Source organism: Dromiciops gliroides, chromosome 5, assembly GCF_019393635.1.
Source record: "Dromiciops gliroides isolate mDroGli1 chromosome 5, mDroGli1.pri, whole genome shotgun sequence".
Classification (NCBI taxonomy): domain Eukaryota; kingdom Metazoa; phylum Chordata; class Mammalia; order Microbiotheria; family Microbiotheriidae; genus Dromiciops; species Dromiciops gliroides.
Window position 1 is genome coordinate 168,586,044 of NC_057865.1, and position 144,179 is coordinate 168,730,222.

Sequence of the window (144,179 nt, forward strand, 5' to 3'; positions counted from 1 at the left end):
GTATGCCACATCCAGCAAACATACTTCCCATTGTTTTTGTTTAGAGGTGTGTGGGCTCGATTTAATACTAAGATAAATCCAGGTTTCTTCCATGATACTCTTTGAATCCTGTATAGTAATTGAAGGATGATTGGAGAGCAACAGCCTGAATCAATGGGCAAAATATGTATCAAGTATATTATATTAATGGGTAAAGAATGGAGGCTGTACATTAAAATATTATTTTGATAGTTTTTAAAGGATAGACTGGTGAGGTGGAAAAACTGGAGTCAGGGAGACCAATTAATCAGGAGATATTTATAGTAATATAGTGAAGACATGATAAAAGAAAATTGGTATATTATACCCTTTTCTCTTTTCTTAAACTTGGAAAAACATTTGGTGTCTTTCCCATTCCCCACAATCTTAATCAATAACAATTGGTCTTGCAATCACACTTAACAGTTCTTCTTGTTAAGCTTGGCAACTTATAATTGTTCAGACCATCCTCTTCCATCTTGTGTTCAATTCTCAATTATCTATTTTTTTGTTCCATCGTTCCACGTTTGAAGTTTGTGATACATAAACATATGCAAAATACAAAATAAGTGCTCCTGAATTCTCTCCCTTTTAAAAATATCAATCTCTCACAAATCCTTAGCAAATATTTGATTCTTTCATTGATAGTCATTTTGCTCTACTCTTCACCATAGTTATAAAAACCTTCTTTTTCCCCCTTTAAATTCATTGCCAGCCTCATCTTATTCTGAACTTCCCAACATCAATAACAATTTCCTTGGTACAAACTTCTATGTGTGTCTTTTAAAAATCTAATTTGGTTGATGTATTTCCCATATATCTATACCAGTTTCTTAATATCCAAATGCCAAGACTCAATCTCTTCCCTGAAATCCATAAATTGAGATTGGGACTTGGCATATAAGTTTAATGAGAAACCTGCTTTGAGATGATAATTAAAGCCATTAGATAGTTGTAGGAGGATACACTAAGACTGAGGAAAAAGCCTTGGTGGACATTCTTACTTGGGGGATGAAAGTGAGCAGTTGAATTAAGGAGATTAAAAGAGCTATTGAGATATATATAAAGATACACCCCAAAAACATTTTTATTAAAGCTGAGAGGGAGAGCTGATTAAGAATTTCTGAAGGGCTGAAAAAAAGCTTTGCATTTGGAGTTTAAGAGGACATTGATAGTTCTGGGGGGTGGAGCCAAAATGGAAGAGGAGAGAAAATACTCAGCTGAGCTTGTCCAACATCCCCTTGCAAACAATTTTAAAGTAACACCTCAAATTGAATTCTGAAATGACAGAGTCAACAAAAGTTCAAAGTGAAACATTGTTCCAGTCCAGACAACTAAACATGTTGGAATGAAAGATCTGTGACCCAGGGGTAGAGGCTGACCTGGAGATCACATATATGAAACATCAGTGGTGGGAATAGATAGTGGTGACAGAAACAACAGGAACTTGTGGACCTCTCAAGCCAGAGAAAGTAAAGGGATGTAGCAACGGATCACAAAAAGATTATAAGGAACCCCTGGATTTGTACTGGATGCAGGACCAGATGTTTGGTAAATACAGTTCTTTGTCATAGTTCAAAGGTGGACAGGAGCACTTTTAGTCAAGAGGGAGTGAGAGCCTTGAAAAATAGTATCACTTTTGGTCAAAAAGGATCGGGGAATCTTGGAAATGATATCATTTTAGGACCCAAGGGAGCAGGGGGTCTTAAGGGGCAGTATTAATTACAAAGGCAAGGAATCAAGGGCACTTCCTGGGCAAGAAACAGAGTACAGACCAGGAGAGCATTGACCACACCTCTTCCCAGATCTTGGAAGCACTGAAAATTCCCACAAACCTAGAAGTAACTGTGAAAAAATCTGGGCAAAAAAACCTTAAGCTTGAGACAAAGTCTACTTTTCACCCCTCACACCATGCCAGAAACTGAGATCAACATAAAATTCAAAATTAAAAAATAGGTTACAAAAATCAACAAACAACAAAAAAGATAACCTGACCATAAAAACTATTATAGTGACAGCAAAGCTCAATATATAAACTCAGAAAGAAATAATGAAGTCAAAGCAACTATGAATAAAGCCTCAAAGAAAAATATGAATTGGGCACAAAATGACCAAGAATTCCAAGAAAAGGTTTAAAAAATCATTTCCAGAATCAAATAAGTGTAGTAAAGAAAAAATAGGTTAAGAAATGAGAGCAAATGAAGAAAATTATAAAAAGATAATTAACAACTTGTTAAAAGAAGTTAAAATTTTCTTTTAATATTTATTTAGAATTCTATTCCCCATAGTATATGTAAAAACAAATTTTGGCATAGATTATTTTAAAAGTAACTCCTCCACATTCCCTTCCTCCCTCCCTCCCCACCCTCCCTTAAGAATTCAAGCAATTTAATATGTTATACATATGTAGTCATACAAAACATTTCCTCATGAGTCAGGTTGTAAAAAAATAGACAAAAAAAACTTTAGAAAAAGGAACTAACAAAAAATTATGCTTCAATCTGTATTCAGATATGATCAGTTCTTTCTCTGTAGATGAATTGCATTTTTCATAAAAATAGATATGTAAAGAAATGACTACCAAAGTTCTCTTATGACACAAATATAGTTTTGATACCTCAATCAGGGAGAAGAAAAACTAAGAAAGAAAACTATAGTCTAATTACTTAAAAGACTATTGATGACAGAATTTTAAATAAAATATTAGCAAAGAGATTGCAGCAATATGTCACGAAGCTGATACAATATGAGTAGGTGGGATTTATATCAGGAATGCAGTTATTTTTTAAAATATTAGCAAAATCATCACCATAATGACCATATCAATAACAAGTACAACAAACATCATATGAATATATGAATAGGTGTAGAAAAAGATTTTGACAAAATATAATTCCCATTCTTATTAAAAACACTAGAATTCATGAGAATCCATGAAGTCTTTCTATAAGCAGTATGCACCTAAAACCAAGAGTAAGAATCATCTATAACCAGAATAACTTTTAAACGTTTCCAATAAGATCAATAGTGAAGCAAGGATCTCCATTATGATCACTAATTTTGAATATTGTACAATAAAATGTAGCTATATAAATAAAAAAATAAATTGAGAGAATAAAAATAGGCAAAGGAAAAACAACACTATCACTCTGCAGATGAAATGATGGTATACTTAGAGAACTCTAGAGAATGAACTAAAAAATTAGTTGAAACAATTAGCAACTTTAGCAATATTGCAGGACATTAAAAAAAACACATAAGTCAACAGCATTTTTATATGCTATTCACAAAACTGAGCATGAAGAGAGAGAAAGAGAAATCCCATCTAAAACAACTACAGATGATCTAAAATATTTGGGACTCTACCTGCCAAAACAAACCCAAGGAATTCTATGAATACAATTAATAAACAAACATTTTTCATACAAATAAAGACAGATATAATCAACTGGAGGAATATTAATTTCCCATGAGATGACTGAGTTAATATAATAAAAATGACAATTCTACATAAGGTAATTTACACATTCAGTGCTATACTAATCAAAGTACCAAAGAATTATTTTATAGAGTTAAAATAATATAAAAATAAATTGATGTTGAAGAACCCAAGGTCAAGAATATCAAGCGAATCAATAAAAAAATGTAAAAAAGTTGGCCTTGTGTCACAAACTGTATTACAAAAAGCTAAATATCAAAACAATCTGGTACTATCTAAGAAAGAGAGGGGTGGATCTGTGGAATAAATCAAGTGTGCAAAAGATAATAGTAAATGACTATGGTAATCTACTGTTCCATAAACCCAAAGATCCAGGCTTTCAGAACAAGAACTCACCTATTTTTTACAAAAAATTTCTTGGAAAACTAGAACAGAGTTTTGCAAAAATATCACAGATAATATTGCAAGATAAGGTCAAAATAGGTGGGTGATTTAGATGCAAAAGGTGACATAAATTAGGGGAACATGGAAAAAATATACCTGTCAGATCTATGGATCAGAGAAGAATTTATGAGCAAGCATAAGATACAAAGAATCCCAGGGAGGAAAATAGATGATTTTGATTACATGAAATTTAAAAGCTTTTGTTTTCACGAACAGAACTAATGTAACAAAAATTAAAAGGAAAACAGGGAAATGGAGAAAAATTTCAGCAAGTTTATCTGATAAAGGCCTCATTTCTCAAATATGTAGTTGTCAGCCAAATTTATAAAAGAGCCATTGCTAGTTGATAAAATGTCAAAGGTTATGTATTAACAGGAAGTTTTTTATAAGAAAGATACCCATGCTTTAAATCATTAGTGATTTAAAAAATGACAAACAACCCCAAGATTTGACTTCATACCTATCAAATTGGCTAACATGAGGAGAAAAGCAAAATCACATATCTTAAGGGGAATGTAGCAATATTGAAGCATTAGTGCACTATTTTAAAAAACACATATAAAGGAGACTTTCAGGAGCCAAGATGGTGGAAGAAGCAGTAAATTGCCATAACTATTCCATATTCACCTTTAAGCAGCTAAATCAGCAAAAAATGCTGAGCCCCACTGCAGTGGAACAGGCAAAGACCAACACCAGACCCCACCTCACTTGCTTCAACATAGCGGGGAACCATCAGACAACAGCTCTGAGAGCCACCAGGTGCTTCAGTGTAGCCCTGGGCAAACAGGTGGACACCAACATTATGGATTTCTAAGCAAACAAGTAGCCATCAGCAGTCAGACTTCCATGTGCTTCAGTGCATCCCTGGGGATGTAAAGAAATACCCCACCAGCCTCAGCATATGCCAAACCCTAGCATTAAGACCCTGGCTAAGCACCAGGTAAGCTGCCAGCCTCCTACAGCCTTCAGCAGTGCCAGCTGCATCCCACCCTTCCCCCTCAGGATAGAAGAAGAGATCAGGGTTCTCTGTGGACCTCAGGGCAGCATCAGTGCAGCACCTCATAAATAGCCAGGGCCTCTAGACCCTGACACAAGAACCCTGAAACAGTATACCTTCCACCTTGGGAGTAGAGAGCAAATTTAAAAGAAAGGAAAAGGGCCCCAAAAGATGATCAAACAACAACAACAACAAGAACAACAAAAGAATCCTACCATAGAAAGTTATTATGATGATTGGAAAGATCAAGACACAAACTCAGAAGAGGACAGCAATGTCAAAACACCTATGGGCAAAATCTGAAGTAAAAATGGGAAGTGGTCTCAAGCTCAGAAGGAACTCATGGAAGAGCTCAAACAGGATCTTAAAATAATATAAAAGAGGGAGATGAAAAACTGAGGAAAGAAATGAGTGTGACACAAAAAAATTATGATAAAAAGAGTCAACAGCTCAGAAAAAAAAACTTGTTAAAAAGTAGAATTTGCCAAATGGAAAAGAAAATACAAAAATTCACTGAAGAAAACAACTACTAAAAAGTAAAATTGACCAAATAGAAAATAAAGTACAAAAGCTAATTGAGGAAAACAACTCCTTAAAAGTTAGAATCGGTCAAGTAGAAGCTAATGACTCTATGAGACATCAAGAATCCATCAAACAAATTTTTAAAAAATGAAAAAAAGTGAAATATCCCATAGGGAAAACAACTGACCTGGAAAATAGATCCAGAAGATGCAACATCAGAATCATTGTACTACCCGAAAGCTATAATCAAAAGGATGACCTAGAAAGTATCTTCCAAATTATCAACGAAAACTGCCCTGATAACCTAGAACCAAAGGACAAAATAGACTTTGAAAGAATCTAATGGTCAACTCAGGAAAGAGATCCCAAAACAAAAACTCCAAGGAACATTATAACCAAATTTGAGAATTATCAGGTCAAGGAAAAAATTTTGCTAGTGGCCAGGAAGAAACAATTCAAATATTGGGGAGCCACAATCAGGATTATACAGGATTTACAAGAACAGCACTAAAAGATCAGAGTTCAGGATATTCTGATATTCTGAAACAGGATATTCTTGTAGGCAAAGGAGTTAGCACTACAAACAAGAATCACTTACCAGTAAAATTGAACATAACACATCAAGGGGAAAATGGTCATTCAGCAAAATAGAAGGATTCAAAGACCCAAATGATACCAAAAATTAAATCTCTAATATTAATAACCAAGAACAGTATAAACAGTTTAAAAAGGGGAATGAAAACATGAGGGATTCAATAGAGCTAAATTGTTTACAACCCTACTTGGGAAGATGATAATTGTAATTCTTAACAATTGTATCCTAATAAATAGTACAGCTGGAAGTAATGTACATAGACAGAGGATATGGGTATAAGGTGAATTTGATGGAATGACAAAAATAATTAGGTGAGAAAGAGGAGTACACTGGGTACAGAAGGAAGGGATAGGTAGAATAGGGTAACTTGTTGCACGTGAAGAAGCACTGAAAACCTATTTCAGTGGTGGGAAAGATGAGAGGGGTGATGGACATCTCTTGAACCTTTCATCAGTATTGGCTCAAAGAGGGAATAATGTATACAATCACTTGAATATAGAAATTTATGTTATCTAACAGGGAAGTAGGAGGGAAGAAGATTAAATAAGGGGGGAGAGTGACATAAGGGAGGGCAGATCTGAGGAGGTAGTAGATTGAAACAAAACACTGGTGAGGAGGGACAAAATGAGAGGACAAACAGAAGGAAAATAGGATGGAAGAAAAATAGGATGCAGTTAGTAAACATAACTGTGAATGTGAATTGGTTTAATTCTCCCATAAAACAGAAGTGGATAGCAGAGTGGATCAACAACTAGAATGCTACAGCATGTTATTTACCAAAAAGGGCAACAAAATTGTGCATATTCTATGATCTAGTAATACCAGTACTAGGTATGTATCCCAGAGATCATAAAAAGGGGAAAGGACCTACATATACAAAAATATTTATAGCAGCCTTTTTTTTTGTGGTGGCAAATATTGGAAATTGAGAAAGATGACCATCACTTGGAGAATGGCAGAACAAGCTGTGGACTATTTTTTTTTTTTGTGGGGGGGAACCAATTCCAATGTTTAATTCCAGAAAAGCCCCTTGCATGTGACATAAAGGTTCTTTTAACAATGAGATCTCTTTTAAACATTAAACAAAATTAATATAAAGGCAGTATTCTATATGCAAAAGGCCTGAGAATATTGACTTTATATATTTATTTTTTAAACGCCAACACATATTTAGACAACTTTAAATATAGTTCCAACAGAAATACTACGACAACAGCAGCAATGGTCTCATAATGTGTTCTCACATTCAGACACTCGCTGGGATCATCTGAGTTCTTTGATTTAAAAAAAAAAATTATTGGTACACATCTTTCGTATCTTCAATGTAATCTACAATCTCTTGTGGACACATTAACTTTTCAGCATCTATGTCAGGAAGTTCAAACCCAAATTCATCTTCCATGGCCATTATAATTTCTACTTGGTGCAAACTATCCAAGCCCAGGTCTTTCATGAAGTGGGAAGATACTGAAAGCTTTTCTGGATCAATCTTATCATATAGTTTCAAGACATAGAGGACATGGTCCTTAATGCTCACCAGTGTCAGAGGGGGCATGTCACTATACTGGCAGCTCAACTGTAGGGATAACCCAGAAACCTGCATGTGTGCAGGGACAGGAACCACCTCAGCTGCCCTCTGCCGTCACCCCACCGCTGCGCACAGGACCGAGCATCTGCACCAAGGCAAACACAGGGGGCCCGGGGCCCGGATGGTGGTGCCAAAGCTGCGGGCAGGCCAAGCTGTGGAATATGAATGTAGTGGAATACTACTGTGCAATAAGAAATGATGAACAGGCAGATATCAGAAAAACTTGGACAAACTTGGAAAACTGATGCAAACACAAATGAGTAGAACCAGGAAAACATTGTACACAGTATCAGCAACATTGTGTGATGATCATCTATGAATGACTCAGCTCTACTTGCAACATGATCTAAGGAAAATACAAAGGACTCATGAATGAAAATGTTATCAACATCCCCAGGTTAAAAACAGAAAACCCCCCAAAAAACCTGATGGTCCCTGAATGCAGAAAAAGCATATTTTTTTCACTTTATTCTTTTTCATCTTTTTTCCCTTTGATCTGTTTCTTCTTTCACAATTGTGACTAATATGGAAATGTGTTTTACATGATAGCATATGTATAACCTATATGAAGGAGGGAAGCAGAGGGAGTAATGAACAGTTTGGTACTCAAAATTTTGTATAAATGAATGCTGAAAATTGTTTTGACATGCAATTGGGACAAATAAAATACTATAAAAAAGAAAAAAAAGTTTGTATATAGGCATAAATACATACATACATATATATGTATTTTTAATTGAGTTTCAAATTCCCTCTGTCCCACCCTTTCCCACCCATGGTAAGCACACAAAAATGTAATTTTAACTATACATGTGAAATCATGAAAAACATATTTTCATATTATCCATATGGCAAAAAAGCAAGAAAAATAAAGTGTTTGGGGCTAACATAAGTCCCCCTTTTACTGTTCGAACAAAGCTCACAGACAGAAACCCCCCTTCCAGAAAATATGCGCTGATTCTTGGTTAGCTCTTGATAAGAGGGCTGTAAACCACAATGATCCTTCCTGGATGAGGAAGCATTTGCTGGGCACCAAGGATGATGCATTTGCATAGGCGCCAAGGAAACTTCAAAGGACAGAAACATTCTCCTTCATATCATAGATAAGGCCTAAATGGCCCAAGATCTAGGAACCAATCCCCTCATCCTGCTCTTTTGGTGTGAATTTTACACAAAGACATTCCTTCTGCTCACCTCAAGTATAAATATGTCATACTGTCCAAATAAACCTTGCCTTTTGCCTCCACCCGAGTGCATGGGGCCCTTGCAATCCCATCCTGTGTCTCTGTGTCTTTTTTCTTTAACATCTTACCTGTAGCAGCGCCGGAACCTGTTCCAGCAGCCTACTGGATCCAAAACTGTCAATAAAGAATTGAAAAATTCTGTTTCAATCTACATTCAAACTCCATCAGTTCTCTATCTGGTGGTAGAAATCATTTTTTGTCACCAATATTTTGGAATTGTCTTGGTTTTTTGTTTTGTTTTTGTTTTTTGTTTAGTTGTTTTTTTCTTTTTTGGGGGGGCAGGGCAATGGGGATTAAGTGACTTGCCCATGGTCACACAACTAGTAAATGTCAAGTGTCAGAGGCCAGATTTTGAACACAGGTCCTCCTGAATCCAGGGCCAGTGCTTTATCCACTGCACCACCTAGCTGCGCCCTTGGAATTGTCTTGGACACAACTCCACTAATAGGGCTGATAAACTGTTGGTGTAAGCTATGAACTAGGGAATACTATTGTGCTATAAAAGATGATGTGCAAGATAGCTTCAGGAAAATCTGAGAAAACTTATTGGAACTGATGCAAAATAAAGTGAACAGAAGGAAGAGAACATTATGCATACTAATAGCAATAGTGGAAGAATGTGAAAGATTTAGATATTTTTATCAAGAGAGTTTTCTAAGACCATCCCAAAGGACCCATAATGAAAAACATCATTCAGCTCCAGAGAGAGAACTGGTGAACTTGGAATGAAGATTGAAAAATAGCTTTTTTTGTAGTTTCTTTATTGTTTCTTATTTTTTCTCTGCTTTCTTTTATGGCATGGCTAATGTAGAAATATGTTTTGTATAACTTCATATTTATATTGATGTAAAATTAATTGCCTTTTCACATAGTGTGAGGGTTAAAAAAGAGGAAGAAATTTTGGAACTCAAAAATTTTTAAAAAGGATTTAAAAGGAAAATATTTAACAAAATAAATAAAAGGTATATTTTAAAAGGGAACACTGGTGACCTTTGAGAAAGAATTTTCCAGAGAATGTTGGCCAACTCATAGTAGTTTGAAAAATAAGGATGACATGAAGAAATGGAGACATCTTTCTAGATATGTAGCAGTGTTGTGGAGTTCATAGCATAAATCAATCAAGTAGTAACTATAAGACTATTAAAGGGACAAATATGTTTCATCAATTAAGTTATGTTGATGTTGATGAAAATGTTATAGTGGTTAGATTTTTTTTTTAAATTGTCCTTCCCCTGAAAATCAGTTTGGTAAAAATGATGGTGACAACTGACTTTTAAATAGAACATTATATTTTGCAAAATGTTTTACACATAGTATCTCATTTGGGCGACATAGCAACTATGGCAGGCAGGAATTCATTTTTAACTTTGACTTCTCTGCCATGTCCCCATTCTGGTACCTTCTCCCTTTGCTCTTCATTTTCAGCTTTTTTTTTTCTGTTGTCTTCTTTCATTACATTATATGCTCCTTGATGGCAGGGAAAATCTTTTTTTTTTCTTTGTAAATTTATGTCCTAAGTGCTTATCACACTGCGTGGCATTTATTAAGTATAAATGTTTGTTGACTGATTGACTAGTTAATATTTATAATCTCCAATTTGATGTTGAAGAAACTAAGGCTTATGGAAATTCAATAAGTTGCCCAGAATTCTGTGTCTGAGGCAGTGTTTTGCACCAGGATTTTCTGACTTTTTGCCTAGTGCTTTTTTCATGCCTTATATAACTGAATCTACAAATAAACCTTGCATGACACAGTCCCAGCCAGCACTACAGCTATGCTGCCACCACTTTTAATGGTAGTGCCAAATGTTTTGGGAGTTAAAAGACCTAGTTTAAATCCTGGCTCTGCCACATTTAACCTATGTTACCATGGGAAAGTCACTTCAAACTCCTTCCAACTGTTTCCTTATTTATAAAATAAAGATTTTGAGTCACGTGATCTGGATATTTCTTTTCTAGATCTAATGATATCTTACAGAAGATGAAGGCTTAATTACCACAGATCACTTAATCCTACAATAAAATACTAAGCATGATTTGTTAAAATAAACATTTCAAGCATCAACTTTTTAAAAATGGTTTTAGGGAGCAGCTAGGTGTCACAATGGATAAAGCACTGGCCCTGGATTCAGGAGAACCTGAGTTCAAATCTGGTTTCAGACACTTGACACTTACTAGCTGTGAGACCCTGGGCAAGTCACTTAACCCTTACTGCCTCATAAAACACACACATAACCCCCCCCCACACACACACACACACAAACAAAACAAAACAAAGAAACCCAAAAACTATAAAATAAAAATGGTGTTTAAGTCATCACCTCTCTGTTAGGAATCAGGTAGCATTCTTCTTCACAGGTCCTCTAGACTAACTCTTAGTCACTACATTAATTAGAGTTCTTAAGTCTTTCAGAGTTGTTCATGTTTACAATGTTTACTATTTATTCTCCTGAGTCTGTTCACTTCACTCTATACCATTTTACACAACTTCCCAAGTTTTTCTGAATGTATCATGTCTTATAGAACAGTGGCATTCTATTATGTTCATATACCACAATTTATTTAGCCAATCCCCAATTGATGGGCACCCGCTCCTTAGTTTTTGTTCTTTTATTCCACAAAAACAAATACTCCTATGAATATTCTTGTACTTATGGATCCTTTTAATCTTTCCCTGAACACTGCTCAGCAGTGGTATTGTCTGTCAAGGGGCCTAACTTTGGCGGCCTAATTCCAAATTGCTTTCTAGAATGAGTAGATCAATTAACAGTTTAAATTCCAGTACATTAATATGCCTATTTTCTCAAAGGCCTGAAACATTTGCCAAGAAGAATAAACTACATAATTTTTTTTAAAATGAGCAAAGTAGGAATTTGTTTTGCTTGATTATGCCTTATTTTTTTTAACTTTGTGTTCCAAATTCTCTTCCTCCTTCCCTCCCCACACTCTCCCCCCAAAAAACCAATCAATTCAATATAAGCAATACATGAACAGTCATGCAAAACATTTTCCACTTTAGCAAGGTAGTGAAAGAAAACTGAAAAAAACAAAACTACAGATAAAGGAACTAATAAAAAAATATGTTTTAATCTGTATTCAGACACCATCAGTTCTCTCTCTGTAGATGTACTGCATTTTTCATAGGACCTTCAGAGTTGTGTTGGATCATTGCATTGCTGAAAATAAACAAGTCATTCACATCTTACAGTACTGCTGTTATTTTGTAAACAGGACATTTCACATTGCATCAGCTCATGTAGGTATTTATGAGTTTTTCTGATAGCATCATATACATAATTTTTTATATAATAAACTACATTTATATAGTACTTTAAAGAGAGATTTCCTTACAATAAATCCATGAGGTTGATTTTTTTTGGGGGGGTGAGGCAGTTGGGGTTAAGTGACTTACCCAAGGTCACACAGCTAGTAAGTATTAAGTGTCTGAGGTCGGATTTGAACTCAGGTCCTCTTGAATCCAGGACCAGTGCTCTATCCACTGCACCAGCTAGAGGTTGATTCTTTTAATTTTTTTTTTTTTTAGTGAGGCAATTGGGGTTAAATGACTTGCCCAGGGTCACACAGCTAGTAAGTGTTAAGGGTCTGAGGTCGGATTTGAACTCAGGTACTCCTGAATCCAGGCCGGTGCTCTATCCACTGCGCCACCTAGCTGCCCCGAGGTTGATTCTTGAAACAAGAGTAATAGATAACATTTATATAGTACCTTATACCTGACAAAGAATTTTCTTCACAATAACCCAGCATTGTAAATACCAGGTTTTATCATCATCAATCAATTATCATCATCATTAATCCATCCTTATTGTCATCAATAATACTATTCTTCATCCAGTAATCATCAATCAATCAATCATCATCATCATCATCATCTTACATTACTCTTGCCTCTGCTTCAAAATTTTTTCACAGTTACTATTGTTAACTGTCTCCCTCAATCCTATTCCTTATTTACTCTATTTTCCGTCTTCTTTCACCCTATCCTCCTCAAAAGTGATTTGCTTCTGAATGCCCCCTCTCCCAATCTGCCCTCCCTTCTTTTACCCCTCCCTCCTTATCTAGTTCCCCTCCTACTTTTCTGCATGTTTATATAGATTACTACACTCAATTTAGTGTGTATGTTATTCTCTATTTGAGCCAACTCTTATGAGATTAAGGTCTTTGAGCCCATTCTGATGAGTGTAAGACTCATTCTCTGCCCTGCTTAAATAGATTACTCCAACCAATTCAATATGTATATTATTCCCTCCTGGAGCCAACTCTGATGAGATTATGGTCTTTAATCCAATCACTGCCCTGCTTCTCCCCCATATCTTCTCCCATTCCATAAGCCTTCCTTGTTGCTTTAATGTGGGATTTCACCACATTCTACCTCTATCCTTTCCCCTCCCGCAGTGCATCCCTCTTACACTTCAATTTTATCCTAAAGATCATGAGGCAGCTAGGTGACACATTGGCCAAAGCACCCATCTTAGAAACAGGAGGACCTGAGCACAAATCCAGCCCCAGACAAAAGACACTCACCCACTGCAGGACTCCAGACAAGTCACCGAACTCTAGTCACAACACAGAAACAAAAATAGATGAACAAAAAAATGCTTTACAGATATCATCCCTTCATAATCAATTCCCACCCGTACCCTCTGTTTAAAATTATTCCTATCATCTGCCCTAATACTGAGCAAGTTTTTATGAGTTAGACATATCATCTTCCCATACAGGAATGTACATCATTTAACCTTTTAATATCCCTCTTAATTCCTTTTTTTTTTGTTTACTTTTTATGCTTCTCTAGGGTCTTGTATTTGGGAGTCAAATTTACTATTCCCTTCAGGTATTTTCATCACAAATACCTGAAACTCCACTTTTTAATTAAAGTCCCATTTTTTCGCCCCAGAAAGATTAGACTCAGGTTTTCTGGGTAGATGATTCTTGGTTGTAATCCCAATTCCTTTTCCCTCTAGAATATCATATCCCATGCCCTCTGATCCTTTAATGAATTAGCTGCTAAATATTGTGCTATCCTGACTGTGGCTCCACAGTACTTAGATTGTTTCTTTTTGGATGCTTGTGATATTTCCTCCATGACCTGGGAGCTCTGGAATTTAGCTATAATATTCTTGGGAGTTTTCATTTTGGGATCTCTTTCAGGAGATAATCAGCGGATTCTTTCAATTTCTACTTTACCTTCTGTTTCTAGAGTATCAGTGCTATTTTTCCCTGGAAGATGATGTCTAAGTTCCTTCCTTGATTATGGTTTTCAGGTAGGCCAATAATTTTCAAATGATCTCTCCTGGATCTATATTCCTGGTCAGCTGTTTTACAAGGAGATATTTCATGTTGACCTCTATTTTTTTTATTCATTTGGGTTGGCTTTCTGTCTTGATTTCCCATAAAGTCATTAGCTTCTATTTGCTCAATCTTAATTTTTAAGGAATGATTTTCTTCAAAGAGCTATTGTGCCTCCTTTTCTATTTGGCCAATTTATCTTTTCAAGCTGTTGAATTTTGTTTCATTCTCATTTCTCTTTCCATTTTTTCCTCTACCTCTCTTACTTTATCTTCAAAGTCCTTTTTGAGCACCTCTATGGCCTGAGACTAATTTATATTTTTCTTGCAAGTTTTGGATGTAAGAGCCCTGGCATTGCCATCCTCTTCTGAGGGTGCACCTTGATCTTCCTTGTCACTAAAGAAACTTTCTATGGTCCACATCTGTCTCTGTCTGCTCATCTTGCCTGTCTTTTCCTTGACTGTTAACTCCTTATTAAAGTGGGGCACTGTTTCCAGGTTGTACTGTCCCAAGCATCAGGGGGTCCCAGGTGGTATGATTTAATGAGGGGAGGTTATGCACTTGCCTGGGCTGTTCTCTGGTCCATGGATAACCCCAGACCAACTTGCTAATTAACCAGGCAGCAACACTTTGTGTGCTGTGGTTGTTAGTTCTGATGTGACTGCACCCCTTCCCCACATGGGGCACCATCACTCAAGCCTACTTCCTGGTTCCAGTAGAGGCAAAACACCCAAGTTCTTCCTCAGCACTAGCAGAGATCACTGTAATTCCCCCTGGTCAACTGCTCATACCTCTCACCAGACTGTGAGATGAATTCCAGAAGATGCTGTTACTTCAGCTGATTCAGAGACTCTCAGAGTATCTTTCTCTGGTGAGGCCTGCCTGGGACTGAATCTGTGTCAGCATGACCACAGGGTTGGGCTCCACTCCTTCCCTGGCAGAGCAGCCCCCTCCTGCTGACCTTATAAGTTGTCTTTGACTGGAAAATGATCTCAACCCATTCTTTTGTGGGTACTGCTGCTCAAGGAATTCCCTTATGGCATTATTTGGAGGTTTTTTGGAGTGATTGTGTCATGAGTTCTGAGACATTATTGCCTTTCCTTCACCATTTTGGCTCCACCCCTGGAAATTGATTATGCCTTATTTTTTTTAATTTTAATTTTTTTTTAGGCAATGGGGGTTAAGTGACTTGCCCATGGTCACACAGCTAGTAAGTGTCAAATGTCTGAGGCCGGATTTGAACTCAGGTACTCCTGAATCCAGGGCCGGTGCTTTAACCACTGCGCCATCTAGCTGCCCCCTGATTATGCCTTATTTTTAAGGTAGTATTCTTTTTCTTCCAGTAAGAAATAGATATGAATGAGAGAAAAATAGTTGTAATTGATTACAGTGAAAGAAAAAAAGACAAAATTAAAAAAAAATATTTGTTAACTCTACAGGAAGAATATTAGGTATTTGAGTATATAAATTTCCTTGTCACTAGCTAATCTCCTTTGCCAAATAATTATTACATTTCTTTAAGTGCTGCATTCTGTGATGTTCCCTTCCTCATATAGGATTAATTCATGAAGTTAATTCAGAGCCAGTTTAGTGTGTTCATTGCTATGTACTTGTATATTCTGATCTGAGGACTCCCATAAAAATGCCTTTGAGTATTTATTAAATATTCTCAGTTTGTTAGACCATTGAATCATAGGATCATTAATTGATAGGCGAATGATACTTTAACAGCCATCAAATATAACCCCTTCATTTTGTAGATATGGAAACTGAGGCTTAGAGAATTTAAATGATTTGCCAAGAAATTGAAAGAATTCACTGATCACCTCCTGAAAGAGATTCCAGAATGAACACCTCCAGGAATATTATAGCCAAATTGCAGAACTCTCAAGTCAGGAAAAAATATTGCAAGCAGCCAGAACAAAACAATTCACTTATGGTAGAGCCACAGTCAGGATAACCCAAGATCTAGCAGCTTCTATATTTAAAGGTTCAGAGGGCTTGGTATATGGTATTCTGGAGGGTAAAGGAACTGGGATTACAACCAAGAATCACCTACTCAGCAAAACTTGTATAATCTTTCAGGGTAAAATATGGGAATTCACTGAAAGAGAGGCATTTCAGACATTTGTGATGAAAAGACCTTAGCTGAATAGAAAATTTGACTTTCAAATACAAGACCCTAGAGAAGCATAAAAAGGTAAATAGGAAAAAGAAATGATAAGGGGTATGAAAAGGTTAAACTGTTTACATTCCTACACGAGAAGATGATACTTGTAACTCATAAGAACTTTCTCATTATTAGGGCAGCTGAATGGATTATATTTAAACAGAGGTTACAGCTATGAGTTGAATATGAAGGGTTAATATCTTTAAAAAATTAATGGATGATAGGAATACACTGGGAGAAAGGGAAAGGGGGAGGTGGAATGGGGTAAAATATCTTACAAAGAAGAAGCAAGAAAATGCTTAGGAGTAGAGAGGAAAATGGGGGAGGTGCAAGGGGGCAGTGAGCCTTATTCTAATCAGAATTGGCTCAAAGAGGGAATAATATACACACTCAGTTGGGTATAGTAATGTAAGCTTACCCTGCAGGAAAGTAGGAGAGAAAGGGAATGGGGGCAGGAGTTAAAAGGCAGGAGGGCAGATTAGTAAGGGGGCATTCATAAGCAAAACACTTTTGAGGAGGGAAAGGGTAAAAGAAGGTAGAAAATAGAGTAAATATCATGGGGAGGGAATAAGATTGAGGGAAATACAGTTAGCAATATTAATTGTGAAAAAAATTTGAAGATGGGGCAAGAGCAATTTAAGATGATGATGGTAGTGGTGATGATGATGATAAAATTAATTTTTCTGGGTGATTGTGAAGAAAATTCTTTGTCAGGTATAATGTACTTCATAAATGTTATCTATCATTCTTGTTTGCATTAATTAACATTATGGGTTTATTTTAAGGAAATTTCTATTTAAAGTACTATGTAAATGCAGTTTACTATATAAAAATGATGAGCAGGAACCTATCAGAAAATCCTGGAAAGACTTACATGAGCTGATGCAAAATGAAATGTACTATATACAAAATAACAGCAATATTGTAAGATGATCTGCTGTGAATGACTTAGTTATTTTCAGTAATACAATGATCCAAGACATCTATGAAGGACTTATGAAAAATGCAATCAATTTACAGAGAAAGAATTGATGGTATCTGAATACAGAATAAAATATAATTAATTTGTTTGTTCATTTTGCTAAAGTTTTTTGTTGTTGTTGTTCTGTTTTCTTTCACAATCTGTCTAATGTGGAAATGTTTTGTGTGACTACACATGTATAACTTATATTGAATTGCTTGACTTCTTGGGGGGTTGTGGAGGCAGGGAGGAAGAGAATTTGGAACACAAAGTTTTAAAAATTGATCTTAAAATTTGTTTTTAAATATAGTTTGGGAAAAATAAAATTCTAAATTCTGTGGCCTAGTCTCTGTTGGCTTGACCTGAAATTGATTGTATTCCATTCTCACCATGTGCAATGGATCTTTTCTACCAACCTTCTAAGTGGTTTTGGGCTGGAAAATTGTTTTACTCCATCCTTTTGTGGGTTCTGCCACTCCAAAATTTGTTTTGAGGCATTTTATTAAAGGTATTTTGGGGGAAATTTGGGAAAACTTATGTGAGTCCCTGCCTTTTGTCCCTTTTCTCGGCTCTGTCCCTTTAAATATTGTAAACATTGTAAAATTTTATTTTTCTAGGCAGAATTTGCCCCCAGCAATTTTTGCTTGCTTCTACTCCAAGAAATTAAGTAAGATAGAAGAAATATCAGATTATGATTTGGAGACTTTCCCATTATGTGGCTTTGAGAAAAGAATAAAATATCTTTGTAGTTGGCTGGTCATCTCATTCATCATTTTTTTTAGGGGGGGGCATGGAAATGAGGGTTAAGTGACTTGCCCAGGGTCACAAAGCTTTTAAGTGTCAAGTGTCTGAGGCCAGATTTGAACTCAGGTCCTCCTGAATCCAGGGCTGTTGCTTTATCCATTGTGCCACTTAGCTGCCCCATCTCATTCAACTTCCTAAAGCCAGTGTCCCCTCTACAACATTCACAGTAAATGGTCATCCAACATGGAAGATAGCTACCTTTTAAGAGGCTGACAGATCTTACTTGACTAATACCATTTCATTAATCCTTTAGGTTAACTTAATTGAACAAGCTACCAGTAGCCTTCAGAAATTACATTAGAAAAGGAGTCCTCATTACTAGTTAAGATAAAAAAAAAAAAACTAGTATTGAGAACTCTCTTCCTTTTTGAGAGGACAGTAAATGGCTGAGAATTACAATACAGGATGCACATTTATGAGTAGTTGATGGTCCTGATACATAATATGAGATCACAAAGTAATAATTATTTTCTTTAATAAATGTACCCAATAAATTATTTAGATGAATATTTAAAACAATATGGCTACATATTTGTTAAATGCTATTGCCTTCACTGACAACACTTATGGAAAACCACTTCTGGAATTATCTTTGGATTCAATTTATGAGCCACATGAGAAAATCAGTCTCTTTAGTATCCCTCTATATAATTCTAAATTTGGCTCATAGAGAAATCAGAAACTAAATGAATCATTTCATTTCTACTGAATGTTATTAAAAAGATTAAAAACAAACCAAATGCATGAAAAAAATAATAATTTTTGATCATTGAGTATAGGTATGACCCATTTAATGCTGCTAATTGGTTCTACCAAAATGTGATTATGGGAAAAATGACATCACATTGGGTGGCTGGTCCCATAGGAACAATGTTATAAAGTGGCATTCAGAATAACACCACAACAGGGTTTCACAATTATATGGAGTGATGTGGTTAAAGATGCATTAAAATTGTTGTTCCAAATGATGCTGATTGGAGCAGTCTCACTATTACCTTTAGTTGCAAAGATATATAATGCATGAAAGACCATAATTAATCCATTAATAAATCACTCAATAGGCATTTATTAAAACCTACTATGAATTAGGCACTATGCTAGGGTCTAGGAACACAAATACAAAGGTGAGATAATCCCTACCTTCAAGGAACTTTTATTTTAATAAAGGGATGCACATATAAGGTAGCTAGGTGATAAGTATTTAGTTCCCACCACATAGTAGGTATATTTAAAAAGTGTATTTACTGACTGATTTGGTAACTGTTCTTTCTCTCAAATGAAGCAATCATTCATCTTAATGAATGCCTAGCAATCTGTATTTGAAGCTTTGAGATCCTTTCCCCTTCTCACTTTCTTTTTCCCACCATATACATATACCGAACAGTGTTCAATATCTTGTATGGATCCCACTGGAGAAACCAATTCTTCTATAACCTTCTCCAAGAATATTGGGGAAAAAAGTCTCCTATTGGATTCGGTGCTGTTAGGTTGTCTTTTCCCTATAGGCAAGTCTTTCTCCTCAGAGTCTATTCCTCTTAATTCTTTTCAGTGTACCTTGGTCTGTCTCCCTAATTTGGAATATAAGCCCTTGGGAAAGAACTGTGTCTTATCCTATATCCAGTTGCTGCTGAATAAACATTATTAATTATTATTATTCATATTCATAATGATGTCAGGTTCTGGCTAATCAATTTTAATTCAGCTTAATCTAGTTCAATTAAGTTTAATTTAAGAGGTGCTGCACTGATATTTTTCTCTTACATAGAATTCTAATTTTACTCTCTGAACTTGATTTCCCTTCTCCTCTTTTTTTTTTGCCTTATCCACTTCCTTTCCAGAAGAAAATGCATTTCTGTGCTAGTGCTTAGATGCCTTTTATTTGATTAATGTCTTTAAACTAGATAATTGCCTGTTCTTTTCTATTTAGAGATATGTTCTCCCATCTTTTTAGAGCTAGACTGATTCTGTCCTTTATGGAAAGGAGGAATTCTATCCTGAACAAACTTGGAAATCATAGTCAAGTTAAGGAAGGACAGGAAAGAGAAAAGGTTATCAGCTGACTCTCTAATTTGGGCACCATTCAGTCCTGCATAAGCCTGCAATCTTTTTGTCCTGTGGACATATATGCAGGGCATGCTGGAGTTTAGGCTAGAACATCTATTTAGCTCCTCATTCACTTCTGGTCAGTGCCTCACAGCTGAAAATTTAAAAACTCATTCTTTTTTTTTTCTCTTCATCCTAAAGCCGTATGTGGTTAAATATCATAGAAATCAGGTAGTAATTCTAAGAAGTGAAGAAAAGTGAAGAATTTGACATTTTGGCTTAAGACATATTGTGGCCCTGCAGTACTTCCCTGGAATATTTCCCTATCTATCAGAGCTCCTTCTTCTCTTCTATCAGGGAAGGTTGACTGTTTCTCAGTTTAGCTGTTCCTGTCAGTCCTTTGGTACAACTTTGTGATGCACTAATTGCTTCCTTAGATTTTTTGTTTGTTTGTTTGTTTATTTTTAGAAGTGTATACAGGTCTCTTTATATTTTGTCTGATACTGAGAACGCTTAGGATGACCCTAGTTTTATTTCGAGTCTCTTTACATGGGTGGTTGCTGTTTACCCAATAGATATTTTACATATTCAGCAAGATTTCTGTATTCTTTCTCTTCAGGATCCTAGCCATTTCTTCTGCTTTTATATAGCATATGTTGTTATGACTTAGCCAAACTTCTTGGGACAAAGAATGGTCAATGGGTTTGGACATCCTAAGATTCTCACAGCTGGGTGTCCCCCATGAGCTAGAAATTATGGCACGCCTCATATCCATTCTTGCCTGCTGCCCTATTATGGGAACAGCTTGCTACCTCATTTTGCTCAGCAAGTAGCTCCCTATTGTGCTTTCTATGTAGGTCTGCTGGAAGTGCAGCTCTCATCCGTTGAGAAATCATCACCTTGATGTTTCCAGAATCATAGAATCTTAAAGCTGCATACCCTCTTCAATCTCTCACTCTTGTACTGTTATGCCCTAAGCATTGTAGTGATCAAGGCCACTGCTATATCATCACTCTGGAAGGGTTTTATGAAAAAAAAGCAAGCCTTCAAAGGGGAATTGAAAGGAAGCCCAACTTATACATCAGCAACTATCACTGCTATTCATTCTTTTCATAAACTCTCCTTGCCTGGCATTATTTCTGCAGCAACTCTTATAAGACTGTATATTTCATTGTTCACTCTCCTAGTCATCTCATCTGCTATCCTTTTACTTTTCAGGCAAATATACTGTAGTCTCAACTCACCAAGTGTTGAAATAAATAAACATCTGCTCATGCACATCCAGTTGAAATAAAGACCAAAGCCCTAAGCTTTTTTTAGCTGACATGCTTTTCATACATATGTGATATTTTATACTGATTAAGAAGAATGGTATGTGTTCCTCAGGTATGACAGCATGGAAATCCCACTAAACTTTAACATTTCAATAGTTAATTATCAAGAATTTTGAGGTGACGATGATGATGATGATAGGTAAAATTTCGCTAAGAGCTTACATAGTACTTTTCATATTATCTCATTTAATCCCCACAAAAACCCTCTAATCTAGGTATTATTATTATCCTTATTTTTACCCCCTCTTGGAAAAAGCTTGCTATGTCATATTACTCAGCAAATAGCTCCTTATTGTGCTGGAAACTGAGACAGAGAAGGTTAAGTGACTTGCCCAGGATCATATAGCTTATAAGTATTGCTCAAAAAATTAAACACTTTTGATTTGTTGTGAATTAACCAAAGAAGGAAAATAATGCAGGGAAAAGATCATTTGATTTGCAATTTGATAACCCAGATTTGAGTCTCATCTTTCAAGGATAAATTACTTAGCTACCTGATCCTTGAATTCCTTATAAATATAATAAAAAGAGTTGGATTTGTTCAGTCATATCTGATAATTGATGATGCTATTTGGGGTTTTCTTGGCAAGATACTGTAGTGGTTTGCCATTTCCTTCTCTAACTCACTTTACAGATAAAGAAACTGATGCAGAGTTAAGTGATTTTTCCAGTGCCAGACAACTAGTAAAGGTCTGAGGACAGATTTGAACTCAAGTCTTTCTGAATCCAGGCCCAATATTCTATCTACTGTGCCACCTAGCTGCTCCTAACAGATTAGGTGTCTATTAACATCCCTTCCGAAGACAAATCTGTAACTATAAAATGGCTGAGTGATTCTGTCAAGAAACTATAAAAAATATCTTTTATAATCTATTAATTGCCAATGATATCTTAATTGCCATATGTAATTGTCTTTTTTGAGTTTTCATCATTCTTGACCTCTCTGACACATGGAAACTTGATGAACAATCTCCTCCTGGCTTTTCTTTCCAATAGTGAGTTACTCCCTCCTGCTTGGCTTCTTCTCAGTCTCCTAGTTTATTGTCTATTTCACAATAAGTTATGGTGGTTGTTTCCCAAAGCTCTGACCTAGACTTTTTTCTCTTTTCTCTCTGCACTTTTATCAGTTCACATGAATTTAATTATCAGCTCTATAGAACTGACCAGAAATTCTCAATAACCAGCCCCAGTATCTCCTTTGTACTTCAGTCCCATATCATTAATCACCCTTTAAACTTTTCAAATCATTGCAAAGACAATATGCACTTTCAAACTAAGTTCAAATTGATTTTCTTTTCCTCTAAATTCACTTTTCCAAACTTCCCTATATCTGTTTCAGACACCATCATTATTCCAGTATTCCAGATTTGTAACCTTGGTACTATCCTTAACTCTTTATTCTTGCTTAGCTTTCAGTCTTTTGCCAACTCTCATCATCTCTGCCTCCCTTGCATCCTTCATTTTTATTCTACTCATATAATCAACACCTTAGTGCATGCCCTCATTATCTCTTGCCTAGATTATTTCAATGGATTCCTAACTCATGTTTCTGCCTCATATCTCTTGTCATACCAACATATCTTCCACACAGCTGCCTAAGTGATTTTCCTTTAGCATCAACCCAAACGTATAACTCCTTTACCCAATAAACTCCAAAGGTTCTCTTTTTTTTAACTTGTTTTTTTTAGTTGACGTAATCGAGGTTAAGTGACTTGCCAAGGGTCACACAGCTAGTAAGTGTTAAGTGTCTGAGGCTGGATTTGAACTCAGGTATTCCTGACTCCAGGGCCAGTGCTCTATCCACTGTGCCACCTAGATGCCCCAGGTTCTCTAACTTCTTAGAAAAAAAAATGTAAGCTCTTTGCTTTAGCTTTTAAAACCCATTATATTCATTCCCAACATATCTTACCATCCTCATTGCACACTACTACTTGCCCTGTACTCTAAAATCTTGTCAAACTGGCTTCTCTATTCTTCATTCATGGTCCTCTGTCCTCCATCTCTCTACATTTTCACAGGCATTTCCCCCTGTCTGGAATGCTGTTTCTCTTTACTTTTACAATGTGTAATTTTTCTTTTACTTTAAGATGTAGCTCAAATACTAGTAACTTTTCTTATCCCATCAACTACTACTGATCTTCTTCCCTATATTGCATTTATATGTTTTGATTTTTATGATCCCCCTTATTCCTTCTGTGTACATATCTATCTCTTCTGTATCTATCTATATAGATGAGCTAGAGATATTTTTAATATGTACATAGGTAGCTATATGTAGGTATGATATATAGTTATGTACTTATAGAAAGACATCTATAGCACAGATAAAAATATAGAAAATTATATATGCATATATATGATGTAGATATATATGTGTGCAGACATACAGACATATTTATCTATGCAATCAATAGAGATGCATATAGTTAAACATATCTGTATGTATGTACATGCATGTATATGATATATGCATATATACAGATATCTCAAGCATATTTATATAGATAAATATATACTTTTCTTCCCAGTTATAAGCATCTTGAGACTGAGGATTATTGAATTGTCTGTATTTGTATTGTCAGCACATAACACTTGCAGAACATAGTATATGCTTAATAAATTCAGAGTTGATTGGTCAGACAAAATTGAAAGTGATAAAGATACTATTTTTATGTATATATGCTCTAAATTAGGAATAGCAACATATATACCTTGGGAAGCGCCAACATCTATGTGCCAATATCTTGGCTATAAAGTCAAGGGTAGTGCACTAGAAATAGTAGTGGACTTGAAGTAAATATACCAAGATTCTAGTATTAGCTCTCTCATCAATTAACTATGCGACTTTAGACAATCTTTCTAAACCCTTGTGTTTTCTTTTCTCTGAAATAAAGAAAATAACTTTTCTACTTCATATCCCTGCTATATTATCTTTGAATAGTAAGATAGTGAAGTTTTTTTACTTTGAATAGGGATATATCAAGGACCAGTTTAGGCTACCAATACAGAAGACATTTTCTCTATGACTTATTAGAGGGTTTTTTAATGTTCTTGGGACCAAAGCATATCACATAGTCAAATTGGTGCTAATCCTCTATGAACTTATCTAAATTGTTTCTTAATTAAAGCCCAGGTAGTACATCACAATTATTGTACTTGAAACTTTTTTAGCTCATTACAGTCATCCAAGGCTTGCTCTCACCTGGCACAACTTTCAAGAACCCACAGTTTTCTCTATACATCAATGAGAATTAAAAGCTATTAAGCTTCCCTTCATTTCTTGTACTTTAGAATGATAACATGAATTTAATGGTGTTCAAGATTTAGTAAATCCAGGATAGCTAAAGACCAATCAATCAATTAATTACCAAATCTATTTAAATGCTTACTAAGAACTCTACAATATACTGGGAATACTTAGACCAAAAAAAATGAAGCGGCCTTCAGTGAGGCCTTCGTTTTTATTCTGTTGGGGAAATGTTATAAACATACATGTGCACACACACATACAATAAATATAAATTCCATTAGTGGGGTTGGAATGGATGGGGAGGCAACAACTGGGGGAATTAGGAGCCAATGTATAGTATACGTAACTCCACAGATGACTCAAAATCCCCTTAAACAACTCTTAAGTTATTCTAAATGGAAGGGTCTAAGATGAGGAAGAAAGAAAAATTTTCCATAGTGCAAATGTACTTTAAGAAGTGGTGTGGGAGGGGCAGCTAGGTGGTGCAGTGGATAGAGCACCTGCCCTGGAGTCAGGAGTACCTGAGTTCAAATCCGGCCTCAGACACTTGACACTTACTAGCTGTGTGACCCTAGGCAAGTCACTTAACCCCAATTGCCTCACTAAAAAAAAAAAAAGAAAAAAAAGAAGTGGTGTGGGTGACTGACAACATTCTCTTGAAATCATTTTCACTCTTATTTCTGGGATATTTTAACACATGACTATCAGGCCTAAAAGTGTTCTGATTCATGTAGAATTAGGCACATACATTTAAAGGAGAAGAGATTCCCCCCCCCCAAAAAAAAGTCTACAAATATTAGAAAGCTTGCCTTAGGCAGTCATTTACATCTCGACTGTGAATAAATGCATCAAGAATGATTGATGGATAAAACTCACAAAATAACCAAAGAGCAAAAAAGAAAAGGAAACTAAATAGCAACTGAAAAGTAAAATCCGAGGTAATACTTTGACCTGGGCTTACAACATCCAGGAGATGCAGAATATGTTCATTCCCTCCATCCATTACATATTCTTCTCTTCTTTAGTCCTGAAAATAGCATGTGACCTGTGAAACATCCTATTAGTTGTCTCAGGAAAGCATATTTTCTTCTGAAGAGAAAAAAAGGTTTAAATATCATGGGAAAAAGTACAAGCACAAAGCCAAACATGCTAGGGTCTGTGTTCAGCACTCATTCAAAATGTCATGGCATTCTAACACATTTCTGTTTCCTAATGGAGCTTCACTTGGGTCTAATCACTTTCAGGCCCTGCTGGGTTGTATGCCCTGGCATCTCTTTTTAATATTAAAAAAGTCCTCATCTAAGCTACAGCTATTTTTTTAAAAGCTTATAAAAACTAGCTGCAGGATTAGAAAACCAAAAGGAATCTTCCATTATTAAGACTCAATCAATCAGCCCGAATAAAATTAAAAGTGTAATTGAATGACCAGTAAGCATTTATTAAGTACTTACCTTGTGTCATCCAGCCTTAGTCCCTTACTAGTGTGGTAAAATATGAAAGTTTTTAACAGTCGGTTAGGATAACTGAAAGACGCCAGTTTTTCAAGGACCACCCTTTTGGGGAGGAGACGAACAGTCCGCCTGCTGCGCACGTCAGACTGCCTGCGGGACTCGACTTCCGGGGTGGAGAGAACGGAAGGGAGGCTTTTGCCTGCTTGGCGGGACTCCTGATGGCGCGGCACAGACTCTCTCTCTCCAAAGGTGGCCTTTTCTGTTTGGTGACTTTTTATAAGGAATATAGACTAAGCTTAGACTTAAGACAATTTGTATTGTGTTTCTACTTTCCTATCCTTCTAATCAACATCACCTTGTGACTACCATAACAATAAATAAAAAGGTCTATCTAGAAAACCAAAAGCTTCTTCCATTTACTAGTTTGGGAGATAAATTAAGGGAAAGGTTAAGTAGGAGAGATTTATGATCTAATATCCAATTTTAAATCTCACACTAGCCATGTTTGCCTCAGTTTCCACATCTAGAAACTGAGCAAGAGAAGAAAATAACAAACCATTCCAGTATCTTTGTTCAAAAAAAAAGCCCACCCAAAATACCTAACTGGAGTTGGGAAGAGTTAGAAAGGACTAAAATGACTGAAATAAATGATGACTATGTGTAGTCCCTCTGCTAGATATAGGGACATAAAGAGAAAAAATAAATTACCCTCTGCTGTCAAGGAGATTACATTGTACTGGGGAAAGCATATATGTATATATTATGTAACCAATTTAAGCTCAGAGGATCCTTATAAAATTATGTCTCTAAGTTGATCTCCTAAGCAAGACTAGCTATAATTCCCCTTCTGGGTTCTAGAACTACCATTGAGAAGTTGGAATGAGCATCTGTAATGCTGTTTTCTCAAACACCTCTTCTGGTGAATACTCTCCAATATCAATCAACACTGATTAGTGTACCAGTATCATTTTAACAAAAAAATTACAAATTAGCTTTTATTAAAAAATATTTAATGAGAAGATATAGCAAAAACAGGAGTAAAAAAGTTACTTCCCAAAATCTAAGCTAGGTTCCAATTAATGAAAATAGTGAATCCCATGAAGTGGTCTTGTTTTTGAATTCATACTATTTGACATTATAATTATGTAAAATTTGGTAGTTGCTTCCAGCCCATTAGAAATATGAAGTGGAAATTTTGTAATTCATTTATTTACACTACTCAGTATGTAGTGGCTATGAATATTCACACTACCAAATTCACTTCCAAATTAAGCATACTCAATGTATTATCACTGGCATTGGTGCTCAGCCCATTACAAGGCTATGATGATGGACATGGACTTTTTGGTAACGTGCCACGTCTACCTTTTGAAGCTCACCAAGACATTGCCATCTCCAATACTCCTTTATACAGAATCAGAAAATAATAGACACAAGAGTCAGAAGCAACATCAAGGTAATCACTCAGGCTAAAAGATAGTAAGCATCCTGGATGGGGAGGCAAGGGTCCAACCCCTATCCCCCACTGACACCCCCTCCCCACATACAGAGGCTTCTATTATTACTTGCCTCTACAACCAAACACAGCCAGGGAGGAGAATGCAAGAGGCCCACATTAGTCACTTGCATGGCTTTTTTTTTTTTAACATTCTTGGTTCCATGTAAGCAACCAGTCAAAAGTTCATTTCTTTATTACATGACTCATATGCAGAAACCAGTTACATACTCTTCTTATACTCCAAAAATGCATGTAAACATTACATCATTTCCTGTGTTAGAATGACATGACATTTTGTATGAGTGCCAATCATAGACCCTAGTATGTTTGGCTTTGTGTTAATACTTCTCTCCTTCATATACAATGTATCCTCACAGGTACTGTGCTTCACCAGTCACTAGTTACATGTGAAATATAGTTAGAGGGGCAGCTAGGTAGCACAGTGGATAGAGCACTGGCCCGGGAGCCAGGAGAACCTGAGTTCAAATCCAGCCTCAGACACATAACACTTACTAGCTGTGTGACCCTTGGCAAGTCACTTAACCCCAATTGCCTTGCAAAATATTTATATCTATCTATCTATCTATCTATCTATCTATCTATCTATCTATCTATCTATCTATCTATAGTCATATTTATAGTTATAAATACATAGAGAATAAGAAATAGATACAGATATAGATGATATGTGTAAACTAGCATTTTGAACCAGACATATGATCATCACTCCTGGTGATGAACTTCCTTTATCAATGTAGAGTAGCATTTGTTTTGCCATTTATTTCCTTTTAACGAACTGCCTATAGAGAATAAATATGAGAAAGGTTTTGTTTGTTGGTTTTAGAGAGAGATATTAATGTAGGGCAATGGTCAAGAGCCATTTCATATAGGAGGTGGCCCTTAAGCTGAGTTTGAAGAAATCTCAGGATTCTGAGGCAAATGTGAAGTGGAAGGGGAAAGCATTTCAGGCATGATAGAGACCCTATGCCAAAACAGAGATATGAAATGGAATGTTGCAAGGAGATACAGGAAAACTGATTTGGTTAGAACATAAAATATGTAAAGGAAAGTAACATGGAACAGGACGGGAAAGGAAGGGTGGAGCCAGATTATATAGGGTTTTAAATGCAAGGAGAACATATATTTGATACTAGAGATAATAGCTAGCCACTTAAATTTATTGGGTAAAGAATGGCATGGTCAGAGTGGTTTAGGAACATCTCGCCAGTTTAGTGCTGTATGGAGAATGAATTGGAGAGAAGAGAGACTTGAGGTCAGGAGATGAAATAAGAGGCTGTTATAGACAACAACCTGAGGAGTGATGATGCCATGTAAAAGAATAATGGTGGGGGGTGGGGACAGCTAGGTGGTGCAGTGGATAAAGCATGGGCCCTGGATTCAGGAAGATCTGAGTTCAAATCCTGCCTCAGACACTTGACACTTACTAGCTGTATGACCCTAGGCAAATCGCTTAACCCTCATTGCCCCGCAAAATAAATAAATAAAATAATGGTCATGTTATGGAGGGAAAGGGACAAATGCAAAAAGGTGTTATGTAGGTAGGCTTGACAGAACTTAGCACATGATTGAACATGTCGGGTTAGGGAAACTCAGGAAGGAATTGGAGAAGACTCTGATGTTGTAAACCTATGTTCCTGGAAGTCTGGTGGTGCTTTCAATGGAAATAGAGAAGTTCAGAAGAAGCATGGACTTGTGGGTAAATATAATGACTTCTTGGACATTTTGAGTTTGACATCAATTACATTTATCTAAGAGAGATTGGACTGATGCCTTGTTTATTATTCAATGTCTTCATCTCTAACAAAGAGATAGTCATTCTTAATACCTTGAAAGCTATTTATTAGAGCTGATGAATGGTCTTGTATTTTTCTCTTCAATATTTCAAAAGACCCATGCTTTCACTGGTGTGAGTACCACAAACATCTACCGACAATGTAAATTCAACCCATCTATCCTTCAGTAGGCAGGTTCATTGGTCACAGTAGCCAAAAACCTTTTGTACTTGTTAACTAGACTCTCTTTCTATAGCTCAGGATATCATAGAATGACAAGTATATATTCTGTCACAGTGTTTAAAATTACAGACTTTCAGAACTGCAAGGGACTTCAGTCAATGAATCCAACTGATATCCCCCAAAGAATTGCCTCTGAAACATAGCTAACAAGTGATAACCCAGTCTTTGCTTGGAAGAAATAAGGGGAGGGGGGAGGGGGCACATTACCTCACTGAACCAGCATCTTCTCCTTTCCGGTATTTCTGATTAATGGGAAAACAATCAATCATTAAAATCCTAAAGTTGCTACTTTGCAGCTGCCAGCCATTGTACCAAAGCCTTTCTATCTTGATGGGATCTATCAGAGATAATTCTCTGCTGGCCTTATCTTGCTTTTTAAAAAATTTTTATTTAATTAATTAATTTTTTTTTTATGGGGCGATGGGGTTAAGTGACTTGCCCAGGGTCACACAGCTAGTAAGTGTTAAGTGTCTGAGGCCGGATTTGAACTCAGGAACTCCTGAATCCAGGGCTGGTGCTTTATCCACTGCGGCACCTAGCCACCCCCTGCTGGCCTTATCTTAAAGAAATTAGGGACACCTTCCAAAAGGGTACAAGGCTCAGAGATAGGATGTCAGTATTGGATCATTATAGTGATTCTTTTAAATGTTATATGATCACTTTATCTGGCAAATTCTATAAGCAAAAGTTCTTAGTTCTTTGTGTCCTGGCATTGCAACACAAAGGTAAATCAAGTGACACCTTTGCAGATTTCTCTTTTAACCAAAAAGTGATCAGTGTTCTTTCTATATTTGCCAAGAATGTCTTTTTTCTAAAAAAGTTGCAGGCAGAATAAAGGGAGGATAATGAACTTTTTTTTTCAAATATTTCAAGTGATGGATTTTCTCATTCTGAACATTGCATCTTTGTAGAAGGTCATATTAAATTGTGTATGTACATCAAACAGAACTGTGTCTTTAGGCAAGTACATGGAAAGAAATAGGAAGGTCTGGTGCTTTGATTTTTCTTTCTTTTCTTTTTTTTTGTCATGAAGCTTCAGCTTTGTTTTTTTATTTTTTATTATTGACATTCAGATAGAATTGAACCAGATGAGTTTTCTGGTCAGTGGAAGAAAAACGCAATCCGATAGATATCAAAAGAAGCCAGTGATAGTTCCTGACAACATCCCAGTGTGTTCGCTTTCCCATCCCAGCTGTCAGAGTGATGTAATCAGAAATAAAGTACATTTTTTGATAAATGCCTCAGGGTAAATGTAGCTCTCACAGACAATATTACAGTATCCCTCTGTTTTAGTTCCTCAAAAATAAAAGCCTTCATCTTGAAATGCCTTCACATTAGCTGGCTTTCAAAAGAGGAAAGAAAAAAAAATAGTATATCAGACTTGGCTGCTCTGTCTAACAGGTGATCATATTATGTCTTATTTTCCTAATCCCCAAACAACTAAACATTAACATGTTTTGCCCTGAGTAACCGGATATGACATGGAATATGAAAGAACATATTGTAGGTGCAGACAGTTCTTCCCAAAGTAAATTAAAATGGCATAGGTTTGAGGGAAAAGAAAAAAAAAACACTCCAGTAGGAAGCTGCCTTCCATCTGCAGAACTTAATCTGCAAAACTGACAAAATAATCAGACACCAGGAACAAAATGGTGACCCATTAAGTGAAATGGGGACTGGAGAACAGAGGCATGCTAGTGAACATGTGGATAGGCTAATGAGCCCCTGTGAAGCTGTTAAAACTGGACCTACTCATGGGCAGATTTTGTGAGGCCTGCCAAAGATCACATCTAGGCTGACAGGATGTCAGGAGGTGAAGAAAATTGCCATGACCATGGAAATGCTGAGGAAGAAGAGTTAAATGTGTGTAGTGTTCAATGTCATCAATGTCTTCGACGCATTGAGAGAGGTTCAGTGGTCAATTCTGGGAGGAGTTCAATCTTGCTAAATGCTGCCCTGGTCAGATTCTCTCTGGAGTACTGGGCTCAGCTCTGGGCTCACACTTTAGGCAGGAAATTGATGAAATGGAATGAGTCCAGAGGAGGACAACAAGGAGAGGGAGTGAACTGAAAACTATGTGATAGAAGAATAGGTTGCAAATGTTTAGATGGGAGAAGAGAAGATTTTGTGGGGGCAAAGGGCTGGACATAACTTTAGACTATACATATTTGAGGGATTGTTATCTGGAAAACATATTTTGCTTGGCCCCCGATGACAGAGCTAATACTAATAGATGAAAGTTACAGGGGGACAATATAAAGAAAATCTTCCTATATTTAGAGCTGTCCAAAATTTGAATGGCTACCTCCTCTGGGACTAGGGAATTCCCCTGTACTGTGTAGTGAAGGGTAGGGGATGATGGCTACAGATATTGATTTATTTTGTGTGGCACTAACCTTTATACCCACATTTATATCACTCAATAAAAGAAGAAACTGGAGAGTTGGTATGTTTTCTATTTTTGATGGTGATTTCATGTGTCTTTCTTTTTTTGAGCCTTAACAATCTTTTTTCTTAAGTTACACTTTGAATCATATTATAGCTACTTACAGCTGCTCACTTATACTTCACAGATATACAGATGGAAGATTAATATGAGGCCATCTTATCCAATCTCTTCATTTTATAGGTCAGGAAACTCAGGTCCAAAGAGGTTAGTTAATTTGGCCAACCTCACATAGGGCATGAGTAACAGGTTGTCTGACTAAAAATCCAGCATTGTTTCCATCATACAGTGGTTTAGTTTCAAAAGAAAAGAAAAGAAAAGAAAAGAAAAGAAAAGAAAAGAAAAGAAAAGAAAAGAAAAGAAAAGAAAAGAAAAGAAAAGATGTGTATTGCTGTTTCTTTGGCTGTTATGGTATGACAAGGGTCTACAAAATCTGAAACTGAATGAATTTAGCAGGAAGAAATTTCAGGTTAATTCTGGATATGGCAACAGAAAATCTCAATTCTGATCATGGGTCTTTTATGAAATCCCTGTTGTAACACTGAAAAAGTCATTTAACCTCCCTAGGACTCAGTTCCCTCTTATGTAAAATGAGGTTGCATCATATGATCTCTAAAGTCTTTTCAAAATCTAAACTCATGTTCCTAGGGTTTATCTTCAAACTAATGAACAAGGAATAGACAGTGTGGTACACTAGTTTAAAGAATTGGAATTGAAGTCAGAGAACCAAGATGGCAAAATACATGCCTGATTTCACCTGAATTTTCTCAACATCCCCATCCAAACAAGTTTTTTTTTTTTGTCTTTAAATTTTTTTTTCATTTTGAACTTAAATACAAAAAGAAAAAAAACATTTCTATGTATACAGCACATAAAAAGAGTATTCAATATGAAATCATGAAATTCCATTTCATACTGTTTCCTTTTTTGGGAAAAAAAAACTATGGAGTAAATACTATACATTGTTTTAAAAGCTACCTTTATTTTCTGTGCTTCCTTCTACATATTGATATTTTTTCCAAGAGTTTTATGGTTTCCTTTTTCAATAAAGGAAGAAGGAAGGGAGAGAAAATAAATGTTTGTTAATTGAAAAATTAAATAAAAGGCATTGAAATCATCCTTCAGAATTAATTGACTCGGGGAACTAATTGCTCTTGTGTGGTTTTGGGGGTAGAGAATTTATTTTATTTAATTTTTGAGTGGGAAGTGGTTATTGATAATAACAACAAATTAAGATTATGAACTTTGTTATCTTCTTTATCAAAAGATCCATACCATGTAAATCATATATACCTAATGTGTCAAAATAAGGCCATCAAGGGAGTAAATTATCTTTAGAAGGTATCAACAATTTTCAATCCTAGTATTAATTTAATTACTGCTTATGGAACTTAGATATCACATTGTTTTTGTTTTTGAGGGCCTAAATTTTCTTATTTCTAGTAAATGGATTTGGACTAGATGATCTTTAAGGTACCCTTGAAATAATAATCCCATCATTTTGTTCAGCTAATCCAAAAGCAATGAGTTATCACCATTTAGTTGGGTTTTTAAAATCAAAATCTGGGACAGATAAGCATAAAATCAAAGCACTGAAGCATTATAAATTATCTTAGAAAAGAACTAGTCCAATCCTTTTTTGTTTTTTTTTTAATTTTCCAAATTACATGTAAAAGCAAATTTTGACATAAATTATTTTTAAAACTTTGTGTTCCAACTTCTCTTCCTCCCTCCCTTCTCACCCACCACCCCAAGAACTCAAGCAATTCAATATAAGTTATACATGAGTAGTCATGGAAAACAACTACACATTAGCTAGGATGTGAGAGAAAACAGATTAAAACAAAACTTCATATTAAGGAATTATAAAAACAAATGTACTTCAATCTGTTCTCAGATACCATCAGTTCTTTCTCTGTAGATGGATTGCAATTTTCATAAGTCCTTCAGAGTTATATTGGATCATTGCCTTGTTGAGAATAACCACGTGCCTCCCAGCAGATCATCTTACACTATTGCTGTTATTTTGTATGCAGTACGTTTCACTCTGCTTCAGTTCATGTAGGTCTTTCCAGGCTTTTCTGATAGTATCCTGTTCATCATAACTTTTAGATATTACTTTAAACTTAAATAATTTTCTTCACAATAGCCCAACAGAGCAGGTACCATAGATTTTGCCATTATAATCAATCATCATAACAATTTCCCTCCATTCTATTCCCTTCCCGTGATATTTACTCTATTTTCTATCTTCTTTTACCCTATTCCTCCTCAAATGTGTTTTGCTTCTGACCCCTCCCCTGCTCTGCCCTCCCTTTTTTCACCCTTCCCTCTTTATCCTCTTCCCTCCTACTTTACTGTAGAGTTAAATAGATTACTCCTCCCAGTTGGGTGTGTATGTTATTCCCTCTTTGAGCCCACTCTGATAAGGTTAAGGTCTATGACCTAATTCTGTGTTCTAAATTTTTCTTCCTTCCTCCCTCCTCAACCCTCCTTATGAAATCAAGCAATTCAGTATAAGTCATACATATGCAGTTAGCAGAAGAACAATATTCACCCTACCTGGAAAGTGTTTTGCTTTTTACTGCTCCCTCCCTCCAATCTGCCTTCCCCTCCTTGCCCTCTTCTCCCCCACCACCTCCTCCCCCACCTCCCCCCATCCACCCTCCCACTTTCCCCTTAGGGCAAAAATATATTACTGATACCCACTTGAGGAAATATGTTTGTTCCCTCTTGTGAGCCAATTCTGATGATAGTAAGGTTCACTCACTCCCCCAATCATTCCCCCTCTTACCCTACCCTCCATAAGCTTTTTTCTTTGCTTCCTTTCATGTGAGCTGCCTCTCCTCAGTCCATCTTTCCCTTTACTCCTCCCCCCAGTGCATTCCTCCTACCCCCCCAACCCTATTTTAAAGATGTCATTATGGGTTATCTAGGTGTCATAGTGACAAAGCACCAGCCCTGGAACCAGGAGGTCCCGAGCCCAAATATGGCCCCTGACATTAGACATACCACCCTGCTTGCCCACAAAGAAACAAGGATATACAAAAAATAAATGCTTTACGATATCATTCCTTCATATTCAGTTCAGATCTGTGTCCTCTGTCTAAAAGTGTATTAATTTCAGGTACACTAATACTTTTTGTGCTTCTCTTGGGTCTGGGTCTTTGAAAGTCAAAGTTTTTATTCAGTTCAGGTCTTTTCTTCACAAATGCAGGAAAGACCTCTTTTTCATTGCAGTCCCATTTTTTCCCCTGAAAGATTATACAAAGTTTTGCTGGGTAAGTGATTCTTGGCTGTAGTCCCAGTTCCTTTGCCCTCTGGAATATCATATTCCATGCTCTCCAGTCCTTTAAAGAAGATGCTACTAGATCTTGTTTATCCTTACTGTAGCTCCACAGTATTTGAATTCCTTTTTTCTAGCTGCTTGCAATATTTTCTCCTTGACCTGGAGCTCTGGAATTGGCTATAACCTTCCTGGAGGTTTTCCTTTTGGAATCTCTTCAGGAGGTTTTCGGTGGATTCCTTCAATTTCTATTTTACCTTATGCTTCTAGAAAATCAGGGCCATTTTCCCTGACAGTCTCTTGGAAGATGCTGTCTAAACTCTGATTTTGATCATGGTTTTCCAATGATTTCAAATTACCTCTCCTGGATCTATTTCCTAGGTCAGCTGTTTTTTTCAAGAAGATATTTCATATTGCTCTCTATTTTTTTATTCATTTGGATTTGCTTATTGTGTTCTGGTTTCTCATAAATTCACTAGCTTCCATTCGTTCAATCCTAATTCTTATTTTTTTTCTTTTCTTTTTTTTTAAATGTATGAGGTATTTTATTTTTTCCATTACATGTAAAGATAGTTCTCAACTTTTGTTTATACATGCTTTACAATTTCAGATTTTTCTCCCTCCCACCCCTCCCTCCCCCCCCCCTAGACAGCAGGTAATCTGATATAGGTTATATCTATATATCTCTATACATATACATATAGATATATATATAAACACACACACATATATATACACATAATAACATTAATCCTATTTCTGCATTAATCCTGTTACAAGAGAAAGAATCAGAGCAGTGATGCAAAACCTCAAAATAGAAAGAAAAGAAAAAAAAACCAACAGCACCCAAAACAAAAGAAATAATATGGTTCAATCAGCATCTACTACTCCACAGTTCTTTCTTCTTTTTTTTTCTTGGATGTGAGATCCTCTCCTATCATGAGTTCCCTGGAACTCTTCTGTACCATTGCATGTCGTGAGAAGAATATAGTCCATCACAGTAGGTCAACACTCAATGTTGATGATACTGTGTACAATGTTCTTCTGGGTTCTGCTCATCTCACTCATCATCAGCTCACGTAAGACCCTCCAGGTTTCTCTGAACTCTTCCTGCTCATCATTTCTTACAGCACAATAGTATTCCATTGTATTCATATACCACAACTTGTCAGCCACTCCCCAATTGATGGCACCCCCCTCAAATTCCAATTCCTTGCTACCACGTAAAGAGCAGCTATAAATATTTTATTTGCTACATGTGGGTCCCTTTCCCCCTTCCATGATTTCTTTGGGCAACAGACCTAAAAGTGGATTGCTGGGTCAAAGGGTATGCCACAGCTTATCGCCCTTTGGGCATAATTCCAAATTGCTCTCAGAATGGTTGGATCAGCTCACAGCTCCACCAACAATGCATTAGTGTTCCAATTTTCCTACAGCCTCTCCACATTTATTATCTTCCTTTTTGTCATTTAGCCAATCTGATAGGTAGTCAGGTGGTACGTCAGAGTTGTTTTAATTTGCATCTCTCTAATCATTAGAGATTTAGAGCATTTTTTCATATGGGAATAGATAGCTTTGGTTTCTTCATCAGAAAACTGCCTGTTCCTATCCTTTGACCATTTCTCAATTGGGGAATGACTTGGATTCTTATAAATTTGAATTAATTCCCTATATATTTTAGAGATGAGGCCTTTATCAGAAGCACTGGCCTCAAAATTGTTTCCAGCTTTCTGCCTCCCTTCTAATTTTGGATGCATTGCTTCTGTTGTACAAAATTTTTTAATTTAATATAATCACAATCATCCATTTTGCATTTTATAATATAATCTATCTCTTGTTGGTCAAAAACTGTTCTCCCTTCCAAAGATCTGATAGGTACACTATTCCTTTCTCTCCTAATTACCTATGGTATCACCTCTTATGTCTAAATCATGTATCCATTTTGAACTTATTTTAGTATAAGGTGTAAGATGTTGGTCTATGCCTAATTTTCTGCATACTATCTTCCAGTTTTCCCAGCAGGTTTTGTCAAATACTGAGTTCCTATTCCAGAAGCTGGATGTACTTCTTTGGTTTATCAAACACTACATGTACTAGTGTCATTTACTACTGCATTTCCTGAGCCTAGCCTATTACATGATCTACACCTCTATTTTTAGCCCAGTACCAGATAGTTTTGATGACTGCTGCTTTATAGTAAAGCTCCAGGTTTGGTACTGCTAACCCACCTTCCTGTGAATTTTTTTTTCATTATTTCCCTGGATATTCTTGATTTTTTGTTTTTCCAGATGAATTTTGTTATTATTTTTTCTAGCTGTATAAAATAATTTTTAGGTAGTCTGATTGGTATGGCACTGAATAAGTAAATTAATTTAGGCAGTATTGTCATTTTTACTATATTAGCTCTGCCTATCCATGAGCAATTGATATCTTTCCAATTATTTAAATCTGATTTGATTTGTGTGAAGAGTGTTTGGTAGTTGTGTTCATAGAGTTCCTGGGTTTGTCTTGGCAAGTAGACTCCCAAGGATTTTATATTACCTACCGTTACTTTAAATGGAATTTCTCTTTCTATCTCTTGCTGCTGGACTTTGTTGGTCATGTATAGAAATGCTGATGATTTATGTGGATTTATTTTATATCCTGCTACTTTGCTAAAGTTGTTAATTGTTTCAAGTAATTTTTGACTTGATTCTCGAGGATTCCTTAAGTATACCATCATATCATCTGCAAAGAGTGATAGTTTTGTTTCCTCCTTGCCTATTCTAATTCCTTTAATTCCCTTCTCTTCTCTGATTGCTAAAGCTAACATTTCTAGAACAATATTAAATAATAGGGGTGATAATGGACATCCCTGTTTCACCCCTGATCTTATTGGGAAGGCCTCTAATTTATCTCCATTGCATATAATACTTGCTGATGGCTTTAGGTAGATACTGTTTATTATTCTAAGGAAAGCTCCCCCTATTCCTAAACTCTCTAGTATTTTTATTAGGAATGGGTGCTGTACTTTGTCAAAAGCTTTCTCTGCATCTATTGAGATAATCATATGATTTTGGTTGGTTTTCTTATTGATGTGGTTGATTATTTTAATAGTTTTCCTAATGTTGAACCAGCCCTGCATTCCTGGTATAAATCCCACCTGGTCATAGTGTATTATCCTGGTGATCACTTGCTGTAATCTCCTTGCTAATATCTTATTTAAGATTTTAGCATCAATATTCATTAGGGAGATTGGTCTATAATTTTCTTTCTCTGTTTTTGCTTTGCCTGGGTTTTGGTATCACCACCATATTTGTGTCATAAAACGAATTTGGTAGAACTCTTCTTCACCTATTTTTCCAAATAATTTGTATAATATTGGAATAATTGTTCTTTAAATGTTTGGTAAAATTTCACCCGTAAACCCATCTGGCCCTGGGGATTTTTATCTAGGGAGTTCATTAATTAGCTTGTTCAATTTCTTTTTCTAATATGGGTTTATTTAAGGATTTTATTTCCTCTTCAGATAACCTGGGCAGTTTGTATCTTTGTAAATATTCATCCATTTCATTTAGATTGTCAAATTTATTGGCATACAGTGGGCAAAATATTCCTAATTATTGCTTTAATTTCCACTTCATTGGTGGTAACATCACCCTTTTTCATTTTTGATACTGGTAATTTGGTTTTCTTCTTTCTTTTTTTTTTAATCAAATTAACCAAGTATTTTATCTATTTTATTGGTTTTTTCATAAAACCAGCTCTTAGTTATATTGATTAATTCTATAGTTTTTTGCTTTCAATCTTATTGATTTCTCCTTAATTTTCAGGATCTTCTAATTTAGTGTCTAATTGGGGATTTATAATTGTTCTTTTTCTAAACTTTTTAAGTTGCATGCCCAATTCATTAATCTCCTCTATCTCTTTTTTATTCACGTAAGCATTTAGAGCTATAAATTTTCCCCTAGGCACTGCTTGGCTGCATCCCATAGATTTTGGTAGGTTGGTCTCATAATTGTCATTCTCTTGGATAAAGTATTGATTCTTTCTAGGATTTCTTGTTTGGTCCATTCATTCTTTAGACTGAAATTATTTAGTTTCAATTGATTTTCATTCTACTTTTTCCCTGGCTCTTTCTTACATGGAATTTTTTATTGCATCATGATCTGAGAAGGATGCATTTACTATTTCTGCCCTTTCTACATTTGACTAGGATGTTTTTGTGCCCTAATACATGGTCAATTTTTGAAAACGTGCCATGTACTGGCTGAGAAAAAGGTATATTCCTTTCTATCCCCATTCAATTTTCTCCTGACAGTCTATCATGTCTAACTTTTCTAGTAAGCTATTCACCTCTGTCACTTCTTTCTTATTTATTTTTTGGCTAGATTTATCTAATTCTGAGAGGGGGAGATTCAGATCCCCCACTAGTATAGTATTACTATCTAATTCCTCTGTAACTCATTTAATTTCTCCTCTAAGAACTTGGATGCTATACCACTTGGCGCATACATATTTAATATTGATATTACTTCATTATCTATAGTACCTTTAAGTAAGATGTAATTCCTTCCTTATCTCTTTTAATGAGATCTATTTTTGCCTGCACTTTGTCTGAGATAAGGATTGCTACCCTGCCTCTTTTTACTTTAGCTGAGGCCATAATATATTCTGCCCAGCCTTTTACCTTTACTCTGTGTGTATCTCTCTGCTTCAAATATGTTTCTTGTAAACAGCATATTGTAGGGTTCTGGTTTTAATCCACTCTGCAATTTGCTTCCATTTTATAGCAGAGTTCATCCCATTAACATTCACAGTATTATTACTGACTGTCTATTCCCCTTCATTCTATTTACCCCCTTTGTACTTTTCCCCCCTTCTTTCACCCTATTCCTCCTCACCGATGTTTTACTTCTTACCCCTGCCTCCCCCAATCTGCCTTCCCTTTTTATCACCCCACTCTCTTTTCTTTTTCCTTTTCTCCCTTGCTTTTGTCCTCCCTTCTATCAGTCCCCCCTTTCCCTTCCCCTTTTGTTTCCCTAAAGAATGAGTTAAGTTTCTTTATCCCAATGAATGTATATGTTATCCCTCTTTGAGTCAAATCTAATGAGAATAGGGTTTGAAACCATGTTCCCCCCTCCTTTCTTTCCCTCTATTGTAATAGGTTTTTTTCCACCTCTTCATATGATATAATTCATCCCATTCCACTCCCTTTCCTCTCCTCCCCATAGACTCCCTTTTTATCCCCTTAATTCTTTTGTATCATCACATCAAAGACAATTTATATTTATACCCTCTATATAAAGTCCTTCTCTCTGCCCAATACATTTACAGTTCTTAGAGTTATAGAGTATTATCTATGTGTGTAGAGATATAAACAGTTTTAACCTAATAGGGTAACTTTTTTTTCCCCTCTTGTTACCTTTTTAAACTTCTCTTGAGGTCTTGTATGTTGAGATCAAATTTTCTATCAGTTCTGGTCTTTTCACCAGGAAAGATTGAAAGTCCCAAGTCATTAAATGTCCATCTTTTCCCCTGAAAGAAAATGCACATTTTTGCTGGGTAATAGACTTCTCGGCTGCAATCCAAGCTCCTTTGCTTTCCGGAATATCATATTCCAAGCCTTGCGGTCCTTTAATGTTGAAGCTGCCAGGTCCTGAGCAATCCTGAACTGTGGCTCCATGATATTAAATTGCTTCTTCTGGCTGCTTGGAGTAATTTTCTCCTTCACCTGATAATTCTGGAATTTGGCTACAATATTCCTTGGAGTTTTCATTTTGGGGTCCTCTTTCAGGAGGTGATCGGTGGATTCTTTCAATGATGATTTTCTCCTCTGATTCTATGATATCAGGGCAGTTCTCCTTAATAATTTCCTGGAATATGGTGTCTAGATTCTTTTTCTGGTCATGGCTTTCAGGCAGTCCAATGATTCTCAAATTGTCTCTCCTCAATCTGTTTTCCAGATCAGTTGTCTTTCCAATGAGGTATTTCACATTTTCTTCTATTTTTTCATTTTTTTTATTCTGCTTGAATGATTCTTGGTGTCTCATGGATTCCTTATCTTCCAACTGTCCCACTTTAATTTTTAAGGCATTGTTTGCTTCAGTGAGATCATGCACCTTTTTTTCCATTTGGCTAAGTGAATTTTTTAAGGTATTGTTTTCTTCAGTGAGATTATGCACCTTTTTTTTCCATTTGGCCAAGTGAATTTTTTAAGGTATTGTTTTCTTCAGTGAGATTATGCAGCTTTTTTTTCCATTTGGCCAAATAAATTTTTTAAGGCTTTGTTTTCTTCGGCTTCCTTTTCCAAGCTGCTGATTCTTTTTTCATAGTTTTCTTGTTTTGCTTTCATTTCTCTCCCCATTTTTTCTTCTACCTCTTGCAATTGATTTTTTAAAATCCTTTTTTGAGCTCTTCCAGGAAGGCTTTTTGTTCTTGAGACCAATTCACCTTCCCTTGTGAGGCTTCAGATGTAGACAATTTGAGGCTATTGTCCTCATCTGAGTTTGTGTTGGCTTCTTCCCTATTGATACAGAAGCTCTCAATGGAGAGGGCTCTTTTTTGCTTCTTACTCATTATTGCAGCCTATTTATTTATTCTTTAAGTTGAGGTCTGCTCTGTGGGCACCAGGGTCCCTGTTTTGGGCTTCTTGTGCCGGGGTATAGGTGCTGTGTGACCGGGGTTTTACTCTGAGGCCTTTATGGTGTGTGGAGATCCCCCGCCCTGCACTTCCTGTCTGATTGTGCTCGGCCAGCCAGGCGCCAGACCCCGGCGTCTGATCCCACCGTTCGTGGCCCTCTCAGCCCGTGCAGGTAGGTTTTTCCACTGTCCTTCTTGGCCACCAGATTTTTGAACCAGGTTCCGGGAGCCTCAGTTGTTCGACTGTGGCCCGCAGCTCCTGCTGACTTGCCCCGACCCCCTCGGCGCTGGGTTGCTGCCCTGCGCTGGGCCTCCCTTTTGCCTGAGTCAGACCGACCTTTTCCTGAAGTCTTCTAAATTATCTCTGGTTGGAGGACTGTGTCTCTCTGACTCTTTGCAGGTTCTGTAGTTTCAGAATCCGTCCAGAGGCTTGATTTAATATTCGTTTTGAGGGAACAGAAGGAGAGCTCAGGCAGCTTGCTGCTTCCTCTCTGCCATCTTGCCTCCGCCCCTCAATCCTAATTCTTAAGCAATTATTTTCTTCAGAGAGCTTTTCCATTTGGCTTTCTAAGCTGTTGAATTTTTTTTCTCATGACTCTTCTCCATCACACTTATATCTCTTTCCATTCTTTCCTATCTCTCTCTAAATTTTCCTTTATCTCTCCTTTCTCTTCAAAGTTCCTTTTGAGTGTTTCCATGGCTTGAGACCAATTTATATTTTTCTTGGAAGAGCTTTAGATATATGGGCCCTGAGGTTGCTGTCCTCTTCTGAGGGTGCACCTCTATCTTCCTTCTTGCTACAGAAACTTTCTATTATTCTCAATTTTCTTTGCTTGCTCATCCTGCCATTTTTTAACTTGACTTTTAACTCCCTCTTACAGTGGAGCCCTACTTCCAAGCTACACTGTTCAAAACTTCAGTGTGTCCCAGGTGTTTTGGTTTTAAGGAGGGCAGGTTTTTCTCTCACCTGGTCTGTTCTCTGGTCTGAAGATAACCTCAAGCCAACTTGCTAATTAACCAGCCAGCAGAGTACTGTGGTGGTGCTTAGCTTCTGGATGATCCTTTGCCCCCTTCCCAACCTGAGCCTTCTAAGCTCATGATTTCTTCCTTTTTCCCTACTGGGGTGGGATAGCAAAATTCCTCCTTGGATACTGCAGACACCCCTACAGTTTCCCCTCCTGCCAGTTGTACAGCGCTCTCACCTGACCATAAGCTTAGTTCCATAAGATACAGGTGCTTGAGTTGATCAGGGGATTGAGGGTGAGTTCCTCTGGTGCAGCATATCTGGAGTCTTTTGGGCACAATTGTGTTGGACTCTTCTGTCCTTTGCTGGAAAATAATCTCAGTCTGTCTTCCTGTGGGTTTTGCTGCTTCAGGCATTTCCCTATTGAGGTTTTTGGGGGTAATTGTGTCAGGAGCTCTGAGCATCCAATGTCTTTCCCAAACAACTTTAAAATAACATTTCAATGAATTTCTGGAATGAAAGAGCCAATGAAAGGTTTTAAATGAGACATTCTTCCAGCCCAAGACAATTAGATCATCAGATTTGTGACCAAGAGTAGAGGCTGACCCAGAAATCACTGTACACATTGTAACAGTAGCATTTGGCCTTGGCAGCTAGGTTGCACAGTGGTTAAAGCACTGGCCTTGGATCAGGAGGACCTGAATCAAATCTGGCCTCAAAAACTTGGCACTCAATAGCTGTATGACCCTGGGTATGTCACTTCATCCTCATTGCCCTGCAAAAAAGTCCATAGACAAAACCTATTCTTTTTAGGGGCAGCCTAAGCGGTGTAGTGGATAAGCACTGACTCTGAATTTCAGGAGTACCTGAGTTAAAATCTGACCATGGACACTTGACACTTACTAGCTGTGTGACCCTGAGCAAGTCACTTAATCCTCATTGTCTTATTAAAAACAAACAAACAAAAAAGCAGTAGTTCTTGTACGCAGCTGCAAAAATGGCAGTAGCAGCTTCAGGAGCTCTAAGCCAAGAGATAGAAATAAGGTCAAACAACTGGTCAGAAAGAGACTACAGAGTACCCTTTGTCGGTACTGGGTACAGGATCACTGTTTCATTTACTGTATGCAATTCTAGATCACAGTTCTAGGTTGCAGTATATTGTCAAAAAGGAGCCCTAGTACTTGCAGCCTCAAGGGAGCAGGTTCTCTGGTCACAACTCCAGGACCAAGAAGAGTGTTAGGACCTGTGACTGCAGGGGAACAAGGAGCTGCCCTAGGTAAAGACCAGAACATAGGCCGAGATATCAGTGATTCCAATTCCCCTTGATCATTCCACATTGGAACCACTGAAAACCAACAGATCTCCAGAACTGGCTCTGAAAACAGCATCAGAAAAAAACAGAATCTTGAGACAATGCCCACTCTATCAGGGGAGCTGAGCTCAATGTTAACATTAAAAAGTCAAGAAATAGATTGGAAAAGTAGGCAAACACCAACAAGAACAACAACAATAAAATCTTAATACAAAAAAAGCTATTATGACCACCTCACACCTAACAGATTTTATAATTTGACAAAAAAAGGAAAATAATAAATGTTGAAGAAGTTGTGGGAAAATTGGAACACAAATGCATTGCTGGTGGAGTTGTGAACTGATCCAACCATTCTGGAGAGGAATTTGGAGCTATGTCCAAAGGGCTATAGGACCGTGTATACCCTTTGACCCAATAATACTACTACCAAGTCTTTATCACAAAGAAATCATAAAAAAGGAAAAGGACCCACATGTACAAAAATATTTATAGCAGCATTCTTTGCGGTGGAAAAGAATTGGAAAGTAAGGCAGTACCCATCAATTGGAAATGGCTAAACAAGTATTGGTATATGTATATAATGGAATATTATTGTGCTGTAAGAAATGATGAGCAGACAGATTTAAGAAAAAATTGGAAAAACTTAAGTGGACTGATGCTGAGTGAAGTGAGCAGAACCAGGAAAATACTGTACAAAGTAACAGCAACATTGTATGATGATCAACTATGTTAGACTTGGCTCTTCTCAGCAGTGCAATGGTCCAAGACAATTCCAAAGAACTCATAATGGAAAATGTTCTTCGTATCCAGAAAAAAAAAAAAAAACAACAACTGCGGATTCTGAATGCAGATTGAACCAAACTGTTTCTACTTTTGTTTTTATTTTTTGAGGTTTTTCCCTTTTTTCCTGACTCTTCTTTCACATGACTAATGTAGAAATATGTTTATTGTGATTGTACATATACAACCTATATCATATTGCTTTCTGTCATTGGGAGGGGGGACAGAAGGGAGGGAGGGAAAAAATTTGGAACTAAAAATCTTATGAAAAAAATGTCAAAAACTACCTTTACATTTCATTGGAAAATAATAAAATACTTTTATGATTTAAAAACAAAAACAATAACAAAAAGCTACTATGGTGACAAGGGAGATAAAGACAAACTCAGAAGACATAATGATTTCAAAAAGGACACAAGCAAAATCTCAAAGGAAAATGTTCATTGGACATAAGCTAAGCAAAAATTCCTGGGAGAAAAGAAAATGATTTTCAAAATTAAATAGGACTTGAAAAGGAAAATTAAGTAAATAAATGAAAGCAAATACATTATAAATATAAAATTAACAGCTTAGTAAAAGATGTGCAAAACTACTGAAGAAAACAACTTAAAATATAAAAATAGCATTTGCCAAATGGAAAAAGGTACAAAAATTCTCTGAAAGAAATAATTTTGTTTTAGAAAGCACAATTGAGTAAATGAAAAAAAGAGCTACACAACCTAATAGAAGGAAAATAATTACTTAAAATTTAGAATTGGGAAAGTTAAAGCTAATGACTCCAACACATCAAGAAACAATGAAACAAAGTCAAAAGAATGAAAAAATAGAAGAAAATATGAAATATTTCATCATAAAAAAACCAACAACTAACCTGGAGAAATAGATAAGGAGAGATAATTGCAAAAAATATTGCACTGCCTACTAAAACCATTTTTAAAAATAAGCCTAATTTCAAGAAATTATCAAGGAAAAATTGTACAGATATCCTAGAACCAAAGGGTAAAGTAGAAGTAGAAAAAATCTAACACTGAGATACTGAAAAAGGGGGCAGCTAGGTGGCGGAGTGGATAGAGTACCGGCCCTGGAGTCAGAAGTACCTGAGTTCAAATCCGGCCTCAGACACTTAACACTTACTAGCTGTGTGACCCTGGGCAAGTCACTTAACCCCAATTGCCTCACTTAAAAAAAAAAAAAGAAAGAAAGAAAAAGAGATACTGAAAGAGATCCCAAAATGAAAATTCCCAGGAATATTATAGCCAAATTCCAGAGATCTCAATTCAAAGAAAAAAATATTACAAACATGAAAATATCATGAAGCTCCAATAAATACCATACAATATTTAATACCTTCCACATTAAAGGAGCAGAAGGTTTGAAATATGATGTCCTGACTTGAACTGAATTGGATTAAAGTGAAGGAGGGCTGTGCAAGGTCACCCACCTCATGTTCTTCTCCAGAGCCAACTGAGTCCAGTGACAAGATATATATCAAGATGACTGGAGATGGTCCCATATGGTTAAGGCAATTAAAGTTGTGACTTTCTCAGGATTACATGGCTATTAATTGGCTGAGGTCAGATTTGAATTCAGGTCATCGGAACATCAGGTCTAGTGCTCTATCCATGCAGCACCTAAGAAGCTAGGATTACAACTAACAATAACTTACCAGGGAAACTGTTTCTGTTTCTTTGGGGCAGGGGAAGGGGGGGAAGATTTTATATATATATAAATATATATATATATTGGGGGGGGCAATGAGGGTTAAGTGACTTGCCCAGGGTCACACAGCTAGTACGTGTCAAGTGTCTGAGGCCAGCTTTGAACTCAGGTCCTCCTAAATCCAGGGCTGTTGCTTTATCCACTGTGCCACCTAGCTGCCCCCAAGTCACTTAATTTTTAAAGTTGTATATTTGATGAAATAGAGGACTTTTCTGATTAAAAAAACACTGCTGCTAGATGGCGGAGAGGAAGCAGCAAGCTGTCTGAGCTCTCCTTCTGTTCCCTCAAAAAGAACATTAAATCAAGCCTCTGGGTGGATTCTGAAACTACAGAACCTGCAAAGAGACAGAGAGACATAGTCTTCCAACCAGAGATAATTTAGAAGACTTCAGGAAAAGGTCGGTCTGACTCGGGCAAAAGGGAGGCCCAGCACAGGGCAGCAGCCCAGCGCCAAGGGGGTCGGGAAAAGTCAGCAGGAGCTGCGGGCCACAGTCGAACAACTGAGGCTCCCGGAACCTGGTTCAAAAATCTTGTGGCCAAGAAGGACAGTGGAAAAACCTAACTGTACCAGCCGAGAGGTCAAGTTGCCAGCTGTAGGACCACAAATGGGACAGGCGGGATCAGGCGCCTGACCGAGCGCACTCAGAAAGGAAGTGCAGGGGGCCGAACTGCACGTACTATAAAGGCCTCAGAGTAAAAAGCCAGTCACACAGCACTTATAACCCTGCACAAGAAGCCTAAAACAGGGACCCTGGTGCCCCCAGAGCAGACCTCAACTTAAAAAATAAATAAATAAGCTGCAATAATGAGTAAGAAGCAAAAAAGAGCCCTCTCCATTGAGAGCTTCTGTATCAATAGGGAAGAAGCCAACACAAACTCAGATGAGGACAATACCCTCAAATTGCCTACATCTGAAGCCTCCCGAGGGAAGGTGAATTGGTCTCAAGAACAAAAAGCCTTCCTGGAAGAGCTCAAAAAGGATTTTAAAAATCAATTGAGAGAGGTAGAAGAAAAAATGGGGAGAGAAATGAAAGCAAAACAAGAAAACTATGAAAAAAGAATCAGTAGCTTGGAAAAGGAAGCACAAAGATTCACTGCAGAAAACAGTTCTTTAGAAAATTCATCTGGCCAAATGAAAAAAAGTGCATAATTTCTCTGAAGAAAACAATGCCTTAAAAAATTCATCTGGCCAAATGGAAAAAAAAGGTGCATAATCTCACTGAAGCAAACAATGCCTTAAAAATTAAAATTGGACAGTTGGAAGATAAGGAATCCATGAGACACCAGGAATCAGTCAAGCAGAATCAAACGAATGGAAAAAATAGAAGAAAATGTGAAATACCTCATTGGAAAGACAACTGATCTGGAAAACAGATCCAGGAGGAGACAATTTGAGAATCATTGGACCTGCTGAAAGCCATGACCAGAAAAAGAATCTAGACATCATATTCCAGAAAATTATTAAGGAGACTTCCCTGATATTGTAGAATCAGAGGATAAAATCATCATTGAAAGAATCCACCGATCACCTCCTGAAAGAGACCCCAAAAGGAAAATTCCAAGGAATATTTTAGCCAAATTCCAGAATTATCAGGTGAAGGAGAAAATACTCCAAGCAGCCAGAAAGAAGCAATTTAAATATCATGGAGCCACAGTCAGGATTGTGCAGGACCTGGCAGCTTCAACATTAAAGGACTGCAAGGCTTGGATAATGATATTCTCGAAGGCAGAGGAGCTTGGATTGCAGCCAAGAATCTATTACCCAGCAAAACTGAGCATTCTCTTTCAGGGGAAAAGATGGATATTTAATGACATTGGGGACTTTCAATCTTTCCTGATGAAAAGACCAGAACTGAATAGAAAATTTGATCTTAACATACAAGACTCAAGGGAAGTTTAAAAAGGTAAACAGAGGGGAAAAAAAGGTTACTCAATTAGGTTAAACTGTTTATATCCCTACACGGGAAGATAATACTCATAACTCTTAAGAAATATAAATGTATTTGGGCAGAGAGAAGGACTTTACACAGAGGGTATAAATATAAACTATCTTTGATGTGATGATACAAAAAAATATCAAGGGGTTAAAAAGGGAGTCTATGGGGAGGAGAGGAAAGGGGAGGTGGAATCTGATGAATTATATCATATGAAGAGGTGAAAAAAACCCTATTACAATAGAAGGAAAGAAAGGAGGGGTGAACATTGTTTCAACCCTACTCTCATTAGATTTGATTCAAAGAGGGAATAACATATACATTCATTGGGATAAAGAAACTTAGCTCATTCTTTAGGGAAGCAAAAGGGGAAGGGAAAGTGGGGGACTGATAGAAGGAAGGACAAAAGCAAGGGAGAAAAGGGTAAAGAAAAGAGAGGGGGTGATAAAAAGGGAGAGCAGATTGTGGGAGGCAGGGGTAAGAAGTAAAATGTCGGTGAGGAGGAAAAGGGTGAAAAGGGGGGGGAAGTACAAAGGGGGTAAATAGAAGGGAGGGGAAGAGACAGTCAGTAATAATAACTGTGAAACTGAATGGGATGAACTCTGCTATAAAACGGAAGCAAATTACAGAGTAAATTAAAAACCAGAATCTTACAATATGCTGTTTACAGGCAACACATTTGAAGCAGAGAGATACACATAGAGTAAAGGTAGAAGGCTAGAGCAGAATATATTATGCTTCAGCTAAAGTAAAAAAAAAATGCAGGGATAGCAATCCATATCTCAGACAAAGTGCAGGCAAAAATAGATCTCATTAAAAGAGAAAAGGAAGGAAATTACATCTTGCTAAAAGGTACTATAGATAATGAAGTAATGTCAATATTAAATATGTATGCACGAAGTGGTATAGCATCCAAATTCTTAGAGAATTTAAATGAGCTACAAGAGGAATTAGAGAGTAATACTATACTAGTGGGGGATCTGAATCTCCCCCTGTCAGAATTAGATAAATCTAGCTGAAAAATAAATAAGAAAGAAGTGAAAGAGGTGAATAGATTATTAGAAAAGTTAGACATGATAGATGTCTGGAGAAAAATGAAAGTGGATAGAAAGGAATATACTTTTTTCTCAGCAGTACATGGCACATTTTCAAAAATTGACCATGTATTAGGGCACAAAAACATCATAGTCAAATGTAAAAAGGAAGAAATAGTAAATGCATCCTTCTCAGATCATGATGCAATAAAAATTACATGTAAGAAAGAGCCATGGAAAAGTAGAATGAAAATAAATTGGAAACTAAATAATTTCATTCTAAAGAATAAATGGACCAAACAACAAATGAAAGAAACAGTCAATAACTATATCCAAGAGAATGACAATAATGAGACAACATACCATAATCTATGGGATGAAGCCAAAGCATTACTTAGGGGAAAATTTATAGCTCTAAATGCTTACATGAACAAAAAGAAGAGAAAGAGGAGATTAATGAATTGGGCATGCAACTTAAAAAGCTAACAAAAGAACAAATTAGAAATCCCCAAGTAGATACTAAACTAGAGATCCTGAAAATTGAAGGAGAAATTAATAAGATTGAAAGCAAAACAACTATAGAATTAATCAATAAAACTAAGATCCGGTTTTATGAAAAAAACAATAAAATAGATAAAATATTGGTTAATTTGATTTAAAAAAAAAGAAGAAAAACAAATTACCAGTATCAAAAATGAAAAGGGCAGGGGCAGCTAGATGGTGCAGTGGATAAAGCACCGGCCCTGGATTCAGGAGTACCTGAGTTCAAATCCAGCCTCAGACCCTTAACACTTACTAGCTGTGTGACCTTGGTCAAGTCACTTAACCCCAATTGCCTCACAAAAAAAAAAAAATTAAAAGGGTGGTGTTACCACCAATGAAGTAGAAATTAAATCAATAATTAGAAATTATTTTGCCCAACTCTATGCCAATAAATTTGACAATCTAAATGAAATGGATGAATATTTACAAAAATACAAACTGCCCAGTTTAACTGAAGGGGAAATAAAATCCTTAAATAAACCCATATTAGAAAAATAATTTGAACAAGCCATTAATGAACTCCCTAAGAAAAAATCCCCAGGGCCAGATGGGTTTACAGGTGAATTTTACCAAACATTTAAAGAACAATTACTTCCAATATTATACAAATTATTTGGAAAAATAGGTGAAGAAGGGGTTCTACCAAATTTGTTTTATGACACGAATATGGTGGTGTTCCAAAACCAGGCAAAGCAAAAACAGAGAAAGAAAAGTATAGACCAATTTCACTAATGAATATTGATGCTAAAATCTTAAATAAGATATTAGCAAGGAGATTACAGCAAGTGATCCCCAGGATAATACACTATGACCAGGTGGGATTTATACCAGAAATGCAGGACTGGTTCAACATTAGGAAAACTATGACCATAATCAACCACATCAATAAGAAAACCAACCAAAATCTTAGGATTATCTCAATAGATGCAGAGAAAGCTTTTGACCAAATACAGCACCCATTCCTAATAAAAACACTAGAGAGTTTAGGAATAGGGGGAGCTTTCCTTAAAATAATAAACAGTGTCTACCTAAAACCATCAGCAAGTATTGTATGCAATGAAGATAAGTTAGAGGCCTTCCCAATAAGATCAGGGGTGAAACATGGATGTCCATGATCACCTCTATTATTTAATATTGTACTAGAAATGTTAGCTTTAGCAATCAGAGAAGAAAAAGGAATGAAAGGAATTAGAATAGGCAAGAGGCAACAAAACTATCACTCTTTGCAGATGATATGATGGTATACTTAAAAAATCCTAGAGAATCAACTCAAAAATTACTTGAAAGAATTAACAACTTTAGCAAAGTAGCAGGATATAAAATAAATCCACATAAATCATCAGCATTTCTATACATGACCAACAAAGTCCAGCAGCAAGAAATAGAAAGAGAAATTCCATTTAAAGTAACGGTAGATAATATAAAATACTTGGGAGTCTACTTGCCAAGAGAAACCCAGGAACTCTATGAATATAACTACCATACACTCTTCACAAAAATCAAATCATATCTAAATAATTGGAAAGATATCAATTGCTCATGGATAGGCAGAGCTAATATAGTAAAAATGACAATACTACCTAAATTAATTTACTTATTCAGTGCCATACCAATCAGACTATCTAAAAATTATTTTACAGAACTAGAAAAAATAATAACAAAATTCATCTGGAAAAACAAAAAAATCAAGAATATCCAGGGAAATAATGAAAAAAAAAATCCCAGGAAAGTGAGATAGTGGTACCAAACCTGGAGTTTTACTATAAAGTGGCAGTCATCAAAAGTATCTGTTACTGGCTAAGAAATAGAGTGGAGGATCAATGGAATAGGCTAGGCACAGGAAACACAGTAATAAATGATACTAGCAATGTAGTGTTTGATTAACCCAAGAATCCAGCATCTGGGATAGAAACTCAGTATTTGACAAAAACTGCTGGGAAAACTGGAAGGTAGTATGGCAGAAATTAGGCATAGAAAAACATCTTACACCTTATACTAAAATAAGGTCAAAATGGATACATGATTTAGACATAAGGGGTGATACCATAGGTAAATTAGGAGAGAAAGGAATAGTATGCCTCAGATCTTTGGAAAGGAAAACCGTTTATGTCCAAACAAGAGATAGAGTATATATTAAAATGTACAATCGATGATTTTGATTACATTAAATTAAAAAATTTTTGTACAAACAGAAGCAATGCATACAAAGTTAGAAGGGAAGCAGAAATCTGGGAAACAATTTTTATGGCCAGTACTTCTGATAAAGGCCTCATTTCTAAAATATATAGGGAACTAAATCAAATTTATAAGAATCCAAGTCATTCCCCAATTGAGAAATGGTCAAAGGATATGATCATGTAGTTTTCTGATAAAGAAACCAAAGCTATCTATTCCCATATGAAAAAGTGCTCTAAATCTCTAATGATTAGAGACATGCAAATTAAAACAACTCTGAGGTACCTCCTGACACCTATCAGGTTGTCTAAAATTACAAAAAAGGAAAATAATAAATGTTGGAGAAGCTGTGGGAAAATTGGAACACTAATGCATTGTTGGTGGAGCTTTGAAATGAACCAACCATTTTGGAGAGCAATGTGGAATTATGCCCAAAGGGTGATAAAGCTGTGCATACCCTTTGACCCAGCAATACCACTTTTGGGTCTTTTTCCCAAAGAAATCATGGAAGGGGGAAAGGGACCCACATGTACAAAAATATTTATAGCTGCTCTTTATGTGGTGGCAAGGAATTGGAAGATGAGGGGATGCCCATCAATTGGGGAATGGCTGGACAAGTTGTGGTATATGAATACAATGGAATTCTATTGTGCTGTAAGAAACGAGGAGCAGGAGGAGTTCAGAGAAACCTGGAGGGTCTTGCATGGGCTGATGATGAGTGAGATGAGCAGAACCAGAAGAATATTGTACAGAGTATCATCAACATTGAGTGTTGATCTACTGTGATGGACTATATTCTTCTCACCAATGCAATGGTACAGAAGAGTTCCAGGGAACTCATGATAGAAGAGGATCTCCAAATCCAGGGGGAAAAAAAAGAACTGTGGAGTATAGATGCTGAATGAACCATACTATTTCTTTTGTTTTTGGTGCTGATGTTTTTCTATTTTGAGGTTTTTCGTCATTGCTCTGATTTTTCTCGTATAACATGACTAATGCAGAAATATGTTTAATAATATTATGTGTATATGTATGTAAGTGTATATATATATATATATATATCCTATGTCAGATTGCCTGCTGTCCAGGGGAGGGAGGAGGGATGGGTGGGAGGGAGAAAAATCTGAAATTGGAAAGCTTGTATAAACAAAAGTTGAGAATAATCTTTACATGTAACAGGAAAAAAATAAAATACCTTATTAATTAAAAATATCAACCACTGCTGAGGAGTTCCAGAGGTGGAGGCAAGATGGAGGAGCGAAGCTTGGAACTTGCCTGATATTTCCCATATTTCCCTCAAAAACACAAGCCTCTAAACAGATCTTGGAACTACAGTACCTACAAAAAGAGAGACACAATCCTGCTACTTGAGATAATTTAGAAGACTTCTGAAAAGATCTGTCTCACCTGGGTAAAAGAGGATGGCGGTTCAGCACTACTCGTCTCAGCTGGTAGCTTACCTCAGCAAAGTTTGGCTCAGTGGGCAACTCTCTCAGCACAGTTTGGCTCACTGGCAGCTCAACACTGTTGCAACTTGACACAGCTGAGACTGGGGCAGCTAAGAGTGGAGCAGCTGAGAGCAGTAAGAAGCTTGCAACTGTGAACTCTGTGCCCCAGGAGCAGACTTCCACTTTATAAGTTTAAAAATAGCTTACAACATGAGCAAGAATCAGCGAAAGACCCTTACTATTGACCACTTCTATGGTGAAAGGAAAGACCAAAACTCAAACTCTTATGAGTTAGGCAAAACACACACAAGTGAAGGCTCAAGAGGGAAGATGATCTTGTCTCAAGACCAAAAAGTCTTCTTTGAGGAGCTCAAAAAGACTTTTAAAAACCAAATGAGAGAGGTAGAAGAAAAAATGGAATATTGTAGCCGAATTCTGGAATTATCAGGTAAAGGAGAAAATACTCCAAGCAGCCAGAAAGAAACCATTTAAATACCATGGACACATAGGCAGGATTGCAGAGGACCTGGCAGCTTCAACATTAAAGGAACACAGGGCTTGGAATATGATATTCAGGAAGGCAAAAAAGCTTGCATTACAACTCATGATCAACTACCCAGCAAAACTGAGCATTCTCTTTCAGAGGAAAAGATGGACATTCAATGAATTAGGGGACTTCCAAGGCTTCTTGAGAAAAAGAACAGAAATGAATAGAACATTTGATCTCCAAATACAAGACTCTAGATAAATATAAAGAGGTAATCGGGGTGGGGGGGTGGTTGTTCAATGATAGTAATTTGCTTGTCTTCCTTTTAGGGAGGATAATACTTTAACTCTTGAGATCTGTATCTCTATTAAGGTATTGTTATTAAATCAACTTGGATTTGAAGATATAAAGGAACTTCAGGGCAGAATACAAGAAGACTAGGGGGAGGAGAGGAAGTGGAGGTGGAATGGGGTTAATTACATGATATGAAGAGGCACAAAAAGAACCCATTATAACAGAGGGAAAAAGGGGAGGGGTGAGCATTGTTGCTTAAGATTTGGATCAGGGAGGCAATACAATACACTCCCATTTGTATAAAGAAACTGAGCTTAATCTAAGGAAACAAAAGCAGAAGGGGGAAAAGGGTGGTATTGATAGAAGGGAGGGCACAAGTAAGGGGAAAAGGGGCAAGAAAAAGCAGGGCAGCTGAGAAAAGGGAGGGCAGATTGAGGGAGCCAGTAGTCAGAAGCAAAACAGTGGTCAAGTGGAATAGGGTGAAAGGAGGGAAAAAAAGAGTACAAACAAAGGGGGAAAGATGATGGAGAGAAATAAACAGTTAATAATTTTAACTGTGAATGTCAATGGGATGAACTCTCCCAAAAATTGGAAGCAAATAGCAGAGTGTATAAAAAGTCAGAATTCTACAACATGTTGTTTACAAGAAACAGATTTGAAACAGAGAGATACACACAAAATAAAGGTAAAAGGCTGGAGTAAAATATAGTATGCTTTAGCTGACATCAAAAAAGCAGGTGTAGCAGTTCTTATCTCAGACAAAGCAAAAGCAAAAATAGATCTAATTAAAAGAGATAAGGAAGGAAACTACATCTTGCTAAAAGGTACTATAGATAATGGAGTAATATCAATACTAAACTTGTATGCACCAAGTAGTATAGCATCTACACTCTTAGGGGAGAAATTAAATGAGTTATGTGAGGAAACAGACAGGAAAACTATACTAGTGGGGGATCTGAAACACTCGCTCTCAGAATTAGATAACTGAATGGGGATAGAAAGGATTATACCTTCTTCTCAGTAGTACATGGCACATACTCAAAAACTGACCATGCATTAGGGCAAAAACTCCTCATAGTCAAATGTAGAAAGGCAGAAATAGTAAATGTAGATTATAATGCAATGACAATTGCATGTAATAAAGAGCCATGGAAATGTAGACTGAAAATCAATTGGAAACTAAACAATGTCATCCTAAAGAATGAGTAGGTCAAACAACAAATCATAGAAACAATAAATAACTTCATCCAAGAGAAAGAATCACCACTAATGAAGTCAAAATTAAAACAAAAAATTAGGAGCTATTTTGCCCAACTGCATGCCAATAAATTTGACAATCTAAATGAAATGGATAAATATTTACAAAAATACAATTTGCCCAAGTTAACTGAATAGGAAGTAAAATCCTTAAATAAGCTCATTTCAGAAGAAGAAATTGAACAAGTCATCAAAGAACTCCCTAAGAAAAATTCTCCAGGGCCAGATGAGTTTACAAGTGAATTCTACCAAACATTTAAAGAACAAGTAATTCCAATACTATACAAACTATTTGCAAAAATAAGTGAAGAAAGAGTTCAAACTCCTTTTATGTCACATATATGGTGTTGATACCTAAACCAGGCAGAGCCAAAACAGAGAAAGAAAACTACAGACCAATTTCCCTAATGAATATTGATTCAAAAATCTTAAATAAAATATTAGCAAGGAGATTGCAGCAAGTGATCACCAGGATAATACACTATGACCAGGTGGGATTTATACCAGCAATGCAAGGCTGGTTCAATATTAGAAAAACTATTAATACAATCAACCACATCAATAACAAAACTAACCAAAATCATATGATTATCTCAATAGATGCGGAGAAAGCATTTGACAAAATACTACACTCATTCCTATTTAAAACACTAGAGGGGGCAGCTAGGTGGTGCAGCAGATAGAGCACAGGCCCTGGAGTCAAGAAGACCTGAGTTTAAATCTGGCCTCAGACTCTTGACACTTACTAGCTGTGTGAACCTGGGTGAGTCACTTAACCCTCATTGGCCTGTTTAAAAAAAAATACTAGAGAGCATAGGAATAGGTGGAATTTTCCTCAACATAATAAGCAGTATCTACCTAAAACCATCAGCAAACATTATATGTAAGGGGGATAAGTTGGAGGCATTGCCAATAACATCAGATGTGAAACAGGAATGTCAATTTTCACTTCTATTATTTAATATTGTATTAGAAATTTTAGCTATAGCAATAAGAGAAGAAAAAGGAATTAAAGGAATTAGAATAGGCAAGGAGGAAACAAAACTTTCACTATTTGCAGATGATATGATGGTATACTTAAAGAATCCTAAAGAATCAACTAAAAAACTGCTTGAAACAATTAATATCTTTAGGAAAGTGGCAGGATATAGAATAAACCCACATAAAGCATCAGCATTTCAATACATGACCAACAAAGCTCAGCAGCAAGAGATAGAAAGAGAAATTTCATTTAAAGTAACAGTAGACAATTCAAAATACTTGGGAGTCAAGCTGCCAAGACAAACCCAGGAACTCTATGAACACAATTACAGAACACTTGTCACACAAATAAAATCAGATCCATGTAATTGGAAAGATATCAATTGTTCATGGATAGGCAGAACTAATATAGTAAAAATGACAACTCTACTGAAATTAATTTACCTATTCAGTGCCATACCATTCAGACTACCAAAAATTATTTTGTTAGTCTGATAAGTCAAGAATATCAAGGGATTTAATGGAAAAAATGCACAGGAAGGTGGGGTAGCTGTATCAAATTTGAAGCTATATTATAAAGTGGCAGTCATCAAAACTTTGTGGTACTGGCTAAGAAATAGAGTGGTGGATCAATGGAATAGGTCAGGCACAGGAGACACAGTTGTAAATGACTATAGTAATCTACTGTTTGATAAACCCAAAGACTCCAGCTTCTGGCATAGGAACTCAGTATTTGACAAAAACTGCTGGGAAAACTGGATGGTAGTATGGCAGAAACTAGGAATAGACCAACATCTTACACCTTATACAAAAAATAAGGTCAAAATGGGTTCAAGATTTAGACATAAAGGGAGATGCTGTCGAAAAATTGGAATACTAATACATTGTTGGTGGAGCTGTTAAGTGATCCAACCATTCTGGAGAGGAATTTGGAACTATTCCCAAAAGTTTATGGGACTGTTCATACCTTTTGACCCAGTGGTACCACTGCTAGGTCTGTATCCCAAAGAGACCATAGAAACGGGAAAAGGACCCACATGTACAAAAATATTTATAACAGTTCTCTTTGTGGTGGCAAACAGTTTTATTAATCTCTTCTTTGATTTTTAGCATTTCCATTTTGGTGTTTATTTGAGGATTTAAATTTTTTTCTTTTTCTAGGTGTTTTTTCTTAAATTCCTGCCTAAAAATAAGTAAATAAATAAAAATAAATAGAGGAAGACCTCTATTTTATTTGTGTAAATGTTTAAAGATATAAATTTTCCCCATTGTACTGTTTTGGTTGCATCCCCAAAATTTTGGAATGCTGTCTCATCATTGTCATTCTAAACTTTAATGAAAATATTGATTGTTTCTATGATTTGTTTTTTTTGGCCAACTCATTCTTATTGTTAGATTTAGTTTCCAGTGGATTTTGACTATAGATTCCCATGGCCCTTTATTGCATGTAACTTTTATTGCATATGGTCTGAAAAGAATATTTATGCTTTTCAGGTTTTTTTGTGTGAACTTTTTTACCCTAATACAAAATTAATTTTTAAGTTGTCATGTATGAGCGAGGAAAAAAAGTTAACTCCTTTCTATTGCCATTCAATTTTTCCCCATAAGTCTATGAATATCTAATTTCTAAAATTCTACACATCACCTTAAATTCATTCTTATTTGTTTTATGTTCAGATTTATCTAGTTCTGAGAAGGGAAAATTGAGTCTTATTGTCTATTTCCTCTCATAATTCACTTAACTTTTTCTTTAAAAATCTGGATTCTATGCCATTTGTTGCATATATGCTTTGTAAGTGTCAAATTTAGTATGGAGAGAGATAATTCGGTGGCTCACTGTAATATTGGCATTCTGAAAATAATTAGAGTCTTCTAGGTCCAAAGTTTCATCCCTTAGAAACTGCCTTTTTTAGTTTTTTTTCTCCCAGACTAATAAGAAAGGAGATTACCAGCCTCTTTTCCACAAACAAACCAGGTTATATTAATGGGAACAAAATTTACAACACAGGTGAAGTTAATAAAGCCAAGGACAATGAGAAAGGGAATAGGGGAAGAGAAAAAATATGCCCTGCTAACCAGATGATTATAATCTTAATCTACAGGGTAAAAAGGCCCCCAGGTACCTCGATTAAGTTCTGTGGCTCTAGGAAAGACTGACTCAAACCTCAAACTTGCTTCCAGCTCAGCCAGCCCAAAGAGCTGGCCTTGCTTCCACAACACAAACCTACCACCACCTGGAATCCATAGTTCCAATGAGAATCAGCTGTGCAGTCTCTCCCATTTGGGTTTGAAGGTCAACCACCACACCAGTTCCTCTCTTCCTCTTTTTCCCCATTCCTCCTGGAGTTCTATCTTCTACCTTCCTGACCTCCCCACAGGAAGGGGAGGTTCTTAGCCATCCTGAGTCTCCAATTGGTTCAATATACCTCCTGGGCTGTCCCCATTATAATTTGGCCAGGCCCATGTGGGCATAGGGGAACTACTAGGGGAGGCTTAGATACTTTGATACTTTGAATCAATAAATGTTCTTTTCTATAATCTCTTCAAGTACACCCTCATCTTCTCTTAGGCTTTCCAAGATTACATCTTTTCAGTGTGACCATAATGAAACAAAAATGTGGTCATGGAAAACCCAAATCACAATTAATTACTTATAGCTTAATACTGATACTACTTTCACAGTTTATCTCTTTAATTAGATCTATTTTTGCTTTATCTGAGATCAAAATTGCTGACTTGCAATGAATTAGATTTTAAGTGACTAAGGAACGTGCAAAGTCTCCAGTTTCATTCTCTCCTCCAGAGCCATCTGGGTTTAGTGGCAAGATATACACCAGGATGACTGGAGATGGCTCTAGATATTTGAGGCAGCTTGGGTTAAGTGATTTGCCAAGAGTCACACTACTAAGAAGTGTCAATTATCTGAGGCTTCTCCAACATTTGTTATTTTCCTTTTTTGTCACATTAGCCAATCTGATAGGTGTGGGGGTGGTACCTCAGAGTTGTTTTAATTTGCATTTCTCTGATAAATAGTGATTTAGGGCATTTTTTCATGACAATAGATAGCTTTGACTTGTTCATCAGATATTGAAGGAATGCCCATCAACAGGGGAATGGCTAAACAAATTGTGCTATATGAATGCAATGGAATACTATTGTGGTATAAGAAATGATGAGCAGGAAGCATTCAGAGAAACTTGGAAGGACTTATATGAACTGATGCTGACTGAGAAGAGCAGAACCAGGAGAACATTGTACACGGTAGCAGCACCATTGTGCGATGAACAATGGGGATAGTCTTGGCTCTTCTCAGCCGTGCAACAATCCAACACAGTTTCAAAGAACTCATGATAGAAAATATTCTCAACATCCAGAAAAAACTGTGAATTATGAATGCAGATCATACTGTTTCTACTTTTGGGCTGATTTTTGTTTAAGGTTTTTCCTTTATGCTCTGATTGTTCTTTCACAAGATGACTAATGTAGAAATATGTTTTATATGACTGTACATATACAACCTATATCAGACTACTTTCCATCTTGGGGAGGAGGGAGGGAAGGGAGGGGAACAGAAAAGAAAAATTTGGAACTAAAAATCCAGTACCAGTGTAAACAAATGTTGAAAAATATCTTTATATGTAATATGTAAATGGAAGATAATAAAAGAAAATTTCAAAAAGACCACTCCTGAATATAAAATTTGACATTTAAACACAAAACTCAAGAGAAACATAAAAAGCTAGGTGGCACAGTGGATAAAGCACCAGCCCTGGATTCAAGAGGACCTGAATTCAAATGTGACCTCAGACACTTGACACTTACTAGCTATGTGACCCTGGGCAAGTCACTTAACCCTCATTGCTCCACAAAAAAAGTAAATATAAATGTAAACTAAATATAAATGAGGAAATAAGAAACACAACTATTACTCTTTATTTTATTTTTTTTTGGTGACGCAATTGGGGATTATGTGACTTGTCCAGCATCACACAGCTAGTAAGTGTCAAGTGTCTGAGGCCGTATTTGAACTTAGGTCCTCCTGACACCAGGGCTGGTACTCTATCCACTGCAACAACTAGCTGCCCCCAAACTATTAATCTTTGCAGACTACGTGATGATACACTAAGATAATATGAGAGAATAAACTACAACACTACTAAATATTTCAGAAAATTTGCAGGATATAAAATAAACTCTCATAAATCATTAACATTTCTATATATTACCAAAAAATCCAAGCAGCAAAAGATAGAAAAAGAAATTCCATGTAAAATAACAGTAAATAAACCAACGTTATTGGAAGTCTACCTGCAAAGAAAAGCCTAGGAACCATATGAACACAACTACAAAAGACATTTTACACAAATAAAGCTAGAGCTAGACAATTAGAGAAATGGAAATAGTAATTGCTCATGGGTAGGTCTAATCAAAATGATAAAAATTGCATTTATACCTGTTAGTTTACTTATTCAGTGTCATACCAATCACATTACCAAAATCTATTTTCTAGAATTAGAAACAAGGCCTCATTTCTCCAAAATATAGAAAAGTGAGTCAAATATACGGAATCATGAGTGAGTACTGTGAGAATCTTAGCTCTGCCCTGAGGAGAAAGCATGTGACTTGACATCTGGAAGTTACATTTATAGAATTAACTTTAGTCATGTCAATCAAAGCTACCAGCCAATTAGTATGGAGCTGTGTGTGGACATCCCTGCTTCCTGTTTCACAGACTTATGGGAGAAGCCATTGAAGATCAGCCTCTTTTTGTCCAGGGAATAAGCGTGGTGGCAGATGGAGAACAGCGCTTTGGGGTGGGGGCCCTCTTATTCATTTGAACAGCAGCTTGGTGGTGGTGAGAGATTTCATGTGGTCTGCTAAGAAAGGAAATTGATTTCTTTCTCTCTGTCTATACCAAATTAGATCTAAACTAGGATATTCATGCTATAAGGAATCTGTTCTCAATCTCTTTCTCTCTTCACTAACTTATAATATACTTTAATAAATCTTTAAAGACCTAAACTCTTGCTGAATTTATCAGTGATTTTAGCCAGCTTCCCCCTAAGACTGGGGGGTCAGATTAGAATCCACAGTTTAGATATTAAGCAACACAGTACTCAATTGATAAATGTTTAATGGCATAGTCAGTTTTCAGAAGAAGAAACAAAAGCTATTTATACTTATACAAAATGCTTTATATCACTATCAAAACAACTCTTAGATACCACCTCCCAGCTATAAGATTGACTGCTATGACAGAAAGGAAAATTATAAATGTTGCATGGGAAGTAGAAAAATGGCAACATTGATTGACTATTGGTGGAATTGTGAACTCACCCAACTATTCCAAAGAAAAATTTATAGTTATACTCAAATGATTATAAAACTATGGTATGCCCTTTGACTCAGAAATACCACTACTAGGCATGTATCCCAAAATTGTCAGAAAAAGGTAAAAGACCTATATTTATAAAAACACTTATAACAGCTTTTTATAGTGGCAAAGAGAGAATTGTTGAACAAGTTATGATACATGATTATGATAATATACAATTCTTCTATAAGAATAAGAAATAACAAGCATGGTGTTTTAAGAAAAATAAATTGGAAGACTTATATAAAGTGAGGCAATGTGAAGGGAACAGAACCACAAGGATGTTGTACACAAAACCAAAATTATACAATGATCAATTGTGAAAGACATTTTGATCAATATAATGATCGAAGATAATTCCTAAAGACGTTTTATGAAAAATTCTATCCACCTGCAGGGAAAGACCTGAATATAGATTGAAGCATATATTATACTTCCCTTTTTTGCACTTGCTTTTTTTTTTGCAAAAGGGCTAATATAGAATTATGTCTTATGTGATTTTACATGTATATTTGATATCACATTTCTTGCTTTCTCATTGGGTGAGGGAGAGATGGGAGAAAAGGAAAGGGTTTGGGACTCAACATTTTTAAAAAAATGAATGTTTAAAGTAAATAAATATTTTTAAAGTAATTCATTTTTGATTGAGATATGTTCAAATTCTTATTCTGATACTTACAAGCTATATGACCATAAGTAAGTCAGTTAACATTTATGGGATTTGGTTCCTTCATCTGTAAAATGAATGTGTTGAAGTAAATGGTGTCTGAAATCCCTTATAGCTCTAAATCTGTGATCCTATCAATGTGTAATCTAAAAGATATATCCACATGCCCTAAGAGGATTCTTCAGTCTATTGAAAAGAGGTTTAAAGAAGTTAGCATACTGAAGAGGAAAAGGTATAGTAGAGGAATAATATAAAATCCTTTCAGAAATGAAAAGGGGTTATCCTGCTCCCCCAAATGATAACTTACATTTTTGTAGAGCTCTTTGACATTTTCAAAGGACTAGCATTTTTCTCAGAGTAATACTCCTAAGTAGTAAATATTATAGTCTTTTTGCAGATGTGGAACCCAAGGTTCAAAGAAATTGAATGATTTTTCTATTGGTTCTCTCAAACATAAAGACATCATATAAGGGGCAGAGGCAAGAAGGCAGAGGAAAGGCAGGGACTTCTCAGAACTCCCCACATGATCATTAAAAAACCCTCCAAATAATGCCATAAGAAAATTCCTGGAGTAGCAGAACCCAAAAATGATGGCATGAGATCATTTTCCAGCCAAAGATGGCTTAGAAGGACAGTGGGAAAGGTCTGTTGTACTGGGGTGGGAGTGGAGTCCAGCCCTGCAGCTGAGACATGCAGATCCAGCCCTGAGGCTGCAGACACAGATCCAGCTTCAGGCAAGGGAAACCAAAGAAACAGCCAGTAGCCTCTGAATTGGCTGTGGTGTCAGCTTCTTCTGGAACTAGTGAGAGGGTTGAGCACCTGGCTGGGGGAGATTGCAGGTGTCTCTGATGGTGCTGAGGAAGAACATGATTTATTTGCCTGTCCTGGGAATCAGGAAGCAGTATTAAGTGACAACCCAGGTGGGAGAGGGGTGCAGGCTTCCCAGATCTAGCAACCACAGTGAAACAGATTTTTTTTTGTTTTTAGTTAAAAAACAAGTAGGTTGTAGATTGAGGAGGAAAGGCAGTAAGTGACACAATTACTCCAAAAAATTCCAAATAATGCCATATTACAAGTCCTGGAGCAGCAGAAGCCACAAAAGGATGGGTTGAAACAATTTTCCAGCCAAAGACAGCTTAAAAATTCAGCAGGAGGGTTCTTCTATACCAGAGTAGGAGTGGACCCTAACCCTGTGGTCCCAGCTATACAGATCCATCCCCAGGCAGGCTGCACCAGAGAAATTTACTTGCAGAACCTCTAAATCATATGTGGCACTATCATCCTATAGAATTAAGCTCACGGTCTGGTAAAAGTCCTGACCAGTTAATCAGGGGGAGACTACAGGGGTCTCTTCTGCAACTGAAGTAGATTTCCGTAGTTCTACCCTAGCTGCTCAGAGCCAGGAAGCAAACTTGAGTAGTAGTCCCAGTTGTGGGAATGGTGCAGGCCCACTGGAGCTTTGACCCCGGGAAAATAAAAATTTCCTTTCCTGGTTGAAAAGCAAGTTGGCTTGGCTTTATTTATGGACCACAGCACAGGCCAGGTGAGTGAAGAACCAGCCACTCCTTAAATCATCTTACCTTGGATCCCCTGAATCTTGGGACAGTACAACCTGAAAGCAGTGCCCCACTTTAAGAAGTAGTTAAAAGTCAATTAATAGGTGAGCAAGATGAACAAAGGTGCGGACCATAGAAAGTTTCTTTCATGACAAGGAATATCAAGGTACCCCTCAGAAGAGGATAGCAACCTCAGGGATCCAACATCCAAAGCTTCCAAGAAAAATATGAATTGGTCTCAGGCAATAGAGGTGCTCAAAAGGAACTTTGAAGATAAAGTAAGAGAGGTAGAGGAAAAAAAAATAGAGTGATGGAGGAAAGTCATGAGAAAAAAGTCAACAGCTTGAAAACCAAAATAGAAAAGCTCTCTGAAGAAAATAATTGCCTAAGAACTATGATTGAACAAATGAAAGCTAGTGACTTTATGAAAAACCAAGACACAATAAAGCAAACAGAAATGAATTTTTAAAATAAAGGGCAATGTGAAATAACTTATTGGAAAAACAGTTGACCTGGAAAATAGATCCAGGAGAAATAATCTTAAAATTATTGGACTACCTAAAAACCATGATCAAAAAAAGACATTAGACATTATCTTTTAAGAGATTGTCTAGGAAAATTTCCCTGGTATTCCAGAAGTAGAAGGTAAAATAGAAATTGAACAAATCCACCAATCACCTCCTGAAACTGATCACAAAATGAAAACTTCCAGGAATATTATAGCCATATACCAGAGCTCCCAGGTCAAGGAGAAAATATTGCAAGCAGCCAAAAAGAAACAATTCAAGTATTGTGGAGCCACAGTCAGGATAGCACAGGATCTAGCAGCTCCCACATTAAAGGATCAGAGGGTTTATAATATGATATTCTGGAGGGCGAAGGAACTGGGATTACAACCAAGAATAATCTACCCTGGAAACCTGAGTATAATATTTAAGGTATTTGTGATGGAAAGACCTGAACTCAATAGAAAATTTGATTTTCAAATACAAGACCCTTGAGAAACATAAAAAGAAAAACAGGAAAAAAGAAATCATGAGGGAGGTTAAAAGGTTAAAATGTTTACAGTCCTACAGGGAAAGATGATATGTCTAATTTATAAGAACTTTCTCAGCATTAGGGCAGATGAGAGGAATAATTTTAAACAGAGGGCACAGGTGGGAATTGTGTATGAAGGGATGATATTTGCAGAGCATTTATTTTTTGTTTATTTTTTATGGGGCAGTTAGAGTTGGGTGGCATGCCTGGATGTAGAGTTGGTGAGTGTCTTGTGTCTAAGGCCAGATTTGGTGTCAGGTCCTCCTGGGTCTAGGGCTGCTGCTTTGTCCATGTTACCTACCTGTCCCACAATGATTTCTTTAGGGTAAAAGGGAGGGGGGATTATTGCACTGTGAGAGGGGGAAGGGGAGAGCTACCATGGGGTGAAATCTCACATGAAAGAAGCAGGAAATATCTTATGGATTGGGGTGAGGGATGGAGGAGGAGTAGGACAGTGAATGAGCCTTACACTAATCAGAATTGGCTCAAAAACCTTACTCTCATCAAAATTGGCTCAAGGAGGGAATAACATACACACTCAATTTAGTGGAGTAATCTATCTAACCCTGCAAAGATAATAAAATATGAAGGAGATAAGGCCAGAGGGGTGGAAGAAAGGAGGGCAGATTGGGGTGAAAGGAGTAAGAAACAAAACACTTTTGAGGAGGGATAGGGTAAAATTAGATAGAAAATAGAGTAAATATTATGGGGAGGGAAGAGGATGGAGGGAAGCAATTAACAATAGTAACTGTGAAAAAAAACTTTGAAGCAGAGGCAAGAGTAATGTAAGATAATGATGATTGAGTGATTGATTGATTGGTTGATGGATTGTTGACAATTGGAGGAAGATGAGGATTGCCTGATGATGATTGATTGATGCTAATGATAAAACATATGGTACTTTGCTGGGTTATTGTGAAGAAAATTCTTTGCAATGTATAAGGTACTATATAAATGTTATCTATTACTACTGTTTCAATAATCAACCTCATGGGTTTATTGTAAGGAAGTCTCTCTTTAAAGTACTATATAAATGTAGTTTACTATAAAAAAAAAAAAAACATCAGCAAGATGCTATCAGAAACTTCTGGAAGGACCTGAATGAGTTGATGCACTGTATACAAAACAACAGCAATATGGTGAGATGATCTTCTGTGAATGATTTGATTATTTTTAGCAATGCAATGAACAAAGACAACTCTGAAGGTCTTATGAAAAGTTCAATCCATCTATTAGATAAGTTAGACATAATAGATGTCTGGAAAAAATTTAATGGGGATACAAAGGAATATACATTTTTCTCAGCAGTAGACGGCACATTTTCAAAAATTTACCATGTATTAGGGCACAAAAACATCATAGTCAAATGTAGAAAGGCAGAAATAGTGAATGCATCCTTCTCAGATCATGATGCAATAAAAATTACATGTAAGAAGGAGCAATGGAAAAGGAGACTGAAAATCAATTGGAAACTACATAATTTCATTCTAAAGAATGAATGGGTCAAACAACAAATCATAGAAACAATCAATAACTTTATTCAAGAGAATGACAATAACGAGACAACATACCAAAATCTATGGGATGCAGCTAAAGCAGTGCTTAGGGGAAAATTTATAGCTCTAACTGCTGACATGAATAAAAAAGAGAAAGAATAGATCAATGAATTGGGCATGCAACTTTAAAAGCTAGAAAAAGAACAAATTAGAAATCCGCAATTAGATACTAAACTAGAGATCCTGAAAATTAAAGGAGAAATTAATAAAATTGAAAGCAAGAAAACCATAGAATTAATCAATAAAACTAATATCTAGTTTTATGAAAAAACTAATAAAATAGATAAAATATTGGTTAGTTAGATTAAAAAAAAGAAAGAAGAAAACCAAATTACCAGTATCAAAAATGAAAGAGGTAATGTTACCACCAATGAAGTGGAAAATAAATCAATAATTAGGAATTATTTTGCCCAACTCTATGCCAAGAAATTCAACAATCTAAATGAAATGGATGAATATCTACAAAAATACAAACTGCCCACGTTAACTGAAGAGGAAATAAAATCCTTAAATAAGCCCATATTAGAAAAAGGAATTGAACAAGCCATTTAATAAACTCCCTAAGAAAAAATCCCCAGGGCCAGATGGGTTTACAAGTGAATTTTACCAAACATTTAAAGAACAATTACTTCCAATATTATACAAATTATTTGGAAAAATAGGTGAAGAAGGAGTTCTACCAAATTGGTTTTATGACACAAATATGGTGGTGATACCAAAATCAGGCAGAGCAAAAACAGAGAAAGAAATTATAGACTAATTTCCATAATGAATATTGATGCTAAAATCTTAAATAAGATATGAGCAAGGAGATTACAGCAAGTGATCACCAGGTTAATACATTATGACCAGGTGGGATTTATACCAGGAATTCAGGGCTGGTTCACCATTAGGAAAACTATTAACATAATCAACCACATCAATAAGAAAACCAACCAAAATCATATGATTATCTCAATAGATGCAGAGAAAGCTTTTGACAAAATACAGCACCCATTCCTAATAAAAATCACTAGAGAGCATAGGAATAGGTGGAGCTTTCCTTAAAATAATAAGCAGTATCTACCTAAAACCATCAGCAAGTATTGTATGCAATGAAGATAAGTTAGAGGCCTTCCCAATAAGATCAGGGGAGAAACAGGGATGTCCATTATCACCTCTATTATTTAATATTGTACTAGAAATATTAGCTTTAGCAAGCAGAGAAGAAAAAGGAATTAAATGAATTGGAATAGGCAAGGATGAAACAAAATTATCCCTCTTTGCAGATGATATGAGGGTATACTTAGATAATCCTGGAGAATCAACTCAAAATTTAATTGAAACAAGTAACAAGTTTAGCAAAGTAGCAGGATATAAAATAAATCCACATAAATCATCAGCATTTCTATACATGACCAACAAAGTCTAGCAGCAAGAGATAGAAAGAGAAATTCCATTTAAAGTAACAGTAGATAATATAAAATACTTGGGAGTCTTCTTGCCAAGACAAACCCAAGAACTCTGTGAACACAATTACCAAACACTTTTCACACAAATCAAATCAGATCTAAATAATTGAAAAGATATCAATTGCTCATGGATAGGCAGAGCTAGCATATTAAAAATGACAATACTACCTAAATTAATTTACTTATTCAGTGCCATACCAATCAGACTACCTAAAATTTCCTTTATAGAGCTGGAAAAAATAATAACAAAATTCATCTGCAAAAAAAAAAAAGTCAAGAATATCAAGGGAAATAATGAAAAAAAAATGCACAGGAAGGTGGTTTAGCTATACCAAATCTGGAGTTTAACTATAAAGCAGCAGTCATCAAAACTATCTGTTACTGGCTAAGAAATAGAGTGGAGGATCAATGGAATAGAGTAGGCACAGGAGACACAGTAGCAAATGACATTAGTAATGTAGTTTTTGATAAACCCAAAGCCTCCAGCTTCTGGGATAGGAACTCAGTATTTGATGAAAACTGCTGGGAAAAGTGGAAGATAGTATGGCAGAACTGAGGCATAGACCAACATCTAACACCTTATGCTAAAATAAGGTCAAAATGGGTAAATGATTTAGACATGAGGTGATACCATAGGTAAATTAGGAGAAGAAGGAATAGTCTAACGTTCAGGTCTTTGGAAAGGAGAGTAGTTTATGACTAAACAAGGGATAGAGGATATTATGAAATACAAAATGGATGGTTTAGATTACATTAAATTAAAAAGGTTTTGTACAAACAGAAGCAATGAATCCAAAATTAGAAGGGATACATAAAGCTGGGAAAAAATTTTTATGGCCAGTACTTCTGATAAAGGCCTCATTTCTAAAATATATAGGGAAGTAAATCAAATTTATAAGACTCCAAATCATTCCCCAGTTGAGAAATGGTCAAAGGATATGAACAGGAAGTTTTCTGATAATGAAACCAAAGCTATCTATTCCCATATGAAAACATGCTCTAAATCACTATTGATTAGAGAGATGCAAATTAAAACAACTCTAAGGTACCACGTGACACCTGTCAGATTGGCTAATATGACAATAAAGGAAAACAATAAATGTTGGAGAAGCTGTGGAAAAATTGGAACACTAATACATTATTGGTGGAGCTGTGAACTGATCCAAACATTCTGGAGAGCAATTTGGAATTATGCCCAGAGGGCTATAAAGCTGTGCATACCCTTTGACACGGCAATTCCAGTTTTGGGTCTTTTCCCCAAGGAGATCATAGAAAAGGGGAAAGGACCCTCATGTTCAAAAATATTTATAGCTGCTCTTTTTGTGTTGGCAAGGAATTGGATATTGAGAGGTTGCCCATCAGTTGGGAAATGGCTGAACAACTTGTGCCATATGAATGTAATGGAATTCTACTGTGCTGTGAGAAACAATGAGCAGGAGAAGTTCAGAGAAACCTGGAATGACTTGCATGACCAGATGATGAGTGAGATGAGCAGAACCAGAAGAACATTATACACAGTATGAACAGCATTATGTGTTGATCAACTGTGATAGACTAGATTCTTCTCACCAATCCAGTGTTACAAGAAAGTTCCAAAGGACTCATGATGGAAAAGGTTCTCCAAATCCAGAAACAAATAAGAACTGTGGAATATGGATGCTGATTGAACCATACTATTTCTTTTATTTCTGGTGCTGTTGTTTTTCTGTTTTGAGGTTTTTCCTTATTGTTCTTCTCTTATATCATGACTGATGCAGAAATATGTTTAATGTTGTTATGTATATGTATATGTGCATATATTTGTAGCCTATATTGGATTGCCTGATGTATGGGGGATGGAGGGGAGGGAGGGAGAAAAATTTGAAATTGGAGATCTTATGTAAACAAATACCTTTACATGTGACTGGAAAATAATAAATTAATTTTATTTTTTTAAAAAGTGCAATCTATCTACAGAGGTAGAACTGATGGTATCTGAATACAGATTGAAGCATAATTTTTGTTAGCTCCTTTATCTAAAGTTTTACTTTTGTCTGTTTTCTTTCACAAGCTGGCTAATATGGAAATATTTTGCATGACTGCTCATGTATAGCTTCTAATGAATTGCTTGAGTTCTTGGAACACAAAGTGTTTTTTAAAAAATTGATGTCAAAATTTGTATTTTACATGTAAGTTGGGAAAATAAAATTCTAATTATAAATATTTAAAAAGAGCAAGTGGGTTTGTGTTTGTTTTTTTTTTACAAACCAGAGCACAGGTCAGTCCAGTGCAGAATGTGACTCTCCTTAAATCATACCATCTGGGCCCCCTGAAACTTGGGACAATGCCCTACTTTATTGCTTTAAAAGTTAAGATATAGAATACCAAAATGAACAGACAGCAAAGGATATGGACCATAGAAAGTTTCTTTGTTGACAAGGAAGATCAAAATACACCCTCCACAGTAGATAACAAAGTCAAAACTCCTACATCCAAAGCTTGCATGAAAAATATGAATTGGTCTCAGTCAATAGAAGCACTCAAAAAGGATTGTGAAGATAAAATAAGAGAGGTAGAGGGAAAAGTCAGAGAGTTAGAGGAAAACGTGGAAAGAGAAATGAAAGTGATGCAGGATGCTGATTAAAAAATCATCAGCAGATTAAAAGACAAGTGGAAAAGCTCTGTGAAGAAAATAATTGCTTAAAAATTATGATTGAACAAATGGAAGCTAATGACTTTATGAGAAATCAAGACATAATAAAGCAAATCCAAAGGAATAATAAATAGAGGACAAGGTAAAATATTTACCTGGAAAAAAAGCTGACCTGGAAAATAGGTTCAGGAGAGATAACTTGAAAATTATTGGAATATTGGAAAACCATGATCAAAAAAAGAACTTAGACATCATCTTCCAAGTAATTGTCAGGGAAAATTGCCCCGGTATTCTAGAAACAGAAGGCAAAATAGAAATTGAAAGAATCCACCAATCACCTGAACATGATCCCAAAATGAAAACTTTCAGGAATATTATAGCCAAATTCCAGAACTCCCAGGTCATGGAGAAAATATTGCAAACAGCTAGAAAGAAACAATTCAAGTTCTGTGCAACTATTGTTAGGATAGCAAAATATTTAGCATCTTCTTCATGAAAGCATTGGAGTACATGGAATATGATATGGGGGGGGGGGTCAAAGGAATTGGGATTACAACCAAGAATCACCTATCCAACAAAACTCTGTATAATCTTTCAGGGAGAAATATGGAATTTCAATGAAAAAGAGGACTTCCAGGCACTCATGAAGAAATGACCTGAACTAAATAGAAAATTTTATTTTCAAATACAAGACCCTAGAGAAGCATAAAAATGTAAACAGGAAAAAGAAATCATGAGGGAGATTAAAAGGTTAAACTGTACATTCCTATATTGGAAGATGATACTTCTAACTAATAAGAACTTTCTCAGTATTAGAGCAGCAAAAAGGAATAAATTTAGACAGAGGGCACAGATGTGAATTGAATATGAGGGGATGATTCATCTAAAACATTTATGTTTTGCTTATCCTTTTTTATGTGGGGTAGGTAGGGTGTTTTGGCTTATGTCTGGGGCCAGATTTGGGCTCGAGGCCTCCTGGGTCCAGGACTGGTGCTTTGTCAACTGTGTCACCTAGGTGCCCCATTCTGACATCTTTAAAATAAAATTAATGAGTGAGAAGAATGCATTCACAGAAAGGGAGAAGGACAGATGGAATGGGGAAAAGTATCTCACATTAAAGAAGCAAGAAAAAGTTTATAGACTGCAGGGGAAGATGGGGAAGGAGCTGGGGAGAGAGTGAACCTTACTCTCATCAGAATTGGCTCAAAAAAGAGAATAAAGTATACACTGAAGTGGGTATAGTAATATATCTTGCCCTGCAGGGAAATTGATGGGAAGGGGATTGGGGCGGGGGGTGAAGGAAAGGAGGAGAGATTGGGGAAGGAGCAGTCAGAAGCAAAACATTTTTGAGGAGGGAAAATGTAAAAGTAGATAGAAAATAGAGTAAATAACATAAAGAGCAAATAGGATGGAGGGAAACTCAGTTAGCAATAGTAACTGACAAAAAATTGAGCAGAGGCAAGAGCTATCTGAGATTAGGATGATAATGATGATATTGGTGGTACTTTGCTGGGCTATTGTGAAGAAAATTCTTTTTCACGTATAAGGCACTATATAAATGTAAGTTACTATGGTTGTTGCTATAATTAACCTCGTGGGTGTTTTATGAGGAAATCTCCCTTTAAAGTACTATATAAATGTAGTTTACCATTAAAAGAAAATATGATAAGGATGCTATTAGAAAAACCTGGAAAGACTTACATGAGCTGATGCAAAATGAAACGTACCATATACAAAATAGCAGCAATATTATAAGGTGATGTGCTGTGAATGACTTAGTTATTTTCAGCAGTGTGATGATCCAAGACAGCTCTGAAAGACCTGTGAAAAATGCAGTCCATCTACAGAGAAAAAGCTAATGGTACCTGAATATAGTTATATAGATGGAAGTATATTTAGTTGTTCTTGTTGTTAGTTCCTTTTGCCAAAGGTTTTTTTTGTTTTTGTTTTTTTTTACCTACTATGTTTTGCATGACTGTACATGTTTAACTTTTATTGAATTGCTTGAGTTCTTATGGGGGTATAGAGAGGAAGGAATAGAATTTGGAACACAAAGTTTTAAAAATTGATGTTATGGGGGCAGCTAGGTGGCACAATGGATAGAGCACCGGCCCTGGATTCAGGAGGACCTGAGTTCAAATCCGGCCTCAGACACTTGACACTTACTATCTGTGTGACCCTGGGCAAGTCACTTAACCCCAGTTGCCTCAGCAAAAAACAAACAAACAAACAAAAAATTGATGTTACAATTTGTTTTTACATGTAAGGTGGGGAAAATTCTAAATAAATAAATAAATAAATAAGATATGTTAAGGGCTAAAATTCTAGCTAGTCTGTCTAAAATATCTTAGATAATAATAAATTATAAGCTTTAGCAAGAGTTAGGCTTTTAAGCATTTATTAAGGAGAATAAGAATTTGGTAAAGAGAGAGAGAAAGGCCTACATTCATCTATCTATTAAATAGCTCCCTTCTCCACCAGCGTCCCCAGGAAAAGAGCCCCAGTCAGAGTGCCAGGCTCTTCCTTCTTCCTCCCACTAGCAAACTTCACTTCCTGATGCAAAAGAAAAGACGCATGTTCTTATGCTTGGTAGAAGGAAATGGCAAACCACTCCAGTATCGTTGCCAAAACAAACAAACTAAAAAACATAAACAACAACAAAAAAAAATAACACCCTTCCCCCCCCCAAAAAAAAAAAACAACCAAACCAAAACAAAACAAATGCGGTTATGAACAATCAGACAGGACTGAAACAACAACAACCTTATTAGATACTGCTGATTCTCAGTCCACCTGACATAAACAAACATTCCTTGTTCCTTGGCATCTGCAAGTAATATGTGTTTAGACTTTGTGATAGCAAGACAGACTTTCAGGCAATAACAAAGCCTTTTCTAAGACGAGGCACTATAGTATGATAAAAAGAATAGGCCTGGGTTTGAATCTCAGTTCTTATATTTACCAGTATTCCTAAACTAGTGACTTTACCTTTCTGAGTCCCTGCTTCTTCAGTTTCAAAATGGGAATATAACAATTGCAACTTCCTATTTTGATAGGGACTTAATTATTCATTGATTTGATTCATTTATCTGTCTATTTATGTATTCATTCATTCATTCATCCACCCATTTATTTATTTATTTATTTATTTACTTACTTATTCATTCATTCATGGCCCGACCAAAGAGGGTTAAGTGACTTGCCCAGAGTCACTCAGCTAGTGTCAAGTGTTGAGCCCGAATTTGAACTCAGTTCGTCTGAATCCCCAGGACTGGTGATTTATCCACTGCACCACCTAAGATGCTCCCTTTAGGACCTATTTGTTTAACTTTAAAGTATTACAGAAATTTAATTCAGTTTTAATATAAAGCAACACAGATGCTTGGGAGTTTATTGTGATGAATGTGTGGATTTTATCATCCTTTGCCAGGAATTAGCTTGCTGTAAAGATCCCTTTTATTTAAAGTGATTCATGCAGCTGCTGTTACCATGAGGTTTTTCAAGAGACAAGATGAATTAACACTAATAATTCATATGTTCAGAGTGCCTTAAATTTTACAAATATCTACAAGAATCTAGAGGGATCAATTGACTAGGTTCCCTAGATCAGTATTTGGACCTATTTAAGATAAATGTTGTCTATTCCCTCCTTGATGGACTCTTGGGATAGCCGCTCTCAGCAGGCCAATCAGGGTTTCATTACTCAATAATCTAGTAGTTCTTCTTTATAGACAACCAAACACACCTTTTCTACTTCAACATAAGCCCCTTTTCTCTCATTCACGTCTTTCACAGACTTAGAAAGAATAATAGATCATCATGTACATTAGATTACCTATTAGCCTTTGTTTAAACTAACCATCAGGGTTTAGAGAAGATTATAATCAATCTGAAAACATATTAATAAGCATTTATTATGTACCAGTTATTATTCTAGGCACTGGGGATATAAAGTTAAAAAAAATGGAAACTGTCTCTTACTTTTTTCGTTACATTCCATCAAGGGAAACAATATTCATAAATATTATGTACTAGTAAAATCCACAATAATTTCTAGGGGAGGCACTAACTAGGTTAGGGGAGAATCCAGATTCCTGTATGATATTCCTTTTACTGCTACTAACTGAACCTTGGAAGTTTGTATAATTTCTCAAGTCCTCAAGAACTTCATTTGTAAAATGAGAAGATTTGACTTTGATGATAACAATGCCTCACATTTATTTAGTGGTTTAAGGTTAATAAAGTACTTTCCTCACAGAAATCCCTTTCTGCTCTAAGATTCTTATTTATTTGCTTTTATTTACATGTTGAAAAACCAGGGTCAATCATTCATTGAACCTATCAATCAATGAACACTTATTAAAAGCATCTACTATGTACCAGTTTATATGCTAGGCACTGGAGACACAAGAAATAACAACAACAAAACAATCCCTGCCCTCAAGGAGCTTACATTGTATCTGGTAGAAACAGCAATTCAATTCATTAAATAATTATTAATATCTACTGTGAATAAAGGTACTGTATTAACCCTTGGGGAAAATAAAAGGAGAAATGACAAACAGTCATACCCTCATAGAAATGGCTGGCTAGTAGGGATTTTAATTTATATTCAAGTAACCATAAGGTATATAGAATATACACAGAGCCCATGGTGCATTTCCTGTATAGATGAAAAACACTTCAAATATGAGAAGCCTCATTATTTTTTCTAAGATAATTTGTTGAGATAAGACAACCATTCAGATGGGATACTAAATGTGACCCTTTTATTCTGCAACTACTTTTTCAGCATTTTTAAATGCTATATTGGTTCATATCTGACACCAATGGATAAAGGGAAATTAGAACAGCTTTATTATTGTTGTTGAAGTTGTTGTTTATTCTTAATTCTCAAAGAGGACCATGACATCAGGAGGTGATATTATGACTTGCACTGAATTGGATTTAAGTGAGGGAGGGCTGTGCAAATTCACCAGCCTCCCTCTCTCCTCCATTAGAATGACTGGAGATGGCCAGTTGTAGTAGGAAGTCATCAAAGTGACTCCATTTTGTAAAGTCCCTCCATCTTGTCCCTGGTTCTTATCTATCTCAGAACCCTGCCCCCTTTTATAGCCTCGTGAATATGGAACAATCATCAATGTGGCAACTTCACTTATATAATCTCCTACTATATTTCAGGCAATCAGGTTAAGTGCCTTGCCCAGGGTTACACAGCTTATAAGTCTCTGAGGTCAGACTTGAACTCAAATGCTCCTGACTCCAGGGTTGGTGTTCTATCCATTGCACCCATGCATTTTCCCTCCAATTTGATTAAATTATTTGTATTCTATTTTTTTTGTGGAAATTTGTGTTAGTTATAAAAATTATCTGTGATTCATAGAAGTTTTTTGGGTTTTTTTTGTTTTGTTTTTTTGTTTTGTTTTTTTCCGGAAGAGTTTAACTCAAGAACCTCCATTCTACATGAGGCCTTATTTGATTCCCCTGGTTGGTAATGAATTGCCCCTCACCTTTGTATGCCCTAGTGCCCTCCATGAAATATGTGTTTTCAATCACTTTTCAGTTGTGTCCAATACTTTGTGACCCTATTAGGCAAAGATACTGGAGTGGTTTTTCTATTTACTATTCCAGCTCATTTTATAACTGAGCAAATGGAGACAAACAGGGTTAAGTGACTTACCCAGGATCACATAGCTAGTAAATGTCTGAAGCCAAGTATTCTCTATCTGTATGTATAATACATATTATACATTTGCATACATATATGTATACACACACATACATTTTTAAGCTCTCAGTGTTCTAGTCTAGGCAACTCCATAACATAATTTGGAGAAAAGGTTCCACTCTGCATAAGTAAAGGGAATTTCCTTTCCTGGGAAAGTATAGGAGTTCCCTATACCAATGAGAACATCAGTGTGATCCCTATTTCCATTGCTAAAGTTTATTTGCCATAATAGATTCTTTTAATGTATACCCAAGTCAGAACAATTCCCAAATAAGTTGTAGTACATGTCAATCTGGAAAATCATCCTTCCCTTTCCATACTTTTATTTTTAATTTCTAGGGGGTGCTGAAAACCCATGGGACAAAAGAGAGAAATTCAGCCTTAAACATCTATTAGCTGTATGATCCTGGGCAAGTTATTTAACCTCTTTCCCTCACTTTTCCTTACCTATAAAATGGAGATAATAATGGGTCCTCCCTCCCAGGGTTTGTTGTAAAGGTCAAAGGAGATAATATTTGTAGTACTTATGACAGTGCCTGTCAAATAGTAGGTTATTATATAAATGTTCATTTCCTTCTCTCCCTCCCTCTTCTTTCCCGTCCTTTCACCTTATCATACTTTTCTGGCGAAGAAGAACCACTCTCAAGTTTTTTGTGTTTTTTTAATACATTTCAAGAACCTGCTGAACTTTTTCCCCTTCCAGCCACAGCTGCATACCTAAACACACACAGGCGGAGTCTATAAGCTTCCCAGATAGATAACAGTGGTTGCAGAGAATTTAGCGCTATGCTAACTACCTCAAGGAGCTTAAATCTTCCCCTGCCCTTCCAGTAACTTCCCACTCCAGGGCAGCAGAGATGATGACCTAAAAGGCTGAGCCCCATCATCAATCAAAACCTCAAAAAATAGAACATATATTTGATTCCAAACTTTATTTTTTTTTTCTCTTGCTGGGTTGGAGGATATAATATGAAAGGTCAGCTTTCTTCTAACACCTTTTGCCCTCTGCCTCTTTGCCACTCTGAAGCATGGTGAGTTAATAAGTTTGGCCTTCACATGGTATTGTAAAGTTGTTGAAGTTTGCTTTTGGCATTTTTGCTTCTGTGTTTCTTTTTCCTCACTTCTGAGCTGCTCCTTATTTGGTACCCAGAACCTTGGCTATGTAGAACACTGCTCTTTCTTCCCTGAGCAACACTTCCTGCTCTAGACCACTATCTTATCCATTCTTCCAAATATAACTATCCCTTCTCCTTACTTCCTTTCAGGCCTGGCCTAGTAACATTCTTATTTCCAACAAACTAACACCCGATCAAGTGCTAATAAGTAATGATGGCTTAATTGATAATGGAAATATAGGGCATTTCCATTTGACAAAGAATTGTCTTACAGGTTAATATCTTAAACAAAAGTATCAACTCTTGAAAGATATTGTAGCAAAAAAATGGGGAAGATCCCCCTGGGGAGAGAGGAACCTCTCAAAGGTCTCTGGGAAATCAGAAGACATAAGCAACCGTGAGTAAGGCTGATGCTGATGAGTAATGACAGTAGTGGTTATGTGAAATCAGGGTTTTGGAAGCTAAAGCTTTTACATGTGGGAAGCATAATAGATTACCTTCCCCCAAAGCATCACCGGAATAGAAGACACCTTTACCGAATTATAGCACTGTGACAAATTTAGTTGAACTGAGGAGTAGGGGGCTAGGAGGGATGACTAAGGTAAAATCTGCTGGCCCCTGGCTGAAGACATGGGCCATAAGAGATGAGAAGATTGGGGAATCAGGAGGCTGAGGTTGCCAGTAAAGACTGGGAATGAGATGACTATAAATCAAGTTTCAAACTTACTGAAGAAGGGCCAGGTGAAGAAGATAATGACCTAATAGCAATAAGCATCTGGACAAGATAGAATGATCTTTCTTTTCTTTTTTTTTTTTGGTGAGGCAATTGGAGTTAAGTGATTTGCCCAGGGTCACACAGCTAGTAAGTGTTAAGTGTCTGAGGTCGGATTTGAACTCAGGTCCTCCGGAATCCAGGGTTGGTGCTCTATCCACTGTGCCACCTAGCTGCCCCTGGAATGAGCTTTCAAGGAGGAGAGGGAGTTGTTGAGTGATATAGGCAGAGAGAAAATCTAAAACTAGCAATGGAGATCAAGGAGTATGGCGGTTTCTTCTCTTGGCCCTATATGTCATAGGGTGTAAGAAAAGAAACAGGTAGCCTTGGAAAGAAAGGTAAGGGATTTGGTGCCTTTAGGAGAAATTCAGTTTTAAACAAGAACTCCCAGAAGATGGATGCAATGTTATATGATGGATGGCAGTTGGTTAAAAAAGAGAGGGGTTAGAGATAGTATAATGGAAAGAGAGGAAAGGGAAAGGAAGAGGCCTAGGCCTATATTGACTAGGAATAAAAGTATCAGAAAAGGGACAAAAGTAAAAGAAGAAAGTGTTTTTCACATAAGTGTAAAGCATTTATAAGATTCGATGAGCAAAATATCGGAATCAGCTAGCCTTAGTGTATAGGTTATACCAAGTAGAAACATGGTATGTTATCTACTAGACTTTAATTAAAGTTGGTGTTCCAGTGGTTCTTTAATGTAAATCCTTACTCTAAAGTGGAGCCCCCTCAGGTGATTATAGCAGTTGATCATTGTAAAATATTGTTGTTACTGTGTATATTGGTCACCTGCTTATGCTCACCTCATTTTGTATCAGTGCATGTATGTCTTTCCAGGTTTTTCTCAAAGCATCCTGCTCATTGTTTCTTATGGCAAAATAATATTCCATCACAACTATATCCCACAACTTCTTCAGCTGTTTTCCAAATGATGGGCATCCCCTCAACTTCTGATTATTTACCACCACAAAAAGAGCTGCTATAAATATTTTTGTACATACAGGTCATTTCCTTCCTTCCTTCCTTCCTTCCTTCCTTCCTTCCTTCCTTCCTTCCTTCCTTCCTTCCTTCCTTCCTTCCTTCCTACCTTCCTTCTTTTCTTTTTCTCTTTGTTTCTAAATCTCTTTGGGGTACAGATGAAGTGGTGCTATTGCCCAGTGAAAGAATATGAACAGTTTTATAGCCTTTCAGCATAGTTCCAAATTTTTTTCACAGTGGTTGGATCAGCCCACAGTTACACCAACAGTGCTTTAGTGTCCCAGTTTTCCCACATCTTTTCTAACATACATAATTTTCCTTTTCCTTCAAATTAATTTGATAGGTGTGAGGTGGTATCTCAGAGCTGTTTTAATTTGCACTTCTCTAATCAGTAGTGATTGAGAGTATTTTTATATGACTATAGATAGCTTTGATTTCTTTATCTAGAATCTTCCTGTTCATATCCTTTGACCATTTATTAATTGGGGAAATACATATTCTTATAAATTTGATTTAGCTCTTTTGAGAAATGATACCTTTATCAGAAAAACTTGCTGTAAAATTTTAATTTATGATTACTAAGTGGGTACTTCATTTTATTCTTTTCCCTCTGTTTATCCTTCTCTCCCTCTCTCTTTTTACTATGTTCCTACTCAAAAGTTCTTTGCTTCTGACCACCACCACCTCAAACTACTTTCCCTTCTAAAAGATCCCCCTTTTCTTTTTCCTTTCCCCTTCTGTTTCCCTGTAGGGTAAGATAGATTGCTATGCCCAACTGATTATGTATGTTAATATCTCTTTGAGCCAATTATGATGAGGGTAAAATTCATGTGTTGTCTGTCATCCTCCTCCATCAAAGCTCTCTTGTTTCTCTATTGTGTGAGCTAATCCACCCCATTCTGCCTCTTGCTTCCTGCTTTCCCTAGTGCACCTTTATTTCTCACTTCTTAATATGATGTTTTAGATAAAATCCATCATATTTAATTCATACCCATTCCCTCTGTTTATGTATACTCTTTCTCACTGCCCTAATATTAAGGTCTTAGGAGTTATAAGTATATCTTCCCTTATAGGAAGGTAAGTAGTTTAACCTTATTGAATCCTTTATGATTTCTCTTTCTTGTTTACCTTTTTATGCTTCTTTTAAGTCTTGTATTTGAAGATCAAATCTTCTATTTAGCTCCAGTCTTTTTATCAGAAATTCTAGCTTGGCAGGGGCCTGATTTGGACTGAGCTCTACTCTCACCTCAATGAGACAAACCTTTCCTGACAACTTTCTGCATTGTCTCGAGCTGGGAAATTGTTTCATCCCATCTTTTTTTTGCTTCTGCCACTCAATAATTTGTTTTGAGGTATTTTCGAAGTTGTTTGGAGGGCATTTGGGAAAGCTCAGGTGAATACCTGACTAAATTCAGTATTTAAAGTAAGTATTTAAAGAGTATAAACTCAGACATCTTGATCCCTTGATATTAATGTCTGCTGTAAAGCCCAGCCTGCTCCATGCTTATTTTGACTCTACAACCCTAGTCATGTTCCTTATCATATTTCTTGGTTAATTTTCTGCCATTGCAACTAAAATATTCAGAGGAAGAATTTCTTCTTCAAAGAATCCTCTTAGGGGCGGCTAGGTGGCGCAGTGGGTAAAGCACCGGCCTTGGATTCAGGAGTACCTGAGTTCAAATCTGGCCTCAGACACTTGACACTTACTAGCTGTGTGACCCTGGGCAAGTCACTTAACCCCCATTGCCCTGCAAAAAAACAAAAACAAAAATAAAACCAAAGAATCCTCTTTAGTTTCATAGATTTTCTTCATTTTCTAGTTCTGAAGGCCTCTTATTGTGAGTATATCTCCTATATTACAAACTCTTACAGTCCTATCAAATGAATGGCAATTATTTTAGTTTGAAGAAACATAGGTTACAAATTTTCAAGTATGGAACTATACCCCATATATATATTTTCAGCTTCCTCCATGATTTTGGTCAAGTTTTAAAATATGAAAGAGGGTTGTTTTTGGTTTTTGGTTATTGTTGTTGTAGTTTCCCAGAAGCTTCATATTTTCACTCCCATTTCCAAGGCCAAATCCCTATTATGACTTGTTATTCTTCCATGCTTATGACCTCAGGCCTAAAATAAATTCTAATCAAAACACAATTATAGGTAAGACAGGAGAACTTTTTCTTCTTTCCTTACCTGTAATTTGATGATAATAGCACCTATAGTATCTGCCTTACAGTGTTGTTTTGAGGCTCAAATGATATCTATGTCTATATATCTATCATGCTGTAAAATTTGAAGAACTATATGGTGTCTCAAAAATCTTAATACAAATCTTCAAAATGAACTAAAAATTTTGTAACAACCTGCATGTGTCTATTATCATTGTCATTAGTAGTATGTTACTTCCACTAAATTGAAGATGAATTGATGATATTGGTAATTCTGGAGTACAAGAGTTCAGGGTTTCCCTTTTCCTATTTCTGTTTTACAGATTCAGTTAGCACTCTTTGAACATTATTTCTATCTATATTTCAGCCTTTATTATTTTAACACCTAACACAATTAAGCAACTAGGGCAGTGTGATCAGGGCTTTGGTTTAGGGCACTAAAATTTATTTATTTATTTATCCATTCATTTATTTATTTTATTTTATTTTTTGGTGGGGCAATGAGGGTTAAATGACTTGCCCAGGGTCACATAGCTAGTAAATGTCAAGTGTCTAAGGCTGGATTTTAAGTCAGGTCCTCCTGAATCCAGGGCTAGTGCTCTATCCACTGTGCCACCTAGCTGCCCCATAGGGTACTAACATTTAAAGTGCAGAGAATTCTATAGAAATGTTTTTTATGAAAAAGTGTTACATTTGCAAGTTTTCAGCATGCTACCTAGAGTAGCATTGAATAAACTGAGATTATTATGCAGTTAGCAAGAATAGTTATCATATAGAATAAATTGCTAATCTGTGAGCTCCTTTAAATAACTAATTATAGTTAGGTATTGCTTGGCCAAAATTCATTTAGTTGCTGCTAATATTACTTTAGCATTATGAATTATAGGTGATCTAAGAATGTTTTTCCTGCTGTTTGCCCCAGGCACCAAATTTCTAGTTACAAGTGTTTCTCATTCTGCTTTTGTCTTGTTCCTATCTACTTCTTTTGGGGTGAGATTGTGATGTTTTTATGATTTTCTAAACTGGTAGCATCCTACTTTTCTCCAAAAGTAAGGCATCTGTCCTTTAATGAAAAAGAATATGCATAGGATCGTTGACCTCCAGTGAGAAAGAATGTTCAGGTTATCTAATCCAATTCCTTAATTTGGGTACTTCAATAAGGGTCTGCTCAGCCTAAGTTCTTTCTGAACCCACAGTTGCCCAAAGTATCATGCAGTTTTCACAGCTTCATATTTAGTGATATTATTAAGCCACAAGAAGGACCTTGACCTCCCTATTTCCAACAAGGAGATAGCTCAAATACATATGAGCATGTCAAAGACAGCTATTACTTTGCCTGAAGAAGTTTCCATTTTTCTATTTCTAAAACATTTGAAAATGAAATAAAAGATATTCACATTTTAACATTTTCATCCTTGTCCCTCAATTTATAATTGCTTTTGGAGAACTTTGTGTGTGTGTGAGGGGAGGGATGCAGAAAATGCTGTATTTGATGACACTTTTGGCTCAGTCCATGCAAGGGCCATCCATTTCCATTTATTTTAAGAAATTTCGAGATACAAAGACAGATAACATCTTTGTGATTTTTTTTTGGTTATTTAATTAGTGTAGGGCATCCCACATATCTTTCTTCCAATGCCTATTTGCAACTATTCATCAGCCTTCAGTCTTAGAAAGTTCCCTGGGAAGCTGAGAGTTTAAGCCATATGCACAGACTCTTGGAAACAGAGAAATGTCAGGAGTGGGACTTGAACCTGGGTTATTCCTGATCTCCCTTTTTTCTACCCGATTAACTAAGAAAATTGTCCAAGTACCTAAATAAATTTGACAAATAAATGGGGGCATTGAAATTCTAGGATTAATGATGCCAAATTCTTGAGAAACCAAGAAAAGACATTTTGAGGCAGCATTCAAGACTTCAGCCATAGATGTTTGTTTTTGACATCTGACAATCAGCCATGGACTTCCTCCCTGAAGAAGATGCATACAATCCAGCTGCTGCCTCTGCCTGTGATAGATGTCAATATGGTTTAGGGTACCTTAACTCTCCTACCATTTAAATTTATTTCCACAATAACTTTTTTTTTCCAAGTGTTCATAGGAATTTTATTTACATGTATCTTGCTGTGCAGGGTACAAGTTTCACTGTATAACAAAACCATCTTGATAATCAGGAAATATACAAGTGCCTAACTGAGATGAATGGAGCAGAAAAAATGTTCTCTCTGGGGCTCATCAGTACAGCACAGCTGTATTCTGTTTATCAGGCAACATTCTCTTCTACCTGGAACACTGGCAGCCTTCACTGACATCCAAAGAGATTCCCAAGAGCACCTGCAACAGTCAAATTTTGAAAGATGTATATCAGATTAAAGAAGATGTATGTCAAGCACAAAAGTATATAATGATGGAAGAGTGGTTAGTCAACAGCTTAGGTGAAAAGGAACTGGACATTTTAATAAATGGGAAGCTTAAAATGAGTCAGAAGTATAAAGGAGAAACCAAAATGACCTTTAGCTATATTAGCAGAGAAGGGATGTCCAGAAAGATGATCATACTTTAATCTTCCTTGGGCAGACTACAGGTTGTGAACTATCTTCAATTCCAAACATGGCATAATCGGAAGGTCATTGGCATATTGTGGACTATTCAGAGAAGTTTGGCCAGTGATGTTAAGGTCCTGAGAAATATCTCATGTGAGGATTAGTTGAAGCAACTGAAGATGTTTAGCATAGAGAAGAGGATACTAGGTGCAGCTTGAAAAACTAGGAGGGAGAAAGGAGGGATTAGTTGTTGTTTTTGTTGTTGTTGCTTTTTTTTTGGTTTTGTTTTTTGCCAAAGAAGGGCATACTGGAGAGCAAGGAATAAAAACTGGTTTAATCTGGGAGAGGGGATGGGAAATCGTGATAATTTATTCTATACTCCATTGGAATGGATTACCTTGGAAATTATAAAGTTTCCTGACCTGTAAGTATTCAGATGGAAATTGGATAATCAGCATGAGGATAGTGGATAGGAGATTCCTAATTAGGTTGGGATTTTAGTCTAGTGATCAAACTAAAATAAAAATAGAGACCACTGACCTGTATGTAAGTATACCTGTGGAGCACATCTTGACTTAGAAACCACATATTAACATTATCTGTGTACTATTATATTTTTTCTTATTTCATTCAATATTTCCCAATTATTATTATTTTTTGCAGGGCAATGAGGGTTAAGTGACTTGCCCAGAGTCACACAGCTAGTAAATGTCAAGTATCTGAGGCCAGATTTGAACTCAGGTCCTCCTGAATCCAGGGCCAGTGCTTTATCCACTATACCACCTAGCTGCCCTGCCCATTACATTTTAATCTGGTTCTAATGCACTGGGGAATATTACCTGCTGTCTAATACTACTGGATTAGATGTTCTCTATGTTGACTTCCAAATCCCAGATTTTGTGTTTCTAAAATAAACTTGTATGGGTTTCTAGGTTGAGTTGATTGGTATATTCCAATTCAAATTCAGTCCTTGAAAAAAAGGTGAATGGGGAACAAATTAGGGCTAAATTTGCAAGATTAAAAAAAGTGAAATAGAAAACTAGATAATCTACTTGATGTCCAGTTTTGTTTCCATTATCTGGGTAATTCAGTAAAGCCATGTGTCTGTGGATGTGTGTGTGTGTGTTTTTCCCTCAAATCATGTCTATTTTCAGTTATATGGATTAGAATATTGGACCTCAGAGATAAACTCTTCTGATCCCTAGGGTTGGCTAAATGAGGGAACTGAAATGAAGAACAAAAGTGATGAAGTCCACAATAATAAATTATTGGCAGAATCATAACCTCTGGATTCTGACTTTCATGCCTATTCCTTTTTCATCTACTGAGCTTATATATATATATATATATATATATATATATATATATATATATATATATATATATATATATTTCTATAATCTAAAATTACATGGAACCCAGAAGAGATGACTAAGGAATAAACCAGTAGGTCCATATATTAGCATGAAGGATCTGTAAACATTTATGTAACTTAAGCTAACCTTATCACTTTTGGTACAATGTATTGGCATGATGTAAGTTTTATGTTGTTCTATCATAACCTTTAGATTTCTTCAGAAGCCATTTAGTGGCAGTTGAATAATAATTTAAGACTGGAAGAGAGTTGGAGATCATGGAGTTCAACTCCTTTATTTTACAGATGAGAAAATTCGGTCTGATACATCCAAAGTCAGTCTTCGGTAATTGACTGAGGCAGTATTTGAACCATGGCCTTCCTGATTCTAAACCATCATGTTATGCACCACATCACCCAATTGCCTTAGCATTAAGCATCTTGGAAGGAAAAAGTCAGTAAAGTGATACATTTGAATTTGCTTCACAAATCATCATGACTCTATGGAAAGAACTTGAGTTTTGCAGTCAGCACACTCTGGCTCTCCAAGTTCTGTCAAAAATGAGTTCTGTGAACCTAAGCATATTACTTTATCTCTCTTTCCCTCAGTGGCCTCTTCCACAAAATGGGAATCCTAATGAGTGTACTGTTTAAGGTTGTTGTGAGGATCAAATAAGTTTTTATATAAAGTTCTTTGTGCCTTAGGCTCGAGGAAAGATAATTAAAGCTCCCATTTATGTAATACTTTAAAGTTTGCATAGGGTTTAAATATATTATCCCATTTTATCAATTCCCACAACTCTTTGAGTATGTGCTATTGTTATCTCCATTTTACAGATGAAGAAACCTTAGCTGAGAGATCACTAGATGTCTCAGATAACATAATAAATTTGAAGTAAGATTGTTGAATGTCTCATGTGCCCAACAATAAGCAAGCACTGTCTTAGTTGGGTAATTAGTTCTGGAGGCAGCTAGCTACATGGCTCAGTGAAGATGGCTCAGTGCTAGGCCTGGAGTCATGAAAATCTTAGTTCAAATCTTGCTCCAGATGCTTACTAGCTATATGGCTTTAACCTCTCTTTGCCTTAATCCACTGGAGAAGGAAATGGCAATCTGCTCCAGTATCTTTGTCCAAGAAGACCCCATGGACCATATTCCATGGGGTCCTAAAGAGTTAGACATGACATAACAAAAACAACAAACTAAGTCTGAGGAGTAAGAGGCACCGAGTTAAAATCCTGCCTACTGGCCTGCCTACAATCCCTACTACCTGTGTGATTTTGTTGAAGTACCTTAAATTTGTTAGGCCTTAGTTTCTTCATCTTTAAAATAATGAGTACATAGTCTATGAGGCCCCTCCCAATGTTAAAACTATGGTCCTATGAGTGGAAGGGAATAATAGAATGCTATGTACATAGTTAATGTTTGCCCTTCATTCTCAAAGAGGACCATGACATCAGGGTGATGTCATGATTGCACTGAATTGGATTTCAGTGAGGGAAGGCTTTCCAAAGTCATCAACTTCACTCTCTCCTCCAGAGCCATCAGGGCCCAGTGGCAAGACATAGAACAGAATGACTGGAGATGGGATCAGATGCTTAAGGCAATTGGGGTTAAGTGAATTGTCCTGGCTCACACAGCTAGGAAATGTCTAAGGTCAGATTTGACCTTGCAACTTCAGGGCCAGTGCTCTATTCACTCTGCCACCATAGGTACACAGTAGGAACTCAGTAGATATTTGATAAATTAATAGAGTATGTTATATTTCTAGCAAGGCACTATAAGCTATACAGAAACAAATAACTGGGGCATCTTGAAAAAAAAAAAAAACCTTGCTTTTGCCTGAAATCCTGGAACTCTGAAATTCTAATTACCTGGGTAACATAGGTAAAGGCAAGTGCTTTGCTTGAATGACAGAGATAATTCCTTTAATTCTCCACTTCACTTCAGTTATAGCTTATACTAATAAGTACCAGTTTAACTGAAGGGGCAGAATAATGGGTCATGTTGGACAGCTTTTAGAGATTTCAATGTGAGTTAAAATTACTGCCTGGATAGTTGTAAAATAACAGGGCATGACCATCTCCCTTGAGCTAGGAGCACTCTCCATTTTGCTTAAGATAGTTCACTTCATACCAAATCAGTGCTTTCATATGGGGATGGGAAAGAAAGGGGGTGAAGCAATGAGGGCTGGGAGGCAGTCTTCTATCATTAGGGAAAGTTACAGAGGATAGTTACTTTCCTAATAGTAGGCAACTCTAATGGTTCATTTATTACTCTCTATTGCCTGTATATCCAAAATATGACCCTTGAGCTTTTCAATAGTTATTGAATGACTTAGGTATGAAGGAAAGAAGCTCTTTGCTCATGGCCAAATGAGTAAGTTGTGGAACATACTTCATCAACCATCGTCTGTGAGAAGATTATAATTATTGTGTTCTAGCCTCCTTTAGCACCCTCTTCCTTTCTCCCTGACCCCTCCCTACTAGTATCCCCCCACAAAAAAGGGAAAAAAAACAGGTAAAAGGATGGGATTAATGCTGAAATTATTTTTAAAACAATAGTCCCTTTTCCTTAGTCTCAGCTAAAAACATTCAGCAGTACCAGTTTAAATTCATCATATTTGATTTATGCAGCTATGCCCAATCACCCAATTACAGCCTACTTTACAATTTTGCCCCCAGCAAAAATGTTAGAATTCATGCCCATAGCATTGCTGTAGCCAGAGGTGTCTTGGGTTCTGATAATGTCAACACACTGAAAATTGTATTGAATATATTATAGGTAAGTCTATCCTAAAAGGCCTGACTGTTGAGTGGTGCTGGCAATGGATATTTTTTTGTTTGTTTGTTTTTTGTTTTTTTAATTTGTGGAATGGGGGAAGGTCAAGAAGCTTAGAACAAGTTCACAGTTTTCTTTAACAGCTAAATGAAATGAACCAAAATTTCAAGGTTTAAGTCTATCTTAATGATAATCAATTGAATATTTAAACTCCTAAAGAGGATGACTCCCCATCTTTTCATAATCACTACATAGCAAGGAATAGTGCTTAAGTTAGAAATAGAGAAACCTGATATTCAGCATTATAAATGGTTGATTTCAGTCTTATTGAGGGGAGAGATAATATTATTTTTTAAATCTTTGTACTCCTAGTAGCTAGCACTGAATAAGTATTTAATAAAGCATTCTTGAATTGACAAAGTGCCAGATATTCATGGAGAGTGATAGTAGGAGCTTCATTTGTAGATTTTGAATATTGTGTGCAACAACTGCATTTAACAGTGAGGTTTATTGGAAAAAAAACCACAAAAAACAAATCACAGAATCATAGATATGGCACTATTAACAGAGTCTTTTTCAGGGACTGCTCATTCACCTTTGGTATCCACCTATCATCTAATTCTCATAGGACTGGATAATCAAAGGCTCTTAGCTTTGGGGTCAAAACCAAAGGACTAATTTTGCTAATGCCTCCCAATTAACCTAGATTTTTGTGGGGCATGTAAGCACTCATCAGAAATATCAAATGCTAAGCAACCAAACTGAAGCTGTTACAAGAACAGCAGACATTGTGGAGTGTATTAGTTACCAATATGGACAATAGAGTCATACCAAATTTTGCTGTGCATAGGACCTATGCTTCCCTAAGCTGAGGATAAAGCAACTATCCCTACTCAACCAGGCTCCTTTAGCTAGTTAGAACCTCAGCTTATCCCGAGATACCAAAATAACTCTCCCATTTCAGGGCATAGCTGCATCAATAGATGTACGGTTACGTACTTGACTGCCCTTGTCAGTTGTTCAACCTCCAAGAAGCAATGTCAACATAAGTCCACATCTACCTAGGAAAGAGAAGCCCTATATGTTTCAGTAGTTTCTGGGATCCAGTCTCCAGGAAGACTTACTTGCTATGTATAGACTCTTTTTTGGTAGTTCCATCTGACCCCCTCCAGATCTTCCCTCCTCAACAGAGTCACTTTCGCCTCAAGGCCTTTGCTCCTTAGAGGGACTTTATACCCTGGGTAAGTAGCTTGGGTCTCTGTCAATGGGCAATTTTTCCCCTTCTGGGATAGTTTAGAAAATTCCTTCTCAGAAAAAGTTTGAAAGAAAAAGGGGTACTATTATTGGGAGGTACCATACTTCCTGATAGCACTTGGGTAGTTAAACAGTTTCTGTATAACTATAATGAATATATATATATATATATATATATATATATATATATATATATTTTACTTGGAGGAAAGAAAATGCTATACTTAATTTGGGGTTAATTCTAAACCTCTAGATGGGAGAGAGGGGAAGTTTTTATTTAGCCCCTGTGAAAGAAAGTACCAGCTCCTCTACAAAAGGGCTCAGAGAAAACAAAAATTTTGTATCATTCCCCGGATATAGCTCGCAGATTAGGGGGAGGTTTTGGTATGTGAGCCGGGGAAGACTGAGTGGGTAGGGGGTATTACATCAACGTAGATCTTGGGAGAAGTTTAATGGAAGAGGCTTTATGACCTCTTAGGCTCTTTACTACTGATGACACTAATACTTGAAGAATTGTTCACTATATCAGAAGTGTCATCATTGTTCTGTGTCTCATATTCCTGGTGCTGCCTGAGTTCATCAGATGAATTTCAAAGTTGTAGCATCACATGGATCAGGTTATTGAGATCTGAGACTCAGTCCTTCTGGATGGAGGAGGAAAATCATAGGATTTCTGGCTTTTCTTCTTCTTCCCATTGTTTTTCTTTCTTATTCTTTATGGTGACTCTTGTAGGGTGGAATACAGTGAAATCCTCTTTCTCTTTTTCAATTAGTATTGCCTATGCTTAGAAAATTATCCACTAAAAACTTAACCCCAATTGCCTCACAAAAACAAAACAAAACAAAACAAAACAAAACTAAGAAACAAAAATATAAAATTGGAAAATGTTTAATAAAATAAATAATATACTACAACATAACTAATGTTAATTTGTGGTTTTCTAACTCAATATGCTGCCAAAGGGATCCATTTCTATTTCAGTTGGACACCATTGATCAAGATATCCTTGCAATCATGGAAGGGGTGGGGTATATAATCGAATCAATATTTACCAAGGTCCTTAACCCCAATTAGTTTTCCCTAATAGATGACAAAGATACTCTAGGACCTTGCTGGCCCATCCCTCTCTTCATGGCAGCTTCCTATTTCCTGATGCCTATAATGTACTCCTTTACCAGCAAATTTTAGAATCCCTGTTTCCTGCAAAATTAAACAAGTGGCAATTTTTTGAAACTTCTCTCCTGAATTTCCAGTTTGTTAGTGCCTTCCTCATTAAATTTACTTTGTATTCTTTTGGCATGAATTCTCTATGTCTGTACATGTTTATATATATATGTATATATATATGTATGTATATATATACACACACATGTGTGTATGTATACATATGTGTATATGCATGTATGTATGCATGCATGTGTATATGTATACACATATGTAAACATGCCTATATCTATATATACATCCCAAATATATAGGTACGTATATGTGTATATAGGTGTGAATATAGGCATGTGCACACATGTTTATATGTATACACATGTATATGTACATATATGCATGTAGACATATACATATATACATACACATATGTAAGCATAAAACACAATGTCCTTGGAATATAACTGGACATTGAATAAATACTTGCTGATTGATTACCTCTTAAATACTTACATTCTTTTTTTGTTTTGTTTTGTTTTGTTTTGCAAGGCAATGAGGGTTAAGTGGCTTGCCCAGGATCACACAGCTAGTGTCAAGTGTCTGAGGTCAGATTTGAACTCAGGTCCTCCTGAATCCAGGGCCAATGCATATCCATTGCACCATCTAGCTTCCCGCAAATACTTACATTCTAATGAGTCTCTCTTCCTTATAAAACTTGGCCTCCTCTGAGCTAGTGGCTCTCAGCACAGAACTACCTGTCTGCCTGAGCTTGTAGTGCTTTGACTGTGTCAGTTTTTTTTTTTTTTTTGGTCAAACAATCAAATCCTTAAGGTTTTGTCTTGTGAGATCATAACTCCTGTACTTAGACCAGATCCCCCTTCCTCATCCCCCACTACCCTGCCACTGCTCATTAAACCCAATCTAGTTCTATTTGACCCAGCCTGGCCTAGATAGTTTAACCTAGTCTAGCAGAACCTTAATCATGGCACCTTAAGAATTTGCACTGCCAGGGAAACAAAGAGCAATATGTGCTTGTGTTCATATGAAATGTTCCTAGGACTTCACAGAACCCTTCCAGATCCAAACCTTTCCCTTTTATAAAGAGTATTACCCATATAATGGAACCTATTCAATTCCCCACAGTGGGGGAAAAACACAATATTAGAATTGTATCATTTTTTCCCATTGTCTATAAAATATTTGAAGTGGAAATGGCTATTTTCAACACCAGAGACCTCATGGGAAATGACCTGTACACTGGATAAGATGACAGGCACAGTAGGGGGTTTCATTACACCTTAGAATTTGACTGGCACAAACAGCTCACTCTGGCTTTCCTAACCTCTGTCAAAGTGCTTGGAATTGAATCTGTAAATGTTAATCAATATTTCAGACCTATTAAATAAAGAAAGGCATTGTGGAAATCAAAGTGCTAATGGCTAACCTGGCTCTGGAAGGGCTCTGTCAAAAGCCTGGTTGCTAGCAAAAGAGTTACTGTTTTAATAAAATAATTCAACTAATTTAAATTTATCAAAAACATTTTACTTCCTAATACTACTACAGTAGACCAAAATACTCAACAATAATAATATAAACAAGAACACTTTTATTGTTTTTTTAAACTACTTTATAAAGGAAAAATAAACATGGATCCCTACTATTTGGAACTAGGATCATCTAGCATGAGAAAACATTTAAATTTTTAAAAATTATTTTCAAATCACTTCAAATCTTAGCAGAAAATAATATGTTATACAAATTGCCTTCCCCACTTAGCCTGCAAAATATGTTACTGACACTTTTCATTAACAGACACAAAAACCAAATCTGTTTGTACCAAAGTTGAAGAAAGTAAATCTCTGTAAGAAAATGCGATACTTCCAGTTTCACAACTATATTTGGGAATTCAAGCAAAAAATATACCAATAGACTCTGAGTACTGAAGGAAAGAGACTTAATTTAAAGTCACCATGATCCTAAGCATGATGGGCTTTCCAGATCATAATTAAAGTTTTGAATTGCATATTAAAAAACCATAGGTAACCAGGGTAGAAGCAGGAGAAGATGTGGAAATCCCTTACATGATCTAGGTTAAGAGTACTCTCTGGGCCATCATCTATTGGAAAGCCTTGTTTGACTGTTTGATCAATCCATCTCTGTTTCTCAAATATATATATATATATATATATGTATATATATATATATATATATATATATATGTATATATATATGTATTGTGTATGTGTTTGTGTGTATATGTATATGTATGTATAGATATACATCTTATTTATCTTATCTATCTTAGCTATTTATATCTATATCTATATCTATAGTATATCTATATCTATAGTATATCTCTATCTCTTATCTATCTCTATCTCTATCTCTATCTCTTATCTAACTCTATCTCTATCTCTATCTATTATCTATCTCTATCTCTATCTATTATCTATTTCTATTTCTATCTCTATCTCTATCTATCTATCCACATATACAAAGGCAAAAAGCATTTATTTAAAGTTGAATAGCAAGGTAAATAAGAAATTGAATCAAATAATAAATGTTTCCTCTACCCACATATAAATGGCTCCAATGCTTAAAGGGGAGTGCTTCTCCAATCCCTATTTAACCCCTCTATATCCTCAAAATAGACAGTTAGATCAAACACATTCCATTGTCATTGAAATTTAGAGTCCAAAGACTCTGCCTATTCAGCTTGGTGTGGGAAGCTCAAGAGTGAACCTACATTACTGAAATCTCATGATGTTTTTCTTAAAGTCATCATCACAGTACATGTGGGGTGCCTAAATTCAAGACATAATGACCAAATCCATGTTAGGTTTTTTTTTTCCTGTGTTTTGCTGCTCTTTCATCTTCTCCTCTCTCCTTTCCACTCCTATTTCTGTTGCCCAGGTTTCCACCTTGAAACATTATGTCCTTATGTGAGAATTTGACAGCAATATTTAAACATTCTATACCACATAGTCTTCTAACCAAATCATTATGCAGACTCTTGTAGGAAATATGGTCCATATATTTTTACCCAATAAGCAAGGCTCCCCTGACCCCAGTAACTGCAAGAAATGACATGCGTAAACTTATCTCCTGAAACTTTAAAGAGATATACAGACAAATACAGTTCCTTATGAGGCAGAAAGTAGTGGGTTCAAGTCTTTTCTCTGACACATTCTGATCATCCAAACTTGGCCTAGCCTCAGTGGATTCAACCAGAGCTCCAAGATTATGAGTTGCTAAACACTCCCCAATCTGCATTGATATGATTTTTTAAACAATTCATTACATTAAAAAAAATTTTTTTTGGCAGGGCAATGAGGGTTAAGTGATTTGCACAGGATCACACAGCTAGTAAGTGTCAAGTGTCTGAGGTCGGTTTTGAACTCAGGTCCTCCTGAATCCAGGGCCGGGGCTTTATCCACTGTGCCACCTAGCTGTCCCCTGATTTACTTTTAAAAATCTGCTTTAAGCAATGAGGAGTATTCTGAAGTAAGAGAAGTCTAAATGATATTGTATACTATAAATTATTTTTAAAGAACTACTTTTTAAAGATTTTAATAATAAATAGAATCTTCCAAAAATATAGTGCTAACAGGAGTTATATTGGAGCATACCCTATGGAGCATTCATGGGGATAATTCTGTAGGGGCCAGTCCCTTGATTTATAGTTACTTATAATAACTAGTATGATGAAAATACTGATTATACTCAAACTTCTCAATGCCAGTCATAAAACTATAAAACAAATGCATACAAACATTAATTTGTATTATCTCTTAGACAATGCAAACATTTACCCTATGAGGAAAAAACTACCACCGACCTGATTTCCTAGAGTTTCCCCAGTAAGCATGTCATACTGGTATTCAATAACAAGGTTCCCTCTCTGCTTAGCCAAAGGCCATGTATATTGTTCTTAGTATATCAGTCAATAAGCATTGGGTTTTAAGCACAGGGAACCCAGGAATCCGTCTTATGTTTGAGCCAAAATCAGGTTGAAGATTGAGGGAGGGTTTTGCAAATGGGTTAAGCATGTTTTTACCCACAATAATTACTCCTACAACAAAAGATACCAGCTATCATTCTGGGGAACTCCAACCTATGAGAAAAAGTTTAATTTGAAGGAAACGATCCTAGAGAGGTGTCATATACATGTTTTTAGAAATTTGTTTAGCATTATTTTTTTTTAATTTTGAGTTCCAAATTTTCTGCTCCTCTCCCTGTCTCCCCCCCCTCATTAAGAAGGCAAGCAATTTTATAAAGGCTTTCCAATGTGCAGTCACACACAAATATATTTCCCTATTATGTTGTGAAACAAAACACAAACATAACACAAGCAAATTAAAGGTTCAAAAAACCTGTGCCCTCTGTCTACTCAGTTTTTCTGGATAGTTTATTCTTGGCTGTAATCCTAGCTCCTGTGCATTATTGAATATCATATTTCAAGACCTCTGATTCTTTAGCATGGAAACTGCTAAATGTTTTGTGATCCTGACTGTGGTTCCATGATATTTGGATTGTCTCTTTCTGGCTGCTTGCAATATTTTCTCATTGACCTGGGAGCTCTGGACTTTGGCTATAATATTTCTGTGTGTTTTAATATTGTAATTCCTTTCAGGAGGTGACTGGTAGATTCTTTCAATTTCTGTTTGACTCTGTGGTTCTAGATATAAGGTCAGCTGTCCTTGAAAATTTCTTTAAAGATGATTGTCTAGGCTCTTTTCTTTTTTTGACCATAGTTTTCAGGTAGTCCAGTAATTCTTAAATTATTTCTCCCTAGTATATTTTCTAGGCCAGGTGTTTTTCAAATAATATATTTTGCTTTTTCTTCTATTTTTCCTTCTTTTCATTGTTTTAATATTTTCCCTGATATTCTCAAAAGTTATTAGTTTCTAGTTGTCGAATTCTAATTTTTAAAAGAATTATTTTCTTTGCTAGGACTTTGTACTTCTTTCTACTTTTGGTCTATTTTTCTTTTTAAGGAGTTCTCTTCAGTGAATTTGTGTGTCTTTTTGTTTGTTTGTTTGTTTTGTTTTGTTTTGTTTTGTTTTAGCCATTTGACCAATCTTTTTTTTTAAGGTGCTATTTTCTTCATCTTTTTTTTTTTTACCAAACTCGGCTCATTTTTTCCTTTCTTTATTTCTTTTTTTTTTTTTTTGGTGGTTTGTTTTGTTTTTTGGGGCAATGAGGGTTAAATTACTTGCCCAGGGTCACAGAGCTAGAATGTGTCAAGTGTCTGATGGTGGAGTTGAACTCAGGTCCTCCTAAATCCAGGGCCTGTGCTTTATCACTGTGCAAACTAGCTGCCTCTTTTCATATTTTCTTGCATCCTTCTAATTTCTTTTCCTAATATTTAATGCCCCTTTCTTACTTTATTTTTAAAATCCTTTGCGAGCTTTTCCAGAAATTCTTGTTTAACTAATGTCCAATTCACATCTTTATTTGGAGGTTTTGCTTGTAGCTATTTTGACATTGCTATCTTCTTCTGGGTTTGTGTCTTGATCTTCCATAGCATTATGATTACTTTTAATGCTTAGGTATGTTTTGGTAATTTATTCCTTTTTCCAGACTATAACTTGACTTTTAGCTTTATATTAGAGTTGAGTTCTGCTAACCTGGGGAAGGAGAGGCATTGTTCCTAGCGTCAGGCTTTTCCATGCTACTGTTGTCAGAGATGCCTCTGAAGGTCAATAATTTAGGGGGCTTCCAAGATGGTATGATCCAAGGAAAGGTGTGGTAATTGATCTCCTGGCCTATTCTATGTTCTTTACAGAAGAAGGGACCTTGTTCCCTTGTTTGCACTAGTGTTAGTGCTCCTCTCAGTCCTGGAACTTTGATAGGTCCCCTTCAATCACAAGTACTATGCTTCTGCTCCCTTGTACATTATCCTTCCCAGGAACTCTGATCAGGACCACTGCACCCCTGTGACTGAAAGTACTAGTGCTTCTCTTTGCCCTGGAACTGGGATCTGAAACTGCCTTTGAACAAATTGAACAGGGTCCTAAACTCAGTGCCAGCAAAGGATCCCCTGTAATCTCTTTCTGACCAGTGATCTAACCATTTTATCATCAGCAGGCTGAGAGCATCTGAAGTTGCTACTGCTGTTACAGCCACCTCCAAGGATTGCCTTTGATGTTGCCTCAGCATATCCTGTGCTGTATTCTGTGTGGATCATCACTGTGGTATAATAGACTTTTCCTACCAACCACCTAAGTTATCATGGGCTGGAAAAATGTCTCACCCCAACTTTTTATTGTTTCTGCCAGTCCAGAAATCAATTTGAGGCATTATTTTAAAGTTGTTTGGAGCAGAATTTTGAAAGAGTTAAGATGAGTTATTGCCTCTACTCCACCATGTTGGTTCCGCCAATAATATAAATCATATAAATCTAAGCTCAAGTTAGCATCATGATTAGCTACCCATTCTCTAAATATTAAAAAGGCACCACATTTTTTATTCTATAGGCAAGGGAGTACCTATCTATTCAGCAGGTTGTTTAAAACAATTACATTTTAGGATCTGTAGTGAAGAAAGTTGATTTCTTGCATCTTGAAATCTATTATATATCTTTAATTTTTTTGCTGATTAAGAGGAGAAAGATATTTTTTAAAAAATTATTCTAGTATAGAACAATGCACTATTAAATATATTCTTTTTAAAAAATATATTCTAATTGAAATGGATTGCCATGTACAATAAATGTAACAAACATTGGTTACATACCGATATTTGCAGGTCATAGTAAATTTATCTTACAAAGAATATTTATTTTTAAATTATTTTAAAAACAATCTTAATCTTATATTCTTGCTACATTTAATAGTCCTTTTAAATAACAAATTCTTTTCTGCTTCCATTTTACAAGTATAATCAATAACTATAAGATTGTTGCATTCATTGAAATGAATGATGGATACACTTGAAATTTATATAAAACTATACAACACACATATACATATATACATGTATGTATATATGTATGTATGTATCTATTCATCCAAAACATTCTTTCACATACCTCTACCTCTGTTTTGCTAAGGGCCTGGAAATACATTCAGGAGAAATTAACATTTTATCTGGATCATTTCTGGTCCTCCATTTCATTATTACCAATAGTTTCAGAATGGTATAATCATTTGCAACATTAAAATCCCCAAGAAGTTTGGCATTGACATCATCAGGAAAGACAGCATCTGTTCATTTGGAAAATTCCCATTGAGAAGGAAAGTCATTGCTGTATGCTTGGTTACATTTCTAAAGATCCAGAAAAAATTTCCTTTCACTTAACTTCTTCCTCAGTAAATTCTTATGTTTTATGGCCTCTATGCATACTCAAAGATGGTTGAAAAATATATTATGAGCCTCCTGAATTTAGAACAATATTTGGGATTAGCATAACTTAAAAATCATTATTAAGGACAACAATAAAATAACCATTTTTTTAATTAAGGAAGGTTAAATTCTCATACATTACCCTGAAAAATAAAAAAGCCCATATAGAATTGATGTTTATATGACCCTGGGGAAATGCAGCCAGGATCAAAAATACAGTTTGTGTTTATGGAATGATCAATATCAGGGCTTTGGGTTTTACTGTATTTATTAGTGTATGTATGTGTGACATGTACATATCTGAATATATCCTTCTCTTGTTATTCTTCCTCATTGCTTGCATTTATATATTCTTTTCGTAAATTTTACAGAGGCACTTTGCATAATTTTCCCTTTTGATTCTCATAGCTACTATTATCCTCTTTTATAGATAAAAAAGATGAGGCTTATAGAGGTAAATTAACTTGCCCAGGGTGATACAACTAAAAAATCTTTGAGGTAAGATTGAAACCTAGGGCTCTAGGCAGCTTAGGCCTATTGGACAGAGGCCAGTCTTGGAGTATTTAAAAGCCTGAATTGGAATGTTGGATTTGACACAACCTAGTAAGAATGGTTAATTCTTGCTTGTTCCAGGAAATTCTCAAAGTTTATAAGGTAAAGACAAGTTGCTAATTGGTGAATTAAGTTCTTATTGTTAGAGTTCCTGTCATTGATAATATTACAGATTTCATCAAAAAAGGTATAGAAGGAAAGTATACAGGCCTAGGATTGATATATTATATGCATTTTAATCTATAAGTATGTATTTATGTATGTTTGTATGTATACATACACATATACTTAATCCATATATCCATATCCATATACACACATTCATACATACACATAGATATTTTTTAAGTAGGAAAAAATGGAGAGGACATAAGTTGATGCAACCTCTTCTACACTATCAGGATCAGAAAGGAAAACTGAAGGTAGATCAGCAGCACTAAAAAGGATTTCAGGAATGCCCTCTTGTTGTCCAGATGAGCAGCTGGGAATATCCCACACGATGGTTGGATACCCATTGTAGACTTCAGCAGCCATGCTGATAATGTTAGGTGGGACTGAGATTGAAAGCAAGACTTGTTCACTACATAGACTCAGCAGAGGCTAAGGAGAGGTGTTGAAACTGCATTAGCAACAGTGTCATGATATATCCTCAAATGAAAAGAATTCAAAAACTGATGCTATATGTGGAGGAACTGTAAATCAAACCCTTTGGGGAAGAAAAAATAGCTCAGTGGGATGACTTCTCTAATTTCTTTGGTAACACAGGAGTTCCTTTTTCAACCATTGTCCAGTTTACTTTCTTCTCAAGTAAAGTTCAGATTTTTCGCTTCCATCAAATGTGGGGATCCTATTTATGTTCTTTATTGTCTTAAGAAAGTATGGTATATATAGAATGCCTTTGTTAGTCTAAATGCTAGCAGATGTTTTTTGAGAGACCCAAGCCAGTTCTAATGTTCCCAAGAGAGATCTTAGGTAAGGGATGTGAACCATAGACTTTAATTATGGAAAGACCCAAAACTTGATCTTTCTGTTTTGTCAGAGATCTGAAAATGACATAGCTTAGATATGTGTATGAAGGACAAGAAGAATAAAGTTGGTATATTTTTAGGTTCAAGTATAGTTTCTTATGCTGAAACACCACCAGAAACTGAAATCACGTCTAAGTATATTAAAAAAACATAACTATAAAAAATCCTGAAAATACTAACTTTTTAGGATATCCTGTAGAATGAGGGGTTGTAGAGAAACAAAAGGATGTAGAAAAGACAGAATCACATTAGCCAAATTCATAGATATATCAGCAATCTCTACAAAGATAGTACAAAATAAGATTTCTTAAAAATCAGGGCAGCTAGGTGGCGCAATGGATAGAGCACTGGTCCTGGATTCAGGAAGAACTGAGTTCAAATTCAGTCTCAGACACTTGACACTTACTAGCTGTGTGACCCTGGGCAAGTCACTTAACCCCAATTGCTTCACCAAAAAAAAAAAAAAAGATCAATTACAGATATACCCATTCAGAAACCAGAAAAACAGATGTGAACTAAATGATAATGTTCTCATTTACTTCTAAAAATTATACAAAAGCTAATTTAATTGATTTTTCTTGGTAAATGAGAAGTTTTCTGGGATTTATCTAAGTTAATATAGAAATCAAACTTTGAATTCATAGTATAAAAGATAATATTTAAGATATTTAATATTAATATTCCTCTTTTTCCTTCTGTTTATCTACCTTTCAATTAGTTTTTCTGTCTCTCTCAGTAATCAGTTAACAACTTGTTTTAATTACCTACTATGTGACAGGAACTGTGCTAAGTGCTAGGGATACGAGAAAGATGGAGGTGGGGGAAGATACACTGTTTTCAAGGAATTCACATTTTAATGGGGGAAACAACATGCAAACACCTATGTACAAACATGATATGTAGAGGGTAAATTATAGATAATTTCAGAAGGAAAAAACTATATACAAGGAGGACTAGGAAAGGCTTCTTGTACAATATAGGACTTGAAGGAAATGAGGAAACAGAGAAAGCAAAGATGGTTGTACAGAGGGAGTTGTTCCTGAAATAGGTGCAACCAGTATAAAAAGTGTAAATACCTAGAATTGGAAAAAGTGTTATGTTTGAGAAACAGAAGAGGAGTCAAGGTTGTAAGCCTGGGTGAATGGGAGGATAGTAATATCCTTGACAGCAATAGGGAAGTTATAAAGAGGGTATGGTTTGGAGGGGGAAATAATGAGTTTATATATATATATATATATATATATATATATATATATTAGTCTTCTCTAACTAAACTTTTGAATCTCGCTTCAAAATTAGAGAAGACTAACTTTTCTGTAGTAAATGGATGTTGAATCACTTAGGGAGATTTAAAATGTATTGCTTAAATGAGAAACTAGTTCAAATTATGTAATATACATTTGTAGTGGACTAAGTAAGCAAAATTTTGCAATTTTTACCATCTCCTTTCAGTAGCTTATGAAAAGGCATGTAGGTAGTGGCTAGTGTGAGTATTCCAAGGCTTCCTCTTAGAAAGGCAAAATTGGCAATAGGATATGGTGGCAAAGTACTCAAAATAATCAGATATTAAAGTTAAACTTGTTCATCAAGGAGTTAAGATGGGGAAAAGGGAGAGTGTAGCTACTATATGTGTTATGGCTTAGGAAATAATGGAGGAGCTGAGGGATAAGAAGTTGCATCGGAGAGGAAGAACTTGTCTGGAGATTGCAAAGCAAAGGGAGAGGTGGAATAGATAAAATAAAATAGATGAAAGAATGTTGGAGTTCATGAACATGAAAGTGCTGCATTTGTGGGTAATGGCAACATCAAGATTATGTCAACCTTTGTGCATAGCTGCAGTAAGGGGAGGAATAGATCAATGGAAGGAAAGAAGGAAGGAAGAAGGAAGTGAGAAAAGGAACAGAAGGAAAATTAAGAGAAGGAAAGACAGAAAGAAGGAAGGAGAGAGGAGAGAAGGAAGGATAAATGGAAGAAATGAAAGGGGAGGAAACAAGCATTTATCTTAGGGCTTACTATGTACCAAGTATTATGTTAGTGCTGAATATGTGAATACAAGAAAAAAAGAAAGGACATTTGCTGCCTTCAAGGAACTTCTTCTTTTGGAAGAAGGCAATACCCAAAAAGGAGCTGGAAAATGAAAAGTGTGGATAGGAGGGTAATCAGAATAGGGCATGGGTTTTAAGTCCAAAAACCAGAAATAGGTATGGAAAGTGAATGAACACTGCTTTTGGCCTTTCTACAAATGGATGCTGCAAGAGAAACTCACCAATCAGAGAAGGCATTAGGTTTCACACAGAGAGTGTTCCAACTGAAAATACCACAAGGGTGTTTAGACATTCCAGGAACAAGAAGTGCCAAGTGCTGAGGGAAATTCCAAGATAAACATCTTGCTTGGAAATCTGGGAATGAGGAACAGATCAGATAGGGAATTAAGCAGATGAGGAACTGGAAGATTAGAGTATATTTGGTGAAGTTCATAGTATGAAGGCAGGAGTTAGAGTGGAATGAAAGACTGTGACTCAAGCACTGAACTCATTAAGTCTGCAAGGAGAGGTATTCTGAGGTTGGGAGACAGTCATCAGATTGGAATAGTGATGAAATTAAAGGGAGAGCCTTTAAGTAGCAGTGGGGAGCAATATTCCTATCATGACCAGCAAGCTGGGGGTATGAATGAAAGTAAAACCAACCATAGAAAGCTCAGTCAAGAAAACTATGTAATCAAGAGGGATCAGGGTTTCAGTGAGTGTAAGAAGATGGAAGGAAGGAGACAAGAAAAGGTTTAACATACAAGCTAAATTTTACTATGCAACAGGAATTCCAGAGAGCGCAGTGGAAGGAGGGATAGCTTTGGAATGTGGTACTGATGGAGTTGGGTTAAGGTGAGTGGGAATAAGGGACATTAGTAGGGAACCAAGAATGGAGTTTGATCAGTGGCAGCCAAGAGTTCAGAGTCACTGGGAAGAGATGGTGGGTTGGTATTATATTAACCACTGATGAATGAGTCTGAGCCCATGGAGATCAGCTTAGAAGTAGAGTTGTTCTAGAGTATCAGATAGCAGTGCATAGCTAGGAAGGTAATGAAGTGGGATTGGAGGGATTGCTTTATCCTGGTTAGGGCACGGCCACCACTATGGATGAGAGAGACTCAGGCAAGTAATAGAGAAGGAAAAATTGTATTTCTTTTCTTGTTGAGAAGAGGAAACTGGTCTCCTAGGGCATAATGAGAAAGCATGTGCCCAGTCTTTTAAGTAGGTTCTGGTATATCATCCCCAAGACGCTGGGGATTCATCTTCCTGAGTTAAAATCTGGCCTCAGACACTTACTAGCTGTGTGACCCTGGACAAGTGACTTAAGTCTCTTTGTCTAAACTCCTCATCTATAAAATGAGCTAGAAAAGGAAATAGCAAACCACTCCAGTATTTTTGCCAAGAAAACACAAATGGAATCAAAAAGAGTCAGACACAACTGAAAACCACTGAACTGAAGTCTAGTTAAAGTTGAATTGTACAAATTCTTTCTCTCCAATTTTTCAATAAGATAGTATGAAGTTCTTGTAATCAAATCCTCACCCTAAATTTTGCCCATGTGTACTTAACATAATAGGGTCATATATTTAGACCGAATGACACATTTGGTAAGTTTTTAACTTGGCATCCAGGAACTTAAAAATATTTTAGATCTTTATTATAATATAATTGCTTTTCTTGTCCATTTTGTATGCTTTATTTTATGCATTTAAAAATAAATTTCCTGAAGATGGAATCCAGAGACTTGGTCAGACTCCTAAAGGTGTTCATGATACATCAAAAAGACTAAGGATGCCTGATTTAGAGAACTCCTAAATGTCAATAAATTTAACCCCCTTGTTTTACAGATAGGGAAATTGAGGTACAGAGAGGATAAGTGGCTTACTCAGCATCATAATCCAGTAAGTACCTAAGTGAGGATTCAAACTCAGGTTTTCCTGATTCTAATCCAAGTATATAGTAATTATATATTTTAAATCAGTCAATTAGATTTCGCCTCTATTAAAGAAATCAACCAATTGTATTTGACATGGTGAATTGTTTTACATACATACAAACATACACACACACACACACATATATATATATGCACATGCATACAAGAATACATATATTGTGTGTGAATAACAGTAGCCACAAAAGTTTCTATCATTTTTTGCTTCAGTGTCCAAGAGCAGGAAAAAATTAAAAGGACAAAAGAAAAAGAAAAACTTAAAAACTTTAATAAATAAAAAGGAAGCATGAAGGAATATTGGGAAAGAAAGAAAAGGAAACACTCCAAAACATTCACATCTAAAAACAAGGCCTTTGAGTAGTAAATATATGATCAGCTTCTTAATTACCTCAGTTCTCTAAGGAATGTCAATAGAGATGATTCAGACAAGAAAAAAAAAAACTTGAACAAACTTTGCTTTTAACTGAATTGCTTCAGTGATCAGATGAATATCAGATTATCAAAAAAATATTTTAGTAACTGAAGATAATACTTTTTTGGTGGTAGGGATGGGGGAAGTTTGATTCATATTATTGTTCAACTGTCAACTTTACCTTGTTTTAACAAACAGGTTTGACATTTCGGGGCCAATGTGCTGTGTGTATATTGAATAGAAAAAAAAATTCCATCTCTGCCCAATAAATCATAAGTCCAAATAATATGAATGCTATTTCACTTGGATAACCCATGGAATGAAGGGGGCAGGAGTAGAATATTAAAGTATATTGTTGGAATTGTTTAAATATTGTAAGAGTTATCATTTCTATATAGGAAGACTTTTTCATGACTTCAAAAAGCTGCCAGTAGAACTCTGATAATGACACTTACTGTCAAACTTATCATACCTCAATTATATTAACACCTTCTTTTGAAGTTTTCTTTTTAACATGAAAAACACAATTTATTATAAAAGGTCTCTGTACATCCTGAAAGGATTCAAAGGCCCCAACAGGCTTCTCTTCAGAGATCTGTAGGTAGGTAAAACTTTATATTCAGCTGGTGAACAACTTGGTTTACTTTGCTGAGAGGTCAAAAAAATGAGGGGTTTTCATCAAATCACAAGGGAAAAAAGGTGGCTTGAAGGGACCCCCTACTGACATACAGGAGTTTTATATTACCATAACCAGCCCTTTCAAGGCTTTCAGCAAATCCCTTCAAAATCTCCAATCAGAAGGTGCTGAGCCTACGTTGCATATAGTTATAAGTGTTGGGCTTGACCTGAATTCAACCATGCTAGGAATGCATTACTTATTTTATGTATTTCTCATAAATTTTGCTGCTATTTTCTTATACCTCTCTGCTTCTTAACCTATTTCATTTCTTTTGAGCCTTTGCCAGAGGGTGAGGAGGGGCAAAAATCTGTTTTGTTTACTAATGGTTACAGCCTTCCTCCAAAGTTTGGTGGAACAAAAGGTTGAAACTCTTGGCTAAGATGAAGTTTGAGGACTTCATGTGAATTTCAATTTCATTTGCCCCTGTTGTTTGATTTCCTTTAGTACCACTGAAAACCAAAGGTAAATTTAACCAAAATTATTCTTAATCTATGCTACTCAGAATGTGAAAAATATAAATGATTGCTATAGTAATGAAAACTACAGTAATGAAAAGGACTGAAAGAAAATCTAACGGAATAATTGTAATAATCAATTTTGATCTCAGAGAACAAAAAAAGAAAGAAAAAAAACACCTGTCTTCTGGAAGAATCAAGGGATTATATGGGTAAAATGCTGCATGTGCTGTCAAATATCATCATTTTGGCTTACCTCTTTTTCTTTGTTACAGGACAGTTCAATTTAGGGTGGGTTTATTGCCTAGAAGCTAGGATAGACACAACACCTGTGATTTCAGAACTTCTGGATAAGGAAATCCCCTTACGAATACAGATTAGCACCTCCTAAGCAATTCATAATCTTAGAGAGTTGTCTAGAACCATGAGAGGTTAAATGATTTTCCCAGGGTCATGAGCTAAAATGTATCAGTGGTAAGACAGCCCAATTCTTTCTGGCTCTAAAGTCAACTCTCAAACCAGTACATTCTGTAACCTCTCTATGTATAAGTTATTGTCATTTAAAATGAAAAGAGACTAATCATTGGGGAGTGGATAGAAAGGTAGCCTCATAGTTAGGAAGATGTGTGTTTAAGTTCAGCCTGTGACACACATTAGCTCCATGATTTTAAGCAAATTACAAAACAGCTCAATGTTGCATACATTTCAGATTTGGTAGTTGCCTATCTATACTCATAGAGGAAGTTTCTTCATCAACAGTCACCTATATCAATGAAGTCAGTGGTCCAAAAAATCAAAATCAAATAAAATTGTTGTATTATGTGGTAGCTACATGGAAAAAGTCACTCATCCATTTTGGTCTCAGTTCTTTTGTTTCTTAGAGGTACTAGAAGATCTCTAGACACCCATCCAACTATAAATATGCAAGTCTATGATCCTGGGAATCATCATGTTTTCTTGACATTCCCTCAGAGGCCATCATAAAGAAGAGGCCAGATTCTTTTTTTCAACCCTTTACTCTCAGATATTCTACTTCTGATTCATCTACCAGAGCTCAAATAATGCTAACTGATTTTCTTCCTTATGAGTCCTGTTTTCAGTAGCTCTAACTAATCTTGATACGTTGTTTTTCATTTTCTCTTTGATATTGACATTGAATATTGGATTATATATAATAAACTTCATTTTTTCCCTTATATAAGCTCTTATTTGCACTTCTCCCCTGGCCAGACTACCTAGGTATTTTTTACTTACTGAAAAAATATGTATGCTTTTCTAAATTGCCCATATTTCAAATCAAAGTCCGTACTTCAAAAATCTTTCATCAACTCCAATTCTCTTCTTTATTCCATGTTGCAACAACATTTATGCCATATTCCTGACAGCCCCATTTATTTAGCATGGCATTTAAGAGTACCTAGGATCACTGTACTCAATTCAGTTTAATTCAATTGAAATTTAATGCCACATACTGAACACCTACTAGGTACTAAGGATTATACTAAGTGTTAGGGATACAGATTATATTTGATTGGGACCATGCAAATTGCATACAGTTAAGAATAAAAGAAAACATGCTTCACTCTGGAGTTTAGTTAGTCTGTCAAAAGCATTTTATTCATGATATAAGCAATTAGAGGAACAAGCAATTGCAGGGAGAGACATAAGCCTTTTGAGTTTCCCCTGACAGTCATGTGAGCTCTGCCTAAAGCAATTCCCAATTAACATTTATAGTAACAATGAAATAAAATATGAAGAGATACTATCAAAAGGACAATGAAGGCCATTTTTTAGTAACAGATTTGTAATATTCAACACAGGCAAGCATGGTAACATGGACACATTCTTGGAAATATTTACTTGATCATTCTGACATCTAGTAAACCAGTGGCATGTCCTAATTCTATCACCCTTCCAACACAAATCCTTAAGGTGTGCAACAGTAAGAAGGTCTTATTGATTATTATTTTAGATATTTATATAAATAAATTTAAGGTAATTTTAGGAGGCAAAAAATACTCACAAGGTGATAGGGTCAAGAGTATTTCCCAAAGAGTGTTGACTTTGAGGTAATCCTTGAATAAAAATAGATTCTGACAGTTAAAGATGAATAGAAAGTTAACTTCAGGAATGGGGAGATGGTTTGTATTAATTTGCTGTGGTGGGACATGCGCAGTCAGGTCTGAGAAACATTGCTCCAATTTGACTGAAACATAAAGTATATTCTATGAAATAAGGCTGATATGGCAAGTTAGAGCCAGATTGTAGAGAGTCTTCAAACCTAAGCTGGAGAATTTATGTTTTATGGTAGTTACAATAGTGAGCCAATGTAGACCTTAGAGCAAACAAGTGTCATAATCATATTTGCTTAAAGAAAAAAAAATGGGAAGCCATGTGCAGAATGTAATAGAAAAGGAAGAGACTGGGTGTAGAGACATAAAATGTGACATTCTTACAAGAGTCCAGAAAAGAATCAGCAAAAGACTGTGCTATTGGTACTGTTGTGTAAGGTGGTATCTACATGTATCTATAAGACTTACTAAGGTTTTTTTTTTTTTTTACTGTACAAACAGTGAGGAAAAGATGATGATTCTGAAGGTATGAATCTGGATGACTGAGAGGCTGATAGCCCCCATAAGAAATACAGAAATTTGAAGTATCTGTACATGGTGACTGGAATGGGATTAGCCAATGAGTTCCATTTTAGGCATATTGACTCAGTTTTCAATAGGACATGCAGGTGTAAATGCCCAACAGATAATTACTTATGTAGCCATGGTATTCAAGAGTGAAATTATGTTGATTTGAGAGTGAACCATTCATACCAGATGAGAATAGAAAACAAAAGTATATAAAGAGGAAAAAGAAAGAGAGAACAGAAGAGTGTCTAGTTCTTTACCTAGGAGATTACCAAGAATATACAAAGTGAGAAGCTCTGGTGAAAAACAGTGTCATGGAAGCTATAGGAGTAAGGTTTATTTTTTTTTTCTCTAGGAGAAGAGGGTGAGAAAAAAAATCAGAGTTAGCAGTTAATAGATGTGAACCTGTGAGAGAGAAATTTTGAAAGTTTGTTAAGATTGAAAGCTAATATGTGAGGCACTGACTAGTGCCCAGCTAGTGGAGACATGGGAATGAGAAGAGTTAGTGAAAGGGAAAAGAAACAAAATAGGACAGGGTCAAGTAAAATATTTTTCTTCATATAAATTAAATTTTATTTTTATTTTCAGTTTCAAATTCCTTCCCTCCCTTTACTGCATCTCTAAACCATTAAGAAAGCAAGAAATAGAATGCCCCTTAGGTATACAAAGTCACACAAAACATTTCCACATTAGCTATATTTTAAAAAGACAGAAAAAGAAACCAATAAAAGATAAAAGAAATCAGGAAGTGAGAATAAAAAGTTTAATCAACCACTCTCAGTCCATCAGCCAGTTCTTTTTTTTTTTTTTGATGGGGCAATGAGGGTTAAGTGACTTGCCCAGGGTCACACAGCTATTAAAGTATCAAGTATCTGATTTGAACTCAAGTACTCCTGAATCCAAGGCCAGTGCTTTATCCACTGTGTCACCTAGCTGCCCCCATCAGCCAATTCTTTATCTGGAGGTGAATATAACTTTTTTCTCATGAAATCTTTCAAATTCTTGTGGATCATTGTATCACTGTATTCATCAGAGTTATTATGTCTTTTAACTGATGGTTATGCTTACAATATTAATGTCACTGTGTACATTGTTCTGCTTTTGCTCACTCCACTTTGCATTGATTCATATAAACTTAGCCATGGTTTCTTTTTTGTTTGTTTGTTTGTTTGTTTTTTCCTGAAACCATTCCCTAAGTAAAGGGTTTTTAAAGGATTGGGAAGATCTGGATTTGTTTATAACTCTCAGAGTCTGTAAACAGTAAGCGACTCTAAATGAGAGCAATGGAATAATTGTTGGGAAAACTCTGAGAGCAGAAAACAGAGGATGGAATTCTCGACAAAGGTATAATGGTTAGGCTTAGCAAGGAGAAGGGTCACATATTCTAAGAATGGAACAAAGGATAATAGGAAAAGCAATTAAATTGTGGATTTAGACCTGGAATGGATCATAGGAGCAATCTATCATGACCTCTCTTATTTTGCAAGTGAGGAACCTGATGAACAAAGAGGCTAAGTGATTTTCCTAGGTTTATACAAGTAGCAAGTGGCAAGGCTGGCATTCTAACTAAGGTTTTATGACTGGAAGAGACTGTGAGACTGATGACTTTGTGCAAAGTCATCAGTCTCACAGTCTCTTCCAGTCATCGAAGTTCAGTGGCAAGATTACTTTCAATGACATGAACTTGGCATCTTCTATGTCTAACCAAGATCTAAGCATTCTAAGGCACATCTATATATTTAGACAACTCAAATGGTGGTAAATGTTACTTGGGAAAGGATAGCTCATACTTTTGTATTCATCAATATCTTTACTCATTGATAAAATCTGATTAGATTAAATTGCAACAACAAACATTCCAGAATGGGGTGGGAGTGGAGGTGGCAAACAAACGTTTCTAAAATGAGTTATGAATCTGCTAAATCCAGCTGCACTAAATGCTAAAGGGTTTCACTAATCCCTTTTGATCTTTTTAATTTGGCTTTCTCATAATTGGTGCATTTGAAAGTGACTGGACTCTACTAACCTTAGATTCGAACATTTTCAAAAGGCTCTTATTCCTTTTGTTCTGTTAAAGAAAAAGTCATCTAAGCAGACTAACCTCATCATACTCATAATTCTAACGGAAGTTGTGGACAGAGCTTGTTTCTCCTAGTTGAATTTTATTATTTCTTCGAGGACCAGAAGCAAAGAAATGAAATGTACAATACGCATCTCACTTTCCTTTAGTCCACCATATCTATTTGAATACTTTCACTACTAATTCATATACTTAGATAAACTGAGTGTTAAGTTCTATTTCAATTTCCTTAGACAAGGATGGGAGATATCATTGTTAAAAAAGAAAAAAAAAGTATATGACATATTCTTCATTTTAGGACAAGAAAAATCCTTTGTGGGGATTTGGGTATCAATAAAAATATTCAGGAATGCAAAATAAACTATCTTTCATTTTGCAGAACTACCTTTAACTTCATGGTCATTTGGCCTTTCTCTTATTTCATATATCTTTGGTCTAGAGATTGTTCATATTCTAATTCTCTTGAAAATTAAACCAAAAAGGGTTGCTACACAAAGAAAGCAGAATATTTCTGTCTCTGTCTTTCTGCCCGTCTCACTGTATTTTGGTTTTGTGATTCTGTATATCTCTCTTTTCCCCTTATTTAGATGTTATTTTATTGCTATATAAAACTCCTCAAGAGGAAACTCCCTCTTTCCTATATTTTACAACTTATAATCCTAGTTGCCTAGTTAACTAGCTAAGTAAAGGTCCTACAGCCGGTCTGTAGAAGAGACAAGACATGAAGCCCTTCCTGATTTTCTTTAGCATTTTCTTTAATTCCTGGACTACTTCCTGGGCATTTGGATTTTACTTTACTTCCATAATGGTAAGGATTAAGAAAGTTTTTTTTACCTCTGGAGTACATGTGTTTGCCTCAAATCTTGGCAGCATACAGCATCTAAAAATCTTATGGAAAAGGGTCATGGCCCTGAATTTTGTGGCATATAGCTCTTGCATGCATTTTCATTTGAGGGATAAATTATAAGTTAGAGTTGACTGGAGGAGGCCTTAAACTTCTGGTTCTTCCATTTGGTGAAAGTAATTGCAGAGAAAATTATGATCATTACCCAGGACATTCAACTAGAAAGTCAGACTGCAATAAGTACCCCCTCACAAATACTTTGCCAAGACATTAAAAAGTAATATACAGTAGAGCCTATTATGAAACACTTTCTATTTTGCTTTGAAGAAACCATTTCTCAGCAAGGTTTTTATAGGAGATTTTTTTAAAGCTAGGTCGGGCTGTCTCCATAAGGCTTTTGAACATTTGTCAAGATGCTTGTAGAATAACCTGAATATTTTTGGAGTTTTACAAGGTGCATAAGGTGAAGAGCAGCAGTTACTGACAACTGTAACAATTTCTTCACCCAATCCCCCAAGTAAGGTTATTTGAGGCATAGTAGCCCATAGGATCAGTTTCTCTCCAGATGCTAGGCATTCTATTATTCAGAGTTCAAGGTTATATGCACACTGAAAAACTCTTTCAAACTGTTCCCCAAAGTCTCACCATAGGTCTTAATGATATGGGGGCTTACTTGGCCTTGGGATATAAGTAGCTCAGCTATAAAAAGGAAAGAGCATATTTTTCTCCGCTCCAGGAATTGCTGGCCAATCATCCTTATAAATATTTAAAAACAATCTTTAAAATATCAATATTTCTATGGAATTATATTGATAATGTGGCTGAATGAGATGTTATGTCCAAGACCAGTTCAGCTTTACATCTCAAACAGCAAGAAGTACATCAAATAACACAGAACAATGAAGAGTAAAGATAAAATGGGAAAATGTTTTTCAAGCACATCTAGCACAGAAAACTGGGAAAATATTAATAAAATGAGACTAAGTTCAATGGGTAAATAGTATGGAACAAGAGAAAGTGATGTTTAAACAGCAGAGAGGGCAAATATATACTGAACAATAAGAAGATTCAAAGAAATTTTTTTGAAAGAAAAAATGGAAAGAGAAGGTGGAAAGAAGAAGGGAAAGGAAGGAAAGAAGAAAGGAAGGAAGGAAGGAAGGGGAGAGATGAAAGGAGAAAAATAAAGAGAAGGATGTATAGAAGGAAAGGAGAGGAGAAAAAAGGAGAAAAAGAAAAGGAGGAAGAAGGAAAATAAAGGCAAGTGGAGGGAACATCTACATGATGCAGTGGATAAAGCACTGGCCCTGGATTCAGGAGGACCTGAGTTCAAATTAGGCCTCAGACACTTGACACGTACTAGCTATGTGACTGGGCAAATCACTTAACCCTCCTTTCCCTGCAAAAAAAAAAAAAGAAGAAAAAGAAAGGCAAGGAGAAAGTGAATGAAGGAAATAAAAAAAAATGAAAGTAAGGGTGGAAGATAAAAAGGTAGGTAGGAAGGAAAAAAGAGAAACTTGGAATAGAATTTATAATTCTCAAATATAATTGTTCCAAGTAAAAGTTGTTATACTTAGAAATATAATGGGGATTTTCTCTAAATAGTGAATTACCTGGAAAGGAGCATGGCAAATGCATAACTCAAAAATAAATATAATGGAGGAAGAATATTAAAACAATATCATAAGAATAATGCTTGAGATCTCTACAAAGAAAATTAATATTGAAGAAAGAATTTGATAATAAAACAACAAAATTGCTGGAATCCTCTCCCCCAAAATAACATGATGGTACAAGTATGGCTAAAATAATTCATGAAATAGCACAAGAATATTGTCTTAAACTAATAGAAATGGAAGGGGAAGTTTGAATAAGTAAAATCCATTAATCAATTACTTGAGAGATATCTTCAATTCAATTAACTCAAAATATACTGTCAAGTTATAGAATGTTAATAGTAAATAGCAAATCATAAACAGGAAGAATCCTTTCCTAAACCTACAAGAAAACATTATTAATCACACAAGACTATTCTTTCTCCATAGGAGATGAAAGGAAAAACCTAGAGTATAGAAGACTACAAAGTGAAAGAAATCACCCTAAATTGCATAATATGGAAAGCAAAGTTTAACTAGTAAAGAAAAAAATATTTATTTTTCAGGAAATTGTAGAGATTTTAAGCATTTCTTCTGAAGGACTTTGATGTAATTCCAATATTTAGCAGGAGAATATATCCAACCAATGAAATTAAAGGTACATGGGAAAATAGAAAAGACAAATAAAGGTTTACATGCCACAAGGTTCCCCCCCTCCCCCTTGGGGCAACGGGGGTTAAGTGACTTGCCCAGGGTCACACAGCTAGTAAGTGTCAAGTGTCTGAGGTCGGATTTGAACTCAAGTCCTCCTGAATCCAGGGCCAGTGCTTTATCCACTGCACCACCTTGCTGCCCCCTGACACAAAAAGTTATTTTGCTTGTTTTGTTTTGTTTTGTTTTAATTATATGCACCTTTGCAGAGGGCCTTTGAGAACAATAAGAGATTTTATGGTTGGAATTTACAACACCAAAAAAAACCAAACTGTAGGGACCAATTTTTAATTGGGGAGTGTTAGCTAAGCAGCTTGCTGCAATATTGGGGCAAGGAAAGAGACCAGCAGCCTCCCTTAAAACAGAACAGGATTTATTTTAACAAGAACGAACTTAAAAAAAAACAAAAACAGGATCAGTAGTATCAAGGGAAAGGAAATAAAATGGGGAAACGGAATTTATACAACCTGAAGAAATACCACTGCCCAGGAATCAGCTGAGAATACACAGCAGAGCTCCTGTCACCTTCCAGCTTCCAGCTAGAATGGCGACTTCTCCCCATTTCCTGAAACCCCACACAGCCCCCATCCAATTGTTTGGCCGCTCTGACAGTCACATGACTGCCCTCACTAGGCTTCCAATCATTACAATTTTGCCAGGCCCGTGTAGGCATCAGCGAGTGGTGATGATGTGAGGTGCCAGTGCCATGGCAACGGCTACAAGCAGTGGGTGGAGCACTGTGTGGTTTGTGGAGCCCCAGACCACTGCACACTGAGGCATAAAAACCTCAAATAACAATTAATTCTTTACAAAAAAACCAAAAACCACCCAAATCCAACAAAAATATCCTGAAAAGAATGAGGAGAAAGAAGAATTTAATGACCATTTCTCTGAATAATGTATCATGAGTTCATTTAAACAATATTTGTGATCTTGTGCAAGTCATTATCTCTCTCTTCATTTCAGTTTGCTTATTTAGAAAAAAATGGGGTTGGGTCAGACTAACTTTTAAGATCCCCATTGCTCTAAATTAACCTAATATTAAGTAAAGAAGGGGGAGAAAATAAGAGAAATCAAGAAAAGCACTCCTGTCTAGTCTAAGCACAGGAAATAAGACAATTCCCCTTCAGAAACCTTACTCAGAGGTTATTTAATTGATCAATGAGGGGGTAAAATGGGAAATACCATGGAACAATAATTATCTTAGAAGTTGAATGGAGTAAGAAGAGGTGGAAATGCATGATTTAGTTAATAGAATTTAAGATGAAGCAGAAACAGTGAATCAACTCCTATATCATTCTTCTTTGTTGGAAAAGGACCAATGATATCAGCAGAGTAATGTCTTGAGTTGCAAATGAATTGGATTTAAGTGAGGCAGGGCTGTGCAAGGTCTTCAGCTTCACTTTTTCCTCCAAAGTCCTCTGAATCCAGTGCCAAGACACAGGTCAGTCCAACTGATGATGGCCCCAAATGCAATGGAAGATCTTGGCCTTTTTAAGCTAAGGTCTTTCCCATTTCTCAGTTTGTCTTATGCAACACCCATTCAGTGGTTTATTGCTTGTTAAGAATTGAGACAAAAGGTGGCCTAGCTTGCTATTCAAAAGAATCAGTCTGGAAAGGGAAGATCCTCAATTTCTGGACAGAACAGGAACAATTGCAGTTTATTCTCTGAGCCAAAACAATAAGCAAATAACGCTTGGGCTGGGAACTATTCTAGTTCATTCAGCAGGTGCCAGAGTGATTTGGGTATAAAAGCATAGTAAAATAGCTCCATTTCAATCCCTATAGGCTTTATCAAAGCCTGGTTTTTTAGAGCTCTATATCAAGAAATTATTAATGAAAACTACATAAGATGAAAGAGTTAATTGCACCAGTTAAAAACAAAACAAATCAAAACAACAACAACAACAACAACAACAAAAACCAACCAATGGTATAATAAATAAGTAGGAAAGAGAAAAATAAATTTAGCCCTCTAACCCCAAAGTTTCTTGTTAATATTAAGTAATCAAAATCCACATTCCTTTGGAGAGAGTACACACATGTAATGGTCTTATACCCCATGTGGACAGAGAGAGAAGAGGAAGGAAGGGAGGAAGGAACAAAGGAAGGAACGAAGGAAGGAAGGGAGAGAAGGATGAAGGGAGAGAGGAAATAGTAGTGCGGTACCTACTACAACTCACAAATGATGTAAGTCAATTTGATAAGAAAGTAATGTTCTGCAACAGAGCACATCTAGTATTAGCTAGGATAAATGTCCAACAGCCCCAAACAGCAGAGTTTTCTGAGATTCTTTAAGTATTTTTCAGTCTCACATATAGGAGTAAAAGAAGCTGATGCTTAGATAATCCAAGTTTTTACCTAGGAAAGGGTTTTGTGTAGATATTTGAACTGTTTAACTGAAAGACTGGGATGGAAGAAAAAATAAAGTATAGGTCTCCGTTAAGATTAAGGATAAATGTATGAATTAGTATGTAAAATCTAAAACATGAAAAAGTTCTGTCCCAATATTCCAGCCAAAGAGCTAAATTAATTTAAAAGCTAACTATAAATAATCATTATATTCTATGTTGTTTCTTCTTTTGTCAAAATTAATAGAATGTATTTCATGAAATAAATACTGAGATTAGCTATTGCATATACTTCAGGAGAGTAGCAAATTGTGATTGTTAGCTCAAGCATCCTTCTTGAGGAAGAGATTGTTATTTCTAATATTGATTGAGGCAGTACTTATAACATTGGGTAAATCACTAAGCCTCTCTGTACTGGTTTTTATTATTATAAATTAGCTAATATAGTCATTTTAAAATATGCTCTGAACTGAGTTGCTATCATAATATTAAAATGTATATGAGATATTAACTTAATGAACTTTAGTGGATTCTTTAAAAATGTTTTAACAATACATTGTACACAGCTTTTAAAAACCATTTTATGCTTATATTTAAAAAACAAACTCCTAAATATATATTTTTTGTTTCTTACCTAATATTATCACTGAGCAAAAGACTCTGTTTCTTCTACCAAGGTTTATTAGGTTCATTCATACTGAACAGCTGTTTAAAATACAGATTGTTAACCTGATTGTGTACATAAATATATTTACCAGACTTTTAAACTGGATGTTATTGGCTTCATAAATAGTGAAGCCTTCTTTGGAGCTATAATGCTCTGTTGTGTAAATCTTGTAAATACAAATTTTATATGCAAATCTGTTGCATGGATCATCACAATGTTGCCAGAGCCCTCTGCATTACCTTATGGCATACATTACAGGGCTTGTATACAGACATGGGATTTTAATTCTTTAAATTGAAGACGCTTTTTATTTGTAGATGCACAAATTAAAACTAAATTTTCTTAATTGAAATGCCATACATAGGCTTGAGAGGGATCTTTGATATCTGCTTTTAAAACAAAAAAGTTCTTAAAAGAATATGTTTGTTCTGGAGCTGATTTTTTTTGTCCATTTATACTAAATATATACTTTAAACTGTTTTTAGTTAGGTGAATGCACTCAAGTTCCAAAAAACTGACAAACAAGAATTTATTAAGCACCTACTATATACCAAGTACTATGCTAGGTTTCTGGGGAGATAAAAGTCAAACAGTCCCTGTATTCAAGGAACTTTCCTTTTCCCAGGACACACATATAATGCAACATACATATATACAGTTTTGAATGTAGAGGCTACTATACATATATCTCTTGAAGAAGGTGTCTGGCGTATTGAATGAAATGAAGAATTCCAAGAGTGAGAGAAGCAGTGTATTTCCCTGTTTTAAGGATGGCCAATGAGTTGGATGATGGAGTATTGGCAGGATGTTGATAATAACAAAACAGTTAATTTAGTTGGATTAGAGAATACATGGAGGGTAGTAATGAGTAATAAGGCTTCAAAGGAATAATGGAGCCAGGTTGATAAGAAATTTCAATGGTCAATGATGGAGTTTCTTTTTTTTCTTAAAAGTAATAGGGTGGTGGGGGCAGCTAGGTGGCACCAGCCCTGTATTCAGGAAGGCCTGAGTTCAAATCCAGACTCAGACACTTGACACGTACTGGCTGTGTAACCCTGGGCAAGTCATTTAACCCCCATTGCCCCGCAAAAAACAAACAAAAAACCAAAAGTAATAGGGTGAAATGTACTGTATACAAAATGACAGCAATAGTGTAAGATGATCAGATGGGGAGCATGTGGTTATTTTCAGCAAGGCAATGATCCAATATAACACTGAAGGCCTTAAGAAAATTGCAATCCATCTACAGAGAAAGAACTGATGGTATCTGAAAACAGATGAAAACACATTAAAAAATTTCTTTCGACAATTCCTTAATATGAAGTTTTGTTTTTTAACTGTTTTCTCTCACAACCTATCTAATGTGGGAATGTTTTCCATGACTACTCATGTATATTTTCTTTTGAATTGATTGAGTTCTTGTGAGTGAGGGGTGAGAATGGAGGGAGGAAGAGAAGTTGGAACACAAAGTTTTAAAATATTGATGTCAAAATTTGTTTTTACATATATTTTGGAAAATAAAATTCTTAAAAAAAAAGTAATAGGGGTGGGGCAGCTAGGTGGTGCAGTGGATAGAGCACCAGGCCTGGAGTCAGGAGGATCTGAGTTAAAATTTGACCTGAGGCACTTGATACTTACTAGCTGTGTAACTTTGGGCAAGTCAGTTAATCCCAATTGCCTCACACACACAAATAATAATAATAATAATAATAATAATAATAATAATAATAATAATAATAATAATAATGAGTCCTTGGAGGTTTTTTCTTAAATCATAAAAGTATTTCATTTTCATGTAAAGATAGTTTTCAACAATTGTTTTTATAAGATTTTTAGTTCTGTATTTTTCACCCTCTGTCCCTTTCTGTCCCCTTCCCCAAGACAGAAAACATTCTGATATAGGTTATATAGGTACAGTCACATTAAACCTATTACTGCATTACTCATGTTGTGAAAGAAAAATCAGAACAAAAGGGAAAAACCTCAAAAAAGAAAAAAAAAACAAAAAGAAGTAGAAACAGTACAGTTCAATCTGCATTCAAACTTCACAGTTCTTTTTTTTTCTGCATATGGAGAGCATTTGTCATGAGTCCTCTGGAATCGTCTTGGATAATTGTATTGCTGAGAAGAGCTAAGTATATCACAACTGATCATCAAACAAAGCTGTTTACTGTGTACAATGTTCTCCTGGTTCTGCTCCTTCACTCAGCATCAGTCCACTTAAGAATTTCCAGGATTTTCTGAAATCTACCTGCTCATCCATTATTATATCACAATAATATTCCATTATATTCATATACCACAATTTGTTCAGCCATTCCCCAATTGATGGGCATCCCCTCAATTTCCAATTATTTTCCACCACAATGAGCTGCTATATATATTTTTGTACATGTGCGTCCTTTTCCCTTTTTTTTATGGTCTCTTTGGGATACAGTCCTGGTAGTGGTTTTATTGGGTCAAATGGTATGCACAGACTCATAGCCCTTTTGGCCATAGTTCCAAATTGTTCTCTAGAATGGTTGGATCAGTTCACCACTCCACCAACAATGCATTAGTGTTTCAATTTTTTTACATCTTCCCAAACATTTATTATTTTCCTTTTTTGTCATATTAGCCAATCTGATAGGTGTCAGGTGGTACCTCAGAGTTGTTTTAATTTGCATCTCTCTAATAAATAGTGATTTAGAGCATTTTTTCATATGTAAATAGATAGCTTTGATTTCTTCATCTGAAAACTTCCTGTTTTTATCTTTTTACCCCTTTCTGAATTGGGGAATGACTTGCATTCTTATATATTTGATTCAGTTCTCCAAATATTTTAGAAATAAAGCCTTTATCAGAAATACTGGCTGTAAAAATTGTTTCCTAATGTGTCAAGATAATGGAATGTGGTAGATAAGGGGATTTAGCAGATACTCAAAGGCACACCTGGACATTAATCTGAACTGATTGAATTAAGTGAGAGTGACTGACTCCTGACTAGCTTACTTCCAGTTAACTAGATTGTAAGCACATCTGGCTGGCCCTTAAGAGGCTATTGTTCTCAGAAGCTAAAAACTTTGAACTTTACATCTAGACCACCTTTGGGTCCAGTGAACCAATGAATTTGAATGACACTAGCCAATCAGCTTGAAGAATCTCCCATTTCTGGGAGGAGAACATGAAGTAGGAAGTGGATGCTGATGGAGGGTGGAGGTTCTTTTCTGATTCAAGATATAAGCTTGGTGGCAGAGGATTTCAGAAGTGAGAGGTTTAGGGGTGGCTAGGTGGCGCAGTGGATAAAGCACCGGCCCTGGAGTCAGGAGTACCTGAGTTCAAATCCGGCCTCAGACACTTAACACTTACTAGCTGTGTGACCCTGGGCAAGTCACTTAACCCCAATTGCCTCACTAAAAAAAAAAAAAAAAAAAAGAAGTGAGAGGTTTAGGAAGACTAGAATTTCCATGCTATAAGAAATCTGTTCTCGATGGCAGCTAGGTGGCACAGTGGATGGAGCACTGGCCCTGGAGTCAGGAGTACCTGAGTTCAGGTCTGGCCTCAGACACTTAACACTTACTGGCTGTGTGACCCTGGGCAAGTCACTTAACCCCAATTGCCTCACTAAAAAACAAAACAAAACAAAACAAAAAAAACAAAAAAAGAAATCTGTTCTCAATCTTTCTCTTTCTTTACTATCTTATATCTTTTAACAAACCCTTAAAAATCCTAAACTCATTTATCAGTGATTTTAGCCAGTTTCCCCCAAAAACTGGGTGACAGATCAGAACCCACATTTAGAATTTTAAAATACACACTAGGTTTCTGCTTCCCTTGTAATTTTGGCTGCATTGCTTCTGTTTGTAAAAAAATAATAATAATAATTTAATGAAAACAAAATCATCCATTTTGCATTTCATAATATTCTCTCTCTCTTGTTTGGTCATAAATTATTCTGTTCTGCATAGATCTGAGAGGTAAACTATTCCTTCCTCTCCTAATTTACCTTTGGTATCACAATTTATGTTTAAATCATGTATCAGTTTTGACCTAATTTTGGTATACAGTGTAAGATGGTAGTCTATGCCTAGTTTCTGCCATACTATCTTCCAGCTTTCCCAGCAGATTTTGTCAAATACTGAGTTTTCATCCCAGAAGCTAGAGTCTGGGTTTATCAAACAGATTACTATAGTCATTTACTACTGTTTATTCTGTGCCTAACCTATTACATTGAACCACCACTCTATTTCTTAGCCAGTACCAACTAGTTTTGATGTCTGCTGCCTTATAGTATAGGTTCAAATTAGATACAGCTAGTCTAACTTCCTGTGCATTTTTTCATTAGTTCCCTTGATATTATTGACCTTTTATTATTCCAGATGAATTTAGTTATGATTTTTTCTCAATAATTTTAGGTAGTCTGATTGGTATGTCACTGAATAAGTAAATTAATTTAGGTGGGATTGTCATTTTTATTATATTATCCCAGCCTGTCCATGAGCAATTGATATTTTTCCAATTTAGATCTGATTTTATTTGTGTGAAAAGTGTCTTGTAATTAATTTCCCAAATATTTTATTTTTTCTACAGTTACTTGAAATGGAATTTCTCTTTCTTTCTCTTGCTGCTGAGCTTTGTTGGTCATGTATAGAAATTCTGATGCTTTATGTGGGTTTATTTTGTATCCTGGAACTTAAATAAAGTTTATAGTTTCAAGTTTTTTAGTTGATTCTCTAGGATTCTATAAGTATAAAATCATCATCTGCAAAGAATGGTAATTTTGTTGCCTCCTTGCCTATTCTAATTAATTTAATTCCTTTTTGTTCTCTTATTGCTTAAGCTAACATTTCTAGTACAATATTAAATAATAGAGATGATAATGGGCATTCCTGTTTCACCCCTGATCTTACTGGAAATGCCTCTAACTAATCCCCAATTCATATAATGTTGGCTCATGGTTTTAAGCAGATACTACTTTATTTTAAAGAAAGTTGTATTTATTCCTATGATCTCTAGTTAGTTGTAATGAGTGCTGTATTTTGTCAAAAGCCTTTTCTGCATCTATCGAAATAATCATATGATTTGGTTAGTTTTGTAATTGATGTGGTTGATTATATTGATAGTTTTCCTAATGTTGAACCAGCCCTGCATTCCTGGTATAAATCCCACCTGGTCATAGTGTATTATTCTGGTGATCAATTGCTGTAATCTCCTTGCTAATTTTTTTTTTTAATTTTTACATTTGGATAAAGCACTGGCCCTGGATTCAGGAGGACCTAAGTTCAAATCTGGCCTCAGACACTTGACACTTACTAGCTGTGTGACCCAGGGCAAGTCACTTAACCCTCATTGCCCCACAAAAAGTTTTGCATTGATACTCATTAGGGAAATTTATCTGCTCTTCTTGGTTTAGGTATCCACAGCATAATTGTGTCATAACAGGAATTTATTACATGTAATTTTTGTTGCATCATGATCTGAAAGGATCCATTTACTATTTCTGCCTTTCTACATTTCACTGTGAGTTTTTTGTGCCCTAATAATGCATGGTCAATTTTTTTGTATGTGCCATGTATACCTGAGAAAAAAGGTACATTCCTTTCTATCCCCATTCAGTTTTCTCCAGAGGTCTATCATATATAACTCTAAAATTCTATTCATCTCCTTAACTTCTTTCTTATTAATTTTGTGATTAGATTTATCTACTTCTGACAGGGAGGTTGAGGCCCCCCACTAATATAGTTTTGTTATCTATTTCTTCTTGTAACTCACTTAACTTCTCTAAGTATTTGGATGCTGTACCACTTGGTACATACATGTTTATTATTAATATTACTTAATGGCCTGTGGTACTTTTTTAGCAAGATGTAGTTTCCTTCCTTCTCTCTTTTAATTAGGTCACATTTTGCACTTGATTTGTCTGAGATGAGAATTGCTACTCCTGCTTTTTGAACTTCAGCTGAAGCATAATATATTCTGCTCCAACTTTTTGCATTTACTCTGTGTGTATCTCTCTGCTTCAAATGTGTTTCTTGTAAACAACATATTGTAGGATTCCAGTTTTTATTCCACTCTGTTATTTACTTATCTTTTATGGGAGAATTCATCCCATTCATGTTCATAGTTATGATTACTGTCTATTTTTCTCAATCCTATTTTCTGTTTTGTTTTTAATCTTTTTTCTTCTTTCACCCTATTCTTCCTCACCAGTGTTTTGCTTCTGACTACTGCCTCCCTAAATCTGCCCTCCCTTTTATCAGCCCCCTTCCTTTTCTTTCCACTTTCCTCCCCTGCTTCTGCCCTCCCTTCCCTCAGTGCCCCCTTTCCCTTTATCCTTTTACTTCCCTAAAGGGTAAACTAAATTTCTTTATTCAAATTAGTTTATCTGTTTTCCCTCTTTGAACCAAATCTAATGATAATTATGTTGAAATAATGCTCAGCCCTCCCTTCTTTCCCTCTATTGTAATAGGTTTTTTGTGCCACTTCATATAATGTAATTAGCCACATTCCACCCCTCCTTTCCTCTTCTCCCTGTATACTCATTTTTTCAGCCCCTTAATTTTTTATATCATCACATCAAAATCAATTTATACCTATACCCTCTATGTGTACTCCTATATGCCCAAATAGTGATACAGTTCGCAAAAGTTATAAGTATTATCTCCCATGTAGAGATGAAAACAGTTTGACCTTATTGAATAACTTTTTTTCATGTTTGCCTTTTTATACCTCTCTTGAGTCTTATATTTGAAGATCAGATTTCTTGTACTGTTCTAGCCTTTTTCATCAGGAAGCCTTGAAAGTTCCCTTTTTCTTTGAATGTCCATCATTTCCCCTGAAGATAATGTTCAATTTTGATGTGCAGTTGATTTTTGGTTGCAATCCAAGCTCCTTTGACTTCTGGAATATCATATTCTCAGCCTTCTCAATCTATAATGTTGAAGCTGCCAGGTCTTGTGCAATCCTGACTGTAGCTCCATGATATTTAAATGCTTTCTTTCTCACTGCTTACAGTATTTCCTCCTTCACCTGATAATTCTGGAATTTGGCTACAATATTCCTTAGATTTTTCCTTTTGGGGTCTTTTTCAGGAGGCTATTCTTTCAAAAACCCTTGAAGTTTATTGAGAAGAAAAATGACATGGTGAGACCAACAATTTAGGCAAATTATTTTGATGACTATAAAAAGGGCTTTAACTGAAGAGAGCTTAAGTCAGTGACACCCAGATACCCAATAATACTCTACTGCAATAGTCCTATGACAGGTGATGAGGGCCTAATCCAGAATGGTAGCTCTCTGAGTGGAAAAAAGGGACAGATATTAAAAATGTTGTGAAGGTAGCAATGACATCTTTTCTCAAGTGCTTTGATGGGCAGATGAGGCAGAATAAAGTAGTTAGCTTGAATGACTGGAATCTTGTTAGTGCTTACAAGACAAACTAGAGAAGACTGGAAGAGAGGTAAGTTTGGGGAATAGATAAAAATTCTTTTATGGCCATATTGAGTTTGATATTCTGAACAATATCCACTCATAAAAATCTAATAAGCAGTTGGTGATGTGGAATGGGAGCTCAGGAAAGAGATTGAGATTACAAATTTATATCTGAGATTTCCTTCCAATAAGAAGATATGGTGGAATGGAGCTAAGATGGCAGAGTACAGGCAACAACTTAGCTGAACTCTTTCAACATTCCCCTGTACTAAAGAACTTTAAAATAACAGCCAAAATTGAATTCCAGAGTAGCAGAGCTTCTGGAACTCTCAATGCAGAAAAGATAAGGGGGTAGGCCAACTGATTAGAAAAAGATTAAAGGGGATTTTTTGCTCTCCCTTGGTGCAGGACTCTTTTGCACTGTTCAAACACACAATTCCTAGTTTCAGTTCCATGGTTAAGAAGAGCACTAGCATTTGTAGTGATATGGGACCAGGGGTCCTAGTCACAGTTTTGTGACAGAGTAGAGTTGCTGAATGAAGGCAGGGTCCCATGTCACTGTTGTAAAGTGCAGAAAAGTTAATTTGGTGGCACAGAAGGCATCAGGGGCCCTGCTCACAGTTGAAAAGCAGAAAAGACCAATAGCATTTGTAGGTGCAGAAGAGCAGGGACTCTTCCTGGGTAAAGACCTGGCCAGAAGAGCAGTGATCACACCACTCCCTTCACTATACCACCTTGGAAGCACCAAAAAAAGTACAGACATCCAGAACTAGCTCAAAAAATTGAAACACACAACCATAAAACTTGATATACCCTGGGAGCAAAGTCCAACTTTAACATAAAATTAAATTTAAAAAATAGCCTAGAAAAATAAGCAAACAACAAAAAATGAACCAGACCATTAAAAAAATTACTATGGCAATAGGAAAGATGAACACACAAAATCAGAAGGAGACATCAGTGTTAAAACAAATGCAGGGTCTCAAAAAATGTGAATTGGATACAAGCCCAACAAGAATTATGTAAAAATCTCAAAAAGAATTTTAAAGGTCAAATAAGAGAGGAAGAGGAAAAATTAGAATGAATAATGAGAGTGATGCAAGAAAATTATGAAAAGAGAGTCAACATCTTGATAAAAGAGGCACAATAGTACATTAGGGGGAAAAACAACCTTAAAAGTGGAATTGGCTAAATTGTAAAAGAGGCTCAGAAATTCACTGAAAAAAGAACCTCTTACAAAGAAGAATTAGCCAAATGTAAAAAATGAATACACAAGCTCATTGAAGGAGATAATGCCTTAAAAATTAGATTTTGGCAAGTGAAAGCTAATGACTCCAGGAAATATCAAGGCAGAGTTAATAAAAAGGGAAAGAATAGGAAAAAAAGGAGAAAATGTGAAATATCTCATCAGAAAATAATCGTCCTTGAAAATAGATCACTGAAATATAATTTGAGAATTATTAGAAAGGCATGATTTTTAAAAAAGTATCCAGACATCATATTTCAAGAAATTATCAAAGAAAACTGCCCTAATATTCTAGAAAGAATCCAGCAATCATCTCCTGAAAGAGATACCAAAATGAAAACTCCCAGGAATGTTATAGGGAAATTCTAGACTTTCCAGGTGAAGGAGAAAATTTTGGAATCTGTCAGAAATAAATAAAAAATCATAGAGCCTCAATCAGATTCACACACAAATCAGCAGCTTAAATGTTAAAGGTGCAGACAACTTGGAATATATTCCAGAAGTCAAAGTATCTGGAATACAACCAAAGCCATTTAACTAGAAATTCTGAATATAGTCTGCTAGGGGAAAAATGGATATTTAATGAAATAGAGGACTTTCAAGAATAGAAAAGTTGACTTTCAAATACAAAACTGAACAGAAGCCTAAAAAGGTAAACATCAAAGAAAAATCTTAAAGATCTCAATAAAATAAAACTATTTACATTGCTATATGGGGAGATGATGCCTATAATTCCTAAGAACTTTATCATTACTACAGTATTCTAAAAGTGTTTATATAGATAAAGGGCATGAGTGAGAGTCAGTTATGTTGTAGTGATCTCCAAAAAAATTAAAGGTGAGGGAACAGCTAGGTGGTGCAGTAGATAAAGCACCAGCCCTGGATTCAGGAGGACCTGACTTCAAATCTAGCCTCAGAAACTTGACACTTACTAGCTGTGTGATTCTCAGCAAGTCACTTAACCCTCATTGCCCCCACCAAAAAAATGAAAGGATGAGAAAGAGGAATGCCTGGGGGGAGTAAAGGAGATATAAAATCGAGAATTTTTTTTTCCTATAAAAGATGTGTGCAAGGAAGAGCTTACACAATGGAGTACAGGAATCTCACTATTATTAGAATTGATTCAGAGAAGGCAGAACATACTGAGTTGTGTATAGAAACCTGTAGTAAAAGAAGGGGAAAAGAGAAGAGGAGAAGCTGACAGACGCTAAGGTAGATTAAGGAAAACAGTGTTCAGAAGTAAAAGACTTTTAAGGAGATATAGGATAAATAGGGAGGACAGAGAGAGCCAGAGCCAGAGCCAGAGCCAGAGAGAGAGAGAGAGAGAGAGAGAGAGAGAGAGAGAGAGAGAGAGAGAGAGAAATGAAATGGAAGAAAATACATTGTTAGAAATCATAACTGAATGTGAATGGGATAGACTCATCCATAAAATATAATTGGGTAGCAGAATGGATTAGAAAGCAGAATACAACTATATGTTTTTCTAATTGTAACTTGAAAAAGAAACATACACACAGAGTTAAAATAAAGGGCTGGAGCAAATCTATTATGCTTTCAGCTGAAATGAAAAAGACAGGGGTTGCAATCATAATTTCAAAGAAAACAAAAGCAAAAATACACCTAATTAAAAAATATAATCAGGGAAACTACACTTTTCTAAAAGGTACCATGGTTAATAAACTAATATAAAACATTTTAAATAAAATTTCCCTGATAAAAACCTCAATTTAATAATTGCATAGGGAACTTAGTCAAATTTATAAAAATAAGAGGCATTCCAAATACCAAGGAGTCACAGTCAGGATCACTCAAAATATATTATTTTCTATGTTAAAATGAGCAGAGGGTTTAGAGTATGAAAGTACTCAAAGGCAAAGGAGGTAGTAATACAACCCCAAACAACTTGCCTAAACTCAGAGAAGATAGCAAGGGTCTATATAGAAAGATGACATGGGTACAAGTTAACTATGCTGAGGTTATTGAAAAAAATAATGTGTGAGAAAGAGATATGCACTGGGGACAGGAGGAAGGGAGAGGAATAATGGGGGAAACTATCTCACATAAAAGAGATGTACAAAGAAGCGCTATTGCTATGGGAGGTGCCATGGGGCAAATAGGTGGTGGGGGTCCTTAGGTATTCCTCTTTAAAGAATTACACCCTCTCACACACAATTAAATTAGAATAAAATAGTATTTTATTTGGGCACTAGAGAAAGTGACTAAGAGGGAAGTCAAAGACTTGCCTCAAGGGGAGAAAGTGGTTCAGAGACATTATTCTCTGAGACACATTTCTCCTGCAACAGAAAAAAGACAAAAACTTTTCTAGATGGTAGATAGGGTGGACAGATGGGGTGACCACCTGAGTATAGAAAGTTCCCTTTTGGGGTGGGGAAAGCTTGAATGGGGTGGTGGTCCTGGTTTCTGGAATTATCTCTGTCCCTTGGTAGCAGCCATGACTAATGACCTTATCTCCCTTACTTCATAGATGTATCCATTCGGATAGGTAGGTAGCTGGCCAGTTTCTCAACCCACATGTTAGGAGGGAAAATTGAGAAATGGGGATTGGCAGGCAATTCTTAAACCTCACTTTCATTGGATTTAATATAAAGTTTTAACTTCAAAGTGCTGTCTTTTTTTAGAGTTCCTTTATTGTTACAGATTCCTAAAATTACTGTTGAATCTGCAAACTGATGATCTCAAGTTATGGCAAATGTCTTCAAATTCTTACTTCCTTAAAAAACAAACACAAACACAGTAAAAAGAAAACCCCAAAAGCCTTTCCTTGAATCATGCATTACAACAGCACTCAATCCACCCTGAATTTCTCACTGACCCTCTGGCTACATTGTCAAATGGACCAATTACAACAGAATCACAACCATATATTTGATGATTTTGAATCAGTCAGAATCTCCAATTCATTCAAAATACTTACTTTTTCATACTGAATATCTAGTCGATAGGAGGTTTTAAGAATTCTGAGTATGGATCTAGTAGGTCAACCCCAATCCATTTTATATTTGGAGAGTCATGGAGAATTACAGAAAGTCTAAGGACTGGCAAGATGCAAAATAAATATAGTACAGTAATGATAAAGTCAGGATAAAACATCAAAAGACTAGAATAAGCAGCTCACATGGTAAAAACTATATGTAATGATATTGATTTTATCTTCATTAACTCACTCATCCAGCTAAACTTGCCCCCTATCATCATACTTCCATATGGGCTGTCCATCCTGCCTGAAACTCATTCTCTCCTCACCCGCAGCCTAGTTTCCTTCAAAATTTGGCCCATGTGCCAGTTCCTAGGTGAAACCATTAATGATCCCTCCAACACAAGTGCCTACTACATCTTGTATTTCCTTTGTATAAAGTTTATATAAATTAATGTTTTCATGCATTTCTCTTAATATAATACATGTACATATATACATACATATAGATATAAGTATATATACACAATAGTTATGTTTAATATAATCAATAATATATATGGAGATATATCCCTATATATAATCATATATCTATCCACAATTAATAAATTACTGTACTTGTGTTTTATGTGTGTGAAGAAGCTCAATGGGTTCCATGGAGGCAGCATAAAAGAGTGGAAATTAAATAAAAGACACCAATATTGGCATCTGGGCTCTGACACTTAACTGTTCAATTGAACATTTACTTTTAACTTTCTGCGAGCAAGGTATTATGGAAAGTGCTAGGTATTAAAAGACAATTAAGGGGCAGCTAGGTGATACAGTGGATAAAGCACCAGCCCTGGATTCAGGACTACCTGAGTATAGATAGATATAGAATATAGATATAGAATCAGCAAGATGAAAACAGATAGAAGGGTAATATAGAGAAATGAGTCAAGACTGATTCCAGTTATGAAGGAGTGTTACTGGAAGGATATAATCTTTGAATCAATAAAAGAGTTTTAATACTTGTATTAGATAAAGAAAGCATGTGACTTGCTTTGTGTCAGAGAATGTATGAATTTAGTTCATGCAGAAAAGTGTACTATGGGGGGCGGGGAGCCAATCAGACTTCTGTTTCCAGGTTAAAGAGAAAGCATGCTGTGGTTACTTACAGGCCAGGCAGGCTGAAAACAAGCCTAATTGTACCACCTGGGCCCCACCATAGCTTGGGTTAGTACATCCTGGAAGCAGCACTACATGTTAAGAAGGAGTTAAAAGCCAAGAAATAGGTGGTCAATTTGAGCAGGCAGAGAAAACAGCAGACCATCGAAAACTTCTTTGGTGTCAAGGTAGTTCAGAATACACCCTTAGAAGCAGATAATAACAAAGACAAACCTCTTATAACCAAAGCTTCCAAGAAAAATATATAAAATGGTCTCAGGCCATGGAAGTGCTCAAAAGGACACTGAAGATAAAGTAAGAGAGATAGGGGGCAGCTAGGTGGCGCAGTGGATAGAGCACCGGCCCTGGATTCAGGAATACCTGTGTTCAAATTCGGCCTCAGACACTTAACACTTAGTAGCTGTGTGACCCTGGGGAAGTCACTTAACCCCAATTGCCTCACTAAAAAAAAATTTAAAAAAATTAAAAAAAGAGAGAGATAGGGGGAAAAGTAAGAGAGGTAGAAGAAAAAATGGCAAGAGAAATGAGAATGATGCAGGAGGGTCATGGAAAAAAAAAATCAACAGCTTGAAAAGCTGAATTGGACAAATGAAAAAACAGGTACAGAAAGTCCCAGAAGAACATCATTGCTTAAAATTAAGAATTGAGCAAATAGAAGCAAATGAATTAATGAGAATTCAAGACACAATATAGCAAATCCAAATGAATAAAAAAATAGAGAGCAACATGAAATATCTCCTTAGAAAAACAGCTGACCTGGAAAATAGATTCAGGAGAGATAACTTGAAAATTATTGGACTATCTGAAAACCGTAATCAAAAGAAAATAAAGAGCTAAGAAGTAATCTTCCTAGAAATTATCAGGGAAAATTGCCCTGATATTATAGAAGCAGAAGGTAAAATAGAAGTTGAAAGAATCCACCAATCACCTCCTGAAAGGGATCCCAAAATGAAAGCCTCAAGGAATATTATAGCCAAATTCTGGAGCTCCCAGGTCAAGGAGAAATTATTGCAAGCAGCAAGAAAGAAACAATGCAAGTACTGTGGTGCTATATTCAGGACAACACAAGATATAACAGCTTCTACCTTAAAGGAACAGAGAGCATGGAATATGATATTTCAGAGGGCAAAGGAACTGGGACTACAACCACACTTCACCAACCCAGGAAAACTGAGTAACATCTTTCAGGGGAAAAATGGGACTTCAATGAAAAAGAGGACATTCAGGCATTTGTAATGAAAAGACCTGAACTGAATAGAAGTTTTGAATTTCAAATACAAGAGAAGCATAAAAAGGTAAACGAGAAAAAGAAATCATGAGGAATATGAAAAAGGTTAAACTGCTTACATTCCCATATTGGAAGATATTACTTCTAACTCATGAGAACTCTCTCAGTATAAAGGCAGCTGAAAGGAATATATACTTAGAGGGCACAGTTGTGAATTGAATATGAAGGGATAATATCTGTAAAACATTTACTTTTTGTTTATCCTTTTTTGTAGGGCAGACAGGGTGGGGTAGCTTGTGTCTGGGGCTGGATTTGGGCTCAGGGACTCCTAGGTCCAGGGCTGGTGCTTTGTCCACTGTGTCACCTAGCAGACCCATGATGACATCTTTAAAATAAAATGAAGGGGTGCGAGAAATTCACTGGAAGAAGGGGAAAGGGAGAGGTGGAATGGGATAAAGTAGCTTATATAAAATAAACAAAAAAAAGCTTAGGGGGTAGAGGGGAAGATGGACAAGGATTCAGGGAGAGAGTGAGCCTTACTCTCATGAGAATTGGCTCAAAGGGTGAATAATATACACACTGAAGTGAGTATAGTAATACATTTTTCCCTGAGGTAAAATGAAAGCGGAATGAGATAAGGGGGGAGAGGTGAAGGAAAGGAGGGCATATTGGGGAAGGGTGCAGTAAAAAGCAAAACAATTTTGAGGAGGGATAGGGTGAAAGAAGATAGAAAATAGAGTAAATATCAAGGGGACTGATTGGGATGGAGGTTAATACAGTTAATAATAGTAATTGTGAAAGAAATGATGAACATGATGTCATCAGAAGGATTTATGAAAAATTCAGTCCATCTACAGAGAAAGAACTGATGGTATATGAATATAGATTGAAGTGGATTTTTTTTGTTAGTCCCTCTTTCCAAAGTTATAGTGTCTGTTTTGTTTCACAGCCTGTCTAATGTGGAGATGTTTTGCATGACTGCACATGTATAACGTAAATGGAATTGCTTTATTTCTTAGGGCCAGTTGGGGAGGGAGGGGAAGAAGAAAAATTTAGAACACAAAGTTTTTTTTAAAGATCATTGTGAAAATATTTGTTTTTTTACATGTAACTTGGAGAAGATTCTAAATAAATTTATATTTTTTTAAAAGAAACTTTTTCATATATTTGAGGTTCTGATTGTTATCATTCCTTCCCTTTCTTCCCTCTCCTCTCCCTGAGGTGTGAAGCAATCAAATATGGATTATTAATGTACAAGTATGTAAAACATTACCATAGTAGTCATTTTGTACAATGGAATAGTATGTTTCATCAATAATCCTTGGGGGTTGTCTTGAATCATTGTATTGTTGAGAATAAGTCATCCACAGTTCTTCATCAAACAATATTGCTGTCTTTGTGCACAATGTTTTCTTACTTCTCCTCACTTCATTATACATCAGTTCATACAAGTCTTTCCAGGAATTTCTGAAATCATCCTGCTTGTCATTTTTTACAATACAACAATATTCCATCACCATCATATACCACAGTTTGTTTAGCCATTCTCCAATTGATGGGCATTCCTTTGATTTCCAATTCTTAGCCAACACAAAAAGAGCTGCTGAAAATATTTTTGTACAAATAGATCTTTTTCTCTTTTGGGGGATGTCTTTGGGATATGGACGTAGCAGTGGTATTGCTGAATCAAAGGGTATGCACAGTTCTATATCCCTTTGACTATAGTCCCAAATTACTTTCCATAATGCTTGGATCTTTTTCACAACTATACCAATAGTGGATTCATGTTTCAGCTTCCCCACATCCACTCCAAAATACAGTATTTTCTGTTTTTGTTATATTTACCATTCTGATAGATATGAAGTAATACTTCCTCATCATTTGAATTTGCATTTCTCTGATCCATAGTTATCAAGAAGATTTTTTCATATGATTATAGATAGCTTTGATTTATTCATCTGAAAACAGCCTGTTCATATCATTTTACTATTTATCTACTGGGGAATGAGTTGTATTTTTATAAATTTGTTTCAGTTCTCTATATAATTGAGAGATGAGGCCTTTATCAGAAATATTTCTTTAAAAAATTCTTTCCCAATTTTCTGCTTCCCTTATAATCTTGGTTACATTAGTTTTGTTTATGTAAAACTTTTTAAAATTTTATGTAAGTAGAATAATCTATTTTACATTTTGTTTTAATCTCTATATCTTCCTAGTTCCTAAATTCTTCCTCTGCCCATAAATATGACAGATAAATAATTCCATACTCTCTTAATTTGCTTATATTATCCTTTAAGTGTTAATCATGTATCCATGTTGAAATTATTTTAGTATATAGTATGAGATGTTGGTCTACCCCTGGTTTCTGCCATACTATTTTGAAGTTTTCCCAGCAGTTTTTGTCAAATAATGTGTTTTTGTTCCAAAAGCCTGGATCTTTGGGTTTATCATATACTAAACCACTATGGTCATTTACTAGAGTATAATTTGTACCTATTCTATTCTATTGATCCAGCTCTCAATTTCTTAGCTAGTACCAGATTGTTTTGATGATTACTGTTTTATAGTATAGTTTGAGATCTGCTAGACCACCTTTTTCATATTTTTTTCACTGATTCCTATAATATTTTTGAACTTTTGTTTTTCCGGATGAATTTTGTTTTTATTTTTTCTAGATCTATAAAAATATTTTTGATAGTTTGGTATAGCACTAATAAATAAGTTAACTTAGGTAGGATAGTCATTTTAATATTTTTTTGAGAGGCAATGGGGGTTAAGTGACTCACCCAGGTTTACACAGCTAGTAAGTGTTAAGTGACTAAGGCCGGCTTTGAACTCGAGTCCTTCTGAATCCAGGGCCAATGCTTTATCCACTGCACAACCTAGCTGCCCCCAGATTGTCATTTTTATTACATTGGCTTGGCCTACCCATGAATAATGAATATTTTTAAAATTGTTTAGATCTGATTTTATTTGTTTGAAAAGTGTTTTGTAGTTCTGGTCATGTAGTTGTTGTATTTGTCTTGGCAGGTAGACTCCCAAGTATTATATATTTGCCACAGTTATTTTAAATGGAATTTCTTTTTCTATTTGTTTTTGCTGTACTTTGTTCATAATATATAGAAATGCTGATGATGTATGTGGATTTATTTTGTGTCCTGCAACTATGCTAAATTTGTTAATAATTAGGTTTAATAATAATTTAATAAGTAGCTTTTTAGTTGATTCTCTAGAATTTTCTACGATAACATTATGTCATCTGCAAAGAGTGATAGTTTTGTTTCCTCAGTATCTATTCTAATTCCCTTAATTTCTTTTCCCCTCTTTTTGCTATAGCTACCATTTCTAGTACAATATTAAATAATTGAGGTGATAATGGGTATCCTTGATTCACCCCAATTGTATTGGGAAGGCTTCTAGCTTATCCCTATTAGAGATAATGATTGCTGAAAGTTTTAGATGAATAGTACTTATCATTTTAGGGTAAACCCTTCTTATTCCTATGTTCTCCAGTTGTTTTTTTTTTTTAAATAGGAATGAATGCTGTATTTTGTCTGAGGCCTTTTATGCATCTATTGAGATAATCATATGCTTTCTGTTGGTTTTTTATTGATGTGGTCATTTATGTTGATAGATTTCCTAATATTGAACCAACCCTTCATTCCTGGTATAAATACCACCTGGCCATAGTATATGATCCTTGTGATGTATTGCTGTAATCTTTTTGCTATTATTTTATTTATAATTTTTGCATCAATATTCATTAAGGAGATTGGTCTAGATTCCTTTTTTCTCTGTTTAGGCTCTTCTTGGTTTGGGTATCAGTATCATATTTGTCTCATAAAAGGAATTTGGTAGGAATCCTTCTTCCCTTATATCCTCATCTTCCCCAATATACAAAGTAATGACCATAATCTCCTGTAAACTCAGATAATGGGTGAAAGTGTTTAGCATCTCTTCTTCAATAAATTTCCTACAAAAGTTCATGCTAAAAGTGTGTTTCGGTGCTATCTGTTATTGGAATACTTCATATGAGTCTTCATGATTTCATGTCACTTAAGTGACCAATGACTCGCTACTCATTTATGACTCGCGAAGCATATTGCCATGACCCAGATATTCCCTTTTCATTGCTGCTCCATTTCACATTCATTTCTCTGAAGGACTGAAGACTTGCTGCTTTCTGGTTAGTGCCTCTAAATTCCATTCCCATGGATATCATCTACTGTCCAGTAGATGGCTCTATTAGTGCCACTGTTCTTCACCTTGGCATTTCCATATACCACAACTCCACCATTGACTGGTTTAGGAAAATCTCATCACTCCTTGGGATGAAACTGCCTATGTTAACTTGCTTCAAGGAAGAGTCTTTGTTCTTGTAAATTGTATCTTCCCCATCTAATATGGGGAAGCTAGTCAATACATTTTTAATTTTGGAGTTAACCAGATGCATAGTTCCACCCAGGTCATGTGATAAAGTTCCTTCTGTTTTGCCTTTCTTAATGGAACATGCTCAAACCTTAATTCCAGCTGATTTAAAGAGACTGAATCCATACAATACTTGCCCACCCCACAATGCAGATAGCATACTTTCTATAAAGTCAGTATCCCCTCCTCAGTCTTTTTGAGGGTGAAGATAAATACCCATCAATCTTTTCTTCAGAATTTGTCATTCCCATCATGCTCCAGTAAATATCTGGTACTATATCATGAAAATTTATTTTTCTAAAATATGTTTTCTGTCTTTTGTCTTTATATCATAACAATTTCAGCCTCCTGTCATTAGCTTTCCCGCCCCCTTGTGACAAAGAAAAACAATAAATGAAAAAAATTCAATATCTTTTCATTTACATTGTTGTAGCCTGTATATTACTTTCCTGATTCTGTTTATTTGATTCTGAATTACTATAGATGTTTATATGTTTCTATCAATTCCTCATTTCTTCCTATAACATAATATTATAGCACTTTCATGTCGCATAATTACTATTGTCATTTCCTAGCCAGTGCAATGTTATTTTATTCCCAGGCCTTTGTTACCATACAGAGTGCTATTATGAATATTTAAAAATATATTTGACTTATGTTTCTATCTCTGACTTCTTTATGATATATATCCAGGAACAGGATTCATAGATAAAAAAAATTATAGACATTTAATCACTTATCTTACATATCAGATTGATTTACACGAAGGTCTGACCATACATTAATCACACAAAAACATTTAATCTACTGTGGAAAAGTCACTATGGTATATTTTGGGAAAAAACACAATAGCCTCTGCTCTAAAGGAATTAATATTTGATGGATATAAATAATATATATAAATATGTTTTTAAAAGCATTTATTAAATGTTTACTATTTGTCAGATACTAAGGTAAATATTAGAGCTATAAATATAAGCAAGCACAACAGTTCGTTCTTAAGCAACTTACATTAAAATGGAGGAAGGCAACCAATACAGCAAAATGACATCTAGAGAAAAATGTCATAGACATGAATGGATGTCACAAGGAATTGATTAATTCATACTTTTTAGGAGTACAGTGCTGGTCTTATTTCTTTCCTCAAAGATAGACTTGAAAAGTGTGTCTACAGGAAATGACTACATTAGAGAATTACTATTATGTAGTGAATTCAAGTTCATTGCAGTCATACAAAGATGAACCCTCAAATGCAATAAGTATAGTTCACTTGAAGGCCCTGGACAAGCATGCCAAACAGTTATGCAATATCCAGGCTCCATCAACAAACAACTGGGAATTGTACCACCAGAAGTGAGGACCATGATTTCAAGCACTAAATGGCAGAATGTTCTCCCAGGGGAAGTGTTTCTTACAATGATCAGGATGTAGGTGAAAAGTACTAACAATGTGCTTTTTTAAAAATAGAAATGAATTCTCCCATATTTAAGGTTTATAGACAAGATTTGACATGGGTTTGGGACTTGATCCTATTGGCTACACTCATATGTGTGCATGTATGTGTGTGTGTATTTTTTCTCCTCTCTAAATTTTCCTAATGTTTCTCTTTTGGTTTTCCTTCTACCTATTTGGCTTCTCCTTGTTCTCCTTTTCTGGCATATTGTCACTTAAACTGTGGGTGTACACAATCTTTTTTCCCCCTAAAAACTCTCATTCTCCATAATTTTATCAGTTTCCATGGGTTCAATTATTATCTCTATTCCAGTAATTCTGAGATCAAGATGTCCAGTAGTGATCTCTTTTCTCTGGTAATTGATTACTTTTTTTTCACTTAGCACTCTTTGAAGATGAAATCTTCCCTTTCTGGACTTCTCCAGACCATCTTTATAAAGTGTGGAGAAATAAGCTCTGTTCAGACTACCTTCCTTCCTCATCTGTGTTGGGAAAATCAGAGGATAAAAAGTATTAATTTCTAGGAAACACAAAACTTAATCTGATAGCCAATTAGAAGACATAAACTGTGATTGTCATAGCATCATAAATCTAGAGATTCAAAGCTCTTGGAGACCGTCTGGTCCTTTTTCCTTTTTTCTGTTAAAGGTATTTTTATTTTTTTCCAGTTACATGTAAAGATAGTTCTCAACATTTGTTTATACAAGTTTTCCAATTTCAGATTTTTCTCCCTCCCTCCCCTCCCTCCACCCTCCCCTAGACAGCAGGTCTGGTCCTTATACTTACAGAAGAAAAAAGTCTGAGGCACAGTTTTTAAGTGATTTTCTCATCACCTGGAATGTAAATAGAGGCAATACAGAATATGAAACTTTTTTGTTTATTGATATTTTTTTTCTGTTACATGTAAAGATAGTTCTCAACTTTTGTTTATACAAGCTTTGCAATTTCAGATTTTTCTCCCTCCCTCCCCTCCCTCCCCCCTCCCCTAGACAGCAAGTAATCTGATATATGTTATATATTTATATATAAATGTATATATATATATGTATATATATATATATATAAAATAACAATAAAAATATTTCTGAATTAGTCATGTTATAAGAGAAAAATCAGAGCAATGAGGAAAAACCTCAAAACAGAAAAACAACAGGACCAAAAACAAAAGAAATAGTATGATTCATTCAGCATCTATACTCCACAGTTCTTATTTTTCCCTGGATTTGGAGATCCTATTCTATCATGAGTTCCCTGGAACTCTTCTGTACCATTGCATTGGTGAGAAGAATATAGTCCATCACAGTAGGTCAACACTCAATGTTGATGATACTGTGTAAAATGTTCTTCTGGTTCTGGTCATCTCACTCATCATCAGTCCACACAACACCCTCCAGGTTTCTCTGAACTCCTCTTGTTCATCATTTCTTACAGCACAATAGTATTCCATTACATTCATATACCACAGCTTGTCCAGCCATTCCCCAATTGATGGGCATCCCCTCAACGTCCAATTCCTTGCCACAACATAAAGAGCAGCTATAAACATCTTTGTACTTGTGGGCCCTTCTCCCCTTTCCATGATCTCTTTGGGAAAAAGACCCAAAAGTGGTATTGCTGGGTCAAAGGGTATGCACAACTTTATCGCCCTTTGGGCATAATTCCAAATTGCTCTCCAGAATGGTTCATAGCTCCACCAATAATGCGTTAGTGTTCCAATTTTTCCACAGCTTCTCCAACATTTATTATTTTCCTTTTTTGTTATTTTAGCCAATCTAATAGGTATCAGGTGGTACCTCAAATTTGTTCTAATTTGCATCTCTCTAATCATTAGTGATTTAGAGCATTTTTTCATATGGGAATAGATAGCTTTGCTTTCTTCATTAGAAAACTGCCTGTTCATATCCTTTGACCATTTCTCAATTGGGGAATGACTTGGATTCTTATAAATTTGATTTAGTTCCTTATATATTTTAGAAATGAGGCCTTTATCAGAAGTACTGGCCATAAAAATTGTTTCCCAGCTTTCTGCCTCCCTTCTAATTTTGGATGCATTGCTTCTGTTGCTACAAAAACTTTTTAATTTAATGTAATCAAGATCATCCATTTTGCATTTTATAATGTTCTCTATCTCTTGTTTGGTCATAAACTGTTTTCCTTTCCAAAGATCTGAAAGGAAGACTATTCCTTTCTCTCCTAATTTTCCTATGGTATCACCTCTTATGTCTAATATATCCATTTTGACCTTATTTTAGTATAAGGTGTCAGATGTTGGTCTATGCCTAATTTCTGCCATACTATCTTCCAGTTTTCCCAGTAGTTTTTTGTTTTGTTTTGTTTTGTTTTTTTGGCGGGGCAATGGGGGTTAAATGACTTGCCCAGGGTCACACAGCTATTAAGTGTCAAGTGTCTGAGGCCAGATTTGAACTCAGGTCCTCCTGAATCCAGGGCCAGTGCTTTATTCACTGCTCCACCTATCTGCCCCCCTTTCCCAGTAGTTTTTGTCAAATACTGAATTCCTATCCCAGTACTTTGAGTCTTTGGGTTTATCAAACACTACAGTACTTGTGTCATTTACTACTGTGTTTCCTCTGCCTAGCCAATTCCATTGATCCTCCACTCTATTTCTTAGCCAATACCAGATAGTTTTGATGACTGCCACTTTATAGTAAAGCTCCAGGTTTGGTACCACTAACCCACCTTGCTATGCATTTTTTTTTCATTATTTCCCTTGATATTCTTTTTTTAATTAATAAAGTATTTTATTTTTTCCCATTACATGTAAAGATAGTTCTCAAATTTTGTTTATACAAGCTTTCCAATTTCAGATTTTTCTCCCTCCCTCCTCTCCCTCCCCCCTCCCCTATACAGCAGTTAAGCTGACATAGGTTTTATACATATATATATATATATATATATATATATGTATATATAACAATAAACATATTTCTGCATTAGTCATGTTATAAGAGAAAAATCAGAGCAATGATGAAAAACCTCAAAATAGAAAAACATCACCACCAAAAACAAAAGAAATAGTATGGTTCGTTCAGCATCTATACTCCACAGTTCTTTTTTTCTTTCCTGGATTTGGAGATCCTATTCTATCATGACTTCCCTGGAACTCTTCTCTACCATGGCATTGGTGAGAATAATATAGTCCATCACAGTAGATCAAAACTCAATGTTGATGATACTGTGTACAATGTTCTTCTGGTTCTGCTCATCTCACTCATCATCAGCCCATGCAAGACCCTCCTGGTTTCTCTGAACTCCTCCTGCTCATTGTTTCTTACAGCACAATAGTATTCCATTGTATTCATATACCACAACTTGTCCAGCCATTCCCCAATTGATGGGGATCCCCTCATCTTCCAATTCCTTGCCACCACATAAAGAGCAGCTATAAATATTTTTTGTACATGTGGGTCCTTTTCCTGTTTACATGATTTCTTTGGGAAAAAGCCCCAAAAGTGGCATTGCTGGGTCAAAGGGTATGCACAGCTTTATCGCCCTTTAGTATAAGGTGTCAGATTTTGGTCTATGCCTAATTCCTTCCATACTGTCTTCCAATTTTCCCAGCAGTTTTTGTCAAATACTGAGTTCCTATCCCAGTAGCTGGAGTCTTTGGGTTTATCAAACACTACAGTACTTGTGTCATTTACTACTGTGTTTCCTGTGCCTAGGCGATTCCATTGATCCTTCACTCTATTTCTTAGCCAGTACCAGATAATTTTGATGACTGCCGCTTTATAGTAAAGCTCCAGGTTTGTTACCACTATCCCACCTTCCTGTAAATTTTTTTTTCATTATTTCCTTGGATATTCTTGATTTTTCTACTTTTACCCATGACTGCTCCTTCAGGCAGGTTTATTTGGAAGGGGCAACAAATAAACTAGTGTAAGTTATGGATATTCCAAAGTATAATATATATTTTCAGATGAGTTATCCAAATATGGCTCATGGGAAATAATGATAGATATGATATGGAGTCTGGGCCATGCTGAAGAAAGAAATAAAGCCAGCAAAATGGCTTGGGATTAAGGATGGGTATTTGGGGTCGTTGTAAAGGTAGGGATGGTCAAACAAGTCCCTTAACATGACCAGTCTGGGCACTTTTTCTTCATTCTTCAATATGTGCCAGATTAGAATTATATATATTTCCACATAAAAATATTAATGAGGTCAGAGTGTACTGGGTTCAAATCAACAAAAAACAACAAAAAACAAAAGCCTTTCCTTGATTTTTCTTCAGATTGAGGGAGCATTGCCCCAAGCTTGTGCCCGTCAGCTTCCTACCAAAGCAAAAATTCCATACACATTCACACATATTCATAAATATTTAATAATAGCAAAACTCATTTATCCAAGTAATTAGCAATTATTCATTGGGAAAGGTATAAAGATTTTAAAATGACAGCAAATGCTTTGATCTCATAAAAGGGAAAATTCCCTGAAGTCTTTAGGGAGAGACAGGCTACTTGTTCTTCTTGCCACATTTCTGGAATCAATCCTGATGGGAACCCCATTCCAAGGTGAGCTCCTTGAGCTTTGGGGTTACTACTTCTATTTTTCTTTGCATTTATATCCCTACCACCTAGCATATTCTCTGACATGTAATCAGAACTAAATAAAAGCTGGTCAATTAATTGACCTCTGAATATCTTTCAGATTTCTTCCAACTCTAAAATTCTATGATTTGAAATTCTGAGATGCTGAAGACTGGTGTAAAACTATCCAATCACATGGATGTGGGTATTTGCTTGTGTGGGATTTGGGTCAAGTAAAACAGTAGCTAAGTTGTTTTGAGCTCACTGAAAGTGTTTGATTAGGAAGGCAGAGGAAAGGCAATGAGCTCTCGAACTTATGACACGATTGCTCCAAAAAACATCCAAATAATACCATAGGAAAATGCCCAGAACAGCAAAACTCACAGAAGTATGTGCTGAAATCATCTTCTAACCAAGAAGGCTTGAAGGATCAGAAGGAGGGAGCTGCTGTGCTGATACAGGAGTTGAGCCCAACCCCACAGTCACCCTGACACATATCCAGTCTCAGGAAGGCCTCACCAGAGAAGGAGATCCCCAAAGCATCTTAATCAGCTGAAGTGCCAGTGTCGTCTGGAACTAAGCTCACAGTCTGGTGAGTGGGCTGAGCCCTGGGCAGGGGTGAGACTACAGGGGTCTATGCTGGTGCTGAGGCAGAACTTGAATTTTTCACCCCTGCCAAGAAGTAGGAAGTAGGCTTGAGTAGCAGTGGCCCAGGTCAGGGAGGGGTACAGTCTCGTCAGAGCTAACAACCACAACACACAAATCTAGTTGATTAGCAAGTTGGTCTGGGGTCAACTACAGACCAGGGAACAGGCCAGGTGAGTGAAGAACCTGATCCTCCTTAAATCATACCACCTTGGACCTCTTAAACTTGGTATACTGCAGCCTGGAAACAGTGCCCCACTTTAAGGAGCTAAAAGTCAAGTAAAAGAAAGGCAAGATGAGCAGACAGAGAAAGGTGAGGACCATAGAACGTTTCTTCAGTAACAAGGAAGACCAAGGTGCACCCTCAGAGGAAGATGTCAACATCAGGGCCCCTATATCTAAAGCTTCCAAGGAAAATATGAATTGGTCTCAGGCCATAGAGGTGCTCAAAAAGGACATTGAAGATAAAGTTAGGGAGGTAGAGGAAAAAATGGAAAGAGAAATGAGGGTGATGCAGGAAAGATATTAAGAAAAAGTCAACACCTTGAAAAGTCAAATTGGCCAAATGGAAAAGGAGGTACAAAAGCTCTCTGATGAAAATAATTGCCTAAGAATGAGAATTGAACAAGTGGAATCCAGTGACTTTATGAGAAACCAAGACACAATAAAGCAAATCCAAAGGAATAAAAACATAGAGGGCAATATGAAATATCTTCTGGGAAAAACTGCTGACCTGGAAAATAGGTCCAAGAGAGATCATTTGAAAATTATTGTTCTACCTGAAAACCATGATCAAGGAAAGAGCTTAGACATCATCTTCCAAGATATTCTCAGGGAAAATTGCCCTGAAATTCTAGAAGAAGAAGCTAAAATAGAAAAGAGGTCCCAAAAGGAAATGTCCTAGCAATATTATAGCCAAATTCCAGAGCTCTCAGGTAAAGGAGGAAATATTGCAAGCTGCCAAAAAGAAAGAATTCAAGTACTGTGTAGCCCCAGTCAGGACAACACAAGATCTAGCAGCTTCTACATGAAAGGACCGGAGGGCATGAAATATGATATTCCAGAGGGCAAAGGAAATGGGATTGCAACCAAGAATCACCTACCCAGCAAAACTCAGCATAATCTTTCAGAGGAAAAATTGGGACTTCAATGAAAAAGAAAACTTTCAGATATTTGTGAAGAAAAGCCCTGAACTTAATGGCAAATTTGACTTTTAAATACAAGATGCTAGAGAACCATAAAAAATTGGAGCTCAGGGACATACCTGGGGTCATACAGTGGTTGACTCTCTTGTGTCTGAGGCCTTGTTTGGGCTGCGATCCCCTTGGGTCCAGTGGTGATGCTTTGTCCACTGTGTCACCCACCTAGATGATGAAATCTTTAGGGTTAAATTGAGGGGTGAAGGGAATGTACTGGGGGAGGGGGAAGGGCAAAGGTGAAATCCTACATGAAAGAACAGGAAAAGGCTTATGGAGTGGGGAAGAGGATGGGAGAGGAGTAGGGCAGTAAATGAATTTTACACTCATCAGAAAAGGCTCAAAGACCTTAAACTCATCAGAGCTGCCTCAAGGAGGGACTCACACACATACCCAACTGGGTGGAGTAATCTATTTAATCTGGGCAGTAAATGAGCCTAACATTCATCAGAATTGGCTCAGAGACCTCAATCTCATTAGAATTGGCTCAAGGAGGAACTAATGTACACACTCAATTGGGTGGAGTAATCTCTCTAACCCTGCAGGAAAATAGGAGGGAAAGGGGATAAAGAAAGGGGGGGCAAAAGAAGGAAGGGTGGAGTGGGGGAGGGGACAGACAGAAGCAAATCCCTTTTGAAGAGTGATAGGATGAAAGAAGATGGGTAATAGAATAAATATCATGGGGAAGGGAATAGTAGGGAAGGGAAACAGTTAATGATAGCAATCATGAAAAAGAGAAAAGGGGGAAAAATTGTACAAAAAATATTTATAGCAACTCTTGGTGGAGGCTAAGAATTGAGAATCATGGGAATGTTCATTAATTGAGGAATGATGGAAAAAGCTGTGCTATATGATTGTAGTGGAATGGTCATGTGCTATAGGAAATGACAAACAGGCTGATCCCAGAAAAACCTGGAAAGACTAATGAACTGATATATAGTGAAGTGAGCAGAGCTGGGAGGACATTGTGCATAGTGACAGCAGTATTGTGCAATGATCAATTGTGAATGACTTAACTACTCTCAGCAATGCAATGATCCAAGACAATCCCAAGGAACTAATGAAGAAGCTTACTATGCACCCCCATAAAAAGAACTTATAAAAAGAACACTTGTGAATTGTACATATATAACCTAGTTGTGATCTTGTGGAGGTGGGAGGAAAGGAAGGGAGGGAGGGAGAAAAATTTGGAACTCTAAATCTTATGAAAATGAATGTTGAAAACTACCCTTACATGTAACTGGAAAAAAATAAAATAAATGTTTTTGCTAAAAGAAAGTGTTTGGGTAGCTGGCATCCATAGTAATTTGATAGTATGTCTTTTCTTTCCCCCTCAAAATTATCATGATAAGATTTACAATTTAGAAGTAAATGTATTTAAAACTTTGGTAAAAGTTGATGAAAATGAACAAATATTGTGCTGCACTCTGCTAGGTGGCTCCTAGTTTGTTCAATAATATTTTTTTTTCCTAGGGCC

The 144,179-nt window shown here is 36.0% G+C and overlaps 1 pseudogene; it reads right to left on the reverse strand.

The window, feature by feature from the left end:
• Window positions 1-7,309: 7,309 nt before the first annotated feature.
• LOC122728856 lies at window positions 7,310-99,543 on the reverse strand (annotated as a pseudogene).
• Window positions 99,544-144,179: the final 44,636 nt, after the last annotated feature.